This window comes from Schistocerca nitens, chromosome 5, assembly GCF_023898315.1.
Source record: "Schistocerca nitens isolate TAMUIC-IGC-003100 chromosome 5, iqSchNite1.1, whole genome shotgun sequence".
Taxonomy (NCBI): Eukaryota; Metazoa; Arthropoda; class Insecta; order Orthoptera; family Acrididae; genus Schistocerca; species Schistocerca nitens.
Window position 1 is genome coordinate 465,620,806 of NC_064618.1, and position 144,179 is coordinate 465,764,984.

The window sequence follows — 144,179 nt, forward strand, 5'->3', positions numbered from 1 at the left end:
AACGTTAACTGGAATACTCTCTTTCAAATTCTAAAGTTGGCAGGGGTAAAATACAGGGAGCGAAAGGCTATTTACAATTTGTACAGAAACCAGATGGCAGTTATAAGAGTCGAGGGTCATGAATGGGAAGCTGTGGTTGGGAAGGGAGTGAGACAGGGTTGTAGCCTCTCCCCGATGTTATTCAATCTGTATATTGAGCAAGCAGTAAAGGAAACAAAAGAAAAATGGAGAAGAAATAAAAACTTTGAGGTTCGCCGATGACATTGTAATTCTGTTACAGACAGCAAAGGACTTGGAAGAGCACTTGAACGGAATGGACAGTGTCTTGAAAGGAGGATATAAGATGAACATCAACAAAAGCAAAACGAGGATAATGGAACGTAGTCGAATTAAATCGGGTGATGCTGCGGGAATTAGATTAGGAAATGAGACACTTAAAGTAGTAAAGGAGTTTTGCTATTTGGGAGCAAAATAACATGATGGTCGAAGTAGAGAGGATATAAAATGTAGACTGGCAATGGCAAGGAAAGCGTTTCTGAAGAAGAGAAATTTGTTAACATCGATTATTCCATGTATGGAAGTGAAACATGGACGGTAGATAGTTTGGACAAGAAGAGAATAGAAGCTTTCGAAATGTGGCGCTACAGAAGAATGCTGAAGATTAGATGAGTAGATCACATAAATAATGAGGAGGTGTTGAATAAAATTGGGGAGAAGAGGAGTTTGAGGTACAACTTGACTAGAAGAAGGAACCGGTTGGTAGGACGTGTTCTGAGGCATAAAGGGATCACAAATATAGCACTGGAGGGCAGTGTGGAGGGTAAAAAATGGTTCAAATGGCTCTGAGCACTATGGGACTCAACTTCTGAGGTCATTAGTCCCCTAGAACTTAGAACTAGTTAAACATAACTAACCTAAGGACATCACACACATCCATGCCCGAGGCAGGATTCGAACCTGCGATCGTAGCGGTCTCGCGGTTCCAGACTGCAGCGCCTAGAACTGCACGGCCACTTCGGCCGGCGTGGAGGGTAAAAATCGTAGAGGGAGACCAAGAGATGAATACACTAAGCGGGATGTAGGTTGAAGTAAGTACTGGGAGATGAAGAAGCTTGCAAAGGATAGAGGAGCATGGAGAGCTGCATCAAACCAGTCTCAGGACTGAAGACCACAACTACAACAACAATACGAGCCGCCAGTAATTACATAGATTACTAACTCAACCATGCCTGTGGATAAACACTGCGCAACAGAATTAAAGGATCACTTTTTCGTAACCCCGGAATCCACCCACTGCGACGCTCAAGTTTGAAATTTGCCTCAAAGGTGTGTACGACCTTCCTCAGTTATGGTGCAAAAGCATGGCGCCCTGTTACGTCAAGCTCGGGCTCGACGGCGCCTCAAACATTAAGGTGTCGACGCTTGCGGAAAATGGCCACAGCTCGGAAGTTCACGTGACGTGTAAAGTGGGTCGTTGATGTCACATTGGGGGCAAACACCAAAATTTTGCCCAGTGCTGCCGTGGACGGGTCACATGATAGGGAGGTCGTCACAGCCCCCCACATTTGACTCCTTCTTTTGACGCCACTGCGGTGGAGATCAAAACCGCGACGCCCAGCGTTGAAATCGCGTGGTTTTCTTATGAATGGCCGAAGAAACCTTCCAGATACACCGGCGCCCAGAATCGGAGCGGCAAGGCGAGAGAGGATGGCCTAAAGGGCGTCAATCAAACCACCCCTTTCCCTGGAGGCGTTCATTCCCTCATATTCCGTGGTCGACAACGACGGTTCACAGTGCTATGAGCAACAGGCAGACAACTTGGACACGACTGACATCCGTGGACGCTTAGACCCTTCTCTAAGAACACTGTAGGACTGCATCCACATTTGGAGCCCAGCGCGACCGGGATTTCGGCTCTCGTGTACGGGGTGGAACCACTACGGATCGTTCTGTATCATTCGACAAAATTTCAATGTGGGCCGAAGCAGGTAAAGGTCCTCATGCTTTTTCAACGCTCCTATTTTGTATCCTGCTGTGGCGGGATCGCAGAGAGATGCGACGTTGACACATGCGTGAATAAAACGGCAAAGGGTTCCTCTAAGATCCGCCGTTCGTTAAAACCCTCTATGGCACTCGCCCACCTTTACTAATAATTTTAAAAATGTGTCTGTACAGACAGAACCTGTGTGAAGTCCTAGGCGCTGGCAGCACCGCCTAGGGATCTCGTTACGGATTCTGGCGGCGCAGATGCAGGTTTAAGGTGTTTAACAAAGGCAGGTTGGTTATACCGAGGATATTGCTGAACTGGGATATCTTATAAGGACACCCTCCCCCCGCACCTCCAAATCCCTTGAGCACAAAAAGGCATAAGCAGCCCTTGCTGCTTCGGGTCACGTTTAAATTTCGTCGAATGATGTTGAACAGTCCCTACGTTTAACAGTTACAACCTGTACAGAGAGAAAAAATTGCGACCGCATTGCGCTCCAAAGGGGTATGATGACGTTTAATGGGCAAGCAGCTCCACAATCTTCTTAGAGAAGGATTTAAACGCTCGAGGGTGTCAGAAGTGTCAAAGGTTGACTGTCGTTGTCGACCACGGAATGTGGAGGAATCGAGGCCTCAGGTAAAGGGGTGGTTTCATTGAGGTCCTCTATGCCCCCCCTCCTGAAACATTTTCGTGCCGATCCTAAGCGTCGGTGTGTCTGGAATGTTTTCCGCGGCCATTCATAAGAAAACCGCGTGATTTCAACACTGTGCGTCACGTTTCTAACCCGCATCGCAGAGGCGTCAAAAAAAGTGGTGAAATGTAGGTGAGAGGCTGTGACGACCTCCCTACAGTGCGATACGTCCACGGTAACGATGGTCAGAATTTTGGTGAAGTTTGGTGCCAATGTGACTGCATTAACTCGCCTTATTCGTCACAAGAACTTTTGAACTGTGGCCCTTTTTTCGTATGTGTTGTAGCGTCATCGAGCCCGACGTTGACGTTGCGGGTCGCCACACTTTTCGAGCATTACAGTGGAATGTCGTACGCACCTTTGAGACAAATTCCAAACTCAAGCGTAGCGTGGGTGGGAAATTATGGAGTTTCAAAAAATTGATCCTTTAATTCCGTTGCGCAGTGTACTTACACTGTTTGACCAAGTGTCTGCGCGCCTGTAAGTGGACAATAATCTCCACTTTCTTGCGGCTTGAAGTCTGCTGGATACGCTTTCAGTGGGGTGGCTGAATACCTGTGGAGAAATAGTAGCCTATTCTTCCTCCAGAGCCTAAACCACAATTGGTAGTGATGTCGCGTCTGGAGCGAAGTCGACGTTCTAACTCTTCCCCAAGGTACTCCATGGTTTCCAGTCGGGACTCTGCATTTGGCCGCAGACTGTTTAGTCGCAGGTACTGCTTGGTGACTTGGTGTCTTTTCATGCTGACACAATCAATCATCGTCTCCAACCTATTACTCTACTGCAAGCGATACGCAGTGTTATAAAATATATTGATATCCTTCCGTGTTAACGTTTTCTTAAGCGCAATAGCGGTACCACAACCTAGACGCGAAAAACACCCCTATACCGTAACGCAACCTCCTCCATACTTCATTGTTGGCTCTACGTACGATGGCAGATAATATTGTCCAGGCAGTAGTAAGACCCAAACCTTTCAAGCATGTTTCGTCACTGCAAATGATTCGTCTCCAGTTGTCCGCTGCCATTCTCCAGTAGCGTCGCTCTTTATACCATCACAAGCACTGTTTAGCACTGACTAAGTAGCGTGTTGCTTATAGGAAACTGCTCGACCACTGTACGTCATAGGCACAGTTATTGTGCAAGGTGGACTGCTAACAGCTCTCTGGAACTCACGAGCGACTCCTCTCACTGATTTCATGCAATTTGTTTACGCGGTCATATGCAATTCTCGACGATCGCTGTCCGACAGTACATGAGTTGTGCCTGATTGGGGTTAGTTGTGGAGATTCATTCCTGTTTCCCATTCAGTCACTTCACCAACGTTTAGCCACTGCGTTCCACTGATCGAACCATTGTACTGTTACTGCTTCTCTACGGACAACACAGCACTCGTTGCTTCCTTTTATACTGGTGAGTCCACTTCTCGCGATATCTATTTTTATCTGACGATAGCGAAGAAATCTTCAATAATATTGTGTGATTCTTCAATTTCTCCCGGCGTATTTCTTGCTCGAACAGTCCACGGGCGTATTGCCGGTCCATAGTGTCCAACGGGCACAATATTTCGGCGATCAGACATGTCACCATCGTCACGTGCGCTGACGAACTGGGCTCCTGGGGGCTGGTGGCCGTATTAAATCCCCTCCCCTCGTGAAGGCAAGGGTCTTGGCACAGACATCTGACTACTGGGACAGCGTCGTTAGAGAGGCTATCGAAATTCGTACCAGGGACGGATCACCAACCGAGATTGCGGCTACAACCTCAGTAGGGCATGGGAACCAGCATTGAGACTAATTAAGATGACGCTCAGCAAAGGAAACGAACGGGCGACTGTGGTGGACGAGGCAATTACACCGACGCCACCACAGACGCCGGCGCCAGCGTCTCAGCGACCGCTGACGCGCGGGCGCGGACCGCGGAGAAAACGCCTGTCGAGGAGAGGGGATTTAATACGGCCGCTCGGCCTTAGGAGCCCAGTTCGTCAGCGCACCTGACGATGGCGACATGTCTGATCGCCGAAATATTGTGCCCGTTGGATACTATGGAACGGCAGTACACCCGTGGACTGTTCGTTCAATAATATTGGTGATCGTTCAGGACAAAACAATAACACCAATACAATTCATTGAAATATCTCGCTGACCTAGTGTTTCGACCTTCAGCGTAAGCAAAAACAATGCACCACAATTTTGTAAACATACGCACATCTGCGACAATGACTCTGCTACCTACACTCATCACTTGTTTAAAAGCTGTCGTCATAACTGCCACGGTGTCCCCCTTCAGCTGAGACTACAGGTTTTATTCTGGCGGCCAGCGATGCAAATCCCATGGCCTGATACAAATTTTACGTCAGAGTTACGATTTGTCCTACGGATGAAATTAAGTACTGGATGTAGTCAATGAAAGTGCAACGTAGAGTGGATACGATTGGAAGTGAATGTATGTATATAAGCACACTCTGCCGGAGTGGCCGAGAGGTTCTAAGCGCTACAGTCTTGAACCGCGCGACCGCCACGGTCGCAGGTTCGAATCCTGCCTCGGGCATGGATGTGTGAGATGTCCTTAGGTTAGTTAGGTTTAAGTAGTTCTAAGTTCTAGGGGACTGATGACCTCAGATGTTAAGTCCCATAGTGCTCAGAGTCATTTGAACGATATTTTTTGTGACGCCCGCGACGTGGTCCACACCGGTTCAGAGGGTAGTGCGTACTGTATTAGTGAGAGTGGAGCATTGGAAAGGGGACGATGGTACTTACAGTGAAGCAGCGGCTGTATGTTGTAGAATGTTATCTGACAACAAAGTGGTTGAAACGCTGTGGTCAGTTGTTTGCTGAGAAGTTTAATGGTGTCAAAGTGCCAGGAAAGAGTACCGCGCAATGTTTACTGCAAAAATGGTGACAGACAGGATCTGTTTAGAACAAGTCAAGAAACATTCCGAAACGTGCCCGCACACGAGAAAATGTGATTGCAGTTCACCGGAAAATGCTTCAGAGTCCTACCAACTCAAACCGACGCCTGTCGCAAGAGACCGGCATATCACGTCGATCACGCGGACGAATACACCGCTTGGACCTGCACACGCATCCCTACCCACTGTCTGTTGTTCATGCATTGAAACCAGCAGATGCACTTCAGCGCCTCTAGTTCTATGAGAGGCTGTTCACTGAGATAACACTGAGTGGCTTGGACATGAGTCCGTCCTTTATATCTGATGAACCCTTAATCGGGCAGGTAGGTTAGAAAATTTAAAAAGGGAAATGGCTAGGTTTAAGTTAGATGTAGTAGGAATCAGTGAAGTTCGGTGAAAGGAGGAACAAGACTTTTGGTCAGGTGAATACAGGGTTATAAATACAAAATCAAATAGTGGTAATGCAGGAGTAGGTATAATAATGGATAAAAAAATAGGAGTGCGAGTAAGCTACTACAAACAGCATAGTGAACGCATTATTGTGGCCAAGATAGACACGAAGCCCACGCCTACTACAGTAGTACAAGTATATATGCCAACTAGCTCTGCAGATGACGAAGAAATTGATGAAATGTTTGATGAGATAAAAGAAATTATTCAGGTAGTGAAGGGAGACGAAAATTTAATAGTCATAGGTGACTGGAATTCGATAGTAGGAAAAGGGGGAGAAGGAAACATAGTAGGTGAATATGGATTGGGTTAAGAAATGAAAGAGGAACCCGCCTGGTAGAATTTTGCACAGAGCATAACTTAATCATAGCTAACACTTGGTTCAAGAATCATGAAAGAAGGTTCTATACATGGAAGACACCTGGAGATACTAGAAGGTTTCAGATAGATTATATAATGGTAAGACAGAGATTTAGGAACCAGGTTTTAAGGTTGTACAGAGTTTCAGGGAGAGCATAAGGGAACAATTGTCAGGAATGGGGAAAAGAAACACAATAGAAGAAGAATGGGTAGCTTTGAGGGATGAAATAGTGAAGGAGGCAGAGGATCAAGTAGGTAAAAAGACGACGACTAGTAGAAATCCTTGGGTAACAGAAAAGATAATGAATTTAATTGATGAAGGAGAAATACAAAAATGCAGTAAATGAAGCAGGCAAAAAGGAATACAAACGTCTCAAAAATGAGATCGACAGGAAGTGCAAAATGGCTACGCAGGGATAGCTATAAGACAAGTGTAAGGATGTAGAGACGTATATAACTAGGGGTAAGATAGATACTGCCTACAGGAAAATTAAAGAGACCGTTGGAGAAAAGAGAATCACTTGTATGAATATCAAGAGCTCAGATGGAAACCCAGTTCTAAGCAAAAGGAAAGCAGAAAGGTGGAAGGAGTATATAGAGGGACTATACAATGGCGATGTACTTGCGGACAATATTATGGAAATGGAAGAGTATGTAGATGAAGATAAAATGGGAGATATAATACTGCGTGAAGAGTTTGACAGAGCACTGAAAGACCTGAGTCCAAACAAAGGCCCCGGCAGTAGACAACATTCCATTACAACTACTGACAGCCTTGGGACAGCCAGTCCCGACAAAACTCTTACCATCTGGTGAGCAAGATGTAAGAGACAGGCGAAATTCCCTCAGACTTCAAGAAGAATATAATATTTCCAATCCCAAAGAAAGCAGATGTTGACAGATGTGAAAATTACCGAACTATCAGTTTAATAAGTCACACCTGCAAAATACAACGCGAATTCTTTACAGACGAATGGAAAAACTGGTAGAAGCCGACCTCGGGGAAGATCAGTTTGGATTCCATAGAAATGTTAGAACACATGAGGCAATACTGACCCTACGACTTATCTTAGAAGAAAGATTAAGAAAAGGCAAACCTACGTTTCTAGCATCTGTAGACTTAGAGAAAGCTTTTGACAGTGTTGACTGAAATACACTTTTTCAAATTATAAAGGTGGCAGGGGTAAAATACAGGGTGCGAAAGGCTATTTACAATTTTTACAGAAACCAGATGGCAGTTATAAGAGTCGAGGGACATGAAAGGGAAGCAGTGGTTGGGAAGGGAGTGAGACAGGGTTGTAGCCTCTCCCCGATGCTATTCAAACTGTATATTGAGCAAGCAGTAAAGGAAACAAAAGAAAAGTTCGGAGTAGGTATTAAAATCCACGGAGAAGAAATAAAAGCTTTGAGTTTCGCCAATGACATTGTAATTCTGTCAGAGACAGCAAAGGACTTGGAAGAGCAGTTGAACGGAATGGACAGGGTCTTGAAAGGAGGGTATAAGATGAACATCAACAAAAGCAAAACGAGAATAATGGAATGTAGTCGAATTAAATCGGACGATGCTGAGGGAATTAGATTAGGAAATGAGACACTTAAAGTAGTAAAGGAGTTTTGCTATTTGGGGAGCAAAATAACTGATGATGGTCGAAGCACAGATGATTTAAAATATATGCTGGCAATGGCAAGGAAAGCTTTTCTGAAGAAGAGAAATTTGTTAACATCGCGTATATATTTAATTGTCAGGAATTCGTTTCTGAAAGTATTTGTATGGAGTGTAGCCATGTATGGAGGTAAAACGTGAACGATAAATAGTTTAGACAAGAAGAGAACAGAAGCTTTCAAAATGTGGTGCTACAGAAGAATGCTGAAGATTAGATGGGTAGATCACATAACTAATTAGGAGCTATTGAACAGAATTGGGGAAAAGAGAAATTTGTGGCACATCTTGACAAGAAGAAGGGATCGGTTGGTAGGACATGTTCTGAGGCATCAAGGAATCACCAATTTAGTATTGGAGGGCAGCGTGGTGGATAAAAATCGTAGAGGGAGACCAAGAGATGAATACACGAGACCAAGAGATGAATACACTAAGCAGATTCAGAAGGATGTAGGTTGCAGTAGGTACTGGGAGATGAAGAACCTTGCACAGGATAGAGTAGCATGGAGAGCTTCATCAAACCAGTCCCAGGACTGAAGACCACAACAATAACAGCAATATGTCTGATGAAGCGTCGTTTCACCTGAGTGGTTATGTCAACTCACAGAATCGCAGGTTCTCGGTAGCAGAGAATCCGCATAACTTCCATCAACACCATTGCATGACCAGGAGGTTGGGGTTTTGTGTGCAGTGTCTGCATGCCGCATTTTTGGTCCCACCTTCTTTCATCAGACGCTGACTTCGGCGCGTTACTTTGCCAACATTTTGAAGTCATTTTTGGCAGCATTAACGAAGGAGAAAAAGATCTACAGTTACTCCCAACAGGATGGAGCAATTGTCCTTACAGCCGGCTGAACCTTGAAGCACATTTACACAATCTTGATGACTGACAGTTGTTAGCAGAAGTCAGTCTGGTAGTGGCCCTGGCTGGCTACCCGGGCCACCTGATCTGTCAGCGTGCGATTACTTTTTGTGTGGAGCCGTCAAATCGAAGGTGCATCATAACAACCTCCATAGTCTTAAAGAGCTGCAGTATAACATTTGGGATGAGACTGCAGCAATAGCAGCAGTTCAGCTTCGATGCACCTTCAGCAACTTGCTGACCAGGGCCCAAAAGCGCCAAGAGATGAATAGCGGTCACTTTCAACATCTGCTGTAGTCAGGTTAGTACTGTATTTGCTTTGCTGTATTTCTTTGCGCCCTGGAATTCTGTTCTCAGGGCCACTTTTGTTTGCCCCACCATGTATAATGCAAAAGTTATGTTGGTGACTAATTACACGAGCAGGTGAAATTAGCAGTTTCTCAAAATTGTCGATTCTAATTGCGTTCAAATTGTATTTACAATACACTGATTTATCCGGGTTGAAAGTTGGTGGATGGACTAAAACTTCACACAAGCAAACATTGCTAGAGAAATGCCAAAATAAAAGTCAGTCAGAGTTATCGTGATGTATATCAAACGATTGCGTTTAATCAGATGATTACGAAACTCGGATTGTTTTTTTTATTTTTTTTTTTTCAGGGAGAGCATTTCATTACTAGCCTCCGCAGCCGAGGTCGTCAACTCACGCCTGTATGGTGGCCCTCGACGCGGGGATAAGTCGCATTGAATCCTGTTGGTGCTTGAAATTTTCACTACCAGTATTTAGCCGCCGTAAAGTTTCTGATGACCAGTCTTTGTGCCAATGTCCTGGTTTCTGTCTTTGTAGTATCTCATGAATTGGTGGCACGTGATACTTGTGATAATGATCCGCCCGTCGGATGGGAAGGTTAAGCTCGATGGCCCCCTTGGTGCTATAGTCAGCAGTAGGCTATGCACCAACATCGGGTTTCACTCTCTCGCTTCTCTCATCATCGTCTTGCAACACAAACATAACGCTACACTCCACACACGACACCACTCACACATATTCCAAAGAAATGGGGTCAATTGGCGCGAGGAAAGAACAGCCTTCCCCACAAGCAGCTGGACCCACCCCATGGGATATATCAGCAGATAATGTCATTCAGCATTTATATTTTTTACTTCACAAAAGTTATCGATGTATCTTTATTGATGTTATAATTGTAATTAAAACGTCGTCTTTAAAATGAAACCAGTTATCAGAATCGAGGAATTTTGACCATGTGCTACGGCTGAAATAAATCAGTCGCTTCAAACGGATTTGCCCTAAAAATGAGTCAAAATTAAGAAGAGCAATGTTTTTATATCTGGCTTTGCAGAAACCTATTATGTCACTGTCAATAAAATGTGGCTCTGACTTCCAGTACATGTAAAGGGATTGGACAATAATATGGAAACACCGTGAGAATTGTATGCTTGAACATAAATGCAGAAGCTAGCCAAGACTGGAGGTAGCGCTGTTGTATTTGACCACGAGCGGAACGTATGCAATGTCCTCGATCCGTTTCACGTGTCAGTCACGGCCGGAGCAGCGTTCTGTGTACTTGTGAGTGCTTCATGTCGGAGGTACGTGAATTCGAACGTGGGAGAATTGTTGGTGCTCGTATTGTGGGTGCTTCCTTAAGCAAGGAGGCCGAAGTGTTTGGTTGTTCAAGAAGCATCGCATCAAGGATGTTCATGGCCTGCTGGGAAAATGGAAAAACATCATCCGCTAAGTCACAATACAGATGAAATTATGTATTGAGCAATCGTGACGGACGATCATTGCAGAGGGCTGTGTAGGAAAAAGAAGAGGATGACAGCTGGAAAACTGACTGCAGAACTGAATTTCGCACTCGAGTACCCTGTCAGAGCCAAAATAACACGAAGGAATCTCTCTAAGCAGGGTATGGCAGAGCGACCTGGAGCTCCAAAACTATATATCAGTGATGGACATGCCCATAACAGGGAAACGTGGTGCCAAAGCCATAAAACCTGGATTATTGAGCAATGGAAGAAAGTTATTTGGTGGAATTGGTCTTGTTTCACACCGCTTCCAACTTCTGCTCGAGTTTACGTCCCAAGATTGAAGTATGGAGGAGTTTGATGATGTTTCGGGAGGTCATGTCGTGGTATTTCATGGGCTCCATGGTTACTCTGTAAGGTGGCATCACTGCCAAGGACTTTGTGACCGTTTCGGCTGATCACGTCTATCCCATAGAACCAAGTGTGTTCCCCAATGGTGATGCTGTGTTTCCAGACGAAAGGGTTCCTGTTAACACAGTTTGCATAGTTTTGTGAGCGCGAGGCGAGGATGAATTGACGCATCTCCTCTGCCCACCGAAGTAACCAGGTCTCAATCGTATTGAGCCTCCGTGGTCAGTTTGGAAGAGAATGGTGTGCGGTCGCTATGAACCTCCATCATCGTTACCCAAACTTTCCACTATTTTGCGGGAAGAATGCTATTAGATTCTCTTGTACACCTGACAAGACATGTATTTCTGCATTCCGAGATGACAGTAAATTTTTTTTCATCTACAACTACATCCTCATCTACATGGATACTCTGCAAATCACATTTAAGTGCCTGACAGAGGGTTCATCGAACCACCTTCACAATTCACTATTATTCCAATCTCGTATAGCACGCGGAAAGAACGAACATCTATAACTTTCCGTACGAGCTTTGGTTTACCTTACTTTATCGTGGCGATCGTTTCTCCCTATGTAGGTCGGTATCAACAAAATATTTTCGCATTCGGAGAAGAAAGTTGGTGATTGGAATTTCGCGAGAAGATTCCGTCGCAACGAAAAACGCCTTTCTTTTAGTGATGTCCAGCCCAATTCCTGTATCATTTATGTGACACTCTCTCCCATATTTCGCGATAATACAAAACGTGCTGTCCTTCTTTGAACTTTTTCGATGTACTCCGTCAGTCCTATATGGTAAGGACCCCACAACGTGCAGCAGTATTCTAAAAGAGGACGGACAAGCGTAGTGTAGGCAGTCTCCTTAGTAGATTTGTTACATTTTCCAAGTGCCATGCCAATAAAAAGCAGTCTTTGGTTAGCCTTCCTCACAAGATTTTCTATGTGTTCCTTCCAATTTAAGTTGTTCGTAATTGTAATACCTAGGTATTTAGTTGAATTTACGGCTTTTAGATTAGACTGATTTATCGTGTAACTGAAGTTTAACGAATTCCTTTTTGCACTCGTGTGGATGACCTCACACTTGTCGTTATTTAGGGTCAACTGCCAATTTTCTCACCATTCAGATATCTTTTCTAAATCGTTTTGCAATTTGTTTTGCTCTTCTGATGACTTTATTAGTCGATAAACGACAGCGTCATCTGCAAACAACCGAAGACGGCTGCTCAGATTGTCTCCCAAATCGTTTATATAGACAAGGAACAGCAAAGGGCCTATAACACTACCTTGGGGAACGCCAGAAATCACTTCTGTTTTACTCGTTGACTTTCCCTCAATTACTACGAACTGTGACCTCTCTGACAGGAAATCACTAATCCAGTCCCATAACTGAGATGATATTCCATAAGCACGCAATTTCACTAAAAGCCGCTTGTGCGGTACAGTGTCAAAAGACTTCCGGAAATCCAGAAATACGGAATCAATCTGAAATCCCTTGTCAATAGCAGTCAACACTTCATGTGAATAAAGACCTAGTTGTGTTTCATAGGAACGATCTTTTCTAATCCCATGTTGACTGTGTGTCAATAGACAGTTTACTTCGAGGTAATTCATAATGTTTGAACACAATATATGTTCCAGAATCCTGCTGCATATCGACGTTAACGACATGGGCCTGTAATTTAGTGGATTACTTCTACTACCTTTCTTGAATATTGGTGTGACCTATGCAACTTCCCAGTCTTTGGGAACGGATCTTTCGTCGAGCGAAAAGTTTTCCTGCACCGTATTAGGCATGGTAATGTGCTGTGTTTAAGATGTTTCCATATTTTGTCAAACTCCTTTTGAAATGACACCTTCAACCAACTGGGTAACAAGAAGTACCTACATATCAGAGATTTACTGTTCTACATATAGAAGGAGTATGGCAATTACTCTGTCGGGAGTGGCGTCATGATCACGTGATCACATGTTTTGCCTTCTCAGATCTTTAGAGCCTTAGTAGCCACAACTGATCAGCGATCTGCAACTCTCTTACTTAAGGTGGTGGGAAAAAAATCTTTTCTCGTGCTTAAGAAGAAAGATTCTGGTAGCATAAGATTGCTCGTTACAATGTTGTCTTTTTTTTTTCGCAAACATACACACCAGGTTCGGCTACGGCGTGCCAAACTTGATGTGTGCGGCGTGTGTGGGCTCCGGGCTGGCCAAGGCCTGCCTGTCGTTACATTGGGTATTGCGACTCGCCTTATCTGTGAGTTCGGCATAATGGCCCTGTCAACGCTGTTCAACCTTCGCTATTTGTCGGTGATAACGTGTGACGTTCACAAGTCCAGTGGATGTTTGCACGAAAAGAGACTGTCCAGAGATCTATCGTCACAGCCCTTTAAAATGAGGGAGAATAACAGAAGAGAGGGATGAGACTTCTCAATTCGCATAACGACAGGAACTGCAGATTTGCTATGAAACGACATAACAATTCCATGCAGAAGGAATTTAAAGATTTAGTTGACAATGAAAGAGCAAAATATTACAAGGATGGAATTCATTGTTCTGTGTATCACAAAATTGTGAAAGAATAGAGTTTTAAGTGGACGACACTTTCGTCATCTGGCCACATGGTATGGATAAACTCCTTGACTTCCTTACACATCTAAACTCCATACACCCCAACATCAAATTCACTATGGAGACTGAAACGGAGGGTAAACTACCTTTCCTTGACGTCTTGGTCAAGAGAAGGCCTGACGGCACCCTAGGTCATGGGGTGTATCGGAAGACAACGCACACTGATCTGTATTTGCACGCAGACAGCTGCCACCACCCTTCACAGAGGAATGGGGTACTTAAAACTCTAGTACATAGGGCGCGCACTATCTCTGACGCAGAGAGTCTACCCCAGGAATTGGAACATCTGAGAACTGTATTTCGAAAAAATGGGTACTCAGAGTGGCAGATTCAACGTGCTCTCCGCCCAACCACTACAGCACAACCTGTGGATATGGATGAAATCACGAGGGAGGAGGTAGGCACTGCGTTTATCCCATATACAGGCGCACTCTCGGGAAAGATCGCCCGCATTTTGAAGAAACACCGGGTCGGAACGGTGTTTTGCCCTCCGAATAAAACTCGTGCACTGGTGGGGAGCGCCAAAGATGACCTCGGTTTGAGGAAGGCCGGCGTGTACCAGATTCCGTGTCAATGTGGCAAGTCGTATATTGGTCAGACGATGCGTACCGTCGAGGATCGATGCCGTGAACACCAGAGGCACACTCGACTGATGTATCCGAGCAAGTCGGCGGTCGCTGAACATTGTTTGTCGGAAAATCACGCTATGGAGTATGAACGCACGAGGATTCTGGTACAGACGTCGAGATACTGGGACCTCATAAATCGTGACTGTGGCTATAATCTTAGCAAGGCTTGGGAACCAGCGATTGGGTTAATCAAGAGTAAATCGAGCAAATGTATAGTTGTGACGACCACGGCGGACGGAGCCATCACACCGACGTCATCTCAGACGCCGTCGCAATCTGTTCCACCGCGCGACCGTGGCGCGGGGCGCGGACGGCGGAGTGAGCGCGCCGCGGGCGGAGGGTTTTTAAATCCGCCGCCGCCGCGACCGAACCCAGTTCCACCTGAGCAGCCATAGTGTACGGATCTCCGTGCCGGCACGTTCACAGGAGCTCAGTCCGTCAGTTCACCTGATGATGGCGACATGTATGATCGCCGAAATATTGTGCCCGTTGGACACTGTAGACCGGCAGTACACCCGTGGATATTTTGATTAGTTCGTAATTTAATAAAAGAATTACATGGTGCTCGCCCACAAGAACTCGTAGACAATCAACACGTAAAATTTACGAGCTAATGTTTTAACGACGAGCAAGTTTACAATATTATAAATAGGAACTACTAAAACTTACACCAAAACAAACAGAACAGATAAACATGGCCAGTTAAGAGCACAAGTAGCAACGTAATCAAACTGGATAAAACAGAACAAGTGCTCGCCATAATATAGTAAAATGTATCATTTTACTCAGTTGACTAATCAATAAACAAATGTACCCTCCTCAGTCCAGGAGCCACATATGTGTTCGTGGTTTTATTTCATAAAGCTTATGAACAGTTTCTATCGTCTAAAGACCTCTCGTACACATTTGTGGAAGTTTCGTAGTTTCAATCCATGCCACTAGATTGCACCACAATCTGCTGTTGTGATAGAGGACCTAGGGTCTTTATGTAAAGACTTTACAAAAGAGGACTATGTAGTGATAGTGGGTGGGGCGGGAAACAGTTTGTACAGGGATGGGGCATATGACATAGGTGGTGACCTGGACAAGATAGCTTCCCTGACTCATGGCACCAACGGACAATTTGTTGAGCTGTTCCGGCGTCATGATCGACCACACCTTGATGGAGCTGTGAGGCGAATCAATGTGGGGTTAGAGATGGCTCTGAGGACAGCCAACTTTGCTCATGTTTCTCTGGTGCCTGTCGGGACTACCAACAGATGGGGTTTCACTAGGCAAGGCTTACACCTAAACAGGACTGGGAAGGGAAGATTTGTGCAGCTGATTCATGAAAGAATATGGGGTGGATCTCGGGCCACACATGGTCAAATACCTGTTGTCATATGTAGGAAAAGTAGGTCTTTTTTAGGATAAATCCAGACAACAGGTACCCCTGCCTAAAGAGTATCTCCAGCACTTTAAAAAATACTGAAAAAATCACTTACAAGACAGATTTTAATACCTCAAACATCACATATACCAGAAGTCACAAAGAAAAACAAACCACTGGAAAGAGTAACAGGGGGCATTTCACAGACTTAACAATCCTCCATCAAAACATGCAATCAATAAAAAATAAAATACAACTATTAGAAGTTAAGCTTCAATCTTTGAACTGCACAGTTGTTTGTATTACTGAGCACTGGTGTAGAGACACAGGAATCCAACATGTAGTATTATCATTGTATGAAAAGGCAAAGTCTTACTTCAGAACTACTTCAAGGGGTGGAGGATCATGCATTTATATCAGAAAAGGAACACAGTTCAAATCAACACATGACCTCAGAACTGTAAGTGAAGAGAAACACTTTGAAATATCAGCTATTGAATTTACGAGGGTTGATATCACCTAGAAATCAATCATTTTGTGTGTGTATAGATCTCCCAGTGGTAGTGTGGAAACTTTTTTCAATAAATTAACAGAAGTTCTAGATAAAGTCTCAAGTACAAAGGTCAACATAATTCTGTGTGGGGACATTAACATCAACACTAACATCATAAATTAATCCAGCAGCACCTTCATAAACATCCTTCAAAGTTTTGGCATGTCCCTATTGGTCAATAGTGCAACAAGGGTTACCACAACGACTTCATCAGTAATTGACCATGTGGCCACAAATATGGACAGGGAAAAATGTGATGTAGCTATAAAAGATCTCGGACTATCAGACCATCTCTGTGAAATAACAACAGTAAAGAATGAGATTTTCACTCTGCAGCGGAGTGTGTGCTGATATGAAACTTCCTGGCAGATTAAAACTGTGTGCCCGACCGAGACTCGAACTCGGGACCTTTGCCTTTCGCGGGCAAGTGCTCTACCATCTGAGCTACCGAAGCACGACTCACGCCCGGTCCTCACAGCTTTACTTCTGCCAGTACAACAGTAAAGTCAGGCATCGAATTATTCCCTAAACTAAGAGCCTACAACCGACATCTATCAGAAATCAAAATAAAAGATTTTTCAAAAGAACTAGAAAAACAAAGCTGGGATGAAGTGCATAAGGAAACCAATGTGAATATGAAATTCTCTAAATTCTCCACATTGTTTAAATTGAACTTTGAAAAGGCATTTCCAAAAGTATGCATGTCTGTATCAACATCTCATAAAACAGATGGGTAACAGCAGGTATTAAGAAGTCCTCCCAAACACTTACACACCTCAGTTCCATGAAAAATATTTGCAGTGATCCAGAATTCTTAAATATCTATCATAGATACAAAAAGATCTATAGGAAGGTACTGATTGCTGCAAAAAAGTCATTTAATGACAAAATAATATGTAATGCAGAGAACAAAAGCAAAGCAGTCTGGAATGTTATAAAAAAGGAAACTGGGAGAGGCAAACAAACTCATAATAACATACTGCTAAGGGAGGGGGATGAAGTAATAAATGATACACAGCACTTAGCAAACTATGTAAACGAGCATTTTTCAAGTATTGCAGAGAAGTTACAGCAAAAATTCCCCCAAACAAATATAACACCTGTAAACAATGTTGCACTAAATACAATGCTGTTACTTCCAAACACAGAGAATGAAGTCAGTAAAACAAATCAAAAACTAAAAAATAAAAAGTCGGTAGGCTTAGATAAGTACCAATATGCGTACTGAAACAATGTATAGGGATTATCCAAGGCCCCTTAACAAATATAATAAATGAATCCTTCTCATCAGGGGCATTTCCAGAGCACTTAAAACAGGCAAGACTTGTACCTTTGCTTAAGAAAGGTAATGCAGAAGACATAGATAAGTACTGGCCCATTTCGCTGCTGTCAGCATTCTCAAAAATAATAGAAGCAATTATGAAAGACATATTAAAGAATTACCTGAATAAATACAATCTTTTAAGCGAATCACAGTTTGGTTTCCGAAGTGGCAAAAATACAGGGTCAGCCATAGTAGAACTCAAGAAAGTTGTACTTGATGCTCTTGCTAAAGATGAGTGTATCACAGGCATATTTTGGATCTCTCTAAGACGTTTGATACAGTCGACCACAAGATTCTATTAAATAAATTAGAAGCATTAGGAATAAGAGGGGTAGCTAACGACTGGTTTCGATCATGCCTAACAGGTAGGGTACGAAGAGCAGAGATAACACAGACTTCAAATAGACATTTAGTAAAACACTTATCAGAACCAAAATACATTAATATAGGGTTCCACAAGGTAGCATATTAGGACCAATACTGTTCCTGATATACATCAATGAATTTCCCAGTAGTGTTACTCATGGTGAAAAAATTCTCTTCGATGATGACAGCAATATTATAGTCACTAAGAAATCAAGGGAACTGCTTGCCAAGAAAGCAAATGAAACTCTCAAGGAAGTTTATGATTGGTCAATAAGTAATAAAGTGACATTGAACATAAGAAAACTAATGCCATGAATTTCAGGTTGAAGAGGAAAACTGACAATGTTAAATTAAATGTAGATGGCACCTCTATAGACTGTGTAACAAATGCCAAATTTCTAGGAAAGAATATTGATTTTCAGTTGAAGTGGTGTGAACACACAAAGGTACTTGTAAAGAGAATGTCATCAGCATGTTATGCCTTTAGAATCGTATCTTCAGTGGGTAACATGCAGTGTCTTTTAGTTACATATTATTCATATGTACACTCAATTCTTAGCTATGGAATTCTTTTTTGGGGAACAAATGCACAAAATATGAACACAATTATCAAACTCCAGAAAAGAGCCATAAGAATAATAACCAAAAATACTAGTCGAGCTCATTGTAAAGATCTGTTCAGAACACTGGGGATTTTAACTGCTCCATGTGAATACATTTACCAGTCAGTTGTACACATCAAAAATGACATAGGTAATTACTACACAAACAGCTCTGTCCATGGCCATGCAACAAGAGATAGACTCAACTTACATTAACCCAGAAAAAATAAACATGAAACTCAAAACAGCATTTTCTACCAAGGAATAAAACTGTACAATAAATTACCAAAAGAGATTAAAGAAATTGCCAAATTACACTTATTTAAAAAGGCAGCTGAAAAGTACCTGTTACGCAATACACTTTATACATTGAAGGATTACTTAGCTAAAACAGATTAGGGGTTTTATGAAAAACGTTACGCAAATAAATAATAATAATAATAATAATAATAATAATAATAATAATGATTATAAAATACCCAACATTACACATAACACCTTCACTTTACGTTTTTTGCTTCTTTTTTACTTTCTAGAAATACTTACCCCCCAAGCTATGCATAGCACGATACTAACACCTCTTCCTCTTTCTGAGCTCAACATCTCACTCATTACGGAGGGATGCTGACAGTTTTTCAGGATAGCAAATGGGAAGTTGCGTTACAGAAAATATCCCAGAGATCACCAGTGTGTGTGTGTGTGTGTGTGTGTGTGTGTGTGTGTGTGTGTGTGTTGTGAGTGAAGTGATATGAAACAATGTGTGTATAGTGTGTGCAGTGACTGATAGTGAGATATGAGTGAACAATGTGGCATTACATTTTTAATAATTTATTTGTATTGTATACCAGGAGTAAATCTAATTATGTCTCTAACTAGAAGTCTGTAAATATATGTTTATACGAATTAGCTTATTTTAAATTGATCTAAATTTGTAAATACTTTGACATATCCTATATCCTTGTAAAAAGAGATCTACAGATGAATAAAGCTGCTACTACCACTACTATTGCTTGCGGTGCCCACTGTGATGTTTTGACGATACAGGTCGGCGAAATGGCTATACACGGTGCGCGCTCTGAAGGTCATTCAAAATAATACCTTATTCTATACACTAAATTTACTTTCTTTTTTGCTTATTCTGAATACTTCAGGTCTCAACCTCAAAATTTTTCTGTTTACCTTATTCATTGTGAAGTTATGTATTCTGTGAGGAAATGCTCATAATTATCTAATCGTTGTGGAAAAATTTCATATAATTTTTAGGATCCCGATTGTTGAAACATCAACAATTAATTTATGGCGCTACTTTCAGTTATCAACGATGAAGAAACATTTCGGATGCTGGAGGAGAGTGGCTTCAGTCCACTTTCAGACGAGGAGAGTCAACAGTTTTCGGGTGAGGAGGCTATCCCTGAATCTGCAGTCACTACTGAACACGCAGAAATCGAAATAGAAGACCATACGCCTGATAGGTCGCAGGTCAGTGGACGTAAGCATAAGTAACAATGGACTTGCTCAAAACTGGAAAACAAGGAACCAGGTACGATAGTTTCGAAGAGCTAATGGATGGTGTGGTAAGGGATCCTGCTAAATACTTTTTTTAAATATTATGATGAGAAGTTTTGAAATGGTGTTGCAGAACAAACAAATCTATATCATGTGCAAGTTAGTGGTAAGAATTTAAACACAAATATGAACGAAATACTTTCCTTTGTTGGGACTGAAATTCTAATGGGTACATTCACGCTACCACAAGCCAAGATGCACTGGAGTAGGCTACTTGATCTGCTTCTCGTCAATGATACTATGACTCGGTGTAGGTATTTCAATAGTTTACATTTCGTAAATAATTCACACGATCATGATACGAGTGACAAACTTTGGAAAATGAAGCCTGTCATTAATTTTTCCAGGAATAAGTGTCTCGCCTTGCCACAGTCTATACATCTCTCAATTGATGAGCACATAATTCCATTATCTGACAGATGTGCAGTGATAACTTAAGTGCCATCTAAGCCTAATCCTCTTGGGTTGAACTTTATTTTGGCGTCTTCAAATGGTTTAATTCTTGACTTCATAATGTATACTGGCAAAGGAACAGTGCCAGACACTGAATTAAAAGAAACAGGTTTAGATGCAAGTGTAATTAAGCTTTTGACTGTGACAGTTCCAAAAAATGGACAGCATGTAATATATAGTGACAGACTTTTTACAAGCAAGTCTCCAAAGAAATAACCTTGGATGAACAGGAAATCACTGGCAGTTCAAGAGAAGATGAAGACATAAGCCCAAAAGAAGAAAAATTGTTTCCGTGCCAAGGAAGCAACTCCATGTGACCGGACTCATCATCTTCGTCAATACGTAGAGGCAAGAAATGCTTCTAAATGTCGCTTTGAAGGTTGCCTATCCCGCACAAGAAACTTGTGCAAGAATTGTAATGTTTATTTATGTGTGACTAAACAATTGTTTAGTAAAATTTCATCAACAGTAACTTTAATATGGTTTTCAATGTATTTTTTTTTTTACCAATTAAAACCTGTAGTCCACATATGTGTAACTCAAACATTTTAGGCTGTACAAAAAATAAAAATACAAATAATATAATTCTAAATGTAATTATGTGTAAGACTAATAAAAATAACACTGAAAACAATCTTCCTCACTTATTTTATCTTCAGGACTCAAGAAATACAGAATGATCCAGTGGCTTCAAGCACATGAAAATGGCTCGTGAACATGATTATGACTAACTGGGCACAGACAGAATATGATATCATATGCATACCATCCACTCAGAAAATGATTCTAAGAATTGCTTGCAACACACTATAAGCTTCATTAATAGATTTCAGAGGTGTTCAATGAAGTTAGCTGTTCGTCTGAAAGAACAGACACGTTGTGTGAACCAGCGGCCGTACAAATATTATTCAACGGTTTTCAATGACGTTAGCCGCATTTGGGTCGCGAAATGAAATGATGGTACCAGGAGAAAATTTGTGCCAGCCCGGATTTGAACCTGGATCTCCCTCTTAACGTGAATGGTCGCCTTAACCGCCTCGGTCGTTCGACCTGTTACACCTATTTGCGTATCGTCACCTGCAGGTGAACCTCCCAGTCGCCATTTCGGACTCCCGCAAGGGATCATGATTGGTGTGCACCTGCAGTCAAAGAATGGATCTTTGGTCGTCACTCCTTTATATATGCAGAGCGAGTCACGGAAAACGTAACACACACTTCGTGAACGGTTACACATATTGAAACGCGGTTTTCGGCAAATGTTAGAGCGTCTTTGGGCACGTATGTTTTTGTTCGGTTAATGTTTTTAGCGTTGGTAATCAACTGAGATACTGAAGCAAGTATTTTTTATATGGAACAGTATACTTTTTATAACTGTATTCGACAGCTCTTGAGAAAACAATTAAATGGTATAGCGTTTGCTAATGTTGACATTGAAACCTGTCGTAAAAAAATTCGAAAAAAGTCCTCGAATGCGAGAGCACGACATTAGCGGTGCAAAAATTGCCAAGCACGCGTCTCGGACCAGACTGTGTAGTTGTATACCGTAAGGTGGACCTGCGCTATGAGAATAAAGCTTTATTTGTCCTTGAACCAACTTACAACGTAGATGCCGGTTCACCTACGAATGTTGTATATGGAAATACGAGATAGGCTAGAATCCAGCGTATCATAAAGGGCATAGGAAAACTATTTCACATCAGTATATCCTTCCAGATTTACGTGAGCTGAAACAGAGAAATTAACTGTTCTTCTTCAAAAATAGAGAGGCGTTATACGCTGCAAAAAGCAACAACTGTATTAAATACCTACGTGTTAGAAGGAAGATTTGACCTTTCTCAGTCCGCAGCTCGTGGTCTCGCGGTAGCATTCTCGCTTCCCGAGCACGGGGTCCCGGGTTCGATTCCCGACGGGGTCAGGGATTTTCTCTGCCTCGTGATGACTTGGTGTAGTGTGATGTCCTTAGGTTAGTTAGGTTTAAGTAGTTCTAAGTTCTAGGGGACTGATGACCATAGATGTTAAGTCCCATAGTGCTCAGAGCCATTTGAACCATTTGACCTTTCTTTTCCTATACGCGGCTGTGTGCTTCTTAGAGATAAAATACATGCTGTCCGACAAGTGACTGTATCTAAAGTGCTTTAAATTACATCATATGGGACACAGTCGTCGAACTAAATGTTGTATTAAAAATACTTTGGTCGCCACCTGTACAACGCTAAATAAATGGACGTCTTAACGAAACGTTGTTTCATGTTGAACAAAAGCGATTAATGATAGTGTTACCAGCTACGTACAATACACGCTGTCGACTTATTTTACATTGCAATGCAATTTCATACACACCTCAATGAAATAAACAAATTACTAACAATGAGTTGGTAACCACCCAAATCACATAACATAAACTTTGTCTTCCAAGAAAATTAACTTTATCCTATATTTCAGTACGTGTTCTAATTGTTGACTATGGACCAGAAGGCACATCTGCAATCGCCGTTCGAAAGAAAGACGAACAGACGTAATTACAGTGGATGATATGGTAGAGCGTGCACTGGCGGTTCTATGTCGCATATCGTCTGGCGTAGTTCGAGCATCGTCATGGACTGCATCTTTGACTGCTCCCCAAAGAATGAAATCAAGAGAAGTGCAACGGGGCGACCCTTGCAGGCCATTCGAACATTTCGTCCAATCCAACGTCCAGGCAAGTTCTCATTCAGTATTTGTGTTGCCACAAGGAACGAATAAGGTGGATAACAGTCGTGTTGCAGCCACATACACTGTCGAATATCCAGTGGTACCTCTTCTAGAAGGACCGTCAGAATGTGCGTACGAATATCCATTAAGAGCGCCTGACATGAAGTAAGGTCCCACAAAGTAATTCCCCATGCTGCCGCACCATACGTTTACGCTCCACGGCCGTTGACATTGCACCTGACGAAGCCAGTGTGTACTTTCGGCTGCCCAGTAGTGCACGTTACGCAAAATTACATTAGCGTGATTAGTAAACGTTGCTTCATCGGTAAGAAGCATATAATGAAAAAACATAGGGTCGTCTCTCAGTTGCTGAAGGGCGAACCGAAAAAATTCTGTACGACGTTAGAAAGCACGGTCGTCGAGTGGCTGATGTAGTGACTGATGATGAGGATGGAAATTCTGTCGATGCAGGGCGCTAATGACACTCGTCTGGCGGATTTCAAATTCCTCGGCAATACGTCTCGTACCACTGTGCGGATCACATTAGCGTCGTAGCCAGAAGAGCTTCTTCATGTTGCAGTCTTCTTTCTTGTCCTGTTTTTGACGTTGAAACAGCCTGTCAGCACTAGGTTATTAATAATTTGTGCAACTGCCTAGCGCGTCGGACAATGGCGATCTAGATAGATGGCCCTACATCGCTGTACTCTTTTTACGGCATTTCTTTTACATCCACCATACAAAAGTAGTATAGCTAACTACTCCTCATTGGTATACATCTCTGCAGGAAACGAATACCGAAGCACAAACGAGAGCCGTGCGGTTAAAGGCGCTTCAGTCTGGAACCGCGTGACCGCTACGGTCGCAGGTTCGAATCCTGCCTCGGGCATGGATGTGTGTGATGTCCTTAGGTTAGTTAGGTTTAATTAGTTCCAAGTTCTAGGCGACTGATGACCTCAGAAGTTAAGTCGCATAGTGCTCAGAGCCATTTGAACCATTTTGAACCACAAACGAGAGGCCTGCAGTGCAGCAAAGTAAACAGGCAGTTGTGTTGACATTCTGGCACAGCGTAGCACGACAGCTTTGCCTGACGATGTTTGCACCGTCAATGCCGATTCCGGCCAACGAGCTCGCAAATTCTAGGACATTTCTCGAACTTTGTTACGATGTATATCAACGTCAACATTAACAAACGCTGTTTCACTGAAATTGTCTTCTTAAGAGCTTTCGAACGCAGATATAAAAAGTGCACGGATCCATTTAAAAAAAACGTACTTGCTTCAATATCTCCGTCGGTGCCAGCGCTAAAAACATTAACCAAACAAATAAATTCGTTCCCTTCGACGCTCTACCATTTTCCGAAAACCGCGTTTCGATATGTGTAATCGTTGACGAAATGTAATGAGTATTATATCTTACATGACTCACCCTGTCCAAACGAACAGACACTACATATGTATATTTCATGACTAACTTGCTACTCACTTAACCCTTTCGTGGGCAAAATTATTGAGCATTTTTTTTAATGAATGGAGAGCAGATAGTAGTTAACAGATAGGTATATTTATCATGCAGAATATCAAATTTGCTCCAACTGTGAAAGTGAGGTCACACAACAGAGTGGGAAGTATTCTTCCCACTGCCCTTCCTTGGAGGTAAATGACAAAAACAACTTTTTAATATATGTCATATTGATTTGATAAATTTACTTCTCTTTTTACAATGATTGTTCACAATTACTTGCCATGAAATTTTCTGAAACATGGGTCTGTGCAAAGTGGTATTTGACAATATGTACAAACACAGCGAGTGCTCTTTCCCGCAGCTTTGGTACTACAATGACGGCACGTCCAGAGGGTTTCTCCTAAAATGGGTTGATGCTCCCCTACAGCCACATGACGAAAATCTTCAGGTACTTTACCCCTTTTTGCCAGAAAGACAGGTTTTTGTCCACGCCTTTTTTGGGATGAGAAGCCAGCGATCAATTTTCTGGCTAGATGGATCCTGTATGTGAGCTGATCGTGCTGTCCACTTTCTCTTTTACTTATCTTCCACAGGATAAAACTGTTCACTGCAGCAACGTCCACCAGGAAATAAAATATTCTGTGCCACCAGTTTACAGAACGTCTGCCAATAGCATACCTTTCTCGTAATTGATCAAACTTATCGACACCACCCATTACTTTGTTGTATTCTGCCACAACTTCAGGACAAGAAATCTCTGTACTAGTACCATCCTTGTTTTTCCTTTTCACTGTGGCTGTTTCTCATGGGTCATCAATAGAGGACAGGAAAGTGACTGGACGGTTATCCATCCATTTTACTGCAGAAATGGCTCCTTTTGTTTCAAACTGGAATTCTCCTCGTTCTAGTTTTACGTTTTCCTTCATAAATTTGGGTAAATCAAAAGTATTTACCTTATACTACAGCTTTGAGGAAAAAATCACAAAATGTGACGCAAACACCACTGAAAGGCTCCTCTACAGAGCAACGCTCAGCTATACAATGCCTCTGCGCGAAGGTATAGCAACAACGGCGGGAACTTCCGATTGGAAGTAGTACCCTATACTGTTCACTAGGTGGTAGCAACGTACAGAGGAGGGAACTGTGAATCCCACGGGACTAGGAGCGAGTTCATTGTAGTGGGAAGCACGTTTCCCACGGCTGACGAAAGGGTTCAGCTTGCGTATCACATAACTTAAAGAGCCTACAAAAAGGTGAAAAGCAAATGAATAAGATTTTGCGGGTGAAAATTTTGGTAAATAAACACAAACGATCCGGATACACGTCGTAGGTCGTAACGGTTGCTATGTGGAAGCATTGAACGGAACAGGAGAATTTGAATACAACATCAACATTTCCTAAGCGCAAATAGCGTAAGCACCAGCTTGGCACTGCCCCTGAAACAGGAAATGACAGCCGCCCACCATGGTACGAAATGACTGCTACCCACCATGGTACTACTGACGGACATCAAACAACAGAACAAGACACTTAGAGAAATAGGGACACTTGCTACACACCAAACAACTGTCCTATCACAAGGTGTAACAATTACGGGCATGGTGCACATTACAGGAGATTTAAACACGGAAGTTGCTACCTTTGGACATCTCACACAAATAAGCATCAAGAAAACATCAGATGTTACACAATTCGTGATAGCTGACATTTGAACTCTTTGCGCAGCTACACAAGTACAGCAGAAAAATATTTGACAACTAAAGTGGCCACACACTAACAACAGGTATCACTAACGAGAGAACCTCCCCATCGCACCCCCCTCAGATTTAGTTATAAATTGACACAGTGGATAGGCCTTGAAAAACTGAACACAGATCAATCGAGAAAACAGGAAGAAGTTGTGTGGAACTATAAAAAAAAAAAGCGAAATATACAAACTGAGTAGTCCATGTGCAAGATAGCCAACATCAAGGATAGTGTGAGCTAAGAAGCGCTGTGGTCCCGTGGTTAGCGTGAGCAACTGCGAAACAAGAGGTCCTTGGTTCAAGTCTTCCCTCGATTAAATACTTTAATTTTTTATTTTCAGACAATTATTATCTGTCCGTCCGTCCGTGAAATACTTTGTGAAAAGATTCTATGATTTTGCGAAGCTGCACAGGTTCACAGAGCAGTATTGTTTACGTGATCGTGTGTTAATTATAAAAGTTCAGGCACTGACACATAATCAACTTCGCTCTCCAAAATTCCTGGACATGTTCAGATTTGCTTGGACATATGCAGGATTTGACGGTCTACACACGGAAAAATTTGAAAACCTTAAAAACGTATGTTTTGACAGAGCACAGGGAAAACTGTGCGACTGTGAAACTGTTGCATTCATTTGTTGCAGTTTATGTGACAAACTCTAATGTTTTCATCGATTTTTTGGAAGTGATTATCACATCCAGAAGAAAACCTAAATCGGGCAAGGTAGGAGAATCTTTTTACCCATTCGCCAAGCGTACAAGTTAGGTGGGTCGACAACATATTCCTGTCATGTGACGTACATGCCGTCACCAGTGTCGTCTAGAATATATCAGACGTGTTTTCCTGTGAAGGAATCGGTTGACCTATGACCTTGCGACAAATGTCTTCTGTTCCCATTGGAGAGGCACGTCCTTTCGTCTACTAATCCTGCGGTTTTGCGGTGCGGTCGCAAAACACAGGCACTAAAGTTATTACAGTGATCAGAGACGTCAATGAACGAACGGACAGATCATAACTTTGCGAAAATAAAGAAGTAAACTTTTCACTCGAGGGAAGACTTGAACCAAGGACCTCTCGTCCCGCAGCTGCTCACGCTAACCACGGGACCACGGCGCTCCTGAGCTCACGCTAGCCTTGATGTTGCATATCTTGCGCACGGACTGCTAAGTTTGTACATTTTGCTTATTTTTTTCATAGTTCCACACAACTTCTTCCTGTTTTCTAGATTGATCTGTGTTCAGTTTTTCAAGGCCTATCCACTGTGCCAACTTATAACTAAATCTGAGGGGGGTGCGATGGGGAGGTTCCCTAGTAAGCACATGTTACCAAGTAGCCAGTAACAGGCAAAAACCTTCACATAAAGCAAAAGCTGATGCTTACTATTAACAACTGCACCACTTCGAGAACATAAGATAATTCTGTGCTGCGGTTAGCCGGCCGCGGTGGTCTTGCGGTTCTAGGCGCTCAGTCCAGAACCGCGCGACTGCTACGGTCGCAGGTTCGAATCCTGCCTCGGGCATGGATGTGTGTGATGTCCTTAGGTTAGTTAGGTTTAAGTAGTTCTAAGTTCTAGGGGACTGATGACCACAGATGTTAAGTCCCATAGTGCTCAGAGCCATTTGACCCATTTTTGTGCTGCGGTTAACGCCGCAAGGATGGAAGGTGTTTGGCGGGTCAGATCCAGATCACTAACTGGCAGCAACAAAGGCAAGGCCAGGCTGCCATCTTCTCCATAAACAGATGTGTACCACCAAGGAAAATACGCCGTGCCCACCGCGGCTCACCAACAGCCAATTCAATTGCCTTCCCTTAACCATCCAGCGCGCAGTCTTAGATCGGAGCACCATCATGCACTGCCTTGTTCCCCGGCAACAGCTGAACCAATGCTAAACAGGGCTGAAGCTATAGATATTTGATACGCTCAGGAGAAAACTGGTGTGCACAAAGCTCAGGCTGTGCTTTAGATTCAAACCTTCATGATGGTTTTGTTTGAGCAAGACAATGCAAGACATGTTGTGTGTGCTGTTACAGTACCGACGCCGGCCAGGGTGGCCGAGCGGTTCTAGGCGCTACAGTCTGGAACCGCGCGACCGCTACGGTCGCAGGTTCGAATCCTGCCTCGGGCATGGATGTGTGTGATGTCCTTAGGTTAGTTAGGCTTAAGTATTTCTAAGTTCTAGGGGACTGATGACCTCAGAAGTTAAGTCCCATAGTGCTCAGAGCCATTTGAACCATTTGAACAGTACCGAACAGTAGGAAGTATAAAATTAGTATTTTTTACTAAAACTCACTAACATTGACACAGCCAGAATCAAGTCATGCCAGAGAGAGAGATGCACTTTTTAAGGGAACCTGGTCGTGAAATGACTGAAATTTTCGAAAACATTTTTTTTCACCATCTGAAAGACTATTTTATCCTGTTTCAAAAAAAGTATTTTTTATCTACCTTTCAGTTGTTGATTTGGTCTGAAACGCTCTTTGAACAAATGTCTGCAAAGCAGCCACGCTCATGCGACAGGCAAGGAATATCACCATAAACATTTCTTGCCTGCAACAGTCATGGAAACAACAAAGCTACTATACAGGTACCTTGCAGATACAAAATTACTTAGCAAATGTCTACATGGCCGCACAAAAAACTCTAATGAGAGTTTCAACAGCCAAGTGTGGCAACGATTACAAATAACAGTGTTTGTTGGATGGACAATGCTCAAAATTGGTGTGATGGATGCTGTCATCTGTTTCAATGATGGTGTAATCAGCAGGACAAAAGTAATGGACAAATTAGGCATCCAGCCAGGAAATAATATGATAGCTGCTCTGACTGCCATAGATCGTCAGCGATTAGTTGAAGCTGAAAGGGCTGTGGAAGCCACCACTAAAGAGTCCAGATTAAGGAAAAGGCTCCTGAAGAAGTCTACGGAGGATAAAGAAGCAGGTGGCCAGCAGATTATACTGCTCTAATTTTCTGAAAGACGCATACAGTGAGTCAAAAATACTGTGAACATTTTTTTCTCATTTCCTCGAACTACATTTTCAAAACATTAGGTACATACAACTTCACAATGAAACTTCCTGGCAGATTAAAACTGTGTGCCCGACCGAGACTCGAACTCGGGACCTTTGCCTTTCGCGGGCAAGTGCTCTACCAACTGAGCTACCGAAGCACGACTCACGCCCGGTACTCACAGCTTTACTTCTGCCAGTACCTCGTCTCCTACCTTCCAAACTTTACAGAAGCTCTCCTGCGAAACTTGCAGAACTAGCACTCCCGAAAGAAAGGATATTGCGGAGACATGGCTTAGCCACAGCCTGGGGGATGTTTCCAGAATGAGATTTTCACTCTGCAGCGGAGTGTGCGCTGATATGACATCATATCAGCGCACACTCCGCTGCAGAGTGAAAATCTCATTCTGGAAACTTCACAATGGTTTTATCCATGTTCACCAAATTTCTCTCAAGTGATGAATGACATAGTATCTTTGTATTATGCCTAATACATCGCAAAAACGATCTATGTTTGTCATTCTGCATATAATTTTGGCGATATTTTTTAGACAAAATAGCAATGTGGTATAATAAGGGTTTTTCTATTTCCTCAGACATACTCCAAACTACAAAACGAGAGGCATAATGTGTTCCCCTGAATGTTGACAGCAGCCTGCCACAGTTTTAATGCTATTAGACTGGTGATGGACCAGAAAATGGTACCAGAACGGGAACGTGTATTATAAAAACATCTATTAGGCAAAATACTGTAATTCTTAAACCATAGGGTGTTACATAAAGGTACGGCCAAACTTTCAGGAAACATTCCTCACACACAAATAAAGAAAAGATGTTATGCGGACATGTGCCCGGAAACGCTTAATTTCCGTGTTAGAGCTCATTTTAGTTTCGTCAGTATGTACTGTACTTCCTCGATTCACCGCCATGATTTCATACGGGATACTCTACCTGTGCTGCTAGAACATGTGCCTTTACAAGTACGACACAACATGTGGTTCATGCACGATGGAGCTCCTGCACATTTCAGTCGAAGTGTTCGTACGCTTCTCAACAACAGGTTCGGTGACCGATCGATTGGTAGAGGCGGACCAATTCCATGGCCTCCACGCTCTCCTGACCTCAACCCTCTTGACTTTCATTTATGGGGGCATTTGAAAGCTCTTGTCTACGCAACCCCGGTACCAAATGTAGAGACTCTTCGTGCTCGTATTGTGGACGGCTCTGATACAATACGCCATTCTCCAGGGCTGCATGAGCGCATCAGGGATTCCATGCGACGGAAGCTGGATGCATGTATCCTCGTTAACGGAGGACATTTTGAACATTTCCTGTAACAAAGTGTTTGAAGTCACGCTGGTACGTTCTGTGCTGTGTGTTTCCATTCCATGATTAATGTGATTTGAAGAGAAGTAATAAAATGAGCTCTAACATAGAAAGTAAGCGTTTCCGGACACATGTCCACATAACATATTTTCTTTCTTTGTGTGTGAGGAATGTTTCCTGAAAGTTTGGCCGTACCTTTTTACCCTGTATAACAGATATTTCAATAAATTTCTTTTTACAGCTTGAGTTAATATCATTTATTGTTGGTAAAAAACCACAGCTTCCTCCGCATTGCAGATCAAGAGTAATGTGCACTGAGAGCGAGGTATAAAAAGGCAGCCCGTCCACGTCCAGATCCCCTGAATGATGAAGTACGAGAGTGACAGTTGCCAGTTGTTAGTGACAGAATAGGCTGACAACTATTCTATACCACTTCCTAATGTCATACACAATGTACTGAATCTTAATGAGTTCAAGCTATAATGTTATTGACTAAACTGATGAAATAATGGTACCTTGAGCACATCTATGATGAATTGTAATGAAATTACCGTGAAGTATAGTTTCTGTTCAATAGTGTGCTCAATGACTGTGAACAAATATCAAACCCGACACTTATAAAATCCGTAAAGAGAAACCTAATTGTCATTACTGTTTAAAGGGAGTCGGATGATTCTATCTCGGCCCTGTTAAATTATATGACTTTAGGAACATTTTTCTCCCTAACCAATTGACATATTATCACGATTTTTTGTTGTGTTCCTTATATCTTTATCCTCATTTTAATTAAAAACTTATACTTAAAAAAATATTTTTTTAAGTAGCCATAAAAACTGCAATTTTTTACTTTAATTAAATTTATACCATTGTTCTTTGAAAGATATTCATACTTCCTCAGTTTAAATCAACAACTAACGAACAATTTTTAAAAAAAATCATGTTGGTAACATTAGTAGTAGCCAAGAAACATATTCCTAACCACTGAAAAACACAGTTGTCCGGGAAACGCAAATAAAAAAATGGTTCAAATGGCTCTGAGCACTATGGGACTCAACTGCTGTGGTTATCAGTCCCCTAGAACTTAGAACTACTTAAACCTAACTAACCTAAGTACATCACACACACCCATGCCCGAGGCAGGATTCGAACCTGCGACCGTAGCAGCAGCGCGGCTCCGGACTGGAGCGCCTAGAACCGCACGGCCACCGCGGCCGGCCGCAAATAAAGATAAGACTATTAAACAATTATTTTATTCTTACTTCAGTACATTCCTGCTTCATATGAAGGTCTATCTGAATCTTCTAGTTCTTCAAACTGGTCCTCAATCTTTCTTCTTGCTTGCTGTGTGGCCTGGCGACGCTTTTTCTGAATTTCTGTGACAGCTTTGCTTTTGGTAGCCGCGACCATACAACATTGTTGAACGACTCTGACGGATTTTGCGTTCCACCATGTAGGCACTTACGCAAGAGGTCAGGATGGGCCAAGTCTCTAAATAAGGGTCTTATTTGTTCCATGACAATGAAAGGAAGATGAGTGTGGTCATTGTGGTCATAAGGCTCATTTTTCTCTTGGGCTTTTCGGAATTTGCACCAGCTTCTCTCACCTTTGGGGCATAGTCCGTGCCCAAATGCGTCTTCGTTGGTAGCCATCAAATGTAATAATTATGCCCAGACCGTTGCCTTCATGTCCTTTAGAGCTTTGTAGCATTCCTTCTTATAGCTAGGCCACAATATAGTTTATTTGATTCATAGCCTCGCCAGTAAGGCGGCCACGACCCCCGATGGTTTTGCTGTCGGAAAGTTTTGTTTTCCCAAGTTTCTGTTTCAGTTTCCTGAGACGACTACCCATCCGCTTCTGGACGTGACCGCAACATTCCAATTTCTCAATTGAGAAGTTGGGAACATATACTTTGGCCTCACAAACCTTAGGGTAAGAAGCACTGTCCCCGTCTCCCAAATAATACTTGTACTGCACTACGTATTTCGGCAGCGATTCTTGGAAGATTTCCGCAACTCCTTTTACCTCCATTCCTCCACTTACACCAGAGTAGTTAGATAGGCAATCAGCATCATGATTGTTGGTCATTCTATTTTCGCATCTGCAATACTTGGATAAAATTTTAACATCAATTACCTTGCTGTGTTTTCTGCTATTGCAGTTACAATTCCATCGAGTGAAGTGTGGCTCCTACGTTGCCTCGATCCGTCAGATATTGCTGTCAAGTCTCTGTTACCATCATTTTCACCGACATTTTCTTCAACAGCAGCCTTCATACTCTCTTCACAGACCTCTTTTGCAGCATCTCGAAGCATCTTATTGTAATATTTGAAAGCTGGCGGAGTCGGAAAGTTCATTACACCGCAGAAAGTTTTCGCCGCTTCTTCACCTTTTCCAACACATCGGAATGCATAGGCTAATCGAACATTCACTTCTGATTGTTTAGATTCAGGTAAGCATGGATAATTAGTAGTGGAAACTTCAAAAGAACAGTCACTGCACGTTATTACTACCGGTACTTGTAAGCCTAGCCTGGTTCCAGTAGAGACGGTAAGGGATCCTTTCAATTTACGCACACCGCAATTTGCCTAACTAGGCTACCTAAACTGTTGATATTAACAATGTCGTAGCAACCTTCTTCTTTTCCATATATCTCATATTTAACCAAGTTACGAGTAAGCTTCTTAGAAGAAGAGCTTGTTTTATAAGCACAAGCAAATTCAGTACTAGTACTAGGCCTAGGGTCACCGTCACAATGAACTTCCACTTCAGATTCATCATGAAGCAAAAACTGTTTTTGGTTACAGCTCCCCCCAATGAACTCACGTTTTCTTTTCTTGATTTGTAATCGAGGCATTTTTACACAATGTAAACTTATTTGCTGAGATCTAAACACTGAAATACGAATATCGTAAACAAACTTCACTTTCAGTCCCCACAAACAAAGAACTGAGAACAAAAAAGTAAACTGGCAGCTGTTTTCATCATTGTTGCCAACAGTATTTCATCAGTGTTACCAACTAAGCTTTCAAACAGCTGTACTATAACAAGTAGTCACTAGCGAGTAAAAAGAAGGTTGAGCACATGAACAGTGCTCGTTGCAGGGTTTTACTAAAACGCTTGTAAAACGCAAACCACTCAGCATAAATAAATAAATTTGGTATCAATTTAAACCTAGATATATGCGTAACAAAAGAAGTGAAAAAATAAAAATCAAAAATTTTGAACAAAACAACCATCCGACTCCCCTTAACTTAATGAGAAAGCCTGGAAAATATGTTAGCAATAAAATCAAACCTGTATTTAAAACGTTATTTCAGTTTCTAAAGTCAACATTATTGTTACTGTATATGGTATTTATTGTGTTTTGGAAGTGTCATCCATACTATTTTGACCTGTTTATTACGGTGAGATGATTGTAACGTTTTATAATTTCAAACTCTGTAGCTTTTCCTGTAAAACTTTGCAACTTTTAATTGAAAACTTCTAAATTACTGTGTTAAACAATGTAAAATATTCATGTGTTCATTATTGAAATTTTTATAAGGAATGGCGGCAACAGCCGATGGGGCCCAATATTGGTCAAGATTTTGTAACAGTCAGTTTGTGACGCGAATAAATAACGATCCCAAAGCAACAAACCGTTTCGGCCACATCATTTCACTGGAACTGATTAATCAAGATACGTAGATCCTAAAATTATGGACAACCCAAGATTTTCTTACAGGTGGAGACAAACTGCAACGCCGCGCGGCATTAGCCGAGCGGTCTAAGGCGCCACAGTCGTGGACTGTGCGGCTGGTCACGGCGGATGTTCGAGTCCTCCCTCGGGCATGGGTGTGTGTGTTTGTCCTTAGGATAATTTAGGATAAGTAGTGTGTAAGCTTAGTGACTGATGACCTTAGCAGTTACGTCCCATAAGATTTCTCACACATTTGAACAAACTGCAATGAAGAGATATTCCCGATATTCAGTCATCAAGAAACTAAAGCCAAGTACTAATCTTCGCAACCCAGCGAAGTGGTTACATTATACAGCCGTGCCACTCTCTGCAGTGAATTACGGCGAAAGTGGAGAGGGTAACCGTTTACGTGGACGCCGCAGGGTTCCACTCTCCGCGCCCCCGCATTCGGGGCACGTCCCAGCGGGGGCGGCAAACCACGCCACGCGCGGTTGTCAATAACCACAATGCATATTCCACTTCATAACCGGATAATTGAAGGTATCTGCGGGTCCCTTCCCCTCCGGGCGCCGTGAACAATAACTCGATGATTCCGTTTATCGACTGGCGTCTCTTTAAATCGATACCCGCGCTCGCAGCAGTCGCAGGCGGGTGGGGTTTGTAGGGTGGGGGGTGGGGGGGGGGACAGGAGGGGAAGGTGAGCCGAGCCGAGCCAGCGTAATTCCATTCGGCCGGCTCCGCTGCGCTCGGGCGCGCCGCGCCGCGCAAGAAGTTGCTCCTTCATTTCGCCGCTATCCTCTTTATTCTCCTCTGCCGCTCTTACGTCCCCTCCCCCACCCGCCCACCGGCCTCTGCCATCTCCCGTTCCCCCTGCCACCCTCACAACCCGGCCGCTGCCGGCGCCGCGAACTTTCGGAAAACAAAATTTACCCCCGCGTCGCTTTGCCTCCCGTCGCGTCGTCTCGGCTCTTCCTCGCACCCTTCTCTCCTCCCCGGCAATAGATTCGAAAATAAGTGCACCATTGAATACAGAGAACCGCATTATCTGGCGCAAGTGGCCGCCCGCCTAGGGACGGCGGCGCGGCTCCCGGGTAATTGCGTAGCTGCAGGAGCGCGGGTGGGGGGAAAGGGTGGGGGTGCAGAGCGGCAGAGAGAGGCGTATACGCAACCCTTTCCGCCGGCCTCCCGGCGCGAGCAATCAAATCATCGCACCGGGGGATAAACCTGGAACAAACTCGCCCTCCCGACGCCGCACCCTAATGTTTATCTGTTGCTCGCTTCTGGCGAATTCTGCGCACTCCGCCTGCGGCATATCACTGCCTAATGCGTGCTGTACGGTACCTCGCTTATTACCGTGGCCACTGGTTCCCGTTTCTCATTCTTTCCGTGGCCGATGTACGTGGAAAAACGTTACTGTTTTCCCGTTTCCGTTAACGTCCTTTTAAGCCGAACATTTGTACCAGTGTTTTCAGATCGCTCGAACAATCGAATCTGCAGGAGTACTGAAACGGAATGACCATAATCGACACAGCAAAGACTTATTCTCCAAGACTTCAGACTTTGACGACGTCGTTGTTGTTGTCTTCAGTCCGAAGCTTGGTTTGACGCAGTTCTCCACGCAATTCCATTTTGTACAACTCTCTTCATCTCGGCAATTCTATTGCAAACTACATTCATTTGAATCTGTTTATTGTGTAAGTAGGCTGTTTAGGTTTTTATATTGGTATCGCCACATAGCGCTCTATATGAAACTCACTGACCGTGCTGTGTGAAGTCTGTGGCTGGTTGGCATTGTTGGAATAGTCGCTATTGTAGTGTTGGCCAGTTGGATGTGGACAGCGTGTAGCGCTGCGTAGTTGGAGGTGAGCCGCCAGCAATGGTGGATGTGGGGAGGGAGATGGCAGAGTTTTGAGAGCGGATGATCTGGACGTGTGTCCAGAGACAGTAAATTTGTAAGACTGGATGTCATGAACTGATATATACATATTATGACTTTTGAACACTATTAAGGTAAATACATTGTTTGTTCTCTATCAAAATCATTCATTTGCTAACTATGCCTATTAGTAGTTAGTGCCTTCAGTAGTTAGAATCTTTTATTTAGCTGGCAGTATTGGCGCTCGCTGTATTGCAGTAGTTCGAGTAACGAAGATTTTTGTGAGCTAAGTGATTCATGAAAGGTATAGGTTATTGTTAGTCAGAGCCATTCTTTTGTAGGGATTATTGAAAGTCATATTGCGTTGTGATAAAAATATTGTGTGTCAGTTTATTGATGATCAGAATAATTAAAGAGAGAAATGTATGAGCACGTTCAGTTTTGCTCAGCTGTTCGAAAATCAAATAACGTAAGGGGTTTACCAGCACAGTAATTCATAAATTTTTCTAAGGGGATGTTTCAATTGTATTCGAGTCTCGGTCTCCCTCTACAATTTTCACTTTCACACTTGCCACCACAACAGAACTGACAATTCCCTAAGGCCTCAGGATGTATCACATAAACCGATCCCTAGTTTTATTTCACTTGTGATATACACTATCTAGTCACATTAAAGTAACCACCTGTAAACAGCCTGAATAACCAACTTTCGTCAAATTAAATCAGGTGATGCTGAGGGAATTAGATTAGGAAATGAGACACTTAAAGTAGTAAAGGAGTTTTGCTATTTAGGGAGTAAAATAACTGATGATGGTCGAAGTAGAGAGGATATAAAATGTAGACTGGCAATGGCAAGGAAATCGTTTTTGAAGAAGAGAAATTTGTTAACATCGAGTATAGATTTAAGTGTCAGGAAGTCGTTTCTGAAAGTATTTGTATGGAGTGTAGCCATGTATGGAAGTGAAACATGGACGATAACTAGTGTGGACAAGAAGAGAATAGAAGCTTTCGAAATGTGGTGCTACAGAAGAATGCTGAAGATAAGGTGGGTAGATCACGTAACTAATGAGGAGGTATTGAATAGGATTGGGGAGAAGAGAAGTTTGTGGCACAACTTGACTAGAAGAAGGGATCGGTTGGTAGGACATGTTTTGAGGCATCAAGGGATCACAAATTTAGCATTGGAGGGCAGCGTGGAGGGTAAAAATCGTAGAGGGAGACCAAGAGATGAATACACTAAGCAGATTCAGAAGGATGTAGGTTGCAGTAGGTACTGGGAGATGAAGAAGCTTGCACAGGATAGAATAGCATGGAGACCTGCATCAAACCAGTCTCAGGACTGAAGACCACAACAACAACAACAACCAACTTTCGCAGCGCGGACCGCCGGGAGACTGCAGCAAGAGAGTCACTGAAGTTCTGGAAGGCACCGACAGGGATCTGGAGCTATGCCGACACCAACGCCGTAGCTACGTTTCTCGGTTGAGCATCCGTGATGCCAACAGCCCAATCGATATGCTCCCACTGATTCTCGATTTAGTTGCCGGGGGTTTTGATGGCCAGGGGAGTATAGCAAACTCATCCTGGCGCTTTTCGAACCATGCACGCACACTGTGGGCTGTGCGACACGTTGCGTTGTCCTGCTGGTAGATGCCATCGTGCCGAGGAAAAACAAAATGCATGTAGGGGTGGACGTGGTCCCAAAGGATAGATGCGTACTTGTGCTGATACATTGTGCTTTTCAGAATGACGTATCGCCCTCCGACCTGGACGTTTCAGGCGATTGTCGCAGGGTTTTGCTTTCGGACAGTTCACTCTGTACATGCCAAAGGCCATCTATCCGATGGAGCATTAAACGTGATTCATCTGAAAACGCTGCCTACCGGCACTTACTGGACGCTCAGTTACGGTGCTGGAATCCCTCGTTACCTCGCCGCCTGTTACGGATAGCGCCATTTTTCCGTGCACGATACATTTTAACCACGGCGTCACTTAAACACTTAAGGTATTGGCCGTTTCGGAAATGTTGAAAGGTGGCTACACTGAGCCACAGCGCCAGAGATCGCTAGAGAGCATTGTTCCGCCGCCTCCACGGGCTGTCATTATTGAGATGTGCTAGAAGTCAGTGCTTGTCGAGGACTCGTAGTAGTCAGTTGGTATTCAGATGTGCTAGTAGGGAGTGCTTGCTGAGATGTGATACTGAAAGGTTCTTGTTCAGATGTGGTAATAGCGAGGCGGTGTGGAGATATATTGTAATTATGAGAGTGATTTTGGTCAATATATGAAGGTAACGAAACTTGATTTATTTTTCATTATTTCCATGTTTTAAATAATGTGTCATTACAGGTTCAGTCAACAAAGCATCTGGCTTGGGTTCTTGGATTAGAGTGTAATTGTGGTTCTCTTGAGTAATTATGGTATTTGTATTTTCTTTAATTAATTCAGTATAATGTTATTTAAAAATAGTTGTGTTGTTGAAGAAGAACCGTGCCAGATGCGTACGTTGAGTCACACTCCCACACACAGAACAGTTACTCTTGTGCTTGTTGTTGCGTTGGTTTTATAGTTGCTGGGGGCTTAATTAATTAACTGTGTTAATGAAAATTTCCATTTCATTCTTTGTTATTGTTCTAAGCAGTCAGATTGCGTAACAATAACAGTCAGGGCCAACCGTTACGAGACTTCGTAATCGGACAGACAGCTACTAAAGCAAAAAAAAAAAATTAAAATTATTTGCATTAATATTTTTATTAAGCCCCCATGCACGTGGCGTCCACTGCTTCGGATCGTCCCTTGGAATTCTTCTGATTGTAGAAATAGTAGACAGTAGGATTGTTGTAGTAATTTGTAGTTAGTAATTGTAGTCTATATTGCATGTGTAGATTTGGTAATTAGCATTCTTCTAATGGTATTTTTCAAAATTTAATTTTTATTGCCTTGTATACGCGTTTGACAATTTAATGCAATTATTTCAATTGTTCGTTAATCGTGTTTGAGGGAAGCATTTCGTGTGAAGGGTATTGTTGGAGATAAAGAGTCATTGTGTGTAATTTTCATATAGTGACGAGTTTTGTATATTTTGTAAATGATTACACGATCAATGAAAAAGGCAAAAATGATGAATAGTGAGAATGACGAAATTGTTGACATGGCGAACTCGCCAACACAGGAGAACAGTATGTTGAATAATGAAGTGGAAATCAATTTAATAAGTCGGGAAAGTAGTCCGGAACCATTTCAAAATTTTTCTCAATCAGAAAATTCACAGAATACGAGATTAACGATAGAAAATTCTGGAATAGCATCAAACACAGATAGCTTTACAGCTATGACGAATGAAACTGGTTTTGCGGGAAATGTTAGGGGCGAAAGGAATTGCGAACAAGCTAATATGGAGCAGTTGATGGGTGCAATATTAAATTTGGGATCACAAATAGGAACAATTAAAACACAGATGGGAACAATGGAAACACGGTTAGACTCACTGGGATCACAGTTACGATCTGAATTAAAAACAGATAGGGGAACAATGGAAACACGGTTAGACTCACTGGGATCACAGTTGGGATCACAAATAGGCACAATTAAAACAGAGATGGAAACAATGGAAACACGGTTAGATTCACGAATAGGGACATGTTTCAAAAATATGAAAGATGAATTAAAGAAAGAAATCAGAGAAGAAGTACAACCGATTTTGAATGCTCACAATAATAGATTAATTGCAGTAGAGATTAGACAAAGGGAACAGGATAGAGAACAGGAGGAGAGAGATCGCGTGATAGTACAGAAATTTTCAGAGTTAAATTTACAACGTGCACACGATAAGGAAGAAATATTTGAGAGAATCGAGGAATCCGTACCAAATGACAGAATAAATAAACTAACACAACAATATGAACAGTTAACTACCAAATGTGTTAATACTGAAACCCGAATCGCGACACTTACGGAAGACGTAAATAGACAGAAAGAACAAATAGGTGATTTATCGGAAAGAGTTGAGGAGATTTCAGATAAATTGACAAGTCTTAGTTTAAATGGGGATAGAGATTCAGATGATACAGCTCCATTACCATTTGCAGAAACCGAAGAGTACCAGAACATAAATAAGCATGTTGAAAATCAGGGAAAATTTAATGAACGCGTTAAAAGGGAAGTTGAGGCATTACGAAAGCAAGTCAAACAAATTGAAGGCGAAATCGTAGGAAAAGACAGCAGAAGAAATTTAGAATCACAGATAGCAGAGGGGTTTGAAGAAAGTAATTTATTTCATTTACGGGACACAACAAGAGAGCGCCAGGCGCGCGAACTTGACAATAATCGACATTCAAACTGGGACAGACGCGGTAGGTCTTTGTCGCCACGAGGCGAAAACTTTGACTATAAACACTTTTTGACTGTTCGGAAATTTAAGATCTTTTGCAATTCTAGGAATGACATACGTCCATATTCATGGTTGGATCGATTTACGTGCGCACTTCCGCCAGATTTGCCACTGAGTCACAAACTGAAATTTATGTGCAGCTATTAACGTCCTCAGGGGATTCACTACTCTAAGTGAATATGTGCCGTAGCGAGCATAGGGCCCCGAGCTGTAGTGGTGCTATTTCCCTTTTAGTTTTCTGCACCGCTGCCTACTCTTTCACTATTCTTTGCATCTATAAAAACAACTCTTCTACTATCAATCTATCTAGACAGTAGGTAAAGAATAACCAGATTTGACTGTTTTACCCGAAAGTGACTTTGGAAATTACCGTTTGGACTTACTGTATCTTCTGCAGCATTCATTCGTAGTTTAAATGAAATTTTACCTGTTTATCTTCGTGACAATATTACTTCATATGTTGACCATTTCGACTTACTATATTTTCTGCAGCATTCATTCGTAGTTTAAATGAAATTTTACCTGTTTATCTTCGCGACAATATTACTTCTTATGTTGACGATTAGGTAAAGATTAACCGGATTTGACTGTTTTACCCAAAAGTGACTTTGGAAATTACCGTTTGTACTTACTATATTTTCTGCAACATTTATTTGTAGTTTAAATGAAATTTTACCCGTTTATCTTCGTGACAATATTACTTCATATGTTGACGACATTCTTATTGCTAAACGTTCCTGGAGTGAGCATAACAAAATTTTGGATTCATTATTACGTATTTTTGCAAGAGTTGGCATTACAGTGAACTTGGAAAATTCTGAATTTGGTCGTTCTCAGGTGAAATTTCTCGGTCACATTATTTCTACAGAAGGTATTCTCCCTGATCCAGAGAAACTAGACGCAATTCGTAATTATGCTGTTCCTACCACAAAACGTGATGTTCGTAGTTTCCTTGGTGTCTGTAATTTTCTTAGACGCTTTGTTAGATTGGACAATTTGGCCACACCTCGTTTATGTGAATTATCTGGAAAAAATTCTAATTGGTGTTGGGATGAGGAAGCTCAGTCAGAATTTGAACAACTTCGTGATGCTTTAGTTGCTGCCCCACTTCTTTCACATCCGGATTTATCTAAAGATTTTTGTTTGGCGACGGACTCATCATACAAAGGCCTAGGTGCACATTTATTTCAAGAGATAGAAGAAAACGGCGTTGTAGTACAGAAAACTGTTGCCTTTGGAAGCCGTGTTCTCTCTAAATCCGAAAAGAATTATTCGATTACGGAACTTGAAGCTTTGGCTGTTGTTTGGGCTTTCACAAAATTTCGCACATTTTTGTTTGGCAGACATACTAAGGTTTACACCGATCATCGAGCTCTGGAATTTCTTATGTCGACAAAATTAACTCATGGCAGATTGTCACGATGAGCGTTGTACCTACAGGAATTTGATTTTAGTATTGTTTACATACAGGGATCTTCAAATATTGTTGCTGATGCTTTATCACGTGCACCTATGGGTTTGAAACAAAGTGCCGAAGAGGACGGCAAAGAAAACCATTATTGTTTGATGTACATTCAAAGTGTTGCGTTTGAGAACTTTATTTCGTCTTCGCTCCAGGACATCGCTAAGGAGCAAAATAAGGATCCAATCTGGAAGGACATTAAGGAGAAGTGGAGGAGAAAGGAAAGCGTAGCGATCAGACAGTATTATTTAGTTCGCAATGATATTCTTTTTAAACGAAAATCGGTCGACAACTCTGTTTGGTTAGTTTGTATTCCTGATGAGTGGGTCAATAAATTGATTTGGTACACACATTTCAGTTATGCGCACTTTGGTCCCAGAAAATGCTTTCATAAATTACGAGAAAATTGCTACTTCAGTAATATGGAAAAACGTATTCGATCTGTTCTAGCCAAATGTAAATTATGTCAGAAGGCTAAACCGCCAACTGTTTCTCACAGAGCACCGTTGTTTCCTATCATTCCAGCGAAATTAAAGGAGATGGCTGCAGTCGATTTGTTCGGTCCAGTGGTTCGTTCTACTAATGGTTTTGCGTATATTTTCGTAGCAGTGGAATTAACATCAAAATATGTGTGTTTTACACCTTTACGCAAAGCAACAGCTCGTTCAGTATCTAATGCTTTCATCAAACATTTTCTTAAGGAAGTTGGTCATGTTGATAAGGTTATATCAGATAATGGATCTCAGTTTCGCTCTAAAATTTGGCTTCATACTCTACGGCGTCGTAAAATTAAACCAATTTTCATTTCACTTTTTCACCCTCAATCTAATCCTTCAGAGAGATGGATGAAGGAAATCAATAAATTGTGTCGTCTTTATTGTCATCAGAATCACAGAACGTGGGATCAGTATCTTCATCTTTTTCAAAACATTCTGAATTAACTTCCTAATGATTCAACTTCTTTACCGCCTACACTGATATTAAAGAATAAAGCACCGACAAATCGCATTTCTGAAATCGTTCCTTTTCCGCCTTCACGGAAACTGCGGCATTCTGAAGTTGTCAACCTGGCTCTACAAAATATTGCATCGGCGGCTGCTAGAAGAGAGAAATCAGCGAAACGTCCTGGTCGTTTAAAAATCTTGTCAGTTGGCCAGAAGGTGTTAATTAAGTCCCACCGTTTGTCTCATAAAGGAAAAGGCTTGTGTCGCAAATTTTTTCTGCTTTATAACGGTCCATATAGAGTTCGCAAAATTATACATGATAACACTGTTGAAGTAGAAACTCTTAAATCACGACGCTCTAAAGGAATACATCATATATCGAACGTAAAAATTTTTGTGGAATGACATACTTGTGAGAAACCAACAGTTTACGTAAACATGGAGAGAGTACAAGGATACCGCGCTGTGTTTGGCGGCGGCACATACTCAAAGCAACAGTCAGTCTGCGCGCCGCACAAGGCAGTCGTTGACCGCAAACAATTACCTTCCTACGTCACGCGCCTACAGCTGATCGAGCGCTCAGTGCGAATGCACTGACAGACGTAAACAAATACACAGTCTAATTTCTCCGACTAAATTCTGTATAAAGCTATAAGGACTTCATAAATTATGTTATTAACGTTCAGTATTTTTCAGGATACGGTTGTATAAAGTATTTAAGACCTTCAGGTAAATTCTGTGCGTGTCCGACGTTAAGACGACTTGCTTTGGAGAAAATTTTCAGGAAGAAGGTCATTTCGAAGATGAAACTAATAAACTAAAAAGGGTAACTATTAATTGAGTTTATTTTTCAGGTAACATAATTCCACTTAGGTACGTACTTCAGACGTAATTTGCTGCTTGCGATTACGTGATTCATACTTTGTGCTAATTTCATGTTCTATGAATTTACTAGTGAAGCGACGTGCTTACGCATATTAACTGATTTTGACAATGATTAATTAATGAACAGGGTTGTTATTTGTATATATTATGCATCGCTTGGCTGCTATGCTTTTTCACTGATGTCATATTTTTCTATTATGTGCCTGCTGTGCTTATTTATTTAAATTATAATTGTCACCTGATTAATTGTGCTGATGTGGTTAGATATGTAAGTTATACTTTGTGATTTATCTGCTTGCGCCTTCATGTTTACTTATTAAGATTACATATAAACATTTATTTGCTTATGCTGATATGATGCTAATGACCTGTTTATTATGATAGATAACATATTTGCTGCCTTGCTTATGGATTGCATATTTACACATTTCTGTTTTGTTGTCATAACTACTCTTCAATTTAGTATATAGAAATGCTGATATACTGTGTACAAACATAGAGACTAGGTTACACTATGGTATTAATTGTAGATTGTTCGCTTGGCAGAGCCTTGTTATAGGGATTGTGCTGCATCCACTTGTTGACATTCTGTTCTCTACTGGTATATTTACTCGCTATTGCATGTTTTGCTTACGCTCAGTGCCTTATATTTTTAAGATAAGAAAATGAACTGCTATAATTCGACGAACGACATTAGTAAAAGAAAGTCATAGAAGTCACATGAGCTGAGGTTTTATGGAAGCTGTATAAATTTATGCTAATAGGAAGGAAGCTTACGACATGACAGACCAAAACTAGGTTTAGACCATTGACAGTATTACACTGCATTTTTCGTGAGCAATTGAAATAGGAAGTGACACTTGACACAAGGAATACTCCACATGATTGCTTCTGCCATGATTCTTGAAGTGGTGTACACACTGTGAAATATTATGATTATTCACACTCCGTAATCGTACTTAATTACTGAGAGTTATTCGAACTAAGTCTGTTAGAGGTCATGTATGCATTTCTTTTATTTAATGATGGACAAGGAACCAAAATGTATCTTATAATTTATAATGAGTAGAAAATTTGGGTCAGATGGAATACACAGAGGTTGTGTGTGGACAATGTGTCTTCGGATTGTATGGGATGCTGAATTGAAGTTGCACTAGGATTTTATCTGTACTTGTTCGAGGAGACTGACTAGAGGAAAGAGTTGTTATGGAAGTGAAATGATATTGGTGCTGAGGTTTATATGTATCGACGTATTATTGAAGTATTAAGATTAAGTGATGATTATTGGAGTTTGGTGGATAAGAGGTAAAGTAAGTGAGGAGCATTTTTTTTTTTTGGTTGGTCCATATGGAACAAGGAGGATGAAGATGGCAGACTAGAACACTCAAGTAGAAAGAAGATTGCCTACACACACACTTTGTTAAATCAATAAGCATTATACATTTTTTTTTGAAGAGAGGAAGTATTTGCATATCTTGGCTCACTGACAGTTGTTCAGCAACAGTACAATTTGATCTGGCTTGGCAAACATTGGTCTTGACATGATGACTATGACGTTGACTAACTATTATTGACTGTTATACATTGCTGCCACTACTACTTGGTACACATGATGAACATCAAATCTTGGACAGAGTTACATTTACACAGTTAACACTATTCAATTACACAGTAGCACTTAATGAGGATGAAAGATGAGTGGATGTGTTTTGTGTGTTTTCCTTTCCTAATCCTACCCACCTATCTCCTAAATATTATTTTATTTGTTGGTAGTGGCTTGCACTGACACCCATAAATATTATAGGTTAACTGTTATTGTGTACTGTAATAGTTAATGTGACAATTAACTGATATCATTTGTGTGTTTATTATGATTTGTATGTTTAGTGTAAGAGCATTGATTATATTTTGTTAAAGAAATTGTATGTGCATTCAAACTATTGTTCATGACTGAACTGTCTCAGTAGTTATGGTGAATAGTATGGACTGTTACTTGCACTTTTTCTACATGATTGGTGCCATTAGGACATGTTTAATTTCTGCTTATAAACTCTGATGAACAGTGTGATCAGTGACAGTGTATTTTATTGAACTGCTTCTGCTGAGAAATGTGACTTGTTGCTGTGTGTACCTGCTCAACATTGCTGGGTACCACTGATGGACTGTTTCTACTGAAAAGATGTCACCTGTTGCTGTGTGTACCTGCTCAACATTGCTGGGTACCACTGATGGACTGCTTCTACTGAAATGGTGTTACTTGTTGGTGTCTGCACCTACTCAACATTGCTGGGTGCCACTGATGGACTGCTTCTAGTGAAAAGATGTGACCTGTTGATGTCTGCACCTGCTCAACATTGCTGGGTGCCACTGATGGATTGCTTCTACTGAAATGAAGTCACCTGTTGCTGTGTGCACCTGATCAACATTGCGGGTGCCACTGATGGACTGCTTCTACTGAAAAGATGTCGCCTGTTGATGTCTGCACCTACTCAACATTGCTGGGTGCCACTGATGGATTGCTTCTACTGAAATGAAGTCACATGTTGCTGTGTGCACCTGATCAACATTGCTGGTGCCACTAATGGACTGCTTCTACTGAAATGGTGTTACTTGTTGGTGTCTGCACCTATTCAACAGTACTGGGTGCCACTGATGGACTGTTTCTATTGAAAAAAATGTTACTTGTGGTATTTGCACCTGTTGACCATTGCTGGGTGCTACTGCTGGAACTGTCAACTGCTTATTCTTGGGCTATGGAAAGCGTTTATGTGAATATTTGTATAAACTGATTTATTGTGTATTACTGTTTGTGGAAAGTTATGAGACTCTTACCTGCACATATTCGTCATTGCTGACGCTATTGATTGAACTGTTTAACCACATAATACTTGTATAAACTGTTATGTAAAGTCACATGTATGAAAGAATTTGTATTGCTTACTGTATTCTATATAATAGGTTATTGAAAGGTCAGTGCAAAGCCAAAATTTTATCTAGTTATATGATATTTACGTATTATCTTTTATTTTTGTATTTTTTTGACGAATTTAGTGGTATTTTCACCACCAATGCTGGCAAAAATACCATCAAATTCTAGCCGTGGAGGAAGGGCATATGAAAGGTGGCTACACTGAGCCACAGCGCCAGAGATCGCTAGAGAGCATTGTTCCGCCGCCTCCACGGGCTGTCATTATTGAGATGTGCTAGAAGTCAGTGCTTGTCGAGGACTCGTAGTAGTCAGTTGGTGTTCAGATGTGCTAGTAGGGAGTGCTTGCTGAGATGTGATACTGAAAGGTTCTTGTTCAGATGTGGTAATAGCGAGGCGGTGTGGAGATATATTGTAATTATGAGAGTGATTTTGGTCAATATATGAAGGTAACGAAACTTGATTTATTTTTCATTATTTCCATGTTTTAAATAATGTGTCATTACAGGTTCAGTCAACAAAGCATCTGGCTTGGGTTCTTGGATTAGAGTGTAATTGTGGTTCTCTTGAGTAATTATGGTATTTGTATTTTCTTTAATTAATTCAGTATAATGTTATTTAAAAATTGTTGTGTTGTTGAAGAAGAACCGTGCCAGATGCGTACGTTGAGTCACACTCCCACACACAGAACAGTTACTCTTGTGCTTGTTGTTGCGTTGGTTTTATAGTTGCTGGGGGCTTAATTAATTAACTGTGTTAATGAAAATTTCCATTTCATTCTTTGTTATTGTTCTAAGCAGTCAGATTGCGTAACAATAACAGTCAGGGCCAACCGTTACGAGACTTCGTAATCGGACAGACAGCTACTAAAGCAAAAAAAAAAAAAATTAAAATTATTTGCATTAATATTTTTATTATGCCCCCATGCAATGTTTCCACCCTTGGCCTGAAAGCTAATGATCATGTCCTTCTGAATGTCAGATAAATCGCGCCGTTTCCACATTACGACAATGACTGCACAGTTTTCGTGTTTCCCCGACACGCTTTACATCCCCTCCACTGCTAGTGCTGCCACCTTCCTTGTACGAGTGGTTATCGCCCGTTGAACGTAGGCAGCGGTCTCATTCATGTGACTGGACTGTGTAAACTTCTTTTTTCCCCATTTCGGTTTAGTAATTCCCCATTAGTTATTTCTTGTTTGATTTACCCGCCTATTCCTCAGCGTTCTTCTGTAGCACCACATTTCAAAAGCTTATATTCCTCTCTTCTCCGACCCGTTTATTGTCCACGTTTCACTTCCAGACAAACACTTTCAGAAATTACTTCCTAGGATTTAAATTTATATTCTAAGTTAATAGGGAAACTCATCAACTACTTTAAGTGTTCCATTTCCTAAACTAATTCCCTCAGCATCGCCTGATTTGATTTGAGCAGATTACACTATCTATATTTTACTGTTATTTTTGTTCATCTTGTGACCTCTCTCTAAGACACTGAATTAACTAATCTTCCAAGACGTTTGCTGTCACTAACAGAATTAAGAGTGCTGTTGGATACAGAATGATCAAATTCTTTTACTGACATAATTTCTTACGTTTGAATTTAATCTTAACTTGATGTGTGACAAACACGCCGCACTAATTTTATTGTTGGCACTCACGGTACCCGCCAAGGGAGCCGAGCAAGTTGATACAAGTTTAGTATCGCCCACCATAACGTTGGTGGTGACGGACGATGTTAGAGGAAGATCAGGAGTCTTTTCAGAGATACTCACTGCTAATGGACCTTGGCGACATAATTTCGATCCTGAGAGGAAACAGCAAAGCTCAGTGTGGAAATCTCCACCACCAACCCCAAAAAAAGCAAAAGTGGTTGCTTCTGCTAGGTAAGTTACAGTCGTCTCATTTCTTGATGTTCATGCTTGTTGTACCTCCACATACATCAATAACTGGACAATACTACAGGGATGACCTCAAAACTTTATAAGTCGATATGAGGCGCAAAAGACCACGTGTCCTTGAAACTGGCTGGATGTTGCACCACGGCACTGTATGGTCAAATATTACAAATGTGGTTACTGAATATCTTGCAAAAAACAATGTGAAGTGCACCCCTTACCCTCCCTGCGGTCCGGATTTAGCCTGCTGCGAGTTGTTTCTGTTCCCTAACGTAACCTAACCTCAAGAAACACCGCCGTGGGAGGCATTTTCCACCATCAGAAGTAGTAGTGAAGGCGACGAAAGTGATTCCGAAGGACCGATCAAAAACAGGTTTTCAGTATGCCTTTGTAGACTGATAGAAACGCTGGGACAAGTGCACCTCATCCAAAGGGGACTGAGAATGAGTAAAGGTATGTTTTAAAAAAATTATCATTCTCTATTGAACAGTACTCGTACAATGTCCTTAGAAAACGTAAAAGTTTTAATTTCTTCTTCCTGATCTGTAATGCTTTTTCCAGATCACTCCTTGGCCTCCTTATCTGTTTGTTCAGTGTACGGATTCAGTAACATCGCTGACAGGCCACAACCCTGTGTCCCTCATATCTCAACTAGTGTTTCCCTCTCATGTCCTTCTACTCTTATAACTGTAGCCAGGTTTCTGTACAACATGTGAACAACCTATCTCTCCTTCAAAATTTCAAAGAGTGAAGCCCATTCCTCAGTGTCGAGAGCTTTCTCTAAACCTACAAATGCTATATGCTTCAGTCTACCTTCTGAGCTGTACGGCTGTGATGAGCAGCGGTAATTGGTATGTGATACACGGAAGGGAGAGGAGGGGAGAAGTTCTTTCGATTAGGTTTGCGTAGCAGTTCTCTCACCTGGGCATTGTTGTGGGCTCGATAGGCTTCTGGGGCCTACAGGAGTTCACTGGAGGTGGGAGTGGCCTTATCAAGACGGCGAAGTTCAGAAAAACTCTTTATTATTCATATAGGTACAGTTAATGCAGGTGCGCGCCCTCCGCATAGGGTGTTGCTGATCGACAGTGTGCGTTGGAGGTGGATGCGCCTGAAGGCCACTCATGCTGCTGGGAAGCATCACGCTTAGACGGCACGGAGTAGGGCTGGTGGCGGCAGCGACGGCAAGCTGGAGCCAGTGTAGCATTCTTGCAGACCGGCAGACCGGAGTGACTGCACTTCGCGCGCTTCACTGGACTCTATGGGCTGCCCGACAGCGTCGAGTCTCAGAGCCTGAGGAGTGTGTGCGGCAGCTGGCTGGAGGAGGCTTTCTGAACAGACACACAGGTCCACTGCGGTCTGTCGCCCAACTCTTCGTCGACCTCTTCGTTGCTGGTAGGCAGCTATTTGCAACACACTCAGGCTGAGATGTTTTGCTGTCTGGTTGTAGTGGATCGCACAACCTATTGACGCAATGCTGTGCGGTGCGTGGGGCGACAGACGCTATGTTGGGCGGTGGCGGTACGTTGTCACGGTCAGGACCTAGCTGCGTCATCACTCCTAGGTTTGCGTGAACAGTGACTCGGTGTGTGAAGGCCGGTCAGACACCTGAAGGTGCTAGTGAAATATTACTAACAAAGTAAACCTTTATTGGTAAAAGATACATAGCTGTCTTGTTCTGAGACTGCCTCCAGCAGGAGTGGTATGTACAACACCAGGGATGCGCCGACGTCAGCTCACAGCACGCAGTCTCGCCCTGCAGTGGCGAATAAAGCGGTGGCGTCAGCGCCCAGTGACGTCACGGGGCCAGTGGCCACGGCTGCTAGCAGCTCCGGAATGTGTGTGACCAGGGCGTGCCTGATTGTACCATGAATGCAGGAGAGGTGCCACCAGGTCTGCACAAAATGCGTGAAGATGTGTGGACTCATGTTGCAGGCTCCTCACAGGAGAATAGCAAAAAAAATTGTTCAAATGGCCCTGAGCACTATCGGACTTAACATCTGAGGTCATCAGTCCCCTAGAACTTAGAACTACTTAAACCTAACTAAGCTAAGGACAGCACACACATCCATGCCCGAGGCAGGATTCGAACCTGCGACCGTAGCGGTCGCCCGGTTCCAGACTGAAGCGCCTAGAACCGCTCGGCCACCACGGAGAATAGCAGCATCGAAGTCTGCTCACATGGATGCCGACGCCAACAGCTCCCCGTCAGCCTTGATGCGGATGGCACCACTACAGCTCATGGCAGCTAGGTCCCCCAGAAAAAAGTCGCTGCTGCATCGTCTAAGACTGTGGACAGCTAGTGAAGCAAAGGATAGACCATCACAGGTCCAGGTCCAACATCCAGGCTGGATGGCTGTGAACTGAGTAGATCCCCCACCAGAACACGAGTAATATTTATACAGGAATGGACCGTGTGTTTTGCTGCCGGGAGGCGGCAATGATAAAAGTTGGTCTGCTTCCCTGGCAACTCTGGCTGCAGCTGAAAGCTCTCAACGTCGTCTTCCAGGAGCAGTGGCGGACATACTTTGTGACGTCAGTAAACGGTATATTTATTCTTATATGCGACTTGACCTCCTTACTCCAATCAGGGTAGTCATCACAATGACGGCATTCCTGTCTCCTTATGATGTCCTTCTGCTGCACTATCGTCTTGGACATCCAGCTCATGTAATGCGTAGCATAAACTCTGTCTTGTGGCAGCACGTACACGTCTCTTGGTTGAATGATGTCTGTTCTCCTCAAGTCAGTCTAGTACTCAGGGAGTGGGCATAGCGGAGCAGATACAGAAATCCTACATCACCTAGTGAAGATGGTCTGCTGTTGCCGTTGCCATCCTCCGACCTGTTGTTGTCAAGTTGTATCTGTGTCGTGTGTATGACTGTTGTGGGTGCTTGTACAGTTTAGTGTTGAGTTTTTGTTGCTATGGACGTCCCCGTACGAGGGATGGATCCACATCAACAGTGTCATATCCCCTCACCTCATGAGTCACTATGGAGATGTCTAGAACTTAATCGAGGACACTGACACAAAGACTGGCGATCAGGGACTTTATACCACCATCCATCCTTCCCTCGCCGGCCAAATACTGCCAGTAAAATTTTTCCGTCATCAGGCTTCGAACCTGCTTACGTCCAAGTCGAGCGCCACCGCACAGTGGTGCCTTAGTGATCGGACTACGGAGGCGGTTGACGATTGCTCACGGACATCTACATATCCTTATGTGGTTAATTTGTATTAAAATCCTCCAGTCGTTTGGAAAAAAAAGTCTTAATGATACATTACTCCTTATGTGTTTGGCTGCCGACTTAAGAAAGAAATAACATTGGTCGAACCATCCACTGAAAGCTAATTGACTTCCCCTCACCAGCACTTTAGTTTCCCCCCCCGGTAGCTGAGTGGTCACCGCGACAGCATGTCAATCCTAAGGGCCCGGGTTCGATACCCGGCTGGATAGGAGATTTTCTTCGCTCAGTACCTGGGTGTTGTGTTGTCCTAAGCATCATCATTTCATCCTCATCGACGCGTGAGTCGCCGAAGTGGTGTCAAATCGATTTACTTGCACCCGGCGAACGGTTTACGTGACTCACGGTTTACTCACACATTTATTAGTCCGCCCCCGGTAGCTGAGTGGTCAGCGCGACAGAATGTCAATCCTAAAGGCGCGGACCGAGCGAGGTAGCGCAGTGGTTAGACACTGGACTCGCATTCGGGAGGACGACGGTTCAATCCCGCGTCCGGCCATCCTGATTTAGGTTTTCCGTGATTTCCCTAAATCGCTCCAGGCCAATGCCGGGATGGTTCCTTTCAAAGGGCACGGCCGACTTCCTTCACCGTCCTTCCCTAATCCGATGAGACCGATGACCTCGCTGCCTGGTCTCCTTCCCCAAAACAACCCAACCCCCTAAAGGCGCGGGTTCAATTCCTGGCTGGGTCAGAGATTTTCTTCGCTCAGGGACTGGGTGCTCTGTTGTCCTAATCATCATCATTTCATCCCCATCGACGTGCAAGTCGCCCAAGTGGCGTCAAACCGAAAGACCTGCACCTGGTGAACGTCTACCCGACGGGAGGCCCTAGTCACAGGACATTTACATTTTTACCAGTACTTTAGATACAAGGCGTGACACTTTTACAAAATTCAAGATGCGTGTTATATAGTTGTCGTCGTTAGCTAGAATTTAATTGTTTGTGACTGTAAACAACAGAGAGAATATTGTATTATGATAGAAATTTACTCCACATATCTCTAACCACGTTTTTTTTCCAATGCATACCAAAGATGAATTTTAAACGCTTCCGCTAATGAAAGTGGTAACAAAGGATAATTATAAATAGATTAACCACAAGGCTACAACCATGATAACTTGTACGGAAATCCAAACGTTACACTGGGTCACGGTACACTGTACCACACCTTCCCCTTCCACTCACAACCAACTAACACGCCATAAGAACGGTGGTCATGAAGAAGTCTAACCAACAAGAATCAGAGACGCGCGTCAAGTCTTGTCAATAGCAATTGGCTGCATGCCGACAGGAACTGATACAGTCAGTGACTACAGGTTCATATCAACCAGTTTCCGAGTGAGCGCTTCGAAGGGTGGAGCATGCAGTGAACATTTGGAGTCGGGTACCTCGCAGAAGGCTATTGCTCATGGCAGCTCATAAATTTGCATGTCTTCTGTGGGTCAAACAAAACAGAAACTGGATGGTAAATGAATGGGGCACTGTGTTCCAACAATTCGCTATTCTGTCTCATTTTAAAGAATGCAAGGCGCCGACGTTCCAGCCACGGACAGTCTGGTGGATGTAGCGCAGAGACATTGATAGGTGTTTTAGTGTCGCGACTTGTGTCCTCTCATACAGGTTACTGTTAACTTGTATGGAGGTTAATTGCGTGCTTTCTGGTGTTCAGACAAGTTATTTATATTTTATGCACAATACTTCGACGACACACACAGTTGTCTCGTTAGGTGCTGCGAGTTTTGCTGTTGTGTGTACTCGCTCCCTGGACTTCAACATGGCTCGCAGCACCCGAAGAAGACGACTACGTCAGTCGTCGAAATATTGTGCACAAAATGGAAACAAATTGTCTGAACACCCGAAAGCACACCATTAACCCCGATACAGGTATGTTTTCGAAATTTTTGGCATTAAGCGGAAATAACAACTCATCTGAAAACATGGAAAGTACACTATAAGTCCTAGCAGTGCCAAGGCATTTTTCATCCGCGTATGACGAGGGCGGAGGATACTTTACGCCCAAAAGAAAATTTTTTTAAAACAAGTTATTAATTGTTGTTGAATTATGTTAACACCGTATTTTTTAAAGAGGTACTAATATGTAATCAGGGTTCATAACCCGAAAACACCTATTACCACATTCTTAACATCATACAAAACGCATATTTCGTTCATTGTTGTTGACTTTTATTCTAAACATACACATTACCATATGTAAGTATGATCCTGAACCTGGAAATATTGAACATGACCTTCGTTGGGAATACTGAGGCTTAAATTTTTAAGTTCAACTGTAAAATTTTAAACTTACATGGAATCAGGTAGCAGAAGTCATTAATAAAAGATAAATATTCTTTAAAAAAATTTTAAAACATAAGTAAAGTGATGAGATTACAATATTTTCAAAAGGTGGGCAAAAATACCCCCACCCTCACCCCCTTGATATTGCGGTGGTTAATAAATCACGGTTATAAAACCTGAGAGGTGCATCAAGATGTAAATTTCATCAATCCCGGTGACAAAGCAATCCTGTTTTTTCTACATCTTCACGGTGAGTACACCATGGAATTGCCGCCTCCCAGTATGACATTAGCCGTATTCACAGGACAACGCGCTTGTGTTTCTGATTGGATAAACACTCAAGCGCCCCATGGCATCTCGGCTGGCACACTAAAGCAGCCAGATTTAATCCCATTGAAAATGTCTGTTAATATTTGGAACAGCTGGTCAGTCAACATTCCAAATTGGTAGCTCTCCTAATCATCAAGGAGTGGCTTCAATTGGATACGCCATACCTAAAATCTTATAGATTCTCTTCTTCAACGAATTGAGGCTGATAGCAGGCCAATGGTTTTACATGATATTAACGTTTTGTCTCCCGGAGGTACACATTTTTTTGTCCGATGTGCTTACTATGTGTTGCGTGTGGTACTAAAAAATTATTCTTCCTCGTGCGGTACGTGAGCGCTAACGTGTTCGTTGAGTGGGACGACATCTGTCTCGTCCTAACAAGGAATTTCACGTTTGGAATATTCCCGACGTGAAATACGGAGTAACTCACGCTCAATATTCTCAACGCGCTACGCAATACAAGAAGATCGCTTTCCACGTAACATGGTCAATCGAGCAGACGCCACAGTGAAACACAACTTCCTAAATGCGATGCGCTGTATTTGGTGGTTGTTTGATTTAGAACTTAGCGTGCTATCAAGATAACTTGTTTGAAGCAGTAAAGATACATAGGAAACGCGATGTTTCGGATACCTTTTGTTACAACGAGTTGTCGAGAAATAGTACGTCGATGATTAAAAGTGTTACCACACCTGTAATTGCAAATATGTAAATTAGAATATAAACATCTCCATATGTTTCATCTATCCAGTGTCTGTGTGCATCACCGCTTATGATGAAGCAGTTAAAACTTGGCTTGTCATAAACTTAGAGAGAAACGAGGTAGAAATAAAACCACGATTGTATCATTTATGTATAAATGCACACATCAAAAAAAGGTTTTCCACAACTCCTGAAGGCAGACGTTGACTGTGAATATTGTATCATAGACACAGTCCCTTTGACTGTTCAGAGATGTCACTAAACCTGCCCAAAGCTGTAAACAACCATGCATGAGCAGCGCCTATTAGACAGAGGGAGTCCGACAGCCGATCAGTTCCAGTAATTCCACTAGGAAGGAGGTACACGGCTCGTGTTGTCTGTAGTTCAACCATGCCTAGACGGTCACTACCGCGGTTCGATCGCATCCGCATTGTTACTTTGTGCCAGGAAGGGCTCTCAACAAGGGTAATGAGCACGCACCTCGCAGTGACCAAAGTGATGCTGTTCTGACCTGGAGGAGATTCAGAGAGAGAACTGTCGATGACATGCCTCGCTCAGGCCGCCCAAGGACTATTACTGCAGTGATGACCGCTACCTACGGATTATGGCTCGCAGGAACTCTGACAGCAACGCCACCATGTTGAATAATGCTTTTCGTGCAGTCACAGGACATCCTGTTACGACTCAAACTGTGCGCAATAGGCTGCAGGATGCGCAACTTCACTCCCGTCATCCAGTGCCAGATCCATCTTGTAAGTTTGTTACTTTGATTTTGCTATGTTAGCGTTACTGCTAGCCAATAAAAGCGGGTTAAAAGCTGTGAGCTGTCTGGGGAAGTTAATCTTGCATTACTAAGCAACTTTTTCATCAGGTATCTAGTCTAGGTTTACCAAATTCCCAAACAGACTAACATTAATTATAATCTTTTAATCGTCATACAACAACCGGTAATATATATATATAAAAGAGAATTTAAATAAAAAGAAAGAAATCAGTTTATATTTGGAAATTTATTTTAAGATTGATCATTGAAATTTCAGCATATTACACTTGATTCCTAACTAAACTGGTGCCTTATTTAGGATTGTGAAAATGTGAGATTGCAATCTTACGGAACACATCAAATATGGAGCCAAGATTGGGAGACTGCATACAACACTGCATTCATAAAACAACACACAAAGAACGTTGAAACGCATGCAAGAGAAAGTTAACCACTACAAACAGATTCAAATTTTCACCCAAAGAAATTACGTTCGTAGCACAATCCTGTCCGTCATGTAATTACCACACACTGGTATACTAAATTCATACTAACTCTCTGTGAAATCTTCCCAAAAAGAATAGCTGAGGGCTACTTTGATGATTACACCACATGCTTCACGTGGTCAACTTGGTTTACACAAAGCGTATAACTCCACAATCATCATCATCATCTTGGATAGTTTCCAGCCACTGGCTGGGTCTGTCGGGAACACAAGCCTCTCCATCGTGTTCTGTCTTTCCACCATTCCCCCTCTTCCACCTTCGTCCAGTTCTCTCCTCTTCTCGTCACACATTCCTTCACTCCCTTCACCCATCTATCTCGTGGTCCTCCTCTGGGCCTCTTCCCCTCCAGTTGCAGATCAAACATCCTCTTTGGAATTCTTCCCTCATCCATTCTCTTCATGTGTCCATACCACTGCAGTCTTGATTTTTCTATCCTGTCCTGTACTGGTTCCTCCTTTAGTCTTTCCCTCACATACACATTTCGCAATCTGTCTCGTCTTGTTACACTCAACCTGCTCCTCTGGAACTTCATTTCACTAGCCTGTATTCTACTTTTGTCGCTTTTGTGCATTACCCATGTCTCACTTCCGTATGTCAATATGGGGACAAAGTAGGTTCGGTATATAATTCCCTTGGATTTCTGTGGCACCTCCCTGCTCCAAATAAGCCCCCTAATGCATTTGTAGAACTGCCCTGCTTTTCTGCAAGGGAACTCCACAATAATTTTGATAATTAAAATAAATTAGATCAAAAGCAATTTCCAAAAGAAAAACCTCGAGCTGGTTATTAACGTCTTACTGTTAACCTGACGGGTCAAATAGTTATATAAGCACGTGGTACTGGTCTCGCAAAGTACATCCCACGTGGGTTGAACATAAAGAAAAGTTGCTATATTGAAAATATTGTCAAGACGAGACGTTATAATCACACAAGCATTCGCATTTAAGATTGATCTTAGTTATAGTTACTGATCAACACGTGGTTCCACTTTACTCACAAAGTAGTGACAAAGCAACTACCGGAAAATAACCTGAACTTCACACGAGAATTATACTGCGCTGCAATTTAAGATAACATTAGATATTTTAGAGCTAAACCTGAAATAAAGGTGATTAAATTTTCAGTTAGGCTGAACTTAAGAAATCCATTGTCCTACGGACTTAGCAGACACGCGCTTAGCCGGAGATCTTACCACTTCAGACGCTCGCCACGGACAGACTGACCTGCGCTACTACCCAGCGTGCTTCCTGAGGGTGGCTCACAAATACAAAACGAAAGTGGCCAGAGGGGCAGCTTCCTATACCAACATAACAACGGACGGACAGGACCATACTAGGGATAGAAACCTCTTTGCTTTTAGAAAGCGTAGCTACCTGTTCCGACGTTGGTCCTACTGTTCTCTAGCAGACAGCCTTGTCTGCTACCCTCAAGCATGCAACTAGAAATACGTTTGCTCATTCATCCTCTCACACAGAAGGGAAGGGGTATGACAGTATCTTATCATATACAGTATATAAAAGAAAGCAGATGTAGGTTCCGTATGAGACTGTGTGACATGAATTACATATAAACTGTGTTTTAAAGTGTAGTAGTGTGGCAGATCGTTCTTGTTTATTTGTAAAAGTAACACGTTCCACTACTCAGTCTCCTCCCAGATAGTCAGGAACGCCACAGTAAATTTAGGAGAGGAATTTATGCCGTAAATGACAGCAGATTTAAGAAATTAAACATGAAAGGAATCCAACAGAGACCTTTCAATCTTTGCAACCACGACGCCATGCAGTGCGTTACAGATGGGCCCAACAACATGTCAAATGGACCGCTCAGGATTGGCATCACGTTCTCTTCACCGATTAGTGTTGCATATGCCTTCAACCAGACAATCGTCGGAGACGTGTTTGGAGGCAACCCGGTCAGGCTGAACGCCTAAGACACACTGTCCAGCGAGTGCAGCAAGGTGGAAGTTCCCTGCTGTTTTGGGGTGGCATTATGTGGGGCCGATGTACGCCGCTGGTGGTCATGGAAGGCGCCGTAACGGCTGTACGATACGTGAATGCCATCCTCCGACCGATAGTGCAACCATATCGGCAGCGTATTGGCGAGGCATTCGTCTTCATTGACGACAGTTCGCGCCCCCATCGTGCACATCTTGTGAATGGCTTCCTTCAGGATAACGACATCGCTCGACTAGAGTGGCCAGCATGTTCTCCAGACATGACCCCTATCTAATATACCTGGGATAGATTGAAAACGGCTGTTCATGGACGACGTGACCCACCAACCACTCTGAGGGATCTACGCCGAATCGCCGTTGAGAAGTGGGACAATCTGGACCAACAGTACCTCGATGAACTTGTGGATAGTATGCCATGACGAATACAGGCATCCATCAATGCAGGACGTGCTACTGGGTATTAGAGTTACCGGTGTGTACAGCAATCTGGACCACCACGTCAGGAACCAAGGTGATATGTGCAGTTTAATCGGTAGAGTCTGCAATATATTGAACCTCTGGCTACGAAATAATCTGTCCGTTTAGTTTTGCAGTTTTACTTACCGTTTTAGTCATATTTTCCTCGTCAAGTATTCTTTATTATAGATTAGTCGCTCAAAGAAGCAAATTTATCTCTACCGCTGTCTCGTTCTCCAAACTGTGAATATCCGTAGGAACAGTGGGAATCACGCTTTCTGTCATGCGTGTATTTCTGAAATGAAGCCATTATCGTAGTCACAGGAATACTTTCTTTTTATTCCATTCATTTTGAACCACCCTGTACACTACTGGAAGGAGGTATGACTTACACTATCCATTAAGAAAGGCAGATCTGGTTTGTCTTCTCCTGGTAGCCGTGAAGCTGAGAACACGCGCTGACGACTTTTACCACATTTTACCAAATAAACGCTGAGTGTCAAAATACTTTGGAGTTGACTACATTATTCACTTTTCCTATTTAATCATTTTATATTTATGCTGAAGAACAAAGCAGCAAAGAGAGAATATTGTCTCAAAGCAGTCAGAAGATTTCTTTTCCCACGCCCAGTTGCAGCAGCAGCCGAGAAAGATACATGGGAAATCCTGCTTTTGAAATATAGGACCTACGTTCGATTCACTGTCGTTGATAACATTGCAACTCTTCACAAATGTTTTAAACTCTTTTTATTCAAATATGTTGCAGTATCAATGACATTCTGTCAAGACGAAAATGGATTTTTAAAACCCTGCCTTCATGCTATTTGCCGTCCCTGAAGCCACTGACGCATCCAAAATCTTCTCGTGATTTTCTCTACACTTTTACCAGACTCGATAATGAAGTTACCGCAGCTATTCCAAGAGCTCCAGTAGCATACCATTTTACCGAAGATGTCCCGTGTGACCGTCTCCGAATGCTCACAAGCCACGTGAGAAATCTCGCACTCGTTCACGTTTATGGCCGCGTATGCATTAGCGTCTCGAGTTAGGACGTCTTAAGCACTTTACAAAAATCCAAGTCTGTCCGTTAGATGTTCACGTTGTGCTGCAGTGGCAGTTCAAGTGCCTGTTTTTCATTACACTTGGTTATTTGCGTGTTACATGTGTCCCAAGTTTCAGTCTGTCGCTGCTATGTGAAAAGCGCCAGTTTCACAATTACTGTACTCTTTCTCAACAAAAAACATTTACTTAATCTTATCAGCTTATTTATATATATATTTTGTGTGTGTGTGGTCCATAGATCGTGACCGGGCCAAATATCTCACGAAATAAGCGTCAAACGAAAAAACTACAAAGAGCGAAACTTGTCTAGCTTGAAGGGGGAAACCAGATGACGCTGTGGTTGGCCCGCTAGATGGCGCTGCCATAGGTCAAACGGATATCAACTGCGTTTTTTAAAGTAGGAACCCCCATTTTTATTACATATTCGTGTAGTACGTAAAAAAATATGAATGTTTTAGTTGGACCACTTTTTTCACTTTCTGATAAATGGCGCTGTAATAGTCACAAACATATGACTCACAATTTTAGACAAACAGTTGGTAACAGGTAGGTTTTTTAAATTAAAATGCAGAACGTAGGTACGTTTGAACATTTTATTTCGGTTGTTCCAATGTGATACATGTACCTTTGTGAACTGAGAACGCATGCTGTTACAGCGTGATTACCTGTAAATACCACATTAATCCAATAAATGCTCAAAATTATGTCGGTCAACCTCAATACATTTGGCAATACGTGTAACGACATTCCTCTCAATAGCGAGTATTTCGCCTTCCGTAATGTTCGCACATGCATTGACAATGCGCTGACGCATGTTGTCAGGCATTGTCGGTGGATCACGACAGCAAATATCCTTCAACTTTCCCCGCAGAAAGAAATCCGGGTACGTCAGATCCGCTGAACGTGCCGGCCATGGTATGGTGCTTTGACAGCCAATCCACCTGTCATGAAATATCCTATTCAATACCGCTTCAATCGCACGCGTGCTATGTGCCGGACATCCATCAAGTTGGAAGTACATCGCTATTCTGTCATGCAGTGAAACATCTTGTAGTAACAGCGGTAGAACATTACGTAGGAAATCAGCATACATTGCACCATTTAGATTGCCATCGATAAAATGGGGGCCAATTATCTTTCCTCCCATTATGCCGCACCATAAATTAACCCGCCAAGGTCGCTGATGTTCCACTTGTCGCAGCCATCGTGGATTTTCCGTTGCCCAATAGTGCATATTTCGCCGGTTAACGTTACCAGTGTTGGTGAATGACTCACCGTCGCTAAATAGAACGCGTACAAACAATCTGTCATCGTCCCGTAATTTCTCTAGTGCCCAGTGACAGAACTGTACACGACGTTCAAAGTCGTCGCCATGCAATTCCTGGTGCATAGAAATATGGTACGGGTGCAATCGATGTTGATGTAGCATTCTCAACACCGACGTTTTTGAGATTCCCGATTCTCGCGCAATTTTTCTGCTACTGATGTGCGGATTAGCCGCGACAGCAGCTAAAACACCTACTTGGGCATCATCATTTGTTGCAGGTCGTGATTGACGTTTCACATGTGGCTGGACACTTCCCGTTTCCTTAAATAACGTAACTATCCGGCGAAAGGTCCGGACACTTGGATGATGTCGTTCAGGATACCGAGCAGCATACATAGCACACGCCCGTTGGGCATTTTGATCACAATAGCCATACATGAACACGATATCGACCTTTTCCGCAATTGGTAAACGGTCCATTTTAACACGGGTGATGTATCACGAAACAAATACCGTCCGCACTGGCGGAATGTTACGTGATACCAGGTATTTATACGTTTGTGACTATTACAGGCCATCTATCAGAAAGCGAAAAAAGTGGTCCAACTAAAACATTCATATTTCTTTACGTACTACACGAATATGTAATAAAAATGGGGGTTCCTATTTTATAAAAACGCAGTTAATATCGGTTTGACCTATGGCAGCGTCATCTAGCGGGACAACCATAGCGCCATCTGGTTTCCCACTAGACGAGTTTTGTTCTTTGTAGCTTTTTCGTATATATATATATATATATATATATATATATATATATATATATATATATATATATATATATATATGTGTGTGTGTGTGTGTGTGTGTGTGTGTGTGTGTGTAAGAGAGAGAGAGGTTGAGCAGTGTACTTAAAGAAAGCACACACACGCATACATACGTGTGTGTGTGTGTGTGTGTGTGTCTGTGTGAGAGAGAGAGAAAGAGAGAGAGAGGAGAGAGAGAGAGAGATGGAGATTGGGATTCTTCAATGGAATAGAAAGAGTTGTCAATAATATATACTTCAATTAGTATTTGATAAATTTTTACCTGCTACCTCCTTTACATCACTGGGCTACTGACCAAATATTTTTATGGCCGAATATCTCTCTCCTTACTGTCACAGACCAAAGCTGAGTGACGGACAGTGTAAATCATGTCTCCTTCTAGTACTGTATTTGCGAATACTACTTCCGTTTTCGGACTGTGATTGATTATCGAGAACGGACTTCATCAGGGAAGAAATTGTACCATTCAGAGTTGGTCCTGTGCTGGACAGACGAGAATGTCGGCATCTTAACGGAGTTTCAGTTTAATAAAAAAAAGTTTATTTGACCCAGATCAATACAATCTGTGATATGGAACCTATTTATGCGCCCCCGAGTCGGCCCGTCATGCCGTTACCGAATCAAGGTGGTCACACCAAGACGTTCGTTTTGGAGTCGGCACAAAGTCCAAGAAACAAGGAGAGAGAAGAGAGGGTTCGCGTCATAGCTAGTTAAAAGCCGGAGCCAGAGGGATCGTCTTGACTCGGTCCGACGTTCCAGCAACGGCCAGCACCCAACAACGTGTGATCCTGCCCGCCTCCCTTGCTTCCTGATCGTTGTTCAAAGCGTCGCTCCGTGGCTTGTTGGTCAGAATGTTTGGCGGCAACAAATAACCTCTGCCTAAAAGATGATCCTACTCGGCACATTGGCCACAACGAGTTGTACTGGAACATTACAGACAAAAATATAAGTGAAAAAATTTAGAAATAACAGAAAAAATTCGTGATAGTCCATAGACTGGCTAGGCGACCTGCACAAAGTATACTGTGAGCAGTTGTCAGTATCACCGATATTTTAAAAGACCAGTCTGTAAGAAGCTCTGGAGTGGACAGTTAATGGAGAGTCTTCCCAGAAGACATTAAAGAACGAAAAGAGGAAAAATAAGTCAGCGTCTTGACATTTGCATCCTCAGAACCCGGTATTACCCTTAATGTAAATACTGGAAAACTTAGACGTTTACGAATATTTATTACACGTGGCTTTCAATTAACTCGAGTTTAGTATCAGCAAACACAAAAGAATGTAGGTCATGTTCATTTACAAATTTATCTTCATCCTTTATTGCTAATGGTGTGGTCAGGTCTTGGGTAGAACAGAGTCACATGTACTGAGTTTTATCTACGTTCAGTGTAAAACCATTTGCAGAAAACCAGTTATTAATCTGAAAGAAAATTTTATTTACGATTTCAAGTGTTGAAGCATTTTCCACTAAGCTTGATTGTAATACTTGCATAGCCAGCAAAGAGAATTATAGCTGCTTCTTGTATATGTGAGCCGGCCGTAGTGGCCGAGCGGTTCTAGGCGCCACAGTATGGAACCGCGCGACCACTACGGTCGCAGGTTCGAATCCTGCCTCGGGCATGAATGTGTGAGATGTCCTTAGGCTAGTTAGGTTTAAGTAGTTCTAAGTTCTATGGGACTGATGACCTCAAGTTAAGTCCCGTAGTGCTCAGAACCATTTTGTATATATGATGGCAGATCATGTGTAGTGCCGGCAGTGAAGTATGGGAGAAACAGTGTTACGGTATGGACATGTTTTTTGTGGTTAGGATGTAGTGTCCTTAGTATGCTAGGAAAACTGCTAAATGCGAAGGGATGTGACCACATTTTACATCATTGTGTACCGCTTACAGAAGAGAACAGACGATGACTGTATCGCCATGACAATGTACCCAGTCATAAAGCGGCATCTGTGAGGCAATGTAGTCGACTATAAAATTCTTGAAAAGAACTAGCCTGCCTAGAGTCCCGATCTGAACCCAGTGGAACACCTCTGGAGTGAGTCAGAACATCGCCTTCCCTCTGGACCCCAGCGTCCAACATCACTACCTTCTCTGATTTCGACTGTTGAGGGAAAATGGGCTGACATTCCTCGACAGACATTCAGACAATTCATTGAAAGTGTCTCCAGCAGAGTTCAAGACGTCATAAAGACGAAAAGTAGTCACTGCTTTTATCAATTTCCATTAATAGGCGTGCCAGTATTTTTTATCAGATACTGTATTTGGGATTTGAATAACTGTCTGGTAATCACAACACAGCCAGTGGTTACTCATCAGTCTATTGAAATGGATAATAAAAATCACGAATAGGAGTCAACGCAGCGAGTACACATGAGAGCAAAGCTCGCAGCACCATAACAAGACGACCCATTCTGTTACCGAAGTATAGTGAGTAAAATCGAAACAACAACTTTGCTGAGTACCTGGCAGACCATAACTACTTACGATATCGAAGCTTTCTTACGGACTGGATCGTGAAAGGAAATGTGCAAAAGGTAAGTAACATTAGCAAAAGTAGGACATTAATCATGTAACGGATTACTGCTTACCTGACATGGTGCCGGCCGCTGTGGCCGTGCGGTTCTAGGCGCTTCAGTCTGGAACCGCGTGACCGCTACGGTCGCAGGTTCGAATCCTGCCTCGGGCATGGATGTGTGTGATGTCCTTAGGTTAGTTAGGTTTAAGTAGTTCTAAGTTCTAGGGGACTGATGACCTCAGATGTTAAGTCCCATAGTGCACAGAGCCATTTGAACCATTTGTGAGCAACGCCAAATTTCGTCCTTCTTCCAGTTTAACTCTGGTTCTTCCTTGTCTGAAGTCATCCGTATATTGTCTCCGGGCCATGTTATAGTGAAGAACACCGCCTCAGTGCACCGCAACTGCTCACTCACTGACACACGCTGTTTTTTTTTTTTTTTTCCATTCCTTCAACTGCATCGCGTTGTGGGTAGGGCCCCATATGGCGCTGTAGCCGCGCTGACCTCACGCAATGTGACACTCAGCTCTCTGTGCACGACTAAGACACCTCTTTCATTCATTTCCACTGATTAGTTAAAATGTCATTTTACTTTATCTGGTTCGTTCTTAAGTTTTACAGGGCATTGTATTTACATAGTTTACCTTTGTTTGTCGTACTGATTTCTTGTAAATGGTTAAACCGCGCTCGTACTAAACGCATACCCAGAGCATCGTCACTTGGCTCTGTCTGCTACATCTTCATCTGCGTGATTACTCTGCAGTTAATACTTAACTGTTTGGCAGATGCTTCATAGAATCAGTTTTAAACTATTTATCCGCTGTTTCACTCACGAACAGCTTCTGAGAAAAATGAACATCTAAATCCTTGCGTTCGAGCTCTCTTATTTCATTATGATGGTCATTTTTCCCTGTGTAGAGGGGAGTCATCGAAATAATTTGGTATTCAGAAAAAGGATGGTGTTTAAAATTTAATGAAAATATCTCGCCGCACTGAAAAACGCTTTCGTTTTACTCATTGCTATTTCAGCTCGCTTATTATGTCGCTGACGCTCGCTACCTATTTCACGACAGTACAAAACGAGCTAACCTCTTTGAACTTTTCCTTTGTCCTCCGTCAATCTAGTCTGGTAAGGACATGGGCGTACTGAAAGAGTGAGTAATCTCAATGTCTGAAATACGACTGGAAAGCGTGCCACACGAATTTCCTTAGCCCACAGGAAAAGTGACATTTATTTGGTTAAATCCAAAACTTCCGGCTATATCGCTTACAACGTCTCTCATTAGTTTCTGAATCACTAATTATCCAAGCAAAAGCGAATTACAACATGCTTGCAAATTTACTAGAACACGGAGCAACAGATCGTCACTTTACTAAAGCTGAATCACAACTCCTCGCGGTGAGTAAGGGCAAATCTCTGCTGCGTCCAGAACTTTCGATCACTCTCCTGTCTTCTTGGCTGGGATATAATTTAGCTAGTCATCATGATAACTCTTCACAGACAACACAGCGATTTTAATCTTTGACTAATCCCCAACTCTGAGTCTCATTTAATTATTTTCCAAACTTTGTATATCTCATAACGCGAAAGAATTCAGAACAATTTCATCTTTATTTTGCTTAATGACAGATGTAAAGATTTTGTTTCCACACTGCCGGAAAAAAAATGCAGCACCCTCGAGGATTGTGTTCAGTGGCACAAGGGTGCTCAGGAGGGCTTTCTGTGCAGTTTTGACACTGCAGGCAGTAACTGTGCCGAGTTTAGAGGTGCTCGTTCTAGGGTACAGCAATGCCCCGCCGACGAGTATGTACTCCTGTTGAACAGATTCAGCCATCTGAATGAGGTCTCATTGCGGGAAGCTAGATAGAACTGTCGCCGGAATGCCGCACACGTGGGCGCAATGTATCGGTGACGTGTCGTGGAACATTCCCACACCTGTAACCAGGTTCTGGACGTCCGGTTCCCAGCTCATCCTGATGATACAACAGATGCAACATATTATGAATCTGCTCCAAATTCTAGTCACCCTCTCAGTTCCAATAGCAACGACAGAAGGACATTTTCGAATTGGAAATGCCGTGGGGCTAGGGCCTCCCGTCGGATAGACCGTTCGCCTGGTGCAAATCTTTAGAGTTGACGCCACTACATCGACTTGCCTGTCGATGAGGATGAAATTATGATGATAAGGACAACACAACACCCAGACCCTGAGCGGAGAAAATCTCCGACCCAGCCAGGAATCGAACACGGGCCGTTAGGTATGACATTCAGTCGCGCTGACCACTCAGCTACCAGGGGCGGACATTTTCGAATTTAAATCGTTAAAAACCTATCTAAGGAATAAAACAACTTAGAATAGATTTAGTGGTCTTGCTCTGTTCTCTGTGCATCACAGTGTGCCAGTTGATCTAGAGGAAGTAGTGAATCACTTTTAGAAGCTGCCACGACGGAAAACGGCTTGCTAAAGACAAATTCCAGCAGCTATTCCGGGTCTGAATATTGCCTAGTATAGACCAAATTTTGGGTTGAAATTAAACAGTGAATATTGTCTTTATAAAACGCCTTTCATTAAGAGCGATACTTCTTAAAATATAGAAAAAAAAAATAAACCACTTAACATATCAAATTATCTCGAATAAAACGCCTTTCATTAAGAGCAATACTTCTTAAAATATAGAAAAAAATAGACCACTTAACATATGAAATTATCTCGAACCTTAGAGACTGCAGCTCGTACGTAATATCGTCCAAATGTCCACTACGGCTTTGAACACACTGACGCACACCATGGCTCCAGTTGTCAACATCAGCAGCGTTATGTCTGCGATAGCCTGACGAATATTCACCTCCAAATGTTCCAAAAGTTGTCGCTTGTCAGCATAGACCTGCGCTTTGTGTCGACGCTAACAAAAAAATCCATGAGCGCTAAACCACCGTGGCAGGCATAGATCCACATCAGGCACTCCGGTCGCCGAATTTCTCCTTCAGTAAATCGAACGTAGCATTAGCTGTGTGGCACGAACGCCGTCCTATTGGAACCTCATGTTTTCGATATCTATGGTCTCAAGGTCTGGCCACAGCAAGTAGAGTAACGTAGATATGTCGCAGTTGCCATTGACGGTAACGGTTCTCCTCTCATCATCTGGAAAGATATAAGGTCCTATGACGACACTACACCATAAACCGTACCACGCAGTGAGTTTTTCTGAATGCAGTGGCCCTAGTTGGTTCTTCTCGTTCCAACAAGAACGAAGCCACAAAGACAAAAATGCCCCTCGTCTGAGAAGATGATTGTTTCCACTGAAATGAGGATCAGCTTCCAACTGTTGTACGGCCCAGTCAGAAAACTCAATATGCGATCTGTGATTTTAGGAGTCTACTTTTGAGTCAGTACAACTTTGGATGGATTAAGGCTCAAATCCTTTCGCAAAATTCGCCAAGTTGAGGTCCCAGACAGTCGTCTTCCTCAATACTGGCCGCTGCTGCTGTGATATTGGCCTTACTTCACGCCTTACATTGTCTTCTTGGTTGCTTCTGGTCGTATAGAGTGAAATCCCGGTCAAACTTGGCCATACTGCGGCGTATATCCTGTATAGATAAATGGTGATGGTGACCCAGTTCTCTGTTGAACGGACGATGAGCACCCACAACTGATCTGCCACTTTGGTGATGATTTCTAAACGTTCAGAAAACTTGAGTCGCTGCCTGGTGAAACTGCAAGTTGCATTGGATATTTTCACACCCTGAAGCACATCGTAAATTAAAATTTTAAAAAGCTTCTTACTTAATGAAAAACCATCTAAAATTTAAACAGAATCCCCTGAAGAAAAATGTGAATACTTTCATGAGTAAGGATCCCGTATTTTTGTGGTCTTCAGTGCAAAGAGAGGTTTGAGGCAGCTCTCCATATTACTCCATCATGTGCAACCCTCTTATCCCGTATCTTCATGGGAGTGGTTAGTTAATCTCGATTTGGCAATGTTAGTGATAAGGGTGCGGTCCGAAACCATTTCTCTCGATATGTACTGTAGCGAAGCGTACTGTATCCAGTCCCCTTAGAGGATTTGTTGCATCTTCTAGGTGTTCTGCCAATAAAGGAAAGTGCTGGTTTACCTTTCCCACATTCTTTCTATGTAATGGGTCCAATTTACGTTGTTTACAATAGTAATCGACCGGTATTTAGCTGATGCTAAAACCTTTAACTCTGTGTTATTTGTCGTGTAATCGAAATACCGCCAAATTCCGATTAACTTTTTGTTTGTTCTCACGTGGAGGGTCTCAGACTTTTTATTGCTCAAGGTCAATTGCTTCTTTTCACATCTTACAGATATCTTATCTAAATCATTTTGCAATTAGTTGTGATCTTCTGATGGTTTCACTAGACTGTAAACGACACCATCATCTGCAATCTAAGTTATATTAAAAATTTAAATACATAGTCCGGGTGTTGCAAAATCATATTCATTTTTTTGTTCGTTGCTAACCGATCTTTGTCTCTCAAGGTCATCCTCAGACAACGTAAGGCTAAACAGATGGTCCACACAACATCAACAAAAGTTTACGGCTGTACAAAGATTGTTTTTCGAAAAATACATCACCTTTTACAACCACATATCTATAAAAAAAATCACACCCTTAACGAAATTCATAATGAAGCTATCAACAAATAAATCTCATATTACTTTGTACTCGGAGGCTAAAGGTAAAAGAATGTACCGGCCAAAAATGATACATAAGTGAGTATTGGCACAGACTACAATATTACACTACTGGCCATTAAAGTCGCTACACCACGAAGATGACGTGCTACAGACGCGAAATTTAACCGACAGGAAGAAGATGCTGTGATATGCAAATGATTAGCTTTTCAGAGCATTCACACAAGGTTGGCGCTGGTGGCGACACCTACAACGTGCTGAAAAATGGCTCTGAGCACTATGGGACTTAACTTCTAAGGTCATCAGTCCCCTAGAACTTAGAACTACTTAAACCTAACTAACCTAAAGACATCACACACATCCATGCCCGAGGCAGGATTCGACCGTAGCGGTCTCGCGGTTCCAGATTGAAGCGCCTAGAACCACTCGGGCACACCTGCCGGCACAACGTGCTGACATGACGAAAATTTCCAACAGATTTCTCATGCACAAACAGCAGTTGACCCACGTTGCCTGGTGAAACGTTGTTGTGATGCCTCGTATAAGGAGGAGAAATGTGTACCATCACGTTTCCGACTATGATAAAGGTCGGATTGTAGCCTATCGTGATTGAGGTTTATCGTATCGCGACATTGCTGCTCGCGTTGGTCGAGATCCAATGACTGTTAGCAGAATATGGAATCGGTGGGTTCAAGAGGGTAATACGGAATGCCGTGCTGGATCCCAGCGGCCTCGTATCACTAGCAGTCGAGATGACAGGCATCTTATCCGTATGGCTGTAACGGATCGTGCAGCCACGTCTCGATCCCTGAGTCAACACAGGGGGACGTTTGCAAGACAACAACCATCTGCACGAACAGTTCGACGACGTTTGCAGCAGCATGGACTATCAGCTCGGAGACCATGGCTGCGGTTACCCTTGACGCTGCATCACAGACAGGAGCGCCTGCGATGGTGTACTCAACGACGAACCTGGGTGCAGGAATGGCAAAACGTCATTTTTTCGGATGAATCCAGGTTCTGTTTACAGCATCATGATGGTCGCATCCGTGTTTGGCGACATCGCGGTGAACGCACATCGGAATCGTGTATTAGTCATCGCTATACTGGCGTATTACCCGGCGTGATGGTATGGTTTGCCACGTCTCGGTCACCTCTAGTTCGCATTGACGGCACTTTGAACAATGGACGCTACATTTCAGATGTGTTACGACCCGTGGCTCTACCCTTCATTCGATTCCTGGGAAACCTTACATTTCAGTAGGAAAATGCACGACCGCATGTTGGAGGTTCTGTACGGGCCTCTCTGAATACAGAACATCTTCGACTGCTGCCCTGGCCAGCACATTCTCCAGATCTTTCAGCAATTGAAAACGTCCGGTCAATGGTGGCTGAGCAACTGGCTCGTCACAATACGCCAGTCACTACTCTTGATGAACTGTGGTATCGTGTTGAAGCTGCATGGGCAGCTGTACCTGTACACGCCATTCAAGCTTGGTTTGACTCAATGCCCAGGCGTATCAAGGCCGTCATTACGGCCGGAGGTGGTTGTTCTGGGTACTGATTTCTCTGTATCTATGCACCCAAATTGCGTGAAAATGTAATCACATGTTCTAGTATAATATATGTGTCCAATGAATACCCGTTTATCATCTGCATTTCTTCTTGGTGTAGCAATTTTAATGGCCAGTAGTGTATATGGACAAAATAACTGGTGAATGTGATGAACAGGCTAAAGAAGGGGAACATAATACTACACTATAAGACAAAAAAAAGACGACCCACCACGAAGGAATTATCGGAATAGGAAGCAAATCAGTAGATATGATCTACATGTAGAGACAAACAAAAGATCACCATTTCAGAAAAATCTGATGATTTATTCAAGAGAAAGACCTTCACGAATTGAGCAGGTCAATAATGCTTTGCCCTTATGCAATCAGCTATTCGGTTTGGCATTAATTGACAAAGTTGTTGGATGTCTTACTAAGGAATATCGTGTCAGATTCTGTCCAATTGGCGCTTCAGATCGTCAAAATCCCGATCTGGTAGGAGGGCTGTTCTCAACTGGGCAGAGATCCAGCGACCTTGCTGGTCAAGGTAGGGTCTGGCAAGCATGAAGACAAGCAGTAGAAATGCTCGCAGTGTGCAGGCGGTCATTTCCTAGCGGAAATGTAAGGCCAGGATGGCTTACCATGAAGGGCATCAAAACGGCCTGTAGAATATCGTCGATGTACCGCTGTTCTGTTAGGGTGCTGCGGATGACAACCAAAGAGGTCTTGCTATGAAACAAAATAGCACCCCAGACCATCACTCCTGGCTGTCGGACGGTCTGGCGGCGTCAGTCAGGTTGGTATCCCAACGCTGCCTGGGGCATCTCAAGGCACCTCTTCACTGGTCATCACGATTCAGTTCAAAGTGGGACTCATCACCGAAGGCAATTCTAATCTCGTCAATGAGATTCCAGGCCGAATGTTCCCAACACCATTTCAAACGGGCTTGTTTATGTACGATGGTAGTCCTCACAAGGGGCGCCATGGGCTAAGCCTACTTTCTGTAAGTCGCCAATTAACTGTCCTTGTGGTCACCGAAGCTCCAGTTGCACGCCTGATCGATGATAACGATGAATCCGAAGCACTGAGTGCCTCTCTGGCGACTGCTCGGTCCTCACGTTCTGCCGTCTTGCTAGGTCGACCACTCTTTTCTTGACGTTGTGTTCGGCCACGGTTCACCCTTTCCTATCAACACCGTCAAATAGTGGCTTAGCTTCTATTCAAATGTCGAGTGAGTCGCCAATTACTCCAACTGGATTCTTTGAGCCCAGTTACACGTTCTCTCTCAAATGCTGACATCTACATATAGTGTTCAAGCACAAGTCGGCGAGGCATAGTTACTGTCCAACTCAGTACCCGGAGTGAAATTCGCAAAGACTTTATGCTCTGGTATCGACATGTCCCCTGTTTATTATTCTTGCCACCTGCGTGGTGAAATTGCGCTGCCGCATAACACATTCATCCATAGACCGCCAAAGTTTACAGTTTGGCACTTTCCGTCGATACCTGTTTGAATATCAGTTTGTGACCAGGTTGCATAGCTCCTTCGTGGCGAGTCTTTTTTTTTTCTTTTTTCACTATAAGATAATATACTTATTGCAAATACTATAATTGTTTCCCACCCACATTCCATTGACTTCCTCCTGCCTTCTGCCCTCCGCCCTTTTTTTGCCTGTTCATCACATTCAGCAGTTACCTTGTCCATATAACGTAGTAATCTGTACCAGTGATCACTTGTGTACCATTTTTGGTCTGCACGTTCTTATACTTTTAGTGTTAGAGTATAAAGAAATACGCGATTTATTTGTTCACATCTTTGAGAATTTCATCGTGCTTCTGTTTTTATATAGATATGTGTAGTGCGGCAGGTACACGGTGCTGAAATATGGATACCAACGAAATTCGATGGAAAACGTCTTGAGACAAATTCTTCCGTGAGTAGAAGTAAATGGTGTCTGGAAAAGGGACTCACTATGAATTACATAATCTACATAATGAGCCTGACATTGCTAGATACAAAAATATTAAAACCCTGAAATGGACAAGATATGTATTGAGAGCTAATAGCAGAATGATTTAGGAGACATTAAGCGCAGTGCCTGAAGGAACCAGGTGAGTTGGAAGACTTAAGCTTAGGTGTGAGGAGGGTGTCAGAACGAATATAAGAAAAATGGTATTCGGAATTGTAGCTCTGCACTAAACAGAACAGAAGAACTGTCTGTCAATGATGACGACGATGATGATGATGAAGATGATGATGATGAAGATGATGATGATGAAATGATGATGATGATGACGACGTGGATGCAGTTGTAAAAGCTCACATATCTTCCGAAAAACAATATTTGTAAAGCGATAAACTCTCGCTAATGTTGTGCAGACTATTTGTGTAGCCTTACGTTGTCTGACGATGGAGTAGAGAGGCGAAAGACAGTTCATAACGAACTATAAAACAAATGTTAGTGTGCAGTATCAATACAGGGTATTTGAGTTTCTAATACGCCTACGTTCCTCCAAATAACGGCAGAATATTCCATAAGTGTTAATGTAAGAGGGCTGCTCAGATTGTCTCCTAAACCGTTTATTTACACTGCTCAAAATAATTAGGGGAACATGACTTTAGGCATCTGCCATACTAAAATGGTTCAAATGGCTCGGAGCACTATGGGACTCAACTGCTGTGGTCATAAGTCCCCTAGAACTTAGAACTACTTAAACCTAACTAACCCAAGGACATCACACACATCCATGCCCGAGGCAGGATTCGAACCTGCGACCGTAGCAGTCGCACGGTTCCGGACTGCGCGCCTAGAACCGCGAGACCACCGCGGCCGGCACATCTGCCGTACTCCATTGAGCAATAATTTTGGACTGGACATGTTACCAAACTATATTTTTATCCTCCAGAAATTAAGTACGCAACAAAACATTAGATCCTCGATCGTTTACATTTAAAGAACTGTAACCTCCGACAGGTGTCGAAAACAAAGCGGAAACAATCATTCATCTCGTCACTGGACTTTGAGAGCTTCAGTGACATGTATGCCCTCTGTGAGCGTAATCACTGCCTGACATCCATGTGGCATGCATGCTCTGTATAAATGTGCAGAGGTCGCCCTGTGGTATACGTTCCCGTTCTTCAGCGAGAGCCTCCGACAGTTCTTGGAGAATCTGTTGTGGAACAGGACGACCACGAACACGTCTGTCCAGCATGTCCTACACATGAGCGATGGGGTTTAGGTCGGAGCTCACTGCCGGCCAGCCCATTACTTCAACGTCCAGGCTTTGCAAGATATTCCTGCTGACGCCCGCCACATGGGCCCTGGCATTAGAAGAAATTCTGGGCCACCACAGTATGCAGCAGTCACCATGTGATCCAACAGGATCTCTTCGATGTTCTATCTGGCGGTAAGCCGACCGCGGACAACGACAAGATCAGTATGGCTGTCAACTCTGAAGCCTCCCCACAACATCAAAGAACCTTGGAAATCTGTCGAATTCCTGTACAACGTTTGGCAGGGACCGACTCCAAGATGCTACTCCAGACGGGTCTAAAATGAATGTGCGCAACGGAAAATACTGAACGCTGAAATTAAGATTTGGCCCTGTCTGACTACCCCCTGAAGCAAATCTTAGAATCTCTGCCGGCCGAAGTGGCCGAGTGTTTCTAGGCGCTACAGTCTGGAACCGCGCGACCGCTACGGTCGCAGGTTCGAATCCTGCCTCGAGCATGGGTGTGTGTGATGTCCTTAGGTTAGTTAGGTTTAAGTAGTTCTAAGTTCTAGGGGACTGATGCCCTCAGCAGTTAAGTCCCATAGTGCTTAGAGCCATTTAGAATCTCTTAATTATGATATCATTTCATCCCTCTTGCTCTTTAACAAATAAATTACAACCTAAACATAAATGAATGATTAAGGGAACTAGTACTAATAAATGATAAACGTTGTTTCTGCGTATACATTTATTGTAGCTTAAAAAACCCTATATATTACAAATATTTATATTTCCTAACAAAAATTACTCATCAATTGCCCAACTCTGCCCCCTATTTATGGCTACGCGATCTAATATAAATAACGCGAAATGACTGCCATCATCTACGTACCAAACGCTAGAAGACACTACTTTCAAAGATGATCTACAGTGGTGAGCAACATCAATGGAAATAAAACTTACGTGATCACAGCTGTTTAGCCTTATAGCCGTAATAAGCCGAATCAATTAGCAGTATCATCGTATGGACTGCGTCCAGTGCGTCGGAGTGATGGTTCTCGTACAAGTCTGCGACGATGGAACAACTGCAACCACAAAATGAACTCTTTCAAACACTAGGACGGCAGAAGGCGGTCCTCTAACTGGTATACCCTAATACTCTCTTCTCCTCTCTGTGTTCTACAGAAGAGAAACGCGAACTCGCAGCCACAAGGACGGAGTACAGGTAACGTCTCAACGTAAGTGTAGCCGGCCAGAAGAAGTACTCTCAATTGCTGAATGCTGCCTACTCAACGACGACTTCCAACCCGGAGGCGAAGTCCAGAATCGTGTAAGTTCGCAACAGTACAGTGCTTAAACGTTCTAACTATAAAATCTCTTGTGAGCAAAGACAGCAAGTCCGCCTGTACCAAAAAAAGTTGATATTGAGCAACCGTCAAACCCAGGCGCTCGAAACGGAACATCTCTTATCTCCACAGCTCCCAGCAAAGCTCGACTCCCCTCCCTCTTAACTCAGAAGGCGAATCATATTCTCGAAACCACGGAATATTCTCCCTCTCTACAGATTCTTCCGAAAGCCGACCAACCATATTTTAGTCTTTTGTCGTCCAGCGCGGAAAGTTTGCGAGGAAATACCTATACAATGGTACGCCTCTCAGAGTAAAAATCCTCGGAAATAACCCAGCCTGCGATTTCCGAGGTAACTCTTCCTCGTTCCTCTCTGCAGCATCCAAGATTTTCAGAGTTTCTGAAGTATTATCCGGTCATCCTTCCGGCCCCACTACCTACCGGCCGCCTGCCGCTGTATTGTGCTTCCGCGCTCAGATGCCCCGACCGTCTCTCTTGGCATTTCCTGTGGGAAGCAGGACCAACACACCTGTGCGGACTTTTCCATCCAGGGCTTGAGTTACGCCTGCCGTTTCGTTTCCACTGGCGTTCCAGTCTCTACTAGTATAGGCAATCATTCGTTACTCCTTTTTGATAATAAAGGCACTCCGTCACCTTTCATGCAATAAGCATTAACAGCTATTTACAAGGTGTGCGTGACAATGTCAGTCTTCTTTAAATATTCATGTACAACGTACGAAATGGTACCTAATCCCGGTGCAAATAACGGCAAAGTATGTAGATGAGTGCTTGTAAGGTGCGAAATTATAACCACCTTACACGATCACAAAGGGTCTCCGGACATGGCCATCATCTTGCGTCAGAAGATATCTGGACTCGTCTGTGAATAACACATTTCGCCAATGACAGTCAGTTGACATGGGAACGGCAGAACTGAAGGTGACCTGCGAGATGTTGTCATGTCAAACGGGATGCTCGAACAGGACGTCTGGGTCGTAAGGTTCTTCCTCGTAATGTGTTCACAGTGACCTTTCTGAGATCGTCTTGCAGTGCTCTGGCCGTATCCGTACAACGCCGCAACCTGGAGATGGCCAGCTAATTATCGGCCTGCACAGGGATTTGTGAGGAGTCGGCGATTTTGTCCAACTTGCCTTGTGTTCTGACCTGTCTCCATGTAGCGTGGCCACAACTTATGAATGACAGATGAAGAGGCATTGTCATCTGCAGTAACACGACCGAAAGTCAATCCTTTTTTAATCAACCAGACCGTCCTTGCAACATGCACTGCATTAAGATGTCGTATTGTACACTCATGCTCATAAATAAAGGATAATTGCTGAATGAGGTGCCATACAACGTGGCACTGGAGCTAATACCATAGGCACATAGGGAACACACACGAGACAGATCTGTAAGTCCACGGTATTGGTGTTAAGTTGAGAAAACCGTCCCGAAACACATGTGGTACAAAACGCCACTGTTTCCTGCGCATGTACGCCGACATCAATATGGGATATGATCACCATGTACACGAACACAGGCCGCACACCGGTTGGCATACTCTGAATCAGGTGGTCGAGCAGCTGCTGGGGTATAGCCTCCCATTCTTGCACCAGTGCCTGTCGGAGCTCCTGAAGCGTCGTAGGGGTTTGAAGACGTGCAGCGGTACGTCGACCGAGAGCATCCCAGAAGTGCTCGATGGCAGTTAGATCTGGAGAACAGGCCGGCCATTCGCCTGATATCTTCTGTTTCAAGGTACTCCTCCCCGATGGCAGCTCGGTGGGGTCGTGCGTTATCATCCATCAGGTGGGACCCACTGCACCCCTGAAAAGGTGTACATACTGGTGCGAAATGACGTCCTGATACACCTGACCTGTTAGAGTTCCTCTCTCAAAGACTTGCAGGGGTGTACGTGCACCAATCATAATCCCATCCCACACCATTATACCACGACCTCCACATAGGTCCCTTTCAAGGACAGTAAGGGGTTCGTATCTGGTTCCTGGTTCCCACCAGATGAAAACCCAGCGAGAATCACTCTTCAGACTGTACCTGGACTCGTCTGTGAACATAACCGGGGACCACAGTTCCAACGAAAATGTGCTGCGTTCTTGACACCAGACTTCACGGGCTCTTCTGTGACCAGAGGTCAGTGGAATGCACCTTTCAGGTCTCCGGGCGAATAAACCATGTCTGTTCAGTCGTCTGTAGACTGTGTGTCTGGATACAACTGTTCCAGTGGCTGCGGTAAGGTCCCGAGCAAGGCTACCTGCAGTACTCCGTGGCCATCTGCGGACATTGATGGTGAGATATCTGTCTTCTTGTGGTGTTGTGCACTGTGAACGTCCCGTACTGTAGCGCCTGGACACGTTTCCTGTCGGCTGGAATCGTTACCATAATCTTGAGATCACACTTTGTGGCACACGGAGGGCCCGTGCTTCGACCTGCTGTGTTTGACGAGCCTCCAGTCGCCCTAGTATTCCACCCCTCATAATGTCATCAATATGTGTTCTTTGAGCCATTTGCAACACACAGTCACCATTAGCAGGTCTGAAAACGTCTGCACACTTACTCTCTGCACCGTACTCTGACATGCACCAACATACCTCTGCGTATGTGGACTGCTGCCAGCGCCACCGTGCGACGACCGCAAGTCAAGTGCACCGCATGGTCATACCCCGAGGTGATTTAAACCCACAAACGCCCAACTGAGCGTTGTTTCACCATGTATCAACATTGTCGTTAATTTATGAGCATGAGTGTATGTTCCTGGTTTAGTACAACTTCCATAAATGACAACTGCCATCTGTGTACCTCACTTAAAAAAAAAAAAAAGCCGTTAAGTGATGATTTATTAACGACCGGTTTCGATGCGTTGTAGTAGCATCCTCAGGTTGTTCGACATAGGAAAGAAAGCATTCTTGTAATCTATGTATTAAAAAACAGACTCAATACACTCAATAAAACTAGCCTAAATAAAACTATTTACAGTAGTGTCACTTAGATAAGGACATAGTGCGCCCCCAACGTTCGTTGTCACATAATACAAACCCTGAAGAGGGATGGTCGCCAACGTATAGTAAGTGGCAGATCACTGGAGCGAAGAGTGCAGGGGATAAGGCACTGTGGTAAAAGAACCGTAAGTAGTGTAATAAACATGCTTAAAATGTAATATAAGAAGTATAATTTAAATACATGAGTGGAGAGTCAGTCTGAGAATCGTAACCTATTAACCAGCCTCGCTTCTACAAAGATAAAAATAAAAAAAAGAAGAAGAATAAAATTATGCAAGATTGAAAATCGGGAAACAAGACTTTAGTTTTGACCTGTTGGTATATTTGAATATCAAGTATGCTAGGCGGTTCATTAGTCTGTTCCTCTGGTTTCTAGGTTTCCCTTTATAAATGGGGTCCCCCGTTATCTAATGTTTATTCTCGGTTATTACTGGATTTTGGTACGTGTCTTAAATAAAGATTATAACCTTGCAAGGTTTTTAATACGGTTAGTCCTTCATCATACATTCAACGTGTAGACCTAACAGCTTAATCTTGCTTCCAGATTTTTAATTGTGCATAATTTTATCCTTCTGGGGGCTTTTATTTTTATCTTTATAGTAATGGGGCTGGCAATTGGGCTACGGTTCTCAGACAGACCCTCTACTGATGTATCTTATTATGCTTCTTTTCTTATACTCTAGCCATATTTATTATGTTAACTACGGTTCTTTTTGCCATAGTGCCTCATCCTCTGCACTATTCGTCCCAATGCTCTGCCGCTTGTTACAACCTGACAACTTCCTCTCTTCATGGGGTTGTATTATGTGACAACGAACGTCGGAGAAGAGTCATTGTCCTCATCTATATGACATTACTGTAGGTAGTTTTATTTAGGTTTACTTCTATGGCTGTCCTTAATTTGTTTTTTAATACACAAATTGAAAGGACAACCTGAGGATGCTGCTTTACCGCAACGAAACCGGTCGTTGACAGCTGTTTTCATTTTATTCAAGTTGACTTTACAATCAATGGCAACGGTTGTGGTTGCCCATATTATACACTGAAGCGGCAAAAGCCATGTGGTAGTGAGATGCGCATATACAGATGGCGGTAGTATCGCTTACACAGTGTATAAAAGGGCAGTGCATCGATGGAGCTGTCATTTGTACTCAGTTGATTCATGTGAAAAGGTGCCTGATGTGATTACGGCCGCACGGTGCGAATTAACAGACTGAGAGCGGAGTGGCAGTAGAAGCTAGACACATGGGACGTTCCATTTCGGAAATAATTATGGAATTTAATAATCCACGATCCATAGAGTTACGAGTCTGCCGAGAACACCATAGTTCAGCCATTGCCTCTCGCCACACACAACTTAGTGGCCGAAGGCCTTCACTTAACGACCGAGGGCAGCGACGTTCGCGTAGAGTTGTCAGTGCTAACAGACAAGCAACAGTGCGTGAAATAACCGCAGAAATCAATGTGGGACTGACGACGAACGTCTCGCTATGACAATGCGGCGGAATTTGGCGTTAATGGGCCGTGACAGCACACGACCGATGCAAGTGCCTTTGCTAACAGAACGACATCGCCTGCAGTGTCTCTCCGGGGCTCTTGATCATTTCAGTTGGACTCTTCACGAGTGGAAAATCGTATACTGATCAGATGAATCCAGATTTCAATTGGTTGGCCGGCCGCGGTGGCCGTGCGGTTCTAGGCGCTGCAGTCTGGAACCGCGGGACTGCTACGGTCGCAGGTTCGAATCCTGCCTCGGGCATGGATGTTTGTGATGTCCTTAGGTTAGTTAGGTTTAAGTAGTTCTAAGTTCTAGGGGACTGATGACCTAAGATGTTAAGTCCCATAGTACTCAGAGCCATTTGAGCCATTTTTTCAATTGGTTAAGAGCTGATGGTAGATTACGAGTGTGATGCAGAACCCACGAAGCCATGGACTAAGGTTGACAACAAGGCACTGTGCAAGCTGGTGTGGCTCCACAAGTGTGTGGGCTGTTTTTAAATGCAATGGGATGGATCCTCCAGTCCATCTGAACCGATCACTGACTGGAAAAGGTTATGTTCAGCTACTTGTAGAACATTTACAGCCATTCATAGACCTCATGTTCCAAAACAAAGGTGGAAATTTTATGAAAGACAATGCGCCTTTTCACCATGTCACAGTTGTTCGCACCTGGTTTGAAGATAATTCTGGACAATTCCACCCGACATGAATACTATCAAATAGTTATGGGACATACTCGACAGGTCAGTTCGTGCACAAAATAGTGCACCAGCAACACTTTCACAACAATGGACGGCTGAGAGGTAGCATGGGTCAACATTTCTGCATGGAACTTCCAACGAGTTGTTGAGTCCATGCACATCGAGTTTCTTTACTATGCTGGGCGAAAGGAGGTCCGACACGAAATTCGTATGCATCCCATGACTTTTGTCATGTTGTTGTTGTTGTTGTTGTTGTTGTCTTCAGTCCTGAGACTGGTTTGATGCAGCTCTCCATGCTGCTCTATCCTGTGCAAGCTTCTTCATCTCCCAGTACCTACTGCAGCCTACATCCTACTGAATCTGCTTAGTGTATTCATCTCTTAGTCTCCCTCTACGATTTTTACCCTCCACACTGCCCTCCAGTACTAAATTGGTGATCCCTTGATGCCTCAGAACATGTCCTACCAACCGATCCCTTCTTCTGGTCAAGTTGTGCCACAAACTCCTCTTATCCCCAATTCTTTTCAATACCTCCTCATTAGTTGTGTGATCTACCCATCTAATCTTCAGCATTCTTCTGTAACACCACATTTCGAAAGCTTCTATTCTCTTCTTGACTAAACTATTTATCATCCATGTTTCACTTCCAAACATGGCTACATTCCATACAAATACATTCGGAAACGACTTCCTGACACTTAAATCTATACTCGATGTTAACAAATTTCTCTTCTTCAGCAACGCTTTCCTTGTCATTGTCAGTCTACATTTTATATCCTCTCTACTTCGACCATCATCAGTTATTTTGCTCCCCAAATAGCAAAACTCCTTTCCTCCTTTAAACTCATTTCCTAATCTAATTCCCTCAGCATCACCCAAATTAATTCGACTACATTCCGTTATCCTCGTTTTGCTTTTGTTGATGTTCATCTTATACCCTCTTTTCAAGACACTGTCCATTCCGTTCAACTGCTCTTCCAAGTGCTTTGCTGTCTCTGACAGAATTACAATGTCATCGGCGAACCTCAAAGTTTTTATTTCTTCTCCACGGATTTTAATACCTGCTCCGAACTTTTCTTCTGTTTCCTTTACTGCTTGCTCAATATACAGATTGAATAACATCGGGGAGAGGCTACAACCCTGTCTCACTCCCTTCCCAACCACTGCTTCCCTTTCATGGCCCTCGACTCTTATAACTGCCATCTGCTTTCTGTACAAATTGTAAATAGCCTTTCGCTCCCTGTATTTTGCCCCTGCCAGCTTCAGAATTTCAAAGAGAGCATTCCAATCAACATTGTCAAAAGCTTTCTCTAAGTCTACAAATGCTAGAAACGTAGGTTTGCCTTTCCTTAATCTTTCTTCTAAAATAAGTCGTAGGGTCAGTATTGCCTCACGTGTTCCAACATTTCTACGGAATCGAAACTGATCTTCCCCGAGGTCGGCTTCTACCAGTTTTTCCATTCGTCTGTAAAGAATTCGCGTTAGTATTTTGCAGCTGTGACTTATTAAACTGATAGCTCGGTAATTTTCACATCTGTCAACACCTGGCACTTTTGCAATCTCAATGTAATTATTGCCTACGCTGAAAACCTAGATTTCAAGTCACACAATGAGACCACAGGTACAGCCTGTATCAAAATAGATTTAACATACCCGTCGTTGATACACGTGTTCTCCTAAAAAGGGGACCTCCCCAACGCACCCCCTTCAGATTTAGTTATAAGTTGGCACAGTGGATAGGCCTTGAAAAACTGAACACAGAGCAATCGAGAAAACAGGAAGAAGTTGTGTGGAACTATGAAAAAAATAAGCAAAATATACAAACTGAGTAGTCCATGCTTGACATATTCAACATTAAGGAGAGTAACTGCACAGTAGCGCCGTGGTCTTGTGGTTAGCGTGAGCAGCTGTGGAAGGCGAGGTCCTTAGTTCAAGTATTCTTGCTTGGAGTCAAAATTTTAAATTTTTATTTTCAGACAATTATCAAAGTTCAGGCAAACACACACAATCAACTTCGCTCTCCAAAATTCCAGGACATGTTCAGATTTGCTTGGACATATGCAGGATTTGACGGTCTACACACGGAAAAATTTGAAAACGTTAAAAACATATGTTTTGACAGAGCACAGGGAAAAATGTGCGACTGTGAAACTGTTGCATTCATTTGTTGCAGTTTATGTGACAAACTCTTATGTTTTCATCACTTTTTTGGGAGTGATTATCACATACACAAGAAAACCTAAATCGGGCAAGGTAGAAGAATCTTTTTACCCATTCGCACATGCCGTCACCAGTGTCGTATAGAATATGTCAGACGTGTTTTCCTGTGGAGGAATCGGTTGACCTATGACCTTGCGATCAAATGTTTTCGGTTCCCATTGGAGAGGCACGTCCTTTCGTCTACTAATCGCACGGTTTTGCGGTGCGGTCGCAAAACACAGACACTAAACTTATTACAGTGAACAGAGTCAATGAACGAACGGACAGATCATAACTGCGAAAATAAAGAAATTAAACTTTTCACTCGAGGGAGCACTTGAACCAAGGACCTTTCGTTTCACAGATGCTCACGCTAACCACGGGACCACGGCGTTCCTGATATCGCACTGTCCTTGATGTTGCCTATCTTGCACATAGACTACTCAGTTTGTATATTTTGCTTATTTTTTTCGTAGTTCCACACAACTTCTTCCTGTTTTCTCGATTGATCTGTGTTCAGTTTTTCAAGGCCTATCCACTGTTCCAACTTATAACTAAATGTAAGGGGGGTGCGATGGGGAGGTTCCCTTGTAAGAGTGTAGATAGTGATAGCAGAGGCCCTGTAATACTTCCTTGCGAAATCCCAGATACCACTGCTGCGACGGAGCGCGCAAGTATAGGGATTTGTGTTTGGCTCTAGTGACGCCGGCCGAGGTCCGGAGAGGAGCGGCGTGCTCGCAACTCTTTGGGTGGAGGGCGCGGGGCCGGCCGAGCGCGGGTGGAGGGGCAGTAATGGCGGCCGTGCAGGGCGCAAACGGCGGGGCGATTGATTCGGCTGGCGTTGGCTGGCTGGCTGGCTGGCTGGCTTTATAACGTTTCGCGGGATTACGGCGCGCAGGGCCGCAGCCGGGCAGGGCGGCAGCCGGGCGGAGCTGCGCTGCGCCGCCTGACGCGGCCGCTATCGATCGATCGCAGCAGAGCCGCTGCGCAGCAGCTGCGCCCCGGGCCCCTGCGGGCGCCGCCGCGCACCTCTGACGCGCGACACGTGACCACGGGAGGCGCTCGCCACTAGCGCCGCGCTCGAGCACTACTCGAGCTGATTACGAAACAGCCCTAAATAAATTTATGTTAATAAAACACAACATTGATGTTCCACAAAAATACTTATTTACACTACTGGCCATTAAAATTGCTACACCACGAAGATGGCGTGCTACAGACGCGAAATTTAATCGACAGGAAGAAGATGCTGTGATATGCAAATGATTACCTTTTCAGAGCATTCACACAAGGTTGGCGCCGGTGGCGCCACCTACAACGTGCTGACATGAGGAAAGTTTCCAACCGATTTCTCATACACAAACACCAGTTGACCGGCGTTGCCTGGTGAAACTTTGTTGTGATGCCTCGTGTAAGGAGGAGAAATACGTACCATCACGTTTCCGACTTTAATAAACGTCGGATTGTAGCGTATCACGATTGCCGTTTATCGTATCGCGACATTGCTGCTTGCGTTGGTCGAGATCCAATGACTGTTAGCAGAATATGGAATCGGTGGGTTCAGGAGGGTAATACGGAACGCCGAGCTGGATCCCAAGAGCCTCGTATCACTAGCAGTCGAGATGACAGGCATCTTATCCGCATGGCTGTAACTGATCGTGCAGCCACGTCTCGATCCCTGAGTCAGCAGATGGGGACGTATGCAAGCCAACAATCATCTGCACGAACAGTTCGACGACGTTTGCAGCAGCATGCACTATCAGCTCGGAGACCGTGGTTGCAGTTACCCTTGACGCTGCTTCACAGACAGGAGCGCCTACGGTGGTGTACTCAACGACGAACCTGGGTGCAGGAATGGCAAAACGTCATTTTTTCGGATGAATCCAGGTTCTGTTTACAGCATCATGATGGTCGCATCCGTGTTTGGCGACATCGCGGTGAACGCACATTGGAAGCGTGTATTCGTCATCGCCATACTGGCGTATCACCCGGTGTGATGGTATGGGGTGCCACTGGTTGCACGTCTCGGTCACCTCTTGTTCGCATCGACGGCACTTCGAACAGTGGACGTTACATTTAAGATGTGTTACGACCCGTGGCTCTACCCTTCATTCGATCCCTGCGAAACCCTACATTTCAGCAGGATAATGCACGACCGCATGTTGCAGGTTCTGTACGGGCCTCTCTGAATACAGAACATGTTCGACTGCTGCCCTGGCCAGCAAATTCTCCAGATCTCTCACCAATTGAAAACGTCCGGTCAATGGTGGCTGAGCAACTGGCTCGTCACAATACGCCAGTCACTACTCTTGATGAACTGTGGTATCGTGTTGAAGCTGCATGGGCAGCTGTACCTGTACACGCCATCCAAGCTTGGTTTCACTCAATGCCCAGGCGTATCAAGGCCGTTATTACGGCCAGAGGTGGTTGTTCTGGGTATTGATTTCTCAGGATCTATGCACCCAAATTGTGTGAAAATGTAATCACATGTTCTAGTATAATATATGTGTCCAATGAATACCCGTTTATCATCTGCATTTCTTCTTGGTGTAGCAATTTTAATGGCCAGTAGTGTAATAGTTCGTAATGAACCGGCTTTCGGCTTCTTAGGCCATCGTCAGATAACTAAATGCTGAACAGACAGTCCACACAACTTTAGGGAGAATTCATAGCTGTACAAAGATTTTATACGAAGATGTACAACGTTTTGTAACTATATAGAAACAAAACACAAGCGTAATGTATTACCTTAAGAAGAACAAATAAATCTTTTATTACAGTATAGTGAAACATTAAAACTATGTGAATGTATGATCCTAATAAGTTGGACAAATGAGTAATGACACAGGAAAACTGGGGAGATTTCACGAAGGAAGTCCCACAAGATTCAATTTTAGATCCATTCTATTCATTATACGAGGGGTGATCAGAAAGAAACGGGAATTTTTTAATTTCGCAGACTGTATACATCCGATGGACAAACTGGTGAATGTAATGAACGGGCAAAAAAAAGTTGGTTAAAAAGGTGTCTACAGAATGAGGGTATGAAACAGCTATAACAAGCTTATCATCTAATTGTGAGAGAAATAGTAACTGTCTGTAGTAACTTAAGTAACGATGAGTTCCAGTAGTCAGTTATTATTTCTCTCGCCATTGTATAGTGAGCTTATTATAACTGTTCCACACCCACAACCTGTAGACTTCTTTTTCTCCCCTTTTTTCAGTCTGTTCATCACATATACCAGTTTGTCCGTATGACACTGTAGTCTGTGCCATTACTCCCTTATACAACATTGTTGGCTAATATATTCATATAGTTTTAATATTTGAATATACTGTAATATAAGATTTATTTGTTCAGAGTCTCTTTAGATATTACATTATGCTTGTCTTTTCTATCAATATAGTCATAAAATTTCATATACCTTTGTACAACAATCTTTGGGCAGCTAAGAATTCTCACTGAACTTGTGTGGAATATCGGTTTAGTATTATCTGTTGATGGCCTAACAAACCAAAAGTCGGTTCACAACGAGCTGTTAAATAAATGTTGTTGTGGAACATTACTGCTGTGTGTTCAAGTTATTAAAATGTCAATGTCCCTCCAAGTACCTACAGAATGTTCCATAAAAACTTGTGTTCTATGGATACATACACATAAATGATTACAATCACATTCAATGAACAGAATAAAAAAAGGTGTTGAATAATTTAACTTTGGAAAAGAGAAAATTTTAGTGACTGGGGAGAGTTCATGAAAGAAGTCCCACAAGGTTCAGTTTTGGATCCAATTCTATTTTTTATGTGAGGTCCAATCAAAAAGTAATGGGATTTTTTTTTAAATCTTGTAGACTTTATACGAGGGCCGTTCAGAAAGTAATCTCCGGTTGATTTAAAAAAATACACCAAGTTAAATAAAAATATTTTAATATATACATCTTACAACTACATCTTTGCACTATTTTTCTACATAGTCTCCATTGCGATTGAGGCACTTATCGTATCTCTTCACAAGCTTTGAAATTCCTTCTGCATAAAAATCACCCGCTTGTGCCTGGAGCCAGCCTGTGACCGCATCTTTGAGCTCTTCGTCTTCATCAAACCGCTGTGACCCGAGCCATTTCTTCAAATGCATGAAGAGGTGATAATCACTTGGCGCCAGGTCTGGGCTGTAAGGTGGAGGGTTGATAACGTCCCACTTGAAGGACTCAAGAAGGGCCGTTGTTCTGCGAGCAGAGTGAGGACGGGCGTTATCGTGCAAAAAAACGATACCGGAAGTCAGCATACCACGGCGTTTGTTCTGTATAGCCCGTCGTAACTTTTTTATTGTTTCACAGTACACGTCTTGATTAATGGTCGTACCACGTTCCATGAATTCAACCAACAACACCCCTTTGGCATCCCAAAACACCGTTGCCATCAGTTTTCTGGCAGAAAAATCTTGCGAGGCTTTTCTTGGTTTGGTAGGCGAATTTGAATGTGCCCACATCTTTGATTGTTCTTTTGTCTCAGGGTTCACGTACTTAATCCAGGTTTCGTCACCGGTCACGATTCTGTTTAACAATGGTTCTCCTTCGTCCTCATAACGTGACAGAAAGTCTAATGCAGAGGCCATTCTTTGAGTTTTGTGGTGGTCGGTAAGAATTTTGGGCACCCATCGTGCACAGAACTTACGGTAACCCAATCTTGCTGTCACTATCTCGTACAAGAGAGTCTTAGAAATCTGTGGAAAACCAGTAGACAACTCCGACATTGAGAAACGTCGATTTTCACGAACTTTTGCATCAACTGTCTGAACGAGTTCGTCAGTCACCAATGATGGTCTATCACTCCTCTCTTCATCATGAACGTTTTCTCGTCCACTTTTAAATAAACGTACCCATTCACGGACAACTCCTTCACTCATAACTCTTGGTCCGTACATGGCACAAAGCTCACGATGAATAGCTGCTGCAGAATATCCTTTGGCTGTAAAAAACCTTATGACAGCACGCACTTCACATTTGGCGGGGTTTTCTATTGCAGCACACATTTCAAACTGCCACAAAAACTAAACTAGCGCAGGTACGACGTTCACTCGACCACGGCTTGATGCCGACTGACCTGTTGAGTGCGTGAACGCACAGATGGCGTCGCTACTCCCCCCACAACCCGCACTGTGACCAATCGGAGGTTACTTTCTGAACCGCCCTCGTACATTCGATTTCCAATTTCTTTTATCTTGTCAGTAAACATGTTCCTCATGTATGTTCACATTTTCAGCTGTTTAGAACATTTATTTTATTGATGACAGTCCAAAAGGTTATACATGTTTTCGAGCAATCTGTGAATTTTTACTTTCGAAAAAGGTGGATCAAAGAATTTCCATGGAATTTTGCTTGAAAAATGGAATAACGTGCAGCATCGCATTCGAAATGTTGACTATGGCTTTTGATGAATCTACTATGAGTAAAACAAGAATTTACGAGTGGCATAAACGTTTAGAGAGGGTCGAGAAGACGTTGAAGACGGTGACGGCCGTGGACGCCGTAGCACATCAATTTCTGAGGACAGTGTGGAAGAAGTAAAGAAAATAAGCCTGGAAAATTGCCGAATCACCATCAGAGAGTTTGTTGATGATGCCGGCATGTCTTTTGACTCATGCCATGCAATTTTTTCATATGTTTTGGGCATGAAGCGTTTAGCAGCAAAGTTCGTTCCGAAATTGTTGAATTTCATTAAAAAGCAACGTCGCTGGGGATTGCTGAATGAAGTCGACAACGATCCAGAACTTGTAAAGAAGGTTATAACAGGTGACAAAAAATGAGTATATGGGTATGACATCGAAACAAGGCCCAAATGTCCAAATGGAAACTACTGAAGGGCCCAGACCCGAAAAAAATCGACTAGTTCGATTACATGTGAAGGTTCTTCTCGCTGTTTTCTTCGATTACAGCGGGAGAGTTTATCATGAGTTCCTGCCTGTGGTCGTACGTTCAGCAAGGAATATTATCTGGATTATGCGTTGTTTGAGTGAAGAAATTAAAAGGAAACAGCCAGAATTGTGCCGTAACCACACATGGGAATTCCATCACGATAATGCTCCCACTCGCAAATCAATGCTTGTTCGTGATGTTTTGGCAAAAGACAAAACTTTTATGTTGCCTCGGTCACCATATTCGCCGGGTATGGCTCCCTGCGACTTGTTTCTGTTCCGGAGACTTAAGAGAACCATGGAAGAACGTCGTTTTGCCACCATCGACGAGATAAAAGCAGAATCACTGAAGGAGCAAAACATCATAGCGAAAAGTGAGTTCCAGAAGAGCTTCCAAGATCGCAAAAGGGGCTGGCACAAGTGTAGTGTATCTAAGGGGGATTACTCTGAAGAGGACAAAGTTGATGTTGAATAAGTAAAAATTCCTTAAGTAAAACAAAAATTCCCGTTATTTTTCGATCTACCACGTACATATTAATGATTTTCCACTCAACATTCATCAAGCACAATTGGTAATTCTTCCAGACAATACTAGAATTGTAATAACTTCCATCAGAGAGAAAGCAACAGAAGAGATTCTTAAGCTGTTAATGATGTTTTTCAGGGAATCGTTAAACGGTTGTCTGAAAACGAACTCTCCCTATATTTGTCGGCCGGAGTGGCCGTGCGGTTCTAGGCGCTACAGTCTGGAACCGCGCGACCGCTACGGTCGCAGGTTCGAATTCTGCCTCGGGCATGGATGTGTGTGATGTCCTTAAGTTAGTTAGGTTTAATTAGTTCTAAGTTCTAGGCGACTGATGACCTCAGAAGTTAAGTCGCATAGTGCTCAGAGCTATTTGAACCATTTTTTCTCCCTATATTTTGAGAAAATACAGTATATTCAGAACTATACAATAAACAGAGTCATAACAACAATTGATGTATCCCGTGAACAGGAGTCAGTAAACAAGGTGGAATGTTCTAAATTTTCGACTGTACATAATGATGAAAACTTGAAGAATCATATTACTATGCTGGTCAAACAGGTAAGTTCAATTACTTTTACTCTTCGTATAATTACCAGTCTTGGAAACAAACGAATCAACCTCCTGACAAATTATTCATATTTCGACTTAGTAACATCTTACGGAATAATTTTCTGGGATATCTTGTCACGTTCACCCGCGGCCGTCATGCGGGTATCTCTTCAAGGAGTTAGGCTTTTTAACTGCACCATCACAGTACATATATTCATTAATGAAATTCGTCGTAAGTTATCTATTGAGTAGAATGATGATGTCCATACACACAACAATAAAGAAGAAAATTAACTTTATTACCCATTATTAAAGCTGTCATAGGCTCAGAAAGAAGCTCAATATTCAGTAATAAATTGTTTTGATTGTTTCTGCGATAATACAAAATGTCTGACAGATAGCAAAACAAACTAATCTTAAATGAAATTGCTTATGTGAAAAATTAAAAGTTAATTAACGTTAGCGTTAATAATGCATACATATCCTGTAAACTGACTCTTTCTGCATTATTTTGATAAAAAAATTCGTTCAAATGGTCTGTGAAATAATGTCACTAACTAACTAACTAATCGGATTTTCTGCACCCAGCGATCTAACTACAAGGATTCCAAAAACGTCGATCATGTGAAAAGTAACTTGCACTTTTCTTAGATATATTGCATATATCCTGAAAGCCATGGATCATGGCACTCAGTTAAATGAAGTATTTCTTGTTTTCCGCACACAGTTTGACTCAGTGCCATGCATGCGCTTATTACCGAAAGTGCAGTCTATTGGGGTATTAAAGTGAAATTCTTGAATGGATTGAGAATTTTTTGGTAGTGGAGGAGGCAGCACGTTTCCTTCGATGCGGAGCCATCCACAAATGCAGATGTAACTTCAGATGTGCCGCACCGAAGTGTTTTGGGACTCTTGCTGTTCGTGTTGTACTCATATACGAGGTGCGACAGTGAAGTAATGAGACTGATTTTCTTCGCAAGATGTGGCAACCCTGCAGACTTGCATAGGCACACTATCTATGACCTTGGTCTATAAGCTGCTTCTAGTTCAAGTGCACATCGATGCAACTGCTCAGTCGTAAGTTGTGCTGTAGTAATTAACACATGTTTGTTTCCCTCGTCACGCAAATGGAACCGCGTAATATTGCACAACGGTATGCCATTTCTTTTTGTGTTGAACTGGGTGAAAACGCGACGACAACTTACGGTAAGCTTCAGAAGGCTTTTGGAGAGGAGGTTATGTCAAGAGCTCAAGTTTTTCGTTGGTATAAAATGTTTAGTGAAGGCAGAACGAATGTTGAAGATGAAGACCGCAGTGTAAGACCATCAACCTCACAGACAGGTGTCAACTTGGCCAGAGTGCGTGAACTCGTACGATCTGATCGAAGATTATCCGTGAAAATGATTGTAGAAGAACTGAACATCAATCGAGAAACTGTTCATGTAATAATAACTGAAGATCTTGGTATGAGAAAGATTTGTGCAAAAATGGTCCCCAAAAATCTCACACCACAACAGCGAGAAACACGGGAAAATGTGGCAGCCGATCTGTTAGAGCAGACGGAAATCAATCCAGAATTGTTGAGCCGTGTTATCACTGGTGATGAAAGTTGGTTTTTTCGGTATGATCCAGAGACAAAACGCCAAAGTTCGCAATGGTGCTCAAAAGGATCACCCAGGCCAAAAAAAGCCCGCATGTCAAAGACAAAAGTGAAACGGATGCTTGTGTGCTTCTTTGATTCCAAGGGAATTGTTCATAAAGAGTGGATGCCTGCTTGACAAACAGTTAACCAATATTACTACAAAGAAATTTTAGAAAGACTTCGTAAAAAGAGTTCTTCGTGTCCGTGCCAATATTGCTGATAATTGGATTCTGCATCACGATAATGCGCCATCCCATACTGCTCTGTCAGTACAGCAATTTTTAATCTCAAAACAAATTTCAGTAGTACCAAAGCCACCTTATTCGCCCCAAAAAGCTGTGACGACTGTCTTGGAGGATATTGCAGAAGATGAGTTCCAAAAATTTTACCATCAATGGCAGAAGGGCTGGAAAAAATGTGTGCAATCAGAAGGGAACTACTTTGAAGGAGACAACACTAAACTTAATCAAAATATCACTAAACTTGACTAAAACGGTAAGCAACATTTTTTTTTCGCATGTCTCATTACTTTATTGTCGCACCTCGTATGCCCAGTTTCGACTGTTTGGGATGTCTATCGACTTTCATGGTCGTGTCGAGAAGACGCCATATTGGATTTCGTCGTTTTAGATGAAATCTGTATTTGATGGGTTTTATATTGTAACCTACGTCCTATGATTATATGCCGATTCAAATATTGAGTATTTCTCTTAAACTCTATACTGATACGCCTTGTTACAATTTAATGTGAGATATTGACAGATCGGCGGTTAAGAGCCTTCAGGACGTGTGAGCAGAAAGCAGAGCGACGGACATTATCTGTGCACAGTAGCGTTGTGGATAGAAGTGTAGAGTTTCAAAATGATAAATAAGTGATGCGCAAAAGGTAAATCAATAGAGCAATGAGAAAAGCATGAAGGAAGCAAATTTGGAGAGCAGGCTTTTTTTCATTTTTGGTCAGGCTATTGTTTTTGTTTATAAATTAAAATTTTAGTTTATATAACATAATTCTTTGTGTGAACGATAATTTTACGGTCCTGGACACGTAATTCCACCTCTCCACACTGATAACAAATAACAGTACGAAGTAACTGGTAAGTTTAAAACATCTGGGGAATGGTTGGTGTAATAGTATAATTTTGTGGAATTTTATTGTCTGCTATGGGGGAATTTCGAAAATTCAATCTGAAACAATAAGCAACACAGCCGTCCAGTAAATGGTGAGTAATGTATGCTTTTGGCAAGCTCCCCAATGTCTCTAGAAGCAATGCTTTAATAGTTCGGTCTCAGCTTAAATTTTGGTAAGTTATGTGACAAAACCGATCCGGTCTGTCGAATCAATTTATTTGATCATTCCTGGGGTAAATTTGTGATGGAGTGTTAGTTGTAAACTCGGCTTTATTGATGCTGTGAAGTTTCCAGCTTTTAACTTCACTCTGTTTGTTAGGAGATGGTTGTTGTTGTGGTCTTCAGTCCTGAGACTGGTTTGATGCGCTCTCCACGCTACCATATCCTGTGCAAGCTTCTTCATCTCCCAGTACGTACTGCAGTCTACATCCTTCTGAATCTGCTTAATGTATTCATCTCTTGGTCTCCCTCTACGATTTTTACCCTCCACGCTGCCCTCCAATACTAAATTGGTGATCCCTTGATGCCTCAAAACATGTCCTACCAACCGATCCCTTCTTCTAGTCAAGTTGTGCCACAAACTTCTCTTCTCCCCAATCCTATTCAATACCTCCTCATTAGTTATGTGATCTACCCACCTTATCTTCAGCATTCTCATGTAGCACCACATTTCGAAAGCTTCTATTCTCTTCTTGTCCAAACTGGTTATCGTCCATGTTTCACTTCCATACATGGCTACACTCCATACATATACTTTCAGAAACGACTTCCTGACACTTAAATCTATACTCGATGTTAACAAATTTCTCTTCTTCAGAAACGCTTTCCTTGCCATTGCCAGTCTAGATTTTATATCCTCTCTACTTCGACCATCATCAGTTATTTTGCTCCCCAAATAGCAAAAGTCCTTTACTACTTTAAGTGTCTCATTTCCTAGGAGATGGTAGCAATCAAATTATTCGCATATTTAATTCAGATTTTAAATGAGATTTGTTTTGTGAGTTACTGTATGAACGTTGGGTCCAGCTGCCACGTGGTCTTGGAACCTGTGTTAGATCGTTTCAGCCGAAGTATACGTCGAATTACTTGTTCACTAAGCTCTCTGATGCATAGAGAATGGATTGGTCACGTGAATTCTGATAAATCATCGCTCTTTTGTAGCATAATCAGTAGGAAGCATCTTGCCACCAGATGTTTATGAATTTAATGTAGATATGTACATTTAACCAAGATAAGTACGCAGATCGTTCCACACATATTCCAATAATATCATGCGGAACTGTATAGGGCAAATACTTTGTATTTTATAAGGTATCAACTGACAGAATTGTGACTGAAGTTTACGTAAGTGAACTTGGCAATTGGGGTCACAGTAGATAAATAACAGTATCCTCCCGCGTATTAGATTATTAACTCGTAAATGTACAATGTTACCATAAAGTCTCGGTCCATATCTAAGAAAAAATACATAACTATAATCAATTTCTGTCATTACGATTTAGAAGCGCCAAAATCAACGATTTTGATAGGTTTACACATTACTCTAAGGAGAAAAGGGTACCTCATTCAAGTGCTTCAAAAATTAGACCACAAAAATTACGCGTCTCTTCAAGCTGCATGTTAACATTTGATAGAAGCTGCACACAACGAACACCTCATGGATCACATTTTGTTATTATTGAGGTCACATTCCACATCTGCGGAAAAATTAACGAACACAATTGCTACGTATGGGGTAACGAGCCACCTCACATTAATACGGAATGGCTTCTCACGCTATCACTGAGTGGCAGAGAGAGACACCAGAAATGAATGTGTAGCTTGTATCCGCAAAGAATACGTTTTTGCAGAAGAGACAATTGCAGGAAACATTTACCTCTACGCGAGGGAGCAACTCCTGAAACCACAGCTTCAGCAAGAAGGCATTGGTGAGACTGTTGTGTTCCAGCAGGATGGAGCATTCTGTAATTTTACTCTCATAGGAAGGGAGTACCTAAATCGAAGATTCGCTAAGGGACGGATAGGCAGAGGTTCAGCAAGGCTGTAGCTCTCGCGCCGTCCGGGATGGCCGAGCGGTTCTAGGCGCTACAGTCTGGAACCGCGCGACCGCTACGGTCGCAGGTTCGAGCCCTGCCTCGGGCATGGATGTGTGTGATGTCCTTAGGTTAGTTAGGTTTAAATAGTTCTAAGTTCTAGGGGACTGATGACCTCAGAAGTTAAGTCCCATAGTGCTCAGAGACATTTGAACCATTTTGTAGCTCTCGCGTTCACCTGATATGGCACCCTCGGATTTCTTCGCTTGGGGATACATGAAGTCAAGGGCGTTCAAAACAAAGGCAACTGAGCTTCAGGATCTGAGATGTCGATGCTGGGGCGCAGTGTCGTATAACGCGCAAGATATGCCTCACAATATATCGAGGTCTGCTCTTCAGCGATGGACGGAGGCCATGTTAAAGTGCGATGTACATTACGTTAAAGGTCGCCATTACTTCGTAGAAGTGGATCGAAACTTTATTACCAACCTGTACTTCAAACGTATATCTACCCCTACCTTATGACAGTGACAAAAATTTAGTACAGCCACTTGTCCATCCGCTTAGCACAGTCTAATTCTCTCTCTGAACCTCCTCAAGGCGCAGTTGCGATAATCTTCCTATAATGGCTTAACTTTGTGGAATGTTTATGGGTGGAACCGAATATTATGTCCCTCCAACCTCTTTTTTCAATGAGCTGACAGGGGAAACTCCCCATCACAGCCCCGTCAGATTTAGTGGTAAGAGGCTCCAGTAGATAGCCCGTCAAAATCTGAACACAGATCAAGCATGAAAACAGGAAGAAGGTGTGCTGAATCGTGAAAAAAAAGCAAAATAGAAACCGTGAACGGTCCAATCTTAATAAGTGCAATATTGAGAATAGACGAACAGCCGCCGCGTTGTAGTTAAATAGTCACGGTGTTGGACGAGCCGTTTTTAGAACTTCCTCGTGCCATTACTTTTTTTTTTTTCACAACATTATGAACTGTCCGACCTGTTATTGAAATGTTTGTTCTCTTCCGGTAGTCCTGGCAGTTATCATACTACACATTGGTTATAGTCTATGAGTCATGTCGTAAGAATACGTTACCGTCGCAAACAAACGTAACGAATAGTGAGAGCAGGCGAGATACCCCATGACAGAAATGAAAACAACAAATATACGTGTTGTGGTTGGCAGGAGAGCCAACATCGTGTTACTAGAAGGAGGCCAAAAGGCATGCGTTTTAGCTCACGCAGGCTGGCGTGAGGTCTGGAACAGGACAAGGAAATTAGAACTTAGAAAAAGCGGACGTAGCTGGTGGAACACTTTAATCCGTTAATGAAGAACATCGGTCTTGACGGTACATGAATCAATATCAATAGTAACTGATAATGGCTCCTTGCTAGGTCGTAGCAAATGACGTAGCTGAAGGCTATGCTAAACTATCGTCTCGGCAAATGAGTTCGTATTTTGTCAGTGAACCATCGCTAGCAAAGTCGGTTGTACAACTGGGGCGCGTGCTAGGAAGTCTCCCTAGACCTGCCGTGTGGCGGCGCTCGGTCTGCAATCACTGATAGTGGCGACACGCGGGTCCGACGTATACTAACGGACCGCGGCCGATTTAAAGGCTACCACCTAGCAAGTGTGGTGTCTGGCGGTGACACCACAATACGGGTGTGAACTATGTCACAACAAAGGAATTCAAGCGTCAAAACCTCCAAAACGCAACGCAACTTCAAAAATGTTAAAAACGTATGTTTTGACAGAGCGCCGAGAAACTGCCTGAGTGTGGCTGCTGCGTTCATTTGTTGCAGCTTATGTGACGAATATTATGTTTTCGTCATTTCCTTGGGAGTCATCAGATTCACATGCATACGAACACTTAAATCATGCAACGAGACATATCTCACTCACTCACCAGGCGTACAAATTACGTGTGTTGGTAAGAGATTCCTGCCATATAGTACACGTACTGTCACTATTGCCGTGTATGACACACCAGACGTGTTTTCCGTTGAACGATTCGCTTGTCACGCCGCCTTGCCATCAAACGTTTGCGGTTCCCATTCGACAGCCGTTTCCTTTCGCTTGCTGATAGAGTAGTTGTGCCGAACCAGATGTCATTAGAGGTCCCTTCCTAACACCTGCCAGCGGCCTTGCCGCAGTGGTAACACCGGTTTCCGGCAGATCACCGAAGCTAGGCGGTGTCGGGTTGGGCTAGCACTTGGATGGGTGACTATCCGGTCTGCCGAACGCTGTTGGCAAGTGGCGTGCACTCAGCCCTTGCGAGGCAAACAGAGGAGCTACTTGACTGAGAAGTAGCGACTCCGGTCTCGTAAACTGACAGACAACCGGGAGAGTGGCATGCTGACCACATGTCCTTGCGTATCCGCATCTAGTGACGCCTATAGGCTGAGGATGACACGGCTGCTGGTCGGTACCGTTGGGCCTTCGTTGTTTTAGTTCCTTACACCTGGCTGCGGCAAACGGACATTACGCCACGACAAAAATGGTTCAAATGGCTCTGAGCTCTATAGGCCTTAACATCTGAGGTCATCAGTCCCCTAGAACTTAGAACTACTTAAATCTAACTAACCTAAGGACATCACACACATCCATGCCCGAGGCAGGATTCGAACCTGCGACCGTAGCGGTCACGCAGTTCCAGACTGAAGCGCCTAAAACCACTCGGTCACATGGGCCAGCATGCCACGACACAGACACAAATTTGAATACAGCAGAAAAAACTGGAGCGAGGTAGGTTTGAAGACGGCTCGCACGCTTTTCATTCCAACACCGTGACCACTTAACCACGAGGCCATTGCTTTGTCACGCTACTCAATATTGTACTTCTGGTCCTTAGACCGCTCACTGTTTCTATTTTGCTTCTTTTCAGCACACCTTCTTCCTGTTTCCGTGCTTGATCTGTGTTCAGTTTTTCACGGTCTGTCCACTGGGCCCTCTTACTATAAAATCTCAAGGGGATACGATGGGGAGTTTCCCTTGTTAGGAAGATTATCATTCGCTTGTTCCTTGTTCCTTGAAGTTGTATGGTGTGAAGTTAATCAAAAATCAGTTAATAAGGAATTTGTTTCGTCTTCAGAAAGTTAAGAAGATCACTCAAAATTTTGTAATAAAACAGAATTTAGACGTCAGATATTACAATAATTCATACCCATTAACCGTCTATTCCCAAGCCTCGTCATGTATATGATTTCAAAAAATGTCTTAATTATGAGAGTATCAAGCTCATTTAATTATCGGATTAGTCTAGTCCCTTGCACAAGTAATGATTTAATATTTTTGCACTGCTCACGACGTTAACTTGGGGATCCACTCACAAGCCGTTCATGTTAGATACTAGCATCCGAAAGACGTTAGCCGTTGCGCTACATTTATTTTTCTTCGTTAATTCTCGGGTCATAGTAAACAAACTTGTGTACGACGAAACGAACGGCATAAGGGTATTTCACCTGCTGAAGCAACTGAACTGGCAGAGACTTGAAGATAGACGTACACTATTCCGAGAAAGCCTAATTACAGAGTTTCCAGAATTAGCTTTAAGGGACGAATTTAAGAATTCCGTAGTGATCACGAAGACAATATTAGAGTAATCACAATACGCACAACCGCGTTAAAACAGTCATTTTTCCCACGCTGTTTACATGAATGGAACAGTAAGAAGCACTAATAGCTGGTACAAATGGGAAGTGCCCTCTGCCAAGCACTTGACAGTCGTTTGCAGAGTATGGGTGTGGATGCAGATACATCTTCGCAACGTGTCTAAGTTTTTTGGGTGCACCATGGATCTTAACAATAAAAACAAGTTCGAAACACGGATGCAATATCTTCTATACTAGGTCATATGTAAAAACGGCAACCATTGAATAAACATTATACCGCAATCACGGTTCAGTCCAACGCTTTTCGTTCAACACGCGACCCAGTGACGTCTGTTGCCACTATTTATGCGACAAGTCTTTTATATAAAAGCGTGGCGTCTATTCTTTCGGACACTTGGTACTGTTGTAGGTTTCAGTCCTCTGTTGGAGGCCAGACTGTATCGTTTAGTTGGCATGGTTGCGGCTGTTTGTATTCTTCTTGTTTTGAATGGCGCCACTTGGTTTCGCAAGCATTGCCTGTCCGCTAGTGGCAGCAGCGGCGTTATCGATAAGTAGGAACTGTGGCCCTATCTTTGGGGTGACGTCGTTGTTCTTCCGGGTCGTGTGAGTGAGCAGTTCGGTTGGGGAGTCGGGAGGAGCCAAGAGGGCAGTGCCAGAACATGCCGGGGCCCCTGGCGACACGCATGCACTGCGAGATGGAAGGGCTGTGGTCGCGAGGGTACACGACCTAGTCGTCAACCGGATCCAACAAGCTTAAAGTTGGGTGGATTTTAATCCTAGCAGTGAAACCTCCACCATTGTGAGATCTCGCGATTCTCCAGTGACTTGGGTTCGTGTTGCTGCCTGCAGTGTCGCCGAGACGAAGAGCAGCGAGTGGAGTGCTTGGAGAAGGCAGATCTAATTAGCTTTCCCGGATCTCTTGTTACTAATTGCTGCATTCTATGTGTTACTATACGGGGTGATCAAAATGTCAGTATAAATTTGAAAACTTAATAAACCACCGAATAATGTGGATAGAGAAGTAAAAATTGACACACATGCTTGGAATGACATGGGGTTTTATTAGAACAAAAAAAAATTGCTAGACGCGTGAAAGATCTCTTGCGCGCGTCGTTTGGTGATGATCGTGTGCTCAGCCGCCACTTTCGTCATGCTTGGCCTCCCAGGTCCTCCACAGACCTCAGTCCGCGCCATTATTGGCTTTGGGCTTACCTGAAGTCGCAATGTATCGTGATCGACCGACATATCTAAGGATGCTGAAAGACAACATTCGACGCCAATGCCCCACCGTAACTCCGGACATGCTTTACAGTGCTGTTCACAACATTATTCCTCGACTACAGCTATTGTTGAGGAATGATGGTGGACATATTGAGCATTTCCTGTAAAGAACATCATCTTTGCTTTGTCTTACTTTGTTATGGTAATTATTGCTATTCTGATCAGATGAAGCGCCATCTGTCGGACATTTTGTGAACTTTTGTATTATTTTGGTTCTAATAAAACCCCATGTCATTCCAAGCATGTGTGTCAATTTGTACCTCTCTATCTACATTATTCCGTGATGATTTACTCAGTTTTCAAATTTATACTAACTTTTTGATCACCCGGTATATTAAGTTCAACCAGCGGTATTTTTCCTGGCTGGTGGCCGCTAACGCCTTAGTGACCTGCCCTGGAACTTTGTGTATGTAACGGCAGTGTACGTTTCTTCACCTTGCTCCTGCTGTCAGGTAAGGCGTGTAGTTTTGACAGTTTCCTTTATTTGTAGGTCGGTTGGTGTTTCTTCTACTCTGGTAGTAGTGGTTCCTTTCTCCTTTTGGACGCTCTAAGCACAGCATTCTGAGGACGTAGTGCTGACCGCCTTTTCCAGCTTTGGCGTGGTGTTCCATAGTTGCATTGGTTGTCGGACGTTAGGTAGCTTCAGCAGATTATCATTAGTCATTCGTCAGTCTTAGTTACCATCTTGTGAAGTGAATGCAACTCTTGGCTACCTTTCTCATCACTCGCGAAGGTGGTTTTGGCCTGACCTACTCAGAGGTCGATTCCTGGAGCACTGTCTGTGACTAGCCCTTGTGTTTTACTGCTGTGTTGTTATTTTGTTGTTGTATTACCAAGTTACCATCATGTGTCTCACCTGTTTGGTGATCAGTTGCTTATCCTTTTGAATTAACATTGTTATTATATTTGCTGTTTTATTGTATGTTACTAAATTTTTTCAATATAATTGCCATTCTTGGCCTTACAGCAAGTTTAAACGGTTGTGCTACCAAGTTTACTATTATTTTGTTCAAATGGCTCTGAGCACTATGGGACTTGACATCTGAGGTCATTAGCCCCCTAGAACTTAGAACTACTTAAACCTAACTAACCTAAGGACATCACAAACATCCATGCCCGAGGCAAGATTCGAACCTGCGACCGAAGCGGCAGCACGGTTCCGGAATGAAGCGCCTAGAACCACTCGGCCACAACGGCCGGCTATCATTTTGTCTCACCTGTTTGGTGATCATTTGCCTGTCTTTTAAATTAACTTTTGCTATTGCCTTGCTGTTTGACAGTATGTTTGTTAAATTGTTTTTAGTAACTGCCATTCTTGGCTTTAAAGGCCTTCAGCCGTGACTGTCGCTACCTGTGTTAAAATTCTAATGTGGCAATTGTATTTTAGCAGTTAACCTTTAAGACCTTGGTGATTTGTTTTCAATATTTTAATAACTGTAGTTTGTAAAATGGCCGGCCGGTGTGGCCGAGTGGTTCTAGGTGCTTCAGTCTGGACCCGCGCGACCGCTACGGTCGCAGGTTCGAATCCTACCTCGGGCATGGGTGTGTGTGATGCCCTTAGGTTGGTTAGGTTTAAGTAGTTCTAAGTTCTAGGGGACTGATGACCTACCGAGCGAGGTGGCGCAGTGGTTAGCACACTGGACTCGCATTCGGGAGGACGACGGTTCAATCCCGTCTCCGGCCATCCTGATTTAGGTTTTCCGTGATTTCCCTAAATCGTTTCAGGCAAATGCCGGGGTGGTTCCTTTGAAAGGGCACGGCCGATTTCCTTCCCAATCCTTCCCTAACCCGAGCTTGCGCTCCGTCTCTAATGACCTCGTTGTCGACGGGACGTTAAACACTAACCACCACCACCATTGATGACCTCAGATGTTAAGTCCCATAGTGCTCAGAGCCATTTGAACCTTTTTTGTAAGTTGCAAAAAGTTAAACAATTCTTAATTTATTGCCATTAAGACCTTCAGTCGTGAAGTAATTTTTAAATTATTGCCTTTATTTTAATTTGTTGTTGATTTTAAATAAATTGTGTGTGATTAAAAGAAAAAGCCAACCAATAGTAATTGATTACGGCCCCGTCCACAATCGTAACCGAATCCTGCCTTCCTTGATCACCAGGTCTCAATATAATTGATTCTCCCGGATGGGCAACAAATCCACCTTCTTCTGTGCGCATGCACCGTTACGTCCGACCTCCTGCGGGAATCTCTGAATAGCGAGCATGGGCGAAGGGTAAACACACCCCATATTAATGTCGACTAACAGGTGCCCAGATACTTTTGATCAGATAGTGTATGTAATAACTTCTAGCGTATCAGAAGGGGCTCGGCAAATCTATTTCAAATGAATGTATGTACTCTTGTATAAGTGAACAGCTTTTCAGGAAACAAGTGTACATTTGAAAGGTTTCGACGGAGCCTGGCTCTAGAGACTCCCCTTGGAGGCAGTACCGATTTTGGCTGACTCTCCTTTCAGTTTTAGCACGTTTTCCGCATATTTTTAAACGTTTCAACTCCAATGTTAACGAGAGTTGTATCACTGTACTCGTCCTTACAAGAGCTTTCTAATGATGTTAAAAAGAATATCTTCCATTTTAGAAAACTATAGGCCTTCTTGCTGCAGTATTTCGGTTGATCTGAGAGCTGAGAAGATTAAACAAGTAACAAAACCGTTGACAAAACTTCACTTCTGAGATGACCCCAGGCAGAAAAATCCAAAGTGATAAACTCAGGTAACCTTGGAGACCGAGGCACAGGTCTTGTTCGATCTATCTCTCTTGGGCCGTGTTGGTGTGCTGGATGTGTTACATCAAAAGCCAAATGCACCTGTGCCCAATTAAGCATGCACCATATTCTCAACATTCTACTATGGAAACGATCTCCAGTAATCTAGGAAGGTCCCACTACAGGAAACTAGGGTGAACACATCCATCTGCTGTTCATAGGAGAATATACAGTCAACGGGACGATCATCTAGTACCACTAACCACACATTCATTGAGAAATGTTGCTCATGTGGTGGGTGAATCATGAGTAGTATGTGGATTTACAGCAGATGTGAACCCAATTATGGGGGCTTAATCGAAAACATAACGAAGATACTATTTGAGATTGAAATTGGCAGTGGCTATTTTGTTGGTTTTTGCTTTTATCATCTTACTAGCTAAGTATCAGTATGTACTTATTCCAGTTCTATTAGTCCATCTTATCCTTCCTCCTCTAGCCCATCTCCTTTTCTCACCTCTCTGTCCACCTCCTCCACCCCCTTTTCTGTCCATCTCCTCCTCCACCTCTCTCTGCGCATCTCCTCCTTGCCTTTTTCTATATCCATTTCCTCCTTCCCCTCTCTCTGTCCCTCTCTCCTCTCTTCCCGTTCTCTGTTCACTTCTCCCTCCCCCTCTCTCTCTGTCTCCTCCTCTCTCGTGTGTCCATCTCCTCCTTGCTCCTCTCTCACTGTCCATCTCGTCCTTTATTCATTTGTTTTATTTATTTATATGTCAAGTTCCGTAGGACCAAATTGAGGAGCAAATCTCCAAGGTCATGGAACGTGTCAGTACATGAACTTACAACATAAAAGTAATAACAGATAAAAATAAATGTTCATGAACCTGAAAGAAAATCAGTCCATAAGTTTAAGCAAACGCTATCAGCAATACAATGAGAATCGGCATAATTGTTCAAGGAACTCCTCGACAGAGTAGAAGGAGTGACCCATGAGGAAACTCTTCAGTTTCGATTTGAAAGCGCGTGGATTACTGCTAAGATTTTTGAATTCGAGTGGCAGCATATTGAAAATGGATGCAGCAGTATACTGCACACCTTTTTGCACAAGAGTTAAGGAAGTCCGATCCAAATTGAGGTTTGAATTCTGCCGAGTATTAACCAAGTGAAAGTTGCTTATTGTTGGAAATAAACTAATATTGGTAACAAGGAACGACAATAAGGAATATACATATTGAGAGGCCAATGTCAAAATACCCAGACTCGTGAACAGAGGTCGACAAGAGAGAGGTTCGTGAACTCACACCACTTATTGCCCGAACCGCTCGTTTCTGAGCCAAAAATATCCTTCTAGATTGGGAAGAGTTACCCCAAAACATAATACCATACGACATAAGTGAATGAAAATAAGGAAAGTAGACTAATTTACGTGTCGAAGTATCACTCACTTTCGATACCGTTCGAATAGTGAAAATGGCAGTATTAAGTCTTTGAACAAGATCCTGAATGTGGGCTTTCCACGACAGCTTACTATCTATCAGAACACCTAGGAATTTTAACTGTTCAGTTTCACCAATCATATGCCCGTTCTGTGAGATTAAAACGTCAGGTTTTGTTGAATTGTGTGTTAGAAACTGTAAAAACTGAGTCTTACTGTGATTTAACGTTAGTTTATTTTCTACAAGCCATGAACTGAGGTCATGTACTGCAGTACTTGAAAACCAGTCAATGTTGCATGCAACATCCTTTACTACCAAGCTAGTGTCATCAGCAAACAGAAATATTTTAGAGTTTCCCATAATACTAGAGGGCATATCATTTATATAAAAAAGGAACAGGAGCGGCCCCAACACTGATCCCTGGGGCACCCCCCACTTGACAGTACCCCACTCAGATCCCACATCACAGCCGTTATCAACATTGTGAATAATGACCTTTTGCTGCCTGTTGCTAAAGTAAGAGGTGAACCAATTGTGAGCTACTCCCCTTATTCCGTAATGATCCAACTTCTGGACCAATATTGTGAGATCAACACAGTCAAATGCCTTTGTTAAATCAAAAAATACGCCAAGCGTTCGAAACTTTTTGTTTAGCCCATCCAGTACCCCACAGAGAAAAGAGAATATAGCATTTTCAGTTGTCAAACGACTTCTAAAGCCGAACTGTACATTTGATAGCAAATCGTGTGATATAAAATGATCAATTAACCTTACACACACAGCCTTTTCGATAACTTTTGCAAACACTGATGGCATATAAATAGGTCTAAAATTATCTGCATTATCCATTTCTCCCTTTTTATAAAGCGGCTTTACTACTGAGTACTTTAATCGCTCAGGAAACTGACCATTCCTAAAGCAAAAATTACAAATATGGCTAAATACAGGGATAAAATGTGCAGCACAGTACTTTAATATTCTACTAGACACTCCATCATAACCATGAGAGTCCTTAGTCTTCAGTGATTTAATTATTGACTCAATCTCCCTCTTGTCTGTATCACAGAGGAGTATTTCAGACATCAATCTCGGAAAGGCATTTGCTAAGAAATTTATATGATTTCCTGTTGAAACTAAATTTTTATTTAATTCTCCAGCAATGCTCAGAAAATGGTTGTTAAATACTGTACATATATCTGATTTATCAGTAACAGAAATATTATTACTGCGAACTGATTTTATATCATCAATCTTGTGCTGCCGACCAGACACTTCCTTCACAACTGACCATATGGCTTTAATTTTATCCTGTGAATTAGCTATTCTATTTGCATACCACATAATTTTTGCCTTGCTAATAACATTTTTAAGCACCTTACAATACTGTTTGTAATGGGCTACTGTAGCTTGATTGTGACTACTTCTTACATTTTGATGTAATTCCCACTTTGTTCTACATGATATCCTTATCCCACTAGTCAGCCAACCAGGCTGTCCATTACTGCTAGTACCCCGTTTAGAATGTTCTAATGGAAAGCAACTCTCAAAGAGCATGAGAAATGTGTTATGGAGAGCATTGTATTTATCATCTATATTATCAGCACTATAAACATCTTGCCACTCTTGTTCCTTGACAAGTTTTGAAAAACTCTCTATTGCTGTTGGATTAACTTTCCTACGTAGTTTGTAATTTAATACGACATTGATTTGAGTACAAAAACCTTTTAGTGTTAAAATTTGTACATCATGGTCTGAAAGGCCATTCACCCTTTTACTAACAGTTTCTCTCTCCAAGTTATCACCCTCACCCCAATAGGACATTCCTCGTTCTTACCCTCACAGTATTTCTTTCCAGACAGTAGATAATATTAGTGCCAAGTTTGGTTGAAATCGATCCAGGGGTTTACAAGGAGCTTTTTACCCATGACTTTTCCGCATAGTATCATTTCACATATATTTCACACGTATTTAACACATTTCACAAGTATTTGGTTCACCTGTATCACTAGCGAATTTTCTCGGGATGATGTTGTTATTTTTGCTTACAGAGCACGTGTGTTTCTAGAGTGCACTGCAACTTGTTAGTCATTTAGTGTGTGACTGTCCAAGTAGTAGGTCGTGAGTGTACAACAGGATTTACTTAAGCAGAAAAAGTTGACATGCTCATGGTGTATAGAGAGTGTATGAAGAAGCAGTTCGTTCTTGTACAGTGTATGCAGCAAGATATACCAATAGACATCAACCATCTCGTCAGTTATTTATCAATCTCTTCAATCAGTTGCATGAAAGTGGTAATGTAACACCTAGACAACGTAACAGACGGAAAAGAGTGACAACAGAATAGACAGGAAATTACTGTCTTTGCCGCCGTTGCAACTGACCCACACATTAGCTCTCGTGCAATCGCAGAGGAAGTGACATGAATCAGGCAAGTGCCCTACGCATTCTCCATCGACATAGCTTCCAGCCCTATCACATCTTCTCTATCAAGAGCTGCATGGAAACGATTATGAGAATCATGTTAACTCCTGTATATGGGAATCAATACACATTACACCATATGTATCATGTATCTTGTTTGGTGAAGAAGCCACATATACCAGTCATGGCCAGGTACATCACCGAAACATGAAGTATTGGTCTGTTGACAAGCCACATTGGCTTCGTCTGGTGGAACATCAGTGTGCATGGAGAGTAAACATGTGGTATGGGATAGTGAACCTTCAACTTATAGGCCCATGTTTCACAGAAAGGACACTGAATGTGGACAAATATTGCAGACCCCTAACAGACCATCTTCCATGGACGCTAGAGGACTTTTCTCTGCAGGCTACGAGGAACCTGTGGTACCATATGATGACTGTCCAGCCAACAGCACACGAAGTACTACAGCATGTCTTCGTGAATTGTTTCCAAATCTTTGGATTGGACACAGAGGCCTTGACTGGTCCATTCCCTAGATTAGACACCTGTAGACATTTTTCTGTGGGAAAGCTGAAAGGCGCTGTCTACAAGCACATGCCAATTATACCCGATGATATGCAACGATACATTACTACAGCCTGCTTGGACATCTCCGCTGAAATGCTAGCATGTGGGCACCGGTCGTTCCATACCAGACTTGAGGCATGTATTGCCGATGCCAGTGGTCATTTTGAACACTACCTGTGATGGTCAATTGTGTCGTTACTGGTTAGGCTCCACATAACTAGTGTATGCACCTGTGTTGTTCTTTAGTGTGTGCTACCACAGATATTGTACAAGTGTCGGTGTAGGACCTTTTCAAAATACCATATCTCGTAAACGACTCGTACTAGAATCTTGGAACAAACACCACTGACATTCTAAATTACCCTACTTTTAGTCTTTTAATGTCAATAGGACTTGTTCCACTTAAAAAGTGTGTGTTCTGTACAAAAAAAATACATTTTCCACATATTATTACTATCTGTTGATTGGGTAACAATACGAGCCCCTCACCACCAATCCGTTCTGTGAAAGCTGCATATCAATAACACTTTCCATTTCTGCAATATTTTTAAAGCATGTTTTAAGTGATCCACCTCTCTCTCTCTCTCTCCCTGTCTCTCTCTCTCTCTCTCTCTCTGTCTCTGTCTCTCTCTCTCTCTCTCCCTGTCTCTCTCTCTCTCTCTCTCTCTGTCTCTGTCTCTCTCTCTCTCTCTCTCTCTCTCTCTCTCTCTCTCTCTCTATATATATATATATATATATATATATATATATATATATATATATATATATATATATATATATATATATATATATATATACTAGAATGGATGGATGCCTGAAGGAAAAAATGTCCTATGAACATGTATGTGGAAATGGACGTGTGCGTGCAATGACAACAAATCGTCCTGGAATGCAGTACAGATGCTACATCGCATCCACGTCACCCTGTTGTTCGAAGTAACTTCAATGGGATGCAATGAATGCGCTCACGAGTCGCATCATGGGTTACTGCACTCTTTTGCGCATTCCAGCCTCTCTCTGAATAGAATCACAGGCTTCATGAACACGCTGTTGAAGGGTCTGCACATCAGGAACTGCGTACACAGCTCTTTTCAGATGCCCCCAGAGTTAAGAATCCAGGGGGTTTACGTCTGTTGAGCAACAAGGCCGTGCTACAGGGCCACTGCATTCTATTCAACATCTGTGGAAAATGTTTCTGAAGTGTCGGTAAACTGTAATGCGGAAATGGGATGGTGCTCCATCATGCAGAAACCACATAACATGTCGTATTGCAAGAGGCACATGAAGTCCAGGTACATTCCTCTGTCGAGGCGTTGTGGTACAATAACTGGTTCAAGTATGTGGTAGCTAAGAATCTCTACCCACACTCTGATGCTGATGAGATGCCTCAACCATTCTCCGAGGACTGTCTGTGGCCCACAGATGACGATTATGCAGATTGGTGATCCAGCTTTTGTAAAGGCTGCTTCGTCGGAAAAGAGGACAGCAATCCCATATTGTGATGGCTTGGTGCAAAAACTATCGACCAAATCCTCCCCATAGAGAAAATTCCGCTGCTAATAATCCTTATACTTGTTGCAGGTTGTGAAGATAGGTGCGGTTGTCATGTTACTTTGGCTTACACCATGTTAGCAGGCCACTTGCCTGGAGTTTGTATTAGGATTCGTTTCCATTTTCTGTAGAACCTGGTTCTCCAAATCTGCTGCACGTGCAGTCCACTGCCTCAATGCGTGTTCGTCTGTCTGAAAGAACCCTTGATCACACAGACGACCAAAAAGGGTTTGAAATATTGTGTGATGTGGCTGGTGTCTGTGAGGGTACTTGTCATGGTATAGCTGTGCTGCCTCCCGACCGTTTCCTCCTGCTTGGCAGTACACAAACACCATCTCGGCTTGTTCCCGAATGAATAACCGAACATTTTGCTGCTTACCGTATGCTGCGTCAGTCACACAGCCTGCAGCACGGAAGGAACACACAGCACGTCGTCAGAGAAACTTTCATTTGTCAGTGCCAACTACTGTAGCAATGATACATTTCTGAACACATATTCATCGGACTTTTTTCCCCATTTCCAGTCAGGAATCCGACCATGCACTTTTTCGGTATATATGTATATACAGGGAGTTTACGTAAGAGCGTGCAAAAATGTAAATGAACAATTTGAAGTAGGAAACCTGGGCTTGGAGAAGCCAGCTTAAGGACATATGGAAGTACACTTGTCTACCGCTTTGTTTAGCATTACTTTTCCACCTTATTTTCTACTAAGAGGCGGACAAGTTTACGCGTACTGTGCTGTTTGTTTACATGTACATTCTTTATTCCCTGCAAGTAAACAAGGAGAACGAGCCTGATCACTAGGAAGTCACGATGCAAGTTTTGTTGACCTCACTGTCCGTAAGGTGGCTCTATTGTATCGTATTTACGTTGTCCTGTGACAAAACGTGCTACGAATCAATAACAGACCCATTCATTACTCAGTACTATTCAGAGATGTACAGTACAGTACGATGGAGCAATACGAGTACAGTTTCACAGAACTCACTGACATGCACGTTGTGTATGGGGAAGTACGTTGCAGTGCTCTCAGTGCTGAAAGACTGTACAGGAACATTTCCTAACAGGCACCATCCGGCATGACGATTGTTTATTTCTCTCGATCGACGAATACAGGAGAATGGTTCATTGGAAAGAAGAAACGAGGGACCTGACAACATTAGGATCACTTGCACACCCGATGTTCAAGAGATGTTGGAACGTGTTGCAGTGGACCCCAATACAAGTACTCGTCGTAATGCACGTGAAGCCGGTCATTGTTGGTGAGCGGTTCTAGGCGCTTCAGTACGGAACCGCGCTGCTGCTACGGTCGCAGGTTCGAATTCTGCCTCGGGCATGGATGTGTGAGATGTCCTTAGGTTAGTTAGGTTTATGTAGTTCTAAGTTTAGGGGACTTATGACCACAGATATTAAGTCCCATAGTGCTCAGAGCCACTTGAACCATTTGCTCGTGAAACGGGCGCTTCACATACTAGCATGTGGCGAGTAGTCCATGAACAACAATTACGCCAATATCACCCACAACGAGTTCATGCAATTCTTGTGACTGACATTGCACCAAGGGTCGCATTGTGTTAGTGGTTACTCCAACAACGGATTGATCAACCAGATTTCCTCCAAATCGTGTTGTTTACTGACGAGGCCTCATTTGACCATGATGGTATTTGAAATATCCATGTGGGGAATGAGAAAAACCCGTATGCTGTAGTAGAGTCACACCATCAAGTATGTTTTGCTGTGAATATCTGGCCTGACATCGTAGGCGACAGTCTCATTGTGCCATATCTCCTACCTAGCCGTCTGAATGGCCACCTGTACTAGAGGGTCACGCAAAGAGTTCTATCCGAGTTGTTGGAGGATTTACTCTTGGCTGTTCATGAGAGGATGTGGATACAATATGGCAGTGCACCGCCTCACTTCAGTGTGGATGTCTGCAACTATCTCAATGCTGTATTTCTTGGTCGCTGGATTGGAAGGGGAGGTCCTATTCCATGACCTGTGAGGCCACCTGACCTGTATCCCCTTGATTATTCCCTATGGAGATATCTGAAATCACTTATGTATGAGATACAGTGGATACAGATATGGAATTAGTTGCCAGAATTGTAGCTGCCTGTGATGTGATTTGAAACACCCCAGGGATATTTTTCAGGGTGCATCAGAATCTTGTCTTCCAATGTCATGCTTGCATTGAGGTTGGTGGCTGTCAGTTTCAGCACATTTTGTAAAATAGAGTACAAATGGTACGTTCATTATGTTAGTGTTGGTATGTGCAATTAACTGTAACTAATGTTAATAGAAACATATACAATACTGTGATTTTATTCCTATTATCTCCTTAAGCTGGATTCTCCAAACCTAGGTTCCCTACCTTAAATTGTCCAGTAGAGTATCCCCTATGTCCTCTTAAATTTTTGCGCACTCTTACAGAAACAACCCATACATACATGCAGTATCTTCGAATCGAGGGTGTTTGATAGTCTCTGCAGCATCACAGGCATTCCCATAACGGTGCTGCATATCGGCTATAAATGTTCAGACAAGCACTGCTGATGTCAGAATTCAGACTGACTGAAATGATATCTCGCCGTAAAGCCTATTTTATTTGTAGTCACAATAGCAGACACATATGTAATCTGTGTGGGATCAGGTCAATAGGAAATAAGGGTTATTTCCCATCCACATAGGGGACAGCTGGCTGAACCCTGTGAATCTGTTATTGGGGCACACTTCCGCCATGAGATTCTAACGACCTGTTGAATCCTGTGAAACTGTTTTCAGAACATCACCTCCATCAATGTGTCATAACACAGCAATGCCAACAGTGGGCAGTTGGTGCTGGTCTTATTATACTCCACTAATGAGACCAGATGTAGGTGCCACACTGTGTCCCACACTGGCAGGTTAATATCAAAGCCAGTATCATATGGCTAATATAATCAGCAATAGTATATCCTTCTCCTTCTTATTCTTCTCCTCCTCCTCCTTCTTCTCCTCCTCATGATTCCTCTTCTCGCTCTCCTCCACCTCCAACCATTGTATGTGAGAACAGTTTAATACTTTCTGTTACTGATTCAAACATTTCTAAATGAAACTCTTAGTTATAGCACGAAACAAGAACATGCTTACATAATAATGTAGTTCTGTACCTATATCTGGCACAGTTGGTACATACAAATTTACATGTACTGATGCATAATGTGAATATTAAAGTTGAGCTACGCTTTCTTTCAATGGATGAAGTATTTGGTACGCTAACTCCAACAAACTGCTCAGTATTTTCTAATAAAATCTGTAAACATACCAGTGCCAGTGTAGACAATGTCTAGAATATGTTGGGTAACTAGCATACATTAAGTTTTTAAACATATTACGCTCTTGCAGATGAGTGGACTCTGGTTCATTAAACTATTTAATTGTTCATGGGAAGTCCCATGTGGAAACTGTGTGATCACTTATTATCACCGAGGGAGAGTGAGCATTTCGAAGGAACATGACAGCAATTTGCATTGAGGTATCACATAGGCAAATCCACTTGCCCCGGGATAATATGACTTTGGTATCACTGTATAAAGGACTTTCGAAAGCAACCATTTGATAAAACTCATGATCCAAAATCACTTCTGCGCTAATGTGTTCGCCATCGCTGCTATATAAACTATAAGTTGTATTAAACAGCATTTTTTCATATCATCAGCTGCTGTGATGACTGCCCCAAACCTGTAAATAAGAATTTTTTTTACAAAAATAAGAATTACACATTTTTCTCCATTTCGTGACTGCATTCTTATTTATCATCATCACTAATACTTACATGATGGCTGTCTTACAATGGGTAGTGGTGCTACTCATTTCAATATGTTTACCCTTTGAGAGTTCATATGACTGTGTGAAAGATTTATTAACTTCTGTAAATAAATGCAACATTAGAAGCAGTGTGTGCAACTTCGTAAAAAAAAACTTTGTATCATATTTCCTTTTTTCAGGTATAAAAGAGATGATATACTGGGCTATAAAGCTACCACTCATGCAGATACAGTTGAAGAAAAAAATGAACAAGGTTACAATACCTGATGTTAAAGCTGATAAATGCACAGTGATAATACTGGTTGTTAAGTGTGGGCAGTGAATGCATACTGCAAGTTCTAAACACTGAAACATCTGCCTGTACTTTCAACAAATATATTAACTCACTTTTAAAGGCGAATGATTACTGCACTATATTGGTGTATTCAAGAAATCTGCTTACCCCATACACGTCAAATATTGGAAATAATTATCCTCAAATATGTCACCCCTCCATTACAGGAATATGGGTTCAATGGAAGTGAGAGGAATGTATTAAGGCTTATTACTTGTTCAAGTGGCTTAAGTCTAAAAATATGAGTAGACTGCTTTTAAACATTTATAATAAGCTTACAGAAAGTCACCATAGTTTGAACGTAATTGACTACTATTTGTTTCCTACACAATTTATCCGAATATTATGTGATATATTGCAGGGTACCATAAGTGTTTAAGAGTGATGTACTTATTTCTAAGTGTGAACATCGCTATAACCAGTATGATCATAATCTGAATGTACATTGTCAAATAGATGCATCTCCCCCTATAAGAATGCACTGTGAATGTTGTAAAAAGGAAAAAAATTAAAATTATTTGTCAATCCATTATTTTTTCTTAAAATAATAATAATTTGTGTAGTCATTTCAGCTTAGTGAGTTGATTGGTTTATGGTAATGTAACTATTTCTGTTTAATAATCTAATACCATACTCGGTGAGCTACAGGTCTTTATTAACTTTTAATTCACCTTTGAAAAACAGGATAACGTGCCTAAATGAATCCTAACTGCTATTGCTGTGTGAAAACGCAACTTGACTATTATCTCTCTCAGGTATGAGTTTGTGCAGGCATTGGAAAGAGTCAGTGTCTCCGATATCCTGTGCAGCCACAAGTGTTTGCTGGTGGGACTGATATTTCCTCAGCTACTCACACTAACTCACTCTCGTCCATCACGTACATGAGATGTTTCTTACTGCAGAAAAGAGCCAGTTGTGGCATGTGATGACTGCAAGTTAATACGTGCTGGAATCTTCCATTTGAGACTGCCATGGCTGGCCAAAAATCTCTCCAGAGAGCTGTTGTGGCATACACAAAGCAGCAGCTGGGGTGATGTGGCTACACATCTTCATAAAACATCTGAGTGACAGGATGGAGTGAGGGGAAACTAAAAAATATGTAGGAAATATTATTTTCATTATGTACTCTTATGTGCATTGTCAATCATCACAAAATTACAGTCATGTTTTTTTTGTAATATTTCGCAAAGAATTGTTTACTGTATCCCTTAAATTCATTATGTATTGCATTCAATCCTAACAAAAAAGCTACAAGATACGTAGATATCCCATCTGTAATTTCTGTTTCTATAGATTTTGGACTTATGGGGGCAACATTTCATACTTTGGTGCTGCATGAACTAAGGAATTCATACACTGTTCTAACTCACTCACATGTACACTATACTCACAATACTCAGGTACTTAGCTTACAAACTCATGCAATACAGCTCTGACATACGAATGCCAACAACTGAGCCTGTCTGTCTTTATCGCTGATGCACTTTGTAGGCTGAACAAGTTCATAACACCTGAATGTTCAAAGTAAATACATGTATCTCAAGAAGCTAATTCCAGCATTGCTTGTTGTGACCAAGAGCTGTTAAAACAGATATTTTTTCTGCAGAGTAGAAGGAGTTGCCTTTCAGAAAGTCTTTCAAACTCTGATTAAACTATGCTTTATCTGAAACCATGTTTTTAATGGTTGAAAATGTGTGTTCCTGAATATTAGACCCATTTTTGGACAAAGGTAGATTTTTCTTACTGCTGCTAGTGATACTCTCTGTTGGCTGGAAATAGAGAAATATAACTTGCAACAAATTTCATTAAGTAAACTATATGAGGACTGACTGCTTACTCCACAGGTATTTCCCAGCCACACCCTTTGTTTCCTGTTAGTTAGGTAAGACTCGAGCCATTTTGCAGCACTGCCAGTGACACCATAACATTCTAATTTGCTTAAGAGAATGCTCACAGGTCACAGAATATGCCAGTAGTCTCTGACTTGTTGTCTAATGAATTAATGACATTCTCACTGTATGAATAAATAGCCTTCTCTAGATCGTAACCCTTAATGAATCCAAACTGTGACTTGAAAATATATTATTTTCAGTCAGATGCTTGAATACAATGTTTCCAAATATTTTTGGAAGACCGGCAAAAGCGAAACTGGTCGATAGTTTGACGATATCTCTTTATCCCTCTTCTTGTAAACAGGCTTAACTTCAGCATATTTTAACCAGTCTAGAAATTTTCCACTGATAAGAGATTGATTACACAAATAACTTAAGATGAAACTCAACTCGCATGAGCACTGTTTGATTAACTTCATTGATGTGTTATCATAACCACAAGAATGCTTCGGATTTTATGATGAATGCTACTTCTTATGGAGAAGTGAGCATCAAGTTAATTTCACTGAAGTTATTTGTAAGGACTGGTCTCAGATACTCAATTTCACTGTTTACTGAACCTGATCACATCAAGCTATCAGTAACAGAAACAAAGCACTTGTTGAAGAGATTTGCAACACTACATGCACTTGTCACCAATGTCTCATTTATTTTTAGAGCTATCTGGTCTTCTCCCTGTCTCTGACTGCACTGTATCCCACATAGTTTTGTTTTGTTTCAGGTGTGACTATATTTGTCTCATAATAATCAGCTTATTTCTGGATTACTTGCTTCAATATATTGCAGTATTCTTTGTAATGCATTACAATGTTAACATCAGAGCTGTTCCTAGATAGTAAATGCACTCTCCTTTTGCCCCACCTGATATCTTTATTTCTTGTGTAATCTGTGATTTATTTATAGACTTCTGATTTGAGTTACCTTTAGTGGAAAACAACTTTCAAAAGAGGAAGTAACTTTATTAATGAATGCTTTGTATTTTCCATTTGAGTAAGAAGTATTGTAAACATCTATCCAGTTCATGTATTTGAGTAGTCTCCTAAAATTCTCCATTTTTGACTGACTTAGTACCTACCTGTACACAGATTTAATTGAATTTTTAACCTGACGAGTTTCAACATTTAACACAAGATGCTGCATGTCATGATCAGGTTGCCCTTTTACTACTGGTTTTGTGGTATGACTTTTTCTCTAGATTTGTCTACAAAGATGTTATCAATAGCAGTCTCAGAGTATTTACATACCCTAGCTGCAAAGTTCACAGTAGGAATGTAATTGAATGACAGTGTTACTGATTGAAATAATAGTTCACCCTAGCTGCAAAGTTCACAGTAGGAATGAAATTGAATGACAGTGTTACTGATTGAAATAAGAGTTCACCCTAGCTGCAAAGTTCACAGTAGGAATGAAACTGAATGACAGTGTTACTGATTGAAATAATAGTTCACTGACCGACATTTCCAATAAATCTACATTAAAAGGTCCAGCGACCACTATTTCCTTGTTTTTTACTGACTGTGAGAGGGGGCAACAGAGCATCTAGATTTTTTATGAAGAGGTTAAAGTTTCCTGAAGGTCCTCTGTATATACTTACTGTTATTAAGGACTTATTATGAAATACTATTTCTGTTGCTCAAGCTTCTAAGTGGTGCTCTGAGCAAAATATATTAATATCAATATTTTTTAAATCAAACCAGGTGTTGACAAATGTGGTAACTCCTCCCTTCTCCATATTTTCTCTACAGAAATGAGAAGCTAACTTTAAACCTGTAACATTTAACATATCTATAACAGTGGTCGCATTGACTCTATCAATAGGTGGGACTATACTAGGCATGGACTTCACCTTGACAGGAAAGGGAAGTGAAAACTGTCTGCGCTAATAGCAAATAGCTTAAGGGGGAACACTATCACAAGTGGTAAAGTGCTAGTAGTTGCAAATGACAGAATATGACTACACCAATATGAGACCCCATACCTGATCCAAGCAGCCATTCCATCTCTAAATTAAGTCTACAGAAGAGTTTAAATAAGGTCGGGCATGGCGCCTCAAAACAGATACAAGCCGAACACCTAGGGTCCCATTTATGCTGTTCCCCATCCCACCCACTGTTACCATCGTGTCTTCCTTTGTAAAGTATTTGCAAAGAGATGCTATATGCTCTATCACCTGACCAAGACTTCCGCTTTTAGAGCAAGAAGAGGGGGACGGGAGGGTGGGAGGGAAAGAGTGACCTTGATTTTTGAGCTGGAGCCCATAGATTGGATGAATAACCTAGAATTTGGTGCCTGAATCGGTTCTGTCGACAGGTGACCTTCATTTTTATGTCACACAGTTGTCTGAGACGTGTGGGTAAAAGGTAATCTTGACACATGACAGGTATCCTGACCTTGGATGTACCACACACAATTGCCCCAGAAGCGAGGGTGGAGTATCATGTTTACCAGGACCTTGAATCTGACACTTGAGCCCTCACTGTCCTGCTACGTTACTGTTCACAATATATCGTTTAAAAGTACTACAGTACTATACTACAAGTACCCATCTGTAAAAAAGAAAACATTACTGCAATTACTGTTCTGCCAACTTGATCTCCATAGATGAGTATCGTATACCTTTCAAATGAAGACGGTTGAAATGCATACTGGTCGGTATGTATTTTTCTCATGTGTCTATATCTACATCTACATATATACTCCGCTAGCCACCAAGCGGTTTGTGGCGGAGGGCACAATTCACGCCAAAGTCATATTTCCCCCATGTGTTCCACTCGCGGATCGCGCGAGGGAATAACGACTGTCTGAACGCCTCAGTACGAGCTCTTATTTCCCTTATCTTTGAGTGATGATCATTACGCGATTTGAAAGTTGGTGGTAATAATATATGCTCTACATCCTCGTCTATCTGCAAGTGTGTCCCACTTCAAACTTTCTATGAGATTTGTAACGCTCTTGCGATGGCTAAATGTACCAGTCACGAATCTTGCCGCTCTGCTTTGAACCTTCTCAATCTCTTGAATCAGCCCCAACTGGTAAGGGTCCCATACAGACGAATAATACTCTAAGACTGGACGAACTAACGTATTGTAAGCTATTTCTTTTGTTGAAGGACTGCATCGCTTCAGGATTCTACCAATAAACCGCAACCTAGAGTTCGCCTTACCCGTTACTTGTCTAATCTGATCATTCCATTTGAGTCATTTCGAATAGTCAACCCAGATACTTGACTGATGTTACCGCTTCCAAAGACTGATCATTTATTTTGTACTCATACATTAATGGGGATTTTCGCCTTGTTATACGCAGTAGGTTACACTTACTAATATTGAAAGATAACTGCCAGTCATTACACCACGCATTTATTTTCTGCAAATCCTCATTGATTTGTTCACAACTTTCTTGTGATACTACTTTCCTGTAGACTACAGCATCATCGGCAAACAGTCTCAGGCCGCTGTCAATACCATCAACCAGATCGTTCATGTAAATCGCAAAAAGCAGAGGACCTACTATGCTGCCCTGGGGCACACCTGAAGTTAAGCTTGTTTCTATTGAAGTTACCCCGTTCAGGACGACATACTGCTCCCTGTCTGTTAGAAAACTTTTTATCCAACCGTTGGATAGACCGTAAGCGCGCACTTTTTGTAGCAAGCGACAGTGCGGAACTGAGTCGAACGCCTTTCGAAAGTCGGGAAATATGACATCAACCTGGGAGCCAGTATCTATATCCTGTTGTATATCACGCACAAAGAGGGCCAGCTGTGTCTCGCATGACCGCTGTTTCCTAAAACCGTGCTGGTTTCTGCAGATGAGCTTCTCAGAGTCTAGAAAGGTCATTATGTCTGAACGCAAAATATGTTCCATGATTCTACAACAAATCGATGTCAGTGAAATTGGCCAGTAATTATGTGCATCCGATTTTCTACCCTTTTTATAGATTGCTATGACCTGGGCCTTCTTCCAGTCCCATGGAACTTTCCGTCGTTCCAATGATCTGTGATAGATGACGGATAAGAATGGTGCTATATTTCTAGCATAGTCAATATAAAATCTTACGGGTATACCGTCTGGGCCAGATGCCTTTCTATTTATTTACTGTCAACTCCAGGAAGTGGACCGACTATTTTACGCTGGGCACCAGCTGTGTGTGCCAGTACAGGAGTGTAAAAGTCAATTTCATGTTAAATTTTTAGTAACGTCATGTTTACGAGGATGAGACACTGTATCATTTTTTGAACAGATCTTGACGAGAGGAGGGAGATTACTGTATAACAAATATGAGGCGCTATTTAAAAATGACGTAACGAACAAATGTATAAGTCAGTCATGCTGGTTAATTCTAGATTACTCATTCCCAGGGCCACTTTAAGGGTCATAAGGCACAAGTGGCAATTTGGAGTAATGAGCTGAAAGGGGTGCCTTGTGCAAAATTTGCACACAGTGTCCATCGTACCAGTACACAGTGTTCATCATATACATGCTCACTAGATTTAGATTTATCAGTAATAGGCTTACCAAGAGCCCAAAACAGTATGAGGAGGAAAGGGCTGGCCACCAAATGATATGGCGCTTTTGTCGAAAAAGGAGTGGTGGCGACGCCAAATGATATGTATTGTGTGTGGAAAAATGTTCTCCAATCAGCCCTACTGATTCCTAAGTTGTTTTTCTTTTTCAGAACTATGTACACCATCGTCTTTGATTTTGGTTGAAACTGCGTATTTGCTATGTTCTCTTCTTTTCCAGAAACATATGCCCTGTCTTCTCTGATTGCTGAGAAGTGCGCTGATAATGCACTTCTCTCGTCTGGGGTTGCATCTGGAAGCTGTACAGATATAGTGACTCAAATCGCAGTTGCGTACACGTTACAGAAGGCAAACCCTTTTGATCAAGCTAAGGGAAAAACTTCTCTAATGCTTAGGATTATTTTTTGTTAGCATAAGATTGCTAATTACAAATGTTTTCTTTTTTTCCACAATCACGCACAACGCCTTTTTTATTGCCAAGTTTTCTCCACCACACACAACTGATCTGTTCCGCAGGAGTTTGCAATTTGGTTTTTGGGTGGTGCTCGAAGTAGCGTGGTTGCTCCTAGTAGGTTCATTCTAGAGAGAACAACGCTCTACTGTGAGTTGGATATAACTTCAGCAAAGTGGATTAATAGAAAATCACGACCATCATAGTAGTGACTCAACTGGTGTGAGTTATTCCATCTGAGTCATCTTCGTGAAGGGTTTGGAAAAAGTGAAGTTGGTTATGGACTTGTTCCCAGAATGTGATGTGTACAGTATTCAGGACAAAGGTTACCCCTCACTTTCTACACTCCGATCAGACATGTGTATTAGCGACTGCTGAGTTAGATGTGAAGTTTTTGAAACAGTTTTGATGTGACTATCACCTTTGGGATTTGCCATTTGACGTCAATGAGCGGAATAGACCTTTCTGTTGAACAGTTCAAATGGTTCAAATGGCTCTGAGCACTATGGGACTTAACATCTATGGTCATCAGTCCCCTAGAACTTAGAACTACTTAAACCTAACTAACCTAAGGACATCACACAACACCCAGTCATCACGAGGCAGAGAAAATCCCTGACCCCGCCGGGAATCGAACCCGGGAACCCGGGCGTGGGAAGCGAGAACGCTACCGCACGACCACGAGCTGCGGACTCTGTTGAACAGTGAAAGAAATGTAATGTTTTTGTTATAAAATTTATATTTTGACATCAACGGGTAGAATAGATCTTGTTGTTGAACAGTGAAAGAAATGACATGCTTTTGTAATAAAAATTAAGTCTGAAGTATTTTGATATCTCATTCTAGTGAGATTTTGCTCTTATTACTGGTTCAGTTGTAATCCCTTATCTGGATGAAAGATGTAATAGCTGAAGACTCGAAGTTTGTCCAAAGGGAGTGGTTAGCAGGTAAGGAACTGATGATCTACATCAAGCCGATTTGGTTGACCTAATGGCATATTGTAAATGCAATTCGGGCTATAAATATTTATTAAGGGTAAGTAGGTGACCCACTCTTGACTGATACTGGTACTAAGAATTTAGATGCATTTAGAAAAATATACAGAATAAGTAATTGGATACCATGTCATTTACAGACAGACTTAGGTTGAGAATTTTACAACACTCATTTCAATAAACTAATGGAAATACATAAGATTAATCACTACTAGTCGTTTTTCACATTGAAAGCGTCAGTTGTGAAGTGGTTCGAGAGAACTCTTGAAGGACAGACCTTTAAACATTTCACTGCTCAGGATTCTTTCAAATGAAACGATATGGTGCAACATCTGTTCAATCAATCTAATAACACAAAACCTAGAACAATTCATATGAGACCTAACGTTGTGCAAGCTAACGGTGTTTTGTCTAGTGTGTACAATAAGATCGATCTACAGAACGTTAAATTCAAGTCAGCGAGTTTGTTAGAATTAGTAAAAATAAGTCGATTTTTTTAGATACGTTTCATGTCCAACTCGTCTGTCGAAATATGCAAAACTCGAAGAGTTCAGAAGACCTATCCAAGGATATATCTGCTGGAAGATTACTTGTCGCAACTTGATGCAGAAGGTTCTTACAAAACAGAACTACATAAAACCGTATATCCATCTACATATCTAATTGCAAAAATTGTACAAAGAAAAGGAAACAAACCTTTCATAAAATTACTAGGTTGTGATGAAGCAGACAATTCCTGGACTACTTTCTACGAGAGACAGTGCATAATGTTCTGGCTTCCTCTCTTCAGGCAGAAGCAGTAATAGCCCGAGTGGCTAGCAGCTAAACTGATTTATCAAACACCTCTTGTTGACATAAGGAGCTCTCTCTTCAATCTCTCTCTCTCTCTCTCTCTCTCTCTCTCTTTCTCGCTCTCTCTCTCTCTCTCTCTCTCTCTCTCTCTCACACACACACACACACACTAGCTTAGGGGCCGGCCGGTGTGACCGAGCGGTTCTAGTCGCTACAGTCTGGAACCGCGCGACCGTTATGGTCGCAGGTTCGAGTCCTGCCTCGGGCATGGGTGTGTGTGATGTCCTTAGGTTAGTTAGGTTTAAGTAGTTCTGCGTTCTAGGGGACTGATGACCTCAGCAGTTAAGTCCCACAGTGCTCAGAGCCACTAGCTTAGGGGCCCCTCTCTCTTGGCCATCTAGCCAGTAGCAGCACTGAAGTCCATAATAATATACAATGATGAGACCCAAACATCGTGGCCTCCTGCTTAATAACTTGTTTGTCCGTCTTTGGGAGCCAATACATCATTGATTCTGCGTATCAGGTATCCGACAGTTTGTTGGTAGGTTTGTGGAGGCATTAGCATTAGACGTCTACGCACAGGTCATGTAATTCATGTAAATAAGGTGTCTCTGATTTGTGTACGCGGTGATGGCGCTCGATAGCGACCCAGACGGGTCACATAGGAGGCGAATTTGGGAGTCGAAGCATCAAGGTGAATTCACTATAATGCTCTTGAAACCATGTAGCACGGTTCTGGCTCCAAGACACGAACAATTATACTGCTGAAAGATGATATCGCCGTTGGAGGAGACATCAAGCATGAAGGGATGCAGGTGGTTCGCAGCTGCCAGCGTGTCTTCCATTATTATCACAGCTCCCGTGCAGGAGCAGGATACTACTCCCACAAGCCTGCGTCCGCGGGGCGCTGCACGTTCCGAGCCGCAGTTCACCTCGACGACGGCGCTTGTGGAGACGACCATCGACCTAGTGTAGCAAGAACATGATTCACACGAAGAGACGACATGTTTCCATTGATCGACTGCCGAATCCTGATGTTCCTGTGCCCATGCAATTGTAATTGTCGATGTCGTTGGGTCAACATGTGAACACGTATGGGTGGTCCACTAGGACCTCCATGTTCAACAATGTACAAGGGTAAGTCAATTATTATCTGCAAAGTAGTAATAAAATTTTATTGTAATCAAATAGGAAACTTACAAAAACATCATTTTTCGACCTAGTCTTCTTGCGTTTCAACGCACTTGGTCCATCGTTGTACAAGCTTCCTGGTGCCCTCATAAAAGCAGGTTCTCGGTTGAGCCGCGAGCCAGTAATGCACCGCTTCTTTCACTGCTTCGTCCTAGGTAAAACAACGGTCCCTTAATGCCTGTTTGAGAGGACCAAACAAGTAACAGTCAGAAAGGGCAGGTTCGGGACTAATGGAGGATGTTCCAGTACTTCAAATTTGAGTTTCTGGAGCGTTTCAGCAGTGTCGGCAGCAGTATTCGGACGGGCATTGTCGTGCAACAACACAACACCTTTTGACAGCAATCCTCGGCGTTTGCTCCGAATTGCAGGCTTTAACCTGGCAGTAAGCATCTCACTGTAACAGACATTGTTGGTTGCAGTGCCCATCTCCCCATAATGTTCTACTACTGGACCTTGTGCGTCCCAAAAAAACGTAAGCATCAGTTTTTCTGCGGACGGTTGGATCTTGAGTAATGATCCTGTCTAAGAAGTTGTCCCCTTGGTTACCATAGCGATCCAAATGTTTTTATGAAACCCAAGTCTGTTGTGGATGATTTCGTAGGCAGAACCGTGAATAATTTGCAGACAATGTGCCACTTCGTCAATAGTTATTCGTCTGTGTAAGAAAATCATTTCACGTGAACGCTCAATGATTTCTTCATTTGTGACGGTAAACGGTTGTCCGGCACCTTCATCGTGCAGAACACTTGTGCGACCATTTCAGAAGTTTTCAATCCATTCGTAGACACTCCGTTGTGGCAAAACACTGTTCCCGTACTGTACCGAAAGTCTTCGATGAATTTCGGATCCTGATACGCCTTCCGACCACAAAAAACGAATCACTGAATGTTGCTCTTCTTTGGTGCAAACAGACAGCGGAGCAACCTTGGATTAACAGCACGGCAGCGATAACGATACTAACCTAGCAGCTTGAAAATTGCAAAGATATAACAACAAATAAACATAGCATGCGTCATCCACGTAAAACGACAGTACTACCAAAACAAAAATATAACTGAATTGCGGATAATAGTTGACTTACCCTCATATGATTAACGGTGTGCTCCGAAACACTTATGCGTGCACCAGCGTTGTGCTCTTTCGCCAGAGATAAACAAATCACAATCTATCCTGCTTTACAGAGCAGACAAGCCTACGAACCCTGCGTTCTGTGAAGAGTAGTGGACGTCCAACCGTCCAACCATTTAGCGCCCAGTGGTAGTTTCACTGTCCTTCTACCTCTTTCTGCAGATGCTCACGACAACAGCATGTGAACATTCTAACAACTTCGCCGTTTTCGGCATACTCGTTCACAGACTCCGTGTAATACTAATCTGTCCTTTTTCAAAGTCTCTTATATCACTGATTTCCTCATTTGCAGCCCGTGTCTTCTATAGGGTAATTCCCTGTCCGTGTCTGCTCCGCTGATACACTTTTGCTACCGCACCACATGTCCGCAACTCCACCAGATGGCATCCAACTTCGCAGTGGACAGTGGTCATAATCTCTTAGCTTATCAGTTTATGTTTCTCAAATGAGTGTGTGACTGTGTGTGTGTGTGTGTGTGTGTGTGTGTGTGTGTATGTGTGTGTGTTTGTATTAGATGATGCCAATTTACACAATTCAGATGAATATGCTTATTTAATTTTTTTAATATGCTGTCAGTTCAAGTGAAGGTTACATACTTCTATCTACTTTTTTTTAAATACTGTAGCTTCGACAATATTTTTTACACAATTTAAGTGAAACTTGTGTACCTTTTTAAAATGATATATTTTTATGCAACTGAATCCATGCTCATGTAATATCATAGCTACATTGCGACTGGCTGCTTAATTTTAATACCCACTTAAGTACCACACTGTGATTGGTTGGAGCGGAGAGGTGGAGGGATAGGGAAGGGGTACAAGGTACAGATTGAGTAGTTTCATTATCTCGCATTATTTTCAATTTCTCGCCACAGCTGCCATCTTGCATTTTTGAAGTTCCTACCAGTATCATCTTAGATTTTTCATCGAAAGAATAATGAAACATGTAACTGCAGAAAACCATGCTACCTTTTTTAAATACCTAAAATCTTACCTCTTACCTGCATTGATATATTGGAAGTAGTTAGACATTGTCCATGATTACAATATAAGGTCAAATGGTGACATACAAGTTAGTCACCGCAGCATCACATTGTGCCAAAAAGATGTGTATCATACTGCAAAAAAATTAGCCAACAGGTTGCCCAGACTCATACTGAACTACATATCTTCAAAAGATCAGTTGCAAGCTGCTTACTACAAAACTGCTTTTATCCACCTCTCAGTCTCTCATGCATGACAACATGTAATATTATAGAGAAAGAAACAGTGTGTATTTTTTATTGTTGTTGTTAAGGTTTTTGCCTAGTTAGTTTGTTCTTTGCATGTGGCTGAGGTTAACGTGTTTCTCCTGGTGCCTCGTGTTTATGTTATAAAGTGGTATAATTTCATTGCAAGAATGTTATTGTGACACCCATTCACATAGAGTTCCCACCACTGGTGACTTGCGAGAAGCAGGCTGATTTATCAGTACACATGTAAAACACAACGGAGTGCTCATGCCAAATAACAGATTGTTCAATCAAATTATTAGGTCCTTTAGCTCAAGAAAATGAGGTTTTTTTTAGTGGATTGCAGTGTGTGATGAAAAATACGCAGAATACAATTTACAGTGTAAAAACTAAGAGTGATTATGTTTCTCCTTGCACACAGATGGACGACCATGTGGAACAACTGCGCTGATTTAATGTGGCACAACCCTTTTGATATCATTTACTTCATCGATGAAACTGATCAAGCTACCTCAGAGAAAAATTGTGTTCACGTGCATAATCCAGATTTTCATGTGAATTTTTACCATCAAAACAACGCCCCATTATCAAGGTTCCACTGGAACTAAGCAGACAAATCCGTTTCTTCTCCGATGTGGAACCCAGCCAGCTGGGTTACACGAGAACAATCCCGGTTTTTCTCCCATTCCGCCCATGATCAATGGGCTCCCACACACTGACACCCTTGGATTACATACCCTAGTGACATTTGGACAAAATTTTCGAGATGTTTCTACACTATAGGATTCGTTACTTAAATTGCGTTTATTTCAAGCTGAAAATTCACAGACTTGGTTTGATATCGCAAATACTGTTCTCACCACTCACGACGTCGTCAACAATGCGTAAAAGTTTTCTGGTTTCTTATGGGATACTGGTTCCTGCATGTCTCTCATCAGCCACGTGTCCCAATCACCTCTGATCACACGATTTGAAACAGCAATGGTTGCTCAAATCGCTGGAGCAACGAATACAAAAAGCTATTTATTCTCAGGAACTAGATGGTAGAACACCTTCCAAGTCCTGGAGACATCTGCAAGAATTAGAGGACACTACTTTTATTCCTGACGACATACTGAGTGCTATATGGTCATCAAATTACCTAGTCAAATACGAGTTCCCTTGATTTCAAGAGGAGGAGACATGTGAGAGAGCAAATTGTGAATAGTTGACCTAGTTTTTGCACTGCTTCAACTCCATTGCTGCGAAGGTGACAACAGTTACTTAACAACGCTGGCGGCTATTGTGCACCACGTCACAGTGACTGGCAGTTGAAGCGAGACGATCACATGACATTACTGCCAAATGTAAACAACAACCGTCTCACAAGATACCTGGCAATCAGCTGTGTGTGGCAGACTGTCCACCAGGCAACATGACTCATGGTTCCACTTACAGCTGACAGAGGGCACGTTATTGCTGGTTCAATTCACATTTTGAACCAAACGCTCACAAATATTCTACACCCTGCTCGTACCCAAATTTGAGCCATGACTTCCAGTAGGTATCACGGGTTCAAGATTCAAGAACACCTTCATCTTAAATGTGAGAGTCCAACCAGTTGGCACAGTTTTCCAAACACAGTGGCAGATTATATGATCTCGATAAAAATACAAATCAGTATTTTCTTGTCGATTCTGGCTCTGAAGTAAGCACCATTCCGAAGGCAGCAGCTCTATCGCCTATATCTGATCCTTTTCTACAACTCATGAGACTGATGACCTCTCTGTCTCGTCTCCTCCCCAAAATAACTCAACCCAATCCTTTTCTACAACTCAGGGCATCGAACAACACCCTAGTTAAACAGTACGGTACTACAAATTGAACGGTGGAATTGGGTTTACACACCCCGTTTACGTGGAAATTCACCATAGCCAACGTCAACGTTTGGTGCAGACTTTTTATGACACATCCACCTTCGCTTCGTTTTGAGAAACGGTAAATTTCGACAGAGAAATGGTGGAGATTCAGTGCCTGGCATTGTTGACAGAACAGCTGTACCTACCCTTCGGAATTCGACAGATTCTTCCACATCATCAGCCAAATAACTGTGGGACCTTAAGATTCTCTAAAAACACAGCTGGCAACTACGGGACAGTTGTACGCAGACGTTAAGATAGAACTTTCATACTTAGCAAATGAAAAACTAGTTTTACACGAAACTTTGTTGGATGTGAGCAATGAGCTGGAAAATATCATGTGTCAGCTGTCGCATTTATGGATCAGCACAGTATCCAGCACAGAATTACCTCCACCTTGAAACCCCAACTTCAAGCACATTTGCAAGACATGGATAAGCCACAGAGTATGGTGAGTAATTTTACTGGCTCTTGTGGGGAGGATAAAGAATTTATTTACCTGAACAAGGGACTAAGAACTTTTTGGGGTTGTGTGCTTTGGACACAAGGGGCAAAGAGACTGTAAACAGATACGCAGGCATGCGAATCGAAACGTTCCCATAGGTACTGACCTGCTAGAATTGTCGCTAACCTTCATGAACAAAATAAATCCTTGCAATCTTCCATCTCGACCCAACAGCGGACTTCGAGAGGTAACTCGAGAGCAAGTACAGGTCAGTGACAGTGACGTTAGTGAATCACCACTTTCCCCCATAGTTATCAGTGCTCTATCTCGAGCTTCCCATCTTCCTTCAATACGTGGCGTTAGGGACAATACTGTCTACAGAGTCAATACTTCGCCAGGATCCCCTGTCTTTCGTAAAGCTCGATGTCTGGCGCCAGCTATAACTAAAGAAGCTATTGAAGATTTCTTAATTCTGGTATTGTGTAACCACTGGACAATGGCCTTAAACACTGACAAATGTCAGCTAGGCAGACAGGAAGTTATATTTTTTAGGCCGCTCAGTTACACGTAGCGACAATTGTCCAGCTCAGGAATGTACAGCCCGCATTAAACAGGTGCTACGACCAACAGCATTTCATGAACTACGAACATTCCTAAGAATGATAAATTTTTATTGGCATCATATTCTGCGAGCAACAAAGACGCTAGCACCACTGACTAAAGCCTTAGCAGGTAAGAATGCTCGTGTCAAACAGCCCCTGCAATGGATCTCAGAGATGCAACATGCAATTGACAGACACATTCGGAGATTGCCTCAATAGCATTGTTTTTTGAGGCAACCGTTACCTTCAGCACACTTTTCAATAATGGTAGACTCTACTGAAACTGCAATCAGTGCATTCTTACAACAAAGGATAGACGTCCAACAACAGCAATTTCGATTTTTTCCTCAGAAACTCATGGAGTCACAACAGATGTGATCAGCCTAAGATCGGGAGTTATTGGCTCTGTATGAAGTTGTTTAACATTTACATGAGTACACTGAAGGATGCCCGTTAACAGTCTGCACTGACCATTAGCTAGTGGTATTTGCAATGTGAAGCCTCAGTAATGACTGTACTCTTTGCCTTTAATCTCCGCTGGGCTACACTGAGTAATTCATGACGGATATTGGCCATATTAACAGTGCCAGCAATGTACTTGCCGACTTTCAGTCTCGGATTAATATATTAAGTCCCACAATAGATTTTGGTGTAACAGCAGAGGCACAAAACAATGACCAACAGATAGCAGCACTCTTGAAGGGCAACACTACTTGCGTGACTGTTGAGCGAGTACCAATTCCTGGTTGATTTGGCTGGTTTGGGATATAAAGGAACCAAACTAAAGGGTTAACAGTCCTTTTTTCATGACGCAAACAAGGCTCAAGGTAAAACAACAACCAAATTTAACTTTTGGGGAGGTAAAAGGGGGTAAAGCACAGACATGCACCTGTGGTATGATACTTCTCAACGCAGGGTGCCTCCTGTGGTTCATCACAATTTCGGCAGAATAATTTTGTTAATTTACATAACCTGCCACACCCTGCCATCCGACCAACAGTCAAGTCGGTTACGGAATGGTTCATGTGTCGCAACGTGAAATCTCACTGCTGGAATTGGACACACACATCTACGTTTGTACTCGACAAACCACCTTGAGGTGCATGGCAGAGGGTACATCCCATCGTACCATTTATTAGGGTTTCTTGCTGTTTCTTTCACGTATGGAGCGCTGGAAGAATGATTGAACGCCTCTGTGCAAGCAGTAATTATTCTAATCTTATCCTCTCGAGCCCTATGTGAGCGATATCTAGAAGGTTGCAGTATATTCCTACGGTAATCATTTAAATCCTGTTTTTATCGGGATAGTTTACATATATCTTCAAGAGTCTTTCAATTCCGTTCCTTCAGTATCTGTGTGACATTCCCCCACGGATTAAACAAACCTGTGACCATTCGTCCTGCCCGTCTCTGTATACGTTCAATATCCCTTTTTAGTCCTATTTTAGTCCTATCTGATACAGGTCCCACACACTCGAGCAATATTCTAGAACCAGTCGCCCCAGCGATTTGTAAGCAATCTCTTTTGTAGATTTATTGCACTTCCCCAGTATCCTACCAATAAACTTACGTCTACCATCTGCTTCACCTACAACTGAACCTATGTGATCATTGCATCTCATATCCCTACAATGTGTTACATCCAGGTATTTATGTGAGTTGACCGAATCCAATAGCGACTCATTGATATTATAGTCATAGCGTACTAAGTTTTTTCGTTTTGTGAAGCAAAACATTTTACATTTATGAACATTTAAAGCAAATTGCCAATCTCTGCATCACTTTGAAATCTAATCAACATCCGACTGAATATTTATGCAACATCTTTCAGACAGTACTTCATAATAAATAACTGCATCATCTGCAAAAAGCCTTATTTTACTATTAATATTGTCTGCAAGGTCATTAAAATGCAACATGAACAGCAAGGACCCCAACACATTTTCCTGGGGCACACCTGATGTTACTTCTACATCTGATGATGATTCTCCACCCAAGAAAACACACTACATCTTCCCTACCAATAAGACCTCAATCCAGTCACAAATTTCACTTGATACCCCATATGAACATACTTTTGACAACAAGTGTAGGTACTGGATCAAATGCTTTCCAGAAATTAAGAAGTACAGCATCTACATGAGTGCTGTGATCCAAAGCTTTCAGTATGTCAAGCGAGAAAGGTGCGAGTTGAGTTTCACATTATCGATGTTTTCGAAATGCATGCTTGTTGGCATTGGGGAAGTACAAAATCTGACAGGGATTCCATTGGTCCTGGGAGATTTGCTCACTTTTAACTATTTCAGTTGTTTCTCAGTACCATTGAAACAAATTCTTATTTCATTCACTTTTTAGTGGTACGAGGATTAATTTGGGGCCATTCTCCTGGGTTTTCCTTTGTAAAGGAACATTTAAAAACCTGATTAAGCATTTCAGCTTTTGCTCTGCTACTCTCAGTTTCGATTCCTGTCTCATTCATTTAGATTTGACACTAACTTTAGTACCGCTAAAAGTCTTTAATACTACCAGTATTTCTCTGGGTTCTGTGAAAAATCTTTTGCCAATACTCTGCAACGATAGTCATTGAAGGCATCATGAATTTCTCTCTTGACAACTAAATGCGTTTCATTTGGCATCTCTCATTCTATTGCTCTAGACTTTGTTTTACACCTATTTCTTCACAAGTTTCTTTACAGTGACTGTACACCATGGTGGTTCCCTCCCATTATGAACTGTTCTGCGGTGTGCATATCTACCCAATGCATTGCCAACCACGCAGCACAGCAAAGTTGGTCACCAAACACTCCTGCAGCGTCGCAAATATTTAATACCTAAAGGAAGATTGCAACACATACACCTACATCTACTGTGACCATGGCTAGAATCAAATTGTTACCATTACATATACGGCCAGAATCAAATGCTTTCCGTTACACACTGTCACCCACAGATCGAGTGACATACTGGGTAGAAGCTGTTCAATTTGCGGATATGACCATTGAAACAACTTCTCTAATCATCCTACAGATGTGCATTGTAGATTTTGGCTGCTCTACTTCACAAACCGCAGACATGGGTCGACAATTTGATCGCATCTATCTGCTGAGCTATGCAAATTGTGTGGCGCCCGACGGTTTCAAGCTGGAGCATACCATACTCAAAGTAATGTCCTTGTCGACCAATGGCACCACGCTCTTTGGGCTGCTTTCGTTTGCCATTCCGCAAAGTGGACGGAAGTGCTGCCATGGGCGTTGCTTGGCATACAAACAGTTTACAAAGAGAATTTTCAGCCATCATTGGTAGAAATTTTGTATGTCAAATGTCTGTTTCTTCCTGCCTTGTCTCTTTCTCCCTCCCCAGGCCGCCAGCAAGTTACAGGCATTGGTAACAGATTACATTAGATAAGATTTACTTTCATTCCAATTGATCCGTAGTGAGGAGGTCCTTCAGGATGGAGAACATGTCAGAAAAACAACAATACATGACAAATATTTACAACTAAAACAAATAAGCTAATGTACCATTCCACAGGTCCCGAGTGGAATGATCGTCATTTGTTAATGAACACGATATGAAAGAGTCATTTTACAAATACTAATGCACTTAATTTAAAATAAAAAAAGTTTTTTATAAGGTAATAAACGTGTAATACAACTGCTATATTTACAATGAACACATTACTGCACTGAAATGGTGCAGACGTTAGACTGTACTTACACGCACACACATTTACAAAGAACACATTACTGAACTGAAATTGTGCAGAAGTAATATTGCACTTATATACACACACAAATCGGTTGGTTTTACTAAGAAATTAATCAATGAAGTAGAAGGATTTGGCCACCAATAAACCCTTTAGGCTTTTCTTAAACTGAATTTCATTGGTTGTTAAGCTTTTAATGGCTACTGGCAAGTTATTGAAAATGTGTGTTCCTGAATAATACGCACCTCTTTGTACAAGACTAAGTGACTTTAAATCCTTGTGAAGATTATTCTTATTTCTAGTATTGATTCCATGAATTGAGCTGTTGGCTTGAAAAAGTGATATATTTTTAATGACAAATTTCATTAAGGAATAAATATATTGAGAAGCAGTAGTTAGTATCCCTAGTTCCCTAAACAGGCTTCTGCAGGATGTTCTTGAGTTCAGACTACATATTACTGCTCGTTTTTGTACCCAGAAAACTTTAGCTTGCCTTATGAATTACTCCAAAAAGTAATCCCATATGACCTGATGGAATGAAAGTAAGCATAGTATGCCAGCTTTTTCATTTTTATATCCCCTATAGTTATGTGGTGTACTCCTCCAAGTTGAATTTATTATCGTATGTTAGGCATCTACTCGTGGGACATCCCTTACAGGTTTTGAACTGCATGTAGTGTGTTTTTTCAAAGTTTAGTGTGAAAGAATTGGCTAGGAACCAGTGATTAATGTCTACAAATATTTTATTAGCCGATCTTTCTAAGACTATACTTGATTTGCTATTTATTGCAATGTTTGTATCATCAGCAAACAAAATGTACTTGGCATCTGGTAATGTTACTGATGAAAGGTCATTGATATACACAAGAAAAAGTAAGGGTCCCAAATAGAACCTTGTGGGACCCCACATGTAATTAGTTCCCAGTTGGATGATGCCTGATAGCTTGACACATGTCTCTTTCCTAATAACACCCTTTGTTTCCTGCCAGAGATATAAGATTTGAACCATTCTGCAGCATTTCCTGTTACACTATAATATTTTAATTTACTTAAAAGAATATTGTGATTTACACAGTCAAATGCCTTTGACAGATCACAAAATATACCAGTTGCCTGCAATTTTTTGTCTAATGAATTAAGCACATTTTCACTGTAAGTGTAGATAGCCTTCTCAATATAAGAACCCTTTAGAAATCCAAACTGTGACTTTGACAGTATGTTATTTGAGATAAGATGGTTATAAAGCCGATTGTACATTACTTCTTCTAAAATTTTTGAGAATGCTGGCAACAGTGAAATTGGACAGAAATTTGATGCTATTTCTTCATCTCCCTTCTTAAAGAGTGGCTTAACTTCAGCATATTTCAACCATTCAGGAAATATTCCACTGATAAACGACTGGTTACACAGATAGCTTAATATGTTACTTAGTTCAGAATCACATTCTTTAATTAACTTTGTTGATATTTCATCATACCCACCAGATGTTTTTGATTTTAAAGATTTTATGGCGGATGTTATTTCCGCTGGGGTAGTGAGGGTCAAATTCATATTATGGAAGTTACTTGAAATGTCTGGTCTGAGGTATTCCAGCAGCATCTACCGAATGCGAATGCGACAACCCTCTCTTTTCAGTAACAGTTATAAAATGTTTGTTAAAAAGTTCTGCAGCACTATACACATCTGTCACCAATGTATCATTTACTCTTAATGCTATTTGTTCCTCTTCATGTCTGGTTCTCCGGTCTCCTCCTTCACTATATCCCATATTGTCTTTATTTTGTTATCTGATATGACTATCTTTTCCTTGTAATATATTTGCTTTGCTGTCCATATTACAGTCCTTAATATTTTGTAGTATTTCTTGTAATGTGCTATAGCATCAACATCAGAACTGTTTCGGATTGACAGATACAGTTTCCTTTTTATTTTACAAGATACCCCTATTCCTTGAGTAATCCATGGCTTCTTTGTAGACTTTGCTCTAACCTTGGTAAGTTTTGGGGGAAAACAGCGTTAGAATAAGGTAAGCACTTTATTAGCAAAAGTGTTATATTTTTCATTCATGCCATGATCACTGTAAACAGCAGTCCAGTGAATGTCTCTGAGGAGTGTCCTAAAATAATCAATTTTTGGCTTATTGATTACCCTCTTGAGCTCAGATTGAACAGATTTTATATCCTGTTCAGTATTAACATTTAACAGAAGGAACTGCATGTCATGGTATGAGAGGTCATTGACTATTGGTTTTGTGATATAATTTTGTTCATTGGACTTTTCTATAAAGATATTATCAATGGCTGTTTGTGAGCAATTGGCTTCCCTAGTGCGGAACTTTACAGTGGGAATTAAGTTGAATGATAGTGTTACTAACTCAAATTAGTTCTTATTGGGAGAGTCTTTAAGGAAATCCACATTGAAATCATCAGCAACCACTATTTCTTTGTTTTTGGTTGTTAAATGGGCCAGTACAGCTTCAAGGTGGTTTACAAACACATTAAAGTTACCTGCATGTGCTCGAGATATACTAATAATATTATGAAGGATTTTTCTGAAATTCTACTTCTGTTGCACATGTTTCCATATGCTGTTCTAGGCAAAATTTATGAATGTCTATGTTCTTAAATTTATGAAAGTTCCTGATGAATGTGGCAACTCCTCCTTTCTCCATTTCTGATCTACAAAAGTAAGATGCTAACCTAAACCCTGTAAGACTTAAAAGTTCTATACCAGTGGTCACATGATGTTCAGAGAAGCAGATTATGTCAGCTGGGTTTGAAGACTCTAATTCATCTATGCAGATAGTTAATTCATTAATTTTGTTTCTCAGTCCTCGAATATTTTGATGCTATAAAGATAGCTGACATTTCACATTGACTGAGTTAAAATTGGGTAGATGTAAATATATGCTGATTGTTGAAAATTCTTAACCAATAGTTGTTTATGCTGATGTAATAAGCTAGAATTATATTTTTTTGGTTTCTTTCTCAAACTGAAGGTTTTCTCAGTTCTAACCTCTCTTAAAATTTGGTTTCTTTCTGTCCTCCCTACGCTAAAAAAGGGTCTTTTCTGAACCCTATAACCACTGGAATTTTACCACTCATGACAGTGCCTACCCTCTTTAACTTTCCTGTTATTTTCCCATCCAATTTACCCTTCCACTTACTGTTGAGGTGAAGGCCATGCCTAGTATAATCCCACCTATTGAGAGAATCAACAGGAACCACACCAATGTGTGACCCCGTACCCGACATAAGCAGCTGTTCCAGCTCCAAATTAACTCTCTTGACAAAGGAGTTCAAATGAGGTCAGTCATGGCGCCCAAGAACAGATACAAACTCAACATTAGTATGCTTCGATGCTGATGCAATCTTTGCCAGGCCACACTCTATGCTGTACCCAGGATCTCTGTCAATACTGTTACCTGCCCCACCCACTATAACCATGGCGTCTTCCTTAGTGAAATCTTTGCAAAGTGATGCCAAATTCTCTGTCACCTGCTCCAGACCAACACTAGGTTTAAACAAATTGGTGACCTGGTATTCTGATCCTAGTCCATCCTGCAAAAGTTGACTAACACCTCTTCCATGGGAACTACCTAACAACGACACTTTCTTTCTCTTTACTTTTCAATTTGTTGCTGAAAGTTTGTTGCGCCCTGTCTACACCTGCAACTGCTTGAGGCTCACCAGCTTCTAACTGAAGCAACAGGTCAAATCTATTTTCCACATTCACGAAGCTGTCAGACAAAGTTCTAGGACTGTTCCTCCTCTTGCCTGTTGCCATTTCCCACCTCTATTTACCCTTCTCCCTCCTTAACCTGTAAAGATCTCCCTTGGCCTCGTCTAACTCAGCCATGAAGGGCGGCAGTTTTCCCCTCCTGTTCTAATATCTTCCTATCTCTACTACAAATCCTACAAAACCACTGATGAGTCTCGTTTACTTCCCCTCTTCCCACGCCACTACAGTCACCCACATAGAAAAAACTACAGCACCCATCACACCAAAGCCCCGACCTAACAATTCTACGACAAGTCAAGCACTTTTCACTCATGATAAACGTAATAGCTGATTAAGAATAAGTCAGTTAAATTACAGATAAACACGAAAATATGATTCCACAAATTTGGCCTATACGCAACTGTGTGTAAACAAAAACAAAAGTGCAAAGTTTCTGAAATAACAACTTAAACTTTACGCTACTTTCCGGAAATGCTAGTTAAATAATGAAGAGGTACGCTGCAGTTAAATTGCTGGAGAGAGCAAAGAACAGCTAAAAGAAATTCTATAGATCTGCTGCAGCAAAACGTAAACAGAAAGTACGACTGTACGATCTTTTCCCGTTTTCTGCTATATTACGAAAAGAAAAATGAAATCTTTAATGGTACACTTAAAAGGCACACTAATACACCTATTTACCACGTAATCAGTACTAAACTATATGTTTTATAATCTAAAACGACGTATCTTTACGAGAACACCAAAACTCGCGCTACCGCACACGGTGAACAAACGTTAAAAATATCACTGAATGGCAAACCCTCCACTTTGAAACTGGCATGGTTGTTTCAAGATCCAGAGACTGATGAAGGACTTGTTCTTCCACGAGATGATCTCGTAACAACAATCAGCACAGTACCCAGTGGGTACTTCTCCCATGGAGATACTGTAAAACACATCGCCATCATCACTTCGGACTTGATGCAAACCATGATCCCTGCTCTCACTACAGCTGGGTTCTACAGGCCACATGCTACCTGGCTGGATATTTATCGGCATAAGGATACCACTGCTGAAGGACAATACAGCAATGTTCCGACCGTATACCACTTGGTAGCTTGCATCTGCACAGCTGTTCACAGTCTAACAAAATGACCAACAAGTACCATCACTTGCACGTTACCTATCTGTGGCACTCTGCACTGGAGGGGGAGCTCTGTGGGGACAATGCTCCACAAAAGATAGATTGTAATTTTCGATCATATAGGAACGAAGAGTGTGTGTGTGTTTCTTATCTTTGTTGTCAAGCTGTTTCTCTAGTTAGTATCTTCTTTGAATACGGCTAAGGTTAAGGTGTTTCTCTTGCTGCCTCGCATTTATGTTAATAAAGCGGTATAATTTCATCCAACTGTTGGTGAATCTTATTGTGCATACCTGTTCAACAAGGATTTCAAGGGGTTAACACCAGTAGAGAAAGCAGTCAGATACATGGGAGCAATGGCAATGCCCCATACTGCAGTGAAGGGTACCTTGTAACAGAACATATTAGAGGCTTTACTTTAATGAAGTATGCGATACCCTCCAAAAAAAGTTATTGTGTATGTTAACAATGATTGCACAACATGTCTCCATAAACAGTCAACCCATTAAATTATACTGAATAACTGACCCACACAAAAGTTAATATCACTTGATCACTGATACAGCAAATGTCATCATGTAAAAACACTAAGTTTATCTTAAATAATTAATATGAAGTACGAAAAATAGTGGCCAACTTAGGTATTTTGGATCTCCTTAAATAAAAATCACCCAGAGAAACCTATTTGTTCACTAGGAGCGTTTTCACGCAGTATTCACGTAATCAATCCTATTTTAGACGAAAACCAATGTAATTCTTAATAATTCATGTTACTTACTTATTTATGCAAATTAGAGAAGTCAATTGACAAACTTCTAAAAAATGGCCTTTTTGTAACAAAGAATTATTCTGTCAAGTCAACAAATCTGTCTGTCATTTAATAACATGTTAAATTATGTCACTCGATGTAAATTAATAACTTATCTGCACAAATTATGATAACAGATGTACATGTGACTTATAAACTATATTTCTTTTTAGTAGTTCTTTGACAATGTTATAAATACAAGCAGCAAGAGGGTCGAGGGCGCAGTCGGAATGTCACTTTGGTAAAGTGTGTTTGTGTGTTATTGTTTGAGGTGGATAAACAATGCAAAGAACATGTAAAGGAAGTACTACTTTGTGTTGTGTCATGATCTTTGGTGGACAGTGGAATTTATATGGCCACCAGAGTAATAAATATGTGATGTTTTACATATTTGTTGGTTTCGCTCGTTCTTTATCATCAACAGCACATAAAAAACACGGGACCTCATGTTTTTAACCCTAGACAACCAGATTTAGAGCCAGCATCAGCATCGAGACACAGCATCGATCCAGCAAGCAGCAGCGATTACCACAATGCATTTTAATGGTGCCAACCTAACATCAAGTGCTAACAAGCTCCTTAAATGGGAGTGAAATAGTGCGATTATAGCAATTAGCAATATCTACAACTAGGCGACCATTACAACCTTCAAAGAAACTTTTTAATTTAATGTTTTTGAACTTTCGTATTTTGAATTAGTAAATGAAAGAAAACACCATATGGATCACTATTTCTTTTATTAATGATCACCTCTTTCAGTATGGACAGCAGCCATCTTCAGAACTTGAAGTACCAGATCTGAAGATGATCTGCTTGCCAGATTGTAAGCGGTAACCATTAGCAAAACAAACAATGATCCACACGGCGTTTTTCATTCATTATAATGTGATCACAGTTTGTGAGACATAGTATCAATTATGAAATTAGAACTAGCACTGTAACACAGTGATGTAAAGTTATTTCGCTGTATTGCAATACATTGACTTCTTTCCACATCTTACATACCACTCTCCATGTTATTCATAGAACAGAACTAATGTATCGTAGTGATGTTAACACAACAAATTACTTCAATGTACTGCATACAACAGTTAGCTGTATGGTACAGCAGTGCCTATAGTTCTTTCTGCACTGGCAGAAAATTTCTTAAAAGTTTATCTGATATATACTATATGACCTCTAGAATTAGGTAAAAATGCTGAAAATTCTCATGGTGATAGTTTGTTCAACAAGTCGCTAGTATAATCGTACTATTGACTTCATAGTGTGTTTGGACACCTTACATAAGTTAAATGAAACATTCTCAGTCTAAAATAATACAGGAATTGTCGTAAACCAACGAAATATAGGAAAACATATTTTATTTATCTCGGCGATGCATAGCTTCATCTTCTTGTTGAAGTTTGAAGTGATTTGTTGCACTCTGGTGGTCAGAATACTGATCAAAACAACTGTAAAATGGAAGCCGCAAACTTACAGAATCCTTTCGCTCCAGAGTTACACAAGGAAGTGATGTAGCTAAAACACAACAAATGTATAACTGAATCCGTTCGATCGTGCCAGCTTGGATGGAAAGGGATAACCAAATTAATAAATGAAAATATTATGACAGCATCTTTGAAACATACAAATAGTATGGGGAAATTGTATTTCTGAAGATACAAAACTAATTCTTACACTGATATAAAATATACTTACTGCGCTGATGTAGAATGAACTCCCAAAAAAAAACAAAAATCTACTAGAATTTCCTTATTGTCATAAAAGGTGCATTGAAACTGATATATTTCCTGTAAACAACTTTCTTGCAACACTTCATAATCCACTTTTCTTTTATTGTACATTATACAATTTACAATCAGATTTACTTGTAAAAATAATTATTATATTGTTATTTATAGCCCATCTAAATGGTATAAAACTCAGAAGTTAACAATGTAAAGTTAAATTATATTCACAAACTTATCTACATACCTCATCGCAAGCATGGGTCCTTTGTGCTACGCGTATTCATGCAGCATGCACATTCAGATGTAGTATCTACAGCTTATTCACAACATTCTGAACTAGATCCCACAGTTAGTGAGGAGTGTAGGAATCGAGCCCTACCTACTGACTCCATAACATAGAATAAGAGGTAAACATAGATATACATTCACATGACACAAGAAGTAGGGATTAATTGTAAATTGTGTTTTATTGGCATTCTCGAAAATGGACAGAGGACTAGAGTTTTATTAGGAAGGGTATTGAAGACAAAGCAAGATATACAGTAGGGCCTAAACAATCTAAGCCTGCACTTTGATATTGAACATAACATACATGGCAAAGTAATACTATCTTGTTCAGGAACATTCTAGTGCTAAGGAATATGCTGAATCATATACATTCATGCGACAATAGTCATGGAATATTTACTAATATTATGTCAGACCTCCAGGCATACTGCAGCAACTCGACATGGTTTCGACTCAACAAATCGCTGAAAGTCCCCTGCAGAACTATTGAGTTGTCCATAATTCCAAAAGTATTGCCTGTGCAGGATTTTGTGCACAAACTGACCTCTCGTTCTTGTCCCATAAATGTTCGATGGGAATCATCTTGGGCGATGATGGGTGGCAAAATCATTTGCTCAAATTGTCCAGAATATTATTCAAACAATAGCGAACAATTGTGGTCTGGTGACAAGCCGCGCTGTCATCCATCAAATTTCCAGCTTTGTTTGGGGACATGAAGACTATGAATGGCTGCAAATGGTCTCCAAACAGCTGAATATAATCATTTCCAGTCATTTATCGTCTCCTATGGACCAGAGTACCCAGTCCATTTCGTGTAAATACAGTCCACACAATTATGGAGCCACCAACAGGTTGCACAGTGCCTTGTTCACAACATTAGTTCATGGCATTGTGGGGTCTGCACCACACTTAAACCCTACGATTACGTCTTACCAACTGAAATCGGGTTTCATGTCATCAGTATACGGTTTTCCAGTCCTCCAGGGTCCGATCGACATGGTCACATGCCCAGGAAAGGTGCTGCAGGCGATGCCATGCTATTAGCAATGGCACTCATATAGGTCGTCAGCTGCCATAGCCCATTAACGCCAGATTTCCCCGCAATGGTCTGACAGATACATTCGTCTTATGTTCCACACTGATTTATGCGATTATTTCACATAGTGTTGCTTGTCTGTTAGCACCGACAAACGCCGCTGCTCTCGGTCATTAAGTCATGTCTGTCAATCACTGCATTGTCCATTGTGAGAGGTAATGCCTGAAATTTGATGTTCTGTCCGAAATAGAACGTCGTATGTGTCTAGTTCAAATTGCCATTCCGCATTCAAAGTCTGTTAATTCGCGTTGAGCGGCCATAACCACATTGGACACCTTTTAATATGAGTCACCTGAGTACAAATGACAGTGTCACCAATGCACTGACCTTTTTTAGCTTGTGTATGCAATAGTACCGCATATGCTTATCACTGTCCCATGACTTTCATCAGTTCAGTATATAGTATATAATATGTTGCTCTTGTTTGCTGTGACGATTATCATTTGAAAAGTACACAATAGCTAAGTGACTTATTGAAAGCATTTATGCTGAACTAAAGGTATATTTTTTCAATTGTCCTGTGAAGTGCTCACATATTTGCATGTTAAATAATTCAACAGTGATGGTAAAGAAAAATAATAATTGTATTGTTGCTTATAGCTGATTAAACTCACTGAGGAGTGAACAATTTAAAGTTAAATTACATTCACAATAAAGTTAAATTACATTCACAAACTTATCTCCATATGTCATAATACAACATAAGCATGGGTACATTGTGATATACATGTTTCATGTAGCATGCACATTGAGATACAGTACCTACAGCTTGTTCACAACGTCCTGAACTTAAAAATCTCACGGTTAGTGGAGTGCAGAGGAATCAAGTGCTGTGCACTGATCCTCAGCATACTGGCTGCCAAGGGGCATGAGAGAGATGACTAGCTTCATTGCCCTCACTATACACGTGCTTACTGCTAAGACACAGCATGGCAATCACTTCATTACAGCTACCCTACTCACATATACTGTTTTTTTAGATCGTCAGCGCCTGTAATGGCCAGGCACAAAACAGTTGTGACCGAAAGTTGATCAGCTTCTACCAGCTTCAGCGATCCAGATACAGGGAGCTCTCATGTAGGCCATTGTGTACAAGTAGACTTACACATTCCCCTTTTGATCTTCATTATATAAAGTCGATAAATAAGCTACTGAATTGTTTCTACAGGAGCTAGATTAATCAGATTAATGGAAGTGAGAATATTAATATTTTGTCCTCTTTCTCTTTGGCTGAATATTCTGCTAAGCTTTCACTCCTACTTTTGAATGACCATCAGTGATATTAACGGCAGTATTGGGATAAGGGAGATTCTACACCAATTTTAATTTATTCAAGAGGGCGCACTCTCTCCCACTCCTGCTCCCTGTGGCAACATCACATTGATGACGTCATGGGTTGTTTCCCCCCTCTCCTCCCTCCCCTCCCCATACACTTCCTTCCACCCATACCCCATTACCCCCCCCCAGATCTCACAGAACAGAATTAATGGGAAAAATTGCACAGCCTGTGCTGAGCTATTGAAATCAATGTCAATTACATTGCAGAGGATAAATTATTTTTTTATAAAATTCAGTTTGCATATTCTTTACTTGATCAGTTAATGGGAGACTAGGCAATGAATCTCTTTTTGGTGGGAAGCAACAGATTCTCTGTTGTTTATTTTACTTTGTAAGGTGTAAATACTGAAAATACTTCAAAAAAAATTATCGACCTATCAAAAAGTAATGAAATAAACAAATATATCACTTTTTTCGATTGTGCATGCAATACCACCATGAAATTGGCGTCAGCATCAACATAAAACAATCGCCCCATTTAATTACATTGCTACAGATGGGTGGGAAACGCTATTTGTGTGTTCACGTTGATGTATGGGGGATGACTAGCCTAATTCACATGTGGGCTGACTGGCCTAGTTCACAATTCCGCCAACAGAGGGCAGTAGATAGGAAATGTATGTTCTACCCCAATTACCAAAATCAGCTATTTAAACCCTATTTTATGCTATTTTTAGACCATTTTACATCGAAATCAGCTATTGTTCATATTTTTACAATGATACAACCACAAAATTAGGGAAATGCATAAAGTGTCTCTTTTAGATAGTACTATATAAATTATAGATGGTGTTGAATAATAAAAATATATACAATTATAGATGGTGTTGGTTATTCTAAATATATACATATATACAATTACAAATAAATATGTTTACATAATATATACATAATATATACAATATTTACAATAAACTATAATGTCCAAGTGGTAATGTATTTATTCCATCATTCAGAATGTGTCTTTTATCATCATTTGCACTTAGTGCTATTTTATTTAATTTTACTGTATATATTTCATGTTTATAGCTTCTAATTAAATTCATTGATCTATATAATTCACTATTATTGAATAAGCAGTCTTTATAGTCATCCATTGATATTTTATTCATTACTACTGATTTCTTAACACCTTTAGATTTTTTATTTTCTTTTTCACCAACACAATATGCATACATTTTAGCTCTCAAACCAACAAATTCAGTCATTATTTCACCATTACATTCATCTTTCATTTTACCTAATACCTTTTTGTTCATTTGTGGTATATTGTACACATTATTTGTTGCATAATCACTTGTATCAAAATGTTCAATCATATTTTTCATATCTTTATAAAAGTCATATGTTTTTATATTGTATATATAACTATCGGTATCTTGATAACATAACTCAATATTTGTACCATATTTAGGTTTCATTACATCATAATGAAAACTATACATTAATTCTTTTGATAAATCTAATATACTCATTCCAACATAAATTGGTTTATTAAATTTAATTTCAGTTTTATTCATATGAATAGCTACCAGATTTTCATTAAATATTGTTCTATGTATGAAATTAGGTTTAGCTATTAATTTATCACATTTTTTACCATCTGATACTAATTTTATATTAACTCTGTTTCCTATATTTTCCATTGTTTTTCCAAACACACTATTGTTCATCAGTTTAAAGAAATCTTTTTCAAAATCATTTTTAGCTTTTGTTCTCATTTCTGTATTTAAGTCAATGTACTTTTTCAACCAATCACTTTGTCTGAATTTTAGTGCACGATGTATTTTTGTTAATTTCAATCCTAATTTTATACATTGTTTTAGGTTTCTATAATGTACAACATATTTATATTTATTGTTTAATGTTGTTAATAATTTATGTCCATTTTCTGGTGCTAATGGTAAATCTTTATGTTTGTCATGTAATTCAATTGGATATTGTAAATCAACTTCTAATATATATCCATATTCAGATTTATCTGGAATGTTCATTACATCAATATTTAAATTATTTTCCCATTCAAATCCACCATATGGTAAATATTGTGACATTGCATATCCATATAAATTATTAGCATCTAAATACATTAAATAATTTGATTCTTTATTTTTATTGTAATCTTTCATGTATTTATTATTTGCTTTAACATATCTTTTACAACATTGTGCTATACCACCTCTAATGCCTTTTTCAACCATTAATATCATATCATAATCATGTAATAATTCAAGTGGTTGTTTAGTCATTTTTAACATTGCATCCCAAGATAAACCAGGTGCTGTATAATACCATGCTGGATCTAAATCATATGATTTCATACATGTGTCTCTAAAGTTCTCAAATACATCAGCTAATAATAACACATCTGTTTTCAAATATAAATCATGGTATTCACCCATATTTTTTATATTAAATTTATTCCATACTAATTGTGCATGCTCATAATCATCATCACTTATATTACATTCATTGATCTTACTATAGAATTCATTTTTAGGTGGTAATTGTGTTTCATTAAATCTATTCCAATTATCCATATAATCATATGGGTACACACCTTTTCTAATAACTAGATCTACTTTATCTTTTTGAAAGAATAATTCAATATTTTTCATTTTATCTTTTGATAAATTAGATGATAGTTTATCTAATGATGATGCCATGAATCTAAATGTATCAATAAATCTCATTTTTAAGTTATTTGTTTG